The 129744-nt window shown below is 31.5% G+C and overlaps 2 protein-coding genes and 1 pseudogene across 2 annotated transcripts; 2 read left to right on the forward strand and 1 right to left on the reverse strand.

Moving 5' to 3' along the window:
* Nucleotides 1-21066: 21066 nt before the first annotated feature.
* LOC107171204 (LIM/homeobox protein Lhx9-like) lies at nt 21067-81120 on the reverse strand. The gene is made up of 6 exons (XM_089219582.1): nt 80608-81120; nt 65655-65848; nt 60665-61371; nt 45600-46057; nt 31706-31947; nt 21067-21847 (listed from the first exon to the last, which is right to left on the reverse strand). Exons 2-6 carry the CDS (start codon nt 65700-65702, stop codon nt 21590-21592), a joined length of 1713 nt encoding a protein of 570 aa, XP_089075708.1. The 5' UTR covers nt 65703-65848; nt 80608-81120; the 3' UTR covers nt 21067-21589.
* A 17496-nt stretch (nt 81121-98616) lies between these two features.
* LOC149058771 (uncharacterized) lies at nt 98617-101950 on the forward strand (annotated as a pseudogene).
* Nucleotides 101951-109621: 7671 nt separating this feature from the next.
* LOC149058772 (uncharacterized) lies at nt 109622-110683 on the forward strand. The gene is made up of 2 exons (XM_089218468.1): nt 109622-109721; nt 109800-110683. The coding sequence occupies exons 1-2, from the start codon at nt 109622-109624 to the stop codon at nt 110558-110560; spliced, it is 861 nt and encodes a 286-aa protein (XP_089074594.1). The 3' UTR covers nt 110561-110683.
* The last annotated feature ends 19061 nt before the right edge of the window (nt 110684-129744 follow it).

Here is a 129744-nt window from a genome sequence, read left to right on the forward strand (position 1 = left end):
ACTAATTTTTATGAACAAATAAATAATAATTCTGTTTTTAAATGCATTTTTATTTTTTATACAAATTTAAACAGCTGTCAGTAGCTTGTTTTAATAATATATAATTATAATTTTTACGCAGCTTATCGCTTAAATGTTGTGTGTCGTGTATTGATCAGCTTTTACTAAGTCAATTTGTATATCCTATAGGTTGTACATAACGTGTTTAGTAAAAGCCCGAATAAAATTAAGAATTTCAGCATTTACTGAGTAACAACAGTAAAACCTAGCATTAACTATTAAACCCTAGGTTTACCTAGTGATCGGGCATTTACGGTAACATATATATATAATATATATATACGTTTGATTAGTGTTTACTTTTACCTAGGTATACCAATAACGATATGTAATGGGGTTTTAAACCGTTATATAATAGTATACACGTTTTGGTAGGTTCAAATAATCAAATCGATATCGTATTATCGGTTGGTACAAAATTACCTGTACCGAAAAATAAAACCTGTTTAACAATCAATAAGCACGCATAAACCTGTGCGTATTTGTTGAACCAATTTTTTTATATATTAAATCGAATAGCATATAATAAACGACAGCAAAACAAAGAGGAAACCAAACCGTGCGTGTATATTTTGACGACTGTAATATAATTGGTTCGTTCAAGTGCGAACGTTAAGTAATATAATGCTCACGCTAAGACAAGTATATAAACATTATACTAACACGTTTATTTTTACATGCTCGCAGACACAAATATTGTCAAAATTGTCGGTTTTAGGAACGTACCTATACAAATAAAACATGTTATTATTTTTTTGGCAGAGTTTTGCAGTAAAATGTGTTTTCATACTAAAATATTGACAGACTATAATATACGTTTATAAATGTATGTATGTAAAAAAATATAGCCACAGGTAATACAATGAAACGTATTTTCATATCAGGTTTGAACCGTATTTAGATATGATCTGCATTGTACGAGCAATCAAACAACCGAACACAGCTATACAGAACTTAAAGACTTTGGTTCACGAAGTTCATACCAGTTCAAAGTTCGAACAAAACATAAAACATCTCGATTCGAATATACAAAATTAGAAGTAATTTTAGTCGTTATATCTGGTAACATGCATGATGTTATATCATAACATTTCGTAGACGATTAATATTATTATTAATCTTTGGATATTTGACTCTGTTCAATTTATTTCGAAATTTTAAATACATATTGTGAGCGAGGCACATTGTGGTTTATGTATATTTTGTACTTCTATTGCAATAACCGTGGATGGTATATGATGAATAGAGCGAGGATTTGTATGCGCATTTGCATATTTATTTTGGTTGATCGTATGATATGCTAAGTGAGCATAAAATTTGTTTCATGACATACCGATTTAAAAAATAAAACTTTGTTGGTGCATATTTTTGCATATTTCGTCATTTTTCTATTTTAATGGCTTATTTTACAATTTTAATTGCATATTTCGATGTTTTTTTTGTTTTATTGGAAATTTTTTAAATTTATACTATTTTCAATTATAATATAAGTAAAAAAAAATTATATTTTTATAGTTTCGATTGTTTCGATTAATATCAAAATATAGGTAAGTACATCTATTTTAGGAGATATTTTTGATATAAATTGATTCCTTTTTTTATATATGTATAGATTAAAGCTACCTGAAAATAGTGAAAGTGGAAAAAATAAAGAAAAGTGCTTTTAGTATTATTCAACAATTTTTATTTATAATATATTATATTAATTAAATGTTCCAAAAAAAATTTTTATGCATATTTTTTTATTTTCCATGCATATTTTAACATTTTAGTGCTTATATTTATGCATATTTAAGATTTTTTAGCGCATATTCGATTGATTTTTAATGCATATAAATCCGCGCTCTAATGATGAATAACACATCGCTAGTAACACGCGTATACCTTTAATATCAATTAATAGGTCATAATAAGGTCGTAACTGTGAGAGGGAGAGGATTTCAGAGGTCACACCCTCCTCTAAAATTATTAAAGTGGAACAATTTTAGTAGTGAATATTTTTTATAAAATTACCTATTGTAGTAAGAATAATTTTATATTTTCGTTAAAGCAGTAATAATAACGAGCATGAAGAATATTCTATAAAGAATTATACTTTGAACATGTTGGGTCTTCCCTGAATTTTTTTTTTCAGTTATGGACTTGGGCAGATAGTAAAGTTTATACATTATAAGCTAAAACATATAGGTAATTTTCTAAAAGTATAATTTTCTTAATGTATATTGTTAGTATAAATGGCGAATTCGGAATAAATATTTTTGGAAAGAGAATAAATATAATATTACTATCATAAAACAATTATTGTTAAGCTCTACTCAATATTTGAATTTTTACTACGAGTCTATAATATAATCAAAAATATAAAATTTAATAATCGTGCCAATAGAAAAAATTAAAATTTTAATAAAATAAGTTTTATAATTTATATCGAACGATTATGTAATTAGGTATATTGTTTATTCTTAATCGATGAATTGAATACTTTAAATACTAAAAAGTAAAAAGTAAGACTCAAAACGCGTGACAACAACAGGGTGGGAATTCTTGAACCGAAAATAAAAGGCCAAAAAGCAGGAGAAGTTTCTCCCCGTCCCCCATCCCCGTCTATCCTTCTCTCTTTGAAGAGATGTGTGTATACACACATCGTTAAGTCGTGCGATATGTCTGAGCGAAGTATTATGCGTGCAACGATGGAGACGACGGTTTTACCGAGCCGATTAATTTTGTTTATTTTTTTGTAGGACCAGAAAAGATTTAGAGATATTATGTCAAACGATCGACTAATGACCATCATCGTCGTCATTTTCGTCATCGTCGAACCCCGCTCAAGCGCAGACGTGACCAGATAGAAATGGATCACAACTTTATACGCGTCTCCCCACAACGTTTCGCTTGCGCGGCGCCAGTGACAATAGTTTGAAGCGCAGTGCAGAAAAGGAGGGACGTGACCGAAAAGAAAGACTGCGATCGGACAGATAAAGAGGGTGAGACATAGGGGGAAGAACGGGTAGATACAGAAAAATAGGGAAAGAGCGAGAGAAAGAAAGAGAGAGAAAGAGTAGATAAAAAAAAAAGATGGGCGGGTGTAAAGCTTGTGTACGACCCTTTTCCGCCTTTGCCACGTCGACAATCGTCATGTCCATAAAGTCCCCTTACCGCTCTCGTGTTCCGGTGCTAAATCTCTGCGCTGAGACCCTCGAGTAGTGATCAGTCATGGCGAGGAACGAACGGGGGTTGACGGAAAAAGTTTTGAAAATTAACGAGAGTAGTCATGGCAACAGAGAGACCCCGCGCTCACCTCCAGCCAGAATGAAAAAGATTTTTCTTCTTCTTTATTATTATTATTTTTTTTTTTGCCCCTTTTCCCGGCGGACTTGCAGTCGAATCCCGCGGCACATCATTAACTTGACAAAATCCTCGCCAACAGCTTTTTTCCTCGACGTTCTATCTCTGTCGTACAAAAACCAAGCGTCGGCGTTGGTGGCCCGGTGGATGATGGAGGTGCGAGGGAAACTGTATACTATATATACATATATACATTGTGTACTGTATATATAAAAGAACGTATTGTGTCTGATTTTTATCCGAAGGGGTTTACAGATGACGTCCTCTGTTTTTTCCTCCTATTCCTTTTACAGTGTCCTCAAAAAAGCGGGTAAACGTTGCTCTTATTACACGCTTTTTTTTACCCACTATATACATTTTCAAACAGAAGTTGACGATAAAAACTACTTGCAAGTTTAGTCGCCCATCTCATTTAATGACATCACTATATCGTTTTGCAAATGTGCCTACTATCGAGGCCGCAGTACTGCGATTTATAATATTTTCTTAGTAATGTAATATAGTTCAAGTTATGGCATGGTTTCAATAATTCAAAAAATTCTAGTTTTCTAAGCTAGCACATTTGTCGGATTAAAAACATACTACATAATATTATATTAAAGTTTTTTGCGCATATAAGTCGTAATCGATAGATATATTATTTATTTTAATTTAACCAACACTTAAATAAGACGGAAAATACATTTAATTTATAATTTTTGAAAATAAACTTTTATTGTTGCCATTTTAACCTAAATATATAGGTACCGCGTGTGTGTTCATCAATTTAGGGAACACTGAATTTCTCGGCTGTATTATGTTGAAATAAATCGAATTTTTTTTACAAGCTAGTATAGTACATAAATACACATTTTCAAATAAATTTCAAATTTTTAACCCTCTCGATACGCGCATGCGTAATGCAACTTATTTTTTTTTAATAGCGACCGGTATTTTTAATACCAAATTCGGATAGACTGAATATTTTTAAGTCGTTTTGACCAATTAATCATGGCTCTAAAACCAAAATTGACTGAATGACAGCCATTCAAATTTTAATAAATAATACATTTTTACAATTTATTATAAAATGTATAAACCATTTATAATTATTTATTATTAGTTAATTTTTGAATATTTTTACGTATACAATTGTAATCAATTTTAATTAAATTATTTTAAATTCGTATAAAGTTAATCTTATTTATAACAATTATAAAAAAAAAAAAGTTAAAGTATTCAAAAAGTAACCAATAATAAATAATTATAAATGGTTCTATGCATTTTATTATAATTAATTGTAAAAATGTATTATTTATTAAAATTTTAATAGCTCTCATTCAGTTAATTTTGGTTTTAGAGCCATGGTTAATTGATCAAAATGACTTAAAAATATTCAGTCTATCCGAATTTGGTATCAAAAATACCGGTTGCTATTAAATAAAAATAAGTTGCATTACGCATGCGCGTACCTAGAGGGTTAAAAATTTGAAATTTATCTGAAAATGTGTGTTTATGTACCTACCACTAGTTTATAAAAAAAATTCGATTTATTGCAACATAATCTGGCTGAGAAATTCAGTGTTCCCTAAATTGATGAAAACACGGTAAGTATATATTTCATATGACCATATTTAGAGCATCACAACTTTATAAACATGAAATAAATATATAAACAGAATAAAAATAATTACAAAAATTTAATAAACGGAGATGATAATATTGGGCCAACTAAAACTGTGCGGATAATAGTTTTATATTACAGCTAATACATAATACAACTTAAAATATTAATTATAACGTCTAGATTTCTTATTTATCTGACCACATATCCATATTGGTTGCAATGGCGGATATAATCACAGTTCTGTGGAGAGAAGTGAATTTCTATAGAGATAATGACGTTCAACCCCTCCCATTATTTTATTTTGAAATATATAACTATAATCGATACATATAAATAATAGAACAATAATAGCATATATTAAAAATGTTAATAAAATAGTATTACAGTATCAATAGTTTAAACACAGTATTACAGTCTGTAATACACGATTACACAAATACAAAATGCAAGAACTAAGATACTATACGTATAAATAACCATAATTATTACTATCAGACACAGCTATAAATAGTAGGTACTATTTTTAATCGTGCCATCAGATCATAAAGTAATAAATACTCTATGGGGGGGAGGGGGCATCTGCAGGCACTATTGTCACGAAATTTTGAAAAAAACAATATTGTACAAGCGAAAAATCAATTAGCAGATAACTATTTAAATATTTATATACAGTGGTTGTAGCCAATAGGCAATATTGCAATTATGTATAGTAGTAACGAAAATCTCAATGGAGGGGGGCTACCTTTCGTAGCCAATCAATGTCACACAGATTTTCTTCGGGAAATCGAAATCGGGTTGTTAGATTGTTGCGGATGGCTAACAATGTTTTGCATACCAGGTTTCTCTAAATATTCATTTAGCGTATTTCCCTCGGCAATAATAATAGATGATGTCAAATATAATATTATTACATCATAGCATTGTATTGATCTGATATCCAAAATGTTGTGTGCAGATGTCATGCAAAGAATAGAAAATAAACCGTTGAAAGTTAAATTTTTAAAAGCTCCTTCTATACGAGTTGTGCATGAGATAACTATGAAGAAGTACGCCTATATTTGACATAAATCCGCATTCAAAAACCGTGATTTGTCGCGCAGAACGCAGACGAGAAACAGATTAGTGCTGATATACAGTGTAGCGGTGTGGTGGCTGGACGCCTTGTTCGTCTGTGCAAGCAATAATAATAATAATACTATAACAGTGCAATGTTTTCAGAATAAGCAGACCGAAACGAATAACAAACAACAATTTTATAGCGGTACGATAAACTTTGTGGGACTCAAATATATTATAATTTATATGACTACGTTATATACACTGTGCATATAGGTTACATAGTCATTATAAAAATAAAATCGGCGAGGTATGAATAGTCCAATACGCTACTGACGACTATCCAATAGAATAACGATCAATCCTATTTTCAATAATTATTACTATGTTGTACTCATATGTCAAATGTTTAGCCTATATTTGTATTTAATAAAATTATGAAAAATATACCAAATCGAAATAGCTGAGGATCACGCTGTATACTGTATATTAAGTGTACTTTTTATCTATCTCTAAATCTAATAATCAGATTAAATTTATATATGAAATATGAATAATATTATGTAGATTTGTATATAATATATTATATTAAAACATTTTAAAGCAATAATTGTAATAGATGTCTGCCACTGTGAGTTGTGACATATAGATCAGCGGATGAAACTTAGTTTTCTAGATTACTTAGATAGATTTGGATATACTTGGTTAGATTTATCTCAGTTGCACGTGAGTTTGAGCGAAAAAAACACTGCACTTACATCCTTTTGAACTTAGCCAACTGATGTGTTGAATTTATATTTAAAAAAATTAAAAATATAGGTTTTAAATTATGTTCTGTATCTATTATTATTTAAAATTAAATTAAATCGGATTTTGTAAAAATGACCCAATCGTTTGATTGATATACATGACGGATTATTTCAAAATAGTTATTCTTTCAGAAACTATATTTAAATAATACGAATTTTGATAAAAATTACACACTTGTAAAGACATATAGCGCCTTATTCTATACAGACATGATAATACAAGTACTATAATATTATGATATTTATGTACGATTATACTCGTATAGTGGGATTAATGTCATTGTCTGTAACATAATACGTAATAATGTATAATATTATGTATATAGTATATACATACATAATATCATGTTTGAAGAAAAAAAACCGTATCAACTTCGGTGCATAAAGTCACGCGCGTAACTACAAGGTATAATACGGTATTAGTGATTAGTGTATATAGAATTTACATGAAAAATATAAAGATGTAGGTATAATGCAATACTCGTTTATTAGTATATAGGTGCTGCGTCAGTTTATGAAGAAAAGATATTTTGCTTTTTTTTTATATTAATCCCTTAAAACGGGAAGCATAATATATGATGACATTAAAACGCAGCGTTCTACGCCCATATATTGGGACGTATGTATGGGAAAAAAATGAATACTGATTAAGTGTGTAGATACTATAATAATGTTTATATTTTAATATTTATTACGTTAGAATTAATATTTTTGATAAAAATTTAAGCTTGTCAATTTTTTGGCCTTGATACACATTTTTTTTACACCTGGCTTAGTTTTAGTAATGATTTTGTTGTTATGGTTACTTATATTCATAAAAACATATATTTTACAGTTTATAGATTTTTTTGTAGAGGAAAATTGTCGAGTAGCGTCGAGTAACTATGGTTTTTTTTTTTTTTAGGATATAGCCGATTGAAAATGTTCCTTTATTAATAGGTATATTATATTATTTATCTATATTATTCATATTGTAGATTTAATACAAATCGTATAGTCACATACAATATAACAGAATATTATATTTATCATAATTGGTTAACAATCGTAATTCTATTTCTAATTGTAATTGTATCAGTTATTAAGTAGGTATATTAAAGTATACCTGCTATTACTTATATAGGTACACGAAATAAAATACACCGACCCAAAGTATACATTCGACGGAGACAAGTAATGTCATAATGTTTATGCAGACTCGTGTGTTATCAGTAGGTACAAACTTGGAAATATTAAACCTAATCGATTGTTATATCAACATAAGGATAAGATATTTTTTGTTTAATAGACTGCTATGATTAGGGAAGAAAATCTATCTATACCTGCACAGCAGCGAGAAGTTTTTATAGTAAACGCCACAGGACCTCAATTCACCCTCTCGGCACATCCTAAAACAATATTATAACAATACGCATTTACACATTAACATTTTCAATGTATCCGTCGCCACGTTATTCACGGAGAACATTGAGCTAGTAGGTCACGCGTAAATGTCGATTATTTCGTGAAATCCGTTGAACAAACATATTATTAACATATTATATAATGTTATATATATATATATATATATATATATATATGTATATAAACTATATACTATATACGACGAGAGGAAGTGTAGTGTACTTGAAATCCGTTTGCAAACACGTGAGACTAAACTTACATACTGTCAAGTTTGAATTCTGCACACACACATATTATACGCCCGGAGGTTGCTAAGCAAACGTAATCAATTCCGTTGGGTATGTATCTGCAGTAGCGTCAGCAGCTAGTCTAGTCTCATCGTTATAGTTGGATTAAGTTTTCAGTGTTGTCATTAGCCCGACGCAACGGGAACAAGCGACGAATAACATATGTTATTAAATATATCATAATATATTTTAAAGTGTACAATACAAGTCAATCACGCCATTATACACATACAATACTGACGTAAAATACGCATTCGGTTTGCATGTATTGTGCATACCTACAAAATACATATAAGTACTAAAGTACTTTTTTTTTTATATACAAATAAATAAGCCTCGGCGTCTATGGCCATTGCGGCAAACAAGGAGTTTAAGGTTAACAATTTTTAAGAATATATTTGCATATTATATAAACAAGAACAGACTATAAACTATTCATGAGATTGGTTTTAAATAAAAAGATCATCATCGTGTGACTTATGGTATCTGGATGGAGAGCTTCTGACATGATATTTGATACCCCTGCAGATTCTCGTTTGTCCGTTTCATAGAAACGGCATTCGGATTTCGGATACAATGTGTTATTATTGATTGATAAGAGTGTACTGCAACTGGCGCTTATTGGTAAGTCTTCTTGCTTCATCAAGTTGTGTCCTTATACGCATTCTATTTATTGCGGAAGATTCCTTGAGAAGTCCGGTGGAGAAAGCCATGTGTGGATGGTATTTTTGATTTCGCTTATTTTTTAGGTTAACTACCTTGATTCCATACCCTTAGCCATACATTTTGTTTGAGGTTATTTTTGATATGGATTTAGCGTCGTGGAGGGTGAAGCTATTTAGTCTAATAGCATTAGAGGAGATAATAATTGCTTGACGAGCTTTTTCGTCAGCTCTTTCATTTCTCGAGATTTGGTTGTGACTATAGAGATTCAAATCGAGGTGATTGAATAACCAGATTGAGTAAGGATGTTGAGTTGATTACATATTTCCCTGGTGATCTCGTTTGGGTTGGAGAAGTTTTCAATATTTTTCAATGTACTTGGTGAGTCACTTAGGATTATTTATTTGTGTATACGTTTTGTTTTTATGAGGTCCAAGGCAAAGGAAATTGCCACTGCCTTAGCTGTGTATATAGAGCTAAAATTAGGTACTTAGTCTCAACATAATTTCGTTTTTGATAACGTCCATAATATGTGGAAATGGGGTGACATTTAGGGCGTCTGTGGTCTGTTTCGATACCTTAAGGCTATTTTGAGAACTTCTAGTTGCGAGTAGCATGGAGCTATGAACTCTCCTGATGTCGAGTGGGGCTACGCCGGCTATATTAGGTACGCTGGGAATAGGGCTGGAGCGATAGGCTTTAGTCCTGTGTTATGCAGATTAGGTAATAAAGTACTAGAGTACATGATTAAGTGTAAATCGTTATAATTCTGTATGGATTTAATTTTATTATTGGTATTTAAACTATTTATTGGGTTAGCTAAAATGTTCAACATAATATTACTGATTATACAAACATCAAAAATACAATAAGTTGTAACTATTTATTAATTTATGAAAATACGCAATACCGGCCAAGGAGAAGAAACCTATTTTATTTTATGATTATGTATAATACAATAGATATAAATAGATTATAATTATAATGTTAAATAATATATAAGGTAATTATACTCATTAATTAATTATGAATTGTATAAAATTATTTTGTTTCATTTTAAATTCTGAACGGAGCGAAGAATGTATTGATTTTACAATGATGTGTGTGTGTGTTTTTTTTTGTGTCTGTCATCACGTTTTGGGGCAGTAAAAGTGCTTCGATTTTTGACTTCAGTACTTCATTCGATCAGAAAGTGAAACTAGTTGATACTTTGGGGGTGTCAAAAGTAAAAACTTCTCGATATTTTCTTAATAATTGGGATAAACAAACTACAAATTAAGGAAAAAATGGGAATTTTTACGCACAATCAATTTTCGTTAAAATTGATTTTGGTTTTTGATGTAGGTAACTTTAAATCAAATGACCATCGAAACATGAAATTTTCGCCGAATATTTATATAAATATTTTCTATCAACCATACAATTTTCAAAATATTTTGACTTAAGTTGAACTATTTATTGTCATATGCAAATTATCGAATAAAAAACGTCAGGGCTACTTTATCGCATGTAATATACTCGTATTTCATGCGTCATATTATCACAATATTTACAATTACATCGATACCTTATTTCGATTATCGATGCTCAAAATCTAAAAGTATTTTATATACTGGTAAGTGCGATAGGTATATAATTGTTAAAATAGTGTCATAATTCATTAGTAATGGTTTAGTAATACAAGTAGAAACAATAGTGACAGTATAAGCACTAAGTAGTCTATTACTAACCATTAACCAACAAAATCAAAGTTTAAATCTTTAATAATAAAATAATTTGGAGATGGCTTGTTGTATACAAAAACAAAATTCAGTGGAAGATTGCACTTCATTGTTGAAGTTGCGTGTTCAAAAACTACTGATCATAATTTTCACGACATTGGGAAAATCGCAGAAAAGGAATTATTCCGTTTTTATTAAACGGGATATTATTCCCGTAGGTAGTGTTTTTATCGTGATATCATTACCTCAATTATTGCTATTACGTGGATCCCAAGTGGTGTAGTAGAATGAAAATAATAAATAAATTGAAAATGAAAATTCCAAGAATCTTTATTGTGTCACATCAATACAAACAATGACGTATCATAAAGTCGTTGTTATATCTTATATTTATTTTTCATGATCATTAATATAGTTATTATACAAATAGTCTTTATAGTCTATATATCTAACTGATAAAAGCTATAATTTGAATTTCAAACTTAAACTGGTAACGGACGAGACAATTATAATATTTTCCTACAAATATATGAGATACCTACCGATATGCCGTTCTCTTACAATGTTAATATTCCTAAAATAAAAATAATTTCCATTTTCTTTCAAATATTTAAACCATGTATATCTAAGTATCATCATTGATAGTATAATATAATATACTAGTTATGGTATTATAAACTATTTGTTAAAACACTAAAAAACCAAACATTTTAATTTATTAATTGGTTAATGAACAAAATTATAACATAAATATACCTAATAGCAATGATTCATAATTCTAACTTATTTTATTCAATGTTTATTTTACCTGACATTTATTCAAGTTAATGTTTCCTGTATTTTGAATTTACTTTTATGTATACAGAAAAATATTTTGAGTCAGAAAATGATATCCACCTACTTAAATTTTAATAGTCGGTGGCACATTAATTTTTATAACAGAGGAAAATGAATACTATATAGAATATAAGTAGTCTCATTTTTGGAAGAAAATGGCAACGAATATTTTTGGAGAATGGAAAGGAATTTTTGTTTACTTTGATTCTTTTGAACCTAAATTATATAAGACATTTTTAAACATATTTCACATCATATTTTTATATTTTATTTGGCATCGATTTTAACAAATGTATTAACCCAGTGATTTTATCATATCTAAATAGGTAAAGTAATAAATGTATCTAAAAAATTAAAAAAATGATTTATAACCTCTCAAAGTTCCATTTAAAAACTTATTGAAAAAAAAAATAAGAATAAATATGAACTAGCTAATTATTTTAAGAACGCAAATGAGTTTAATTTGCAAGTGAACTGTTCAAACTCGACACACATTATGTATTATATGTAAATACAATAAATCTAAATTTCAAATAACTATTGTGTTGACGGCGTGTGAATAGCATAGTCTATTCCTATGAAGAATCTAGCTGTGAATAATACATAAGTGTGATTGCAGATAGGTAAGACCCGTTTGGATAAATTAAAAAAATGTGACCTATTTTGAATCAATTTTTGGAGACTCGTTCAAATAATTAACAATACATTTCACTCGACATGATTCAATTCAGCATAAATACAATTTTATATAAATTATAATATTTTGATCTATCTACAATGGATAACATTATATTTATATTTTTTAGATATAAATACTTTTTTGGACATGATGATTTATGAGTTATGATGCTGAATCATATTTTGAATGTCGTAGTTCATTTATATAATAAATAATAATATGTAATATACCATGTATACTATACATATAGTAATATATACAATATGTGCATAACGTAAAAATCTGCAGTAACGTCATTTGGACGGCTCAAAGAATACCCACAAGGTTTTTATGTGATGCAACCATGCAACCAGAATTTTTTTAATGGAGTGGTTCCAAGATATAACTATTTTAAAGTAGCAAGAAAATTTAATTATTATTTTATTGTTTGATTCATGTAAATATTGTACCTAATTATAATGCAAAATTGAATGATAATTAAAAGTACCTAAAAAATAAAAGTATGACCATTTTAAAATGATATCTAAGCTTTGTTTGTATAGGTATCGTAAATGATGTATTAATTCCTCTGATATGTTAAACTGACTTCGTAGAGGACATTGAGAGCAGCTAATACATTGAGTCTTCTTTATTCTGATGTGAAATTTCTTAAGTAACTTTTGATTTTTTTAAATGTGGAAAATTATCTATCCACCTCAAATGAAGTAATTAGAAGTGTGATAAGTATTTGCAATACCTAATATGTATTTGGGAATAAATCTGAATTGTATTAATTAAATATTTTAATTACACTATTATATTGTATATTACTGTCAGCCAAATAACGTTTCCAAAGGACACTAATAATTCGGATTTTTCCGCCGTAAAGAGATGTAAGGGGAGTCCGTTTTAAGGTGGTGTTTAAACAACGCATTATTATATCCAAGTGTAATAACAATACTATACATAATATGATATTATTAAATTTAATACAAAAAGAAAAATTTTCGATATTTATTACTTGAAATACTTGGTAGTTTATCGAAATGATGTCATATCACGTCATGTAACGGTAACCACGCCGCCACGAGGAAGGCATCTGATTGGCCGTCGTTCTTTCTAGTGCTTTGGACGCATAAAAATTTAAAAAAATGTAATTTCTCATTGATCGGGTGACCGCAATGCCTCCGATTTTTAGCGGACAACTGAATAACTACCTGTTATTTCTAATAGTGACACAGGGGCACGATTCCGTTAATTTTCTGTCAACAATTTTTTTATGTAACTATGAGTATCATATAGATGAAAAAATTAGTTGATAATAATAATATGTAGGTATACTACCAACTATTAATTATTGTAATCATTATTTGCATTTAAACTTATAAAACTGGATTTGCAGTTTTAGTGTCTTATTGATATATATTTATAATTATAACCATTAGCTATTAATTAAAATTAAAATTATAGAATTTATATGTGCCCCCCTCTATATAAAAATATTGAGGATCCACCATTACATCTGCCGAGTGACTAATGGACACCTTTTAAAAACAAAAAAACATTTAAAATTTTTATCTTCAACTTGATATCTTTGCCTAACCTCTATTAAGTGTACATTTTTGAAAATCTTTCCTTACGTAAGAAAGTACCATGAAAATGTCAAATCTTTATAGCTATTATATATATAGTTACAGTTTAGAGTTTGCGCGGGTCCACGTCAGGACGATTATAATGTATTTAAATGTATGATAAATACAAAAAATTGTAATTTATTTTATAATGGCAATAAATATAAACTGCTTATTCCTATAAGAAAGCTATGAATAATAATATATAGGTGACTTATTCGTGTACCTATCCTACCTTGACGGGTATTATATATAATTAATCCTTGGGAAATGAACGACACGTGTCATCGAGCCGGAAGTGATGAAGTATAATTTTGCCTTGCACAACAATACTTAAGATATAACACTTATATATTATTTATAAATAAACAATTCATGTTTGTGCGATTACACAAAAACTATTGATTAAAGATCGAGATTACGATTGGAATGTCAAATAGGTAGGTACTATATATAGGTACCATAATATTACTTAAATTGTTATATAGATATGGATTTTTGAACTTCAAAAATGAAAAAATAGTATAGTAAGGAATAAAAATGCAGATAACAGTTTACAAGTAGTTAACCACGTGGTACACAGCTCTTGAATATTTATCAAAAAATCACATTTCACGGTGAACTATGTGATGATGATGCCTAAGGGATGAGGTTTACGATTTCCGTGTTGTGTTGTTAACAATATGATATCAATTGTGGTTGGCATAAACAAATTTTTATACAATTCAGCATCCACAAATTTATTACCTATATGGTGAAAACTTTCGGAACGAGTTTCTCTACAAATTCCTAAGTGAAGTTCTAAAATCCAGCAAAAAGAATAAAACTAATTCAATTTGAAAGATAAACTTTGATGTTTAATCATGCTATATAAAAAATAAACATCGTAAAATGTTATCGCTATTAAAAATAGCACCATTTTATGGAACCACAAATATTTCTTTTTAAACCATTGTAAAAATCGTCTGGGACCGTACTCGCTTTGAAGCGACGATGAGCAGAAATTTTTTTACTTTGCAACTTTTGCTATAGAAGCATCTCTTTTTTTTTTGCAACAAATGTACTTAGTGTTCCTTTTGTATAAATCGATTAGTTTTGATAATAATATTAATATGTTCTTAACACCCGCATGTGTTGCTTCGGTAGTTGGGTCTTAAGGCGCGTCCAGACGGAGCAGCTTTTGCCGCGCGGCAAATACGCGTCCACACGGTGTGGAATTTAATATTTATTTCCCGATTATCTTCCAGTAGACAATAATTTAAATACTTAAAAAATAAGTACTGGTGCCGCGCGGCTTTGCCGAAAATACGTCCACACACGCGCGGCATAGGCGAGCGGCTTTCCTTCGATGTAGACCACCTATACTAGGCCGATCGGATGAAATTATGCCGCGCGGCATCAAAAAAATCCGCGGAAAATGCACTTATGTATTCACACTCATGCCGCGCGGCAAAAGCTGCTCCGTCTGGACGCGCCTTTAAATGCGTAACATAGCAAATTTTACGCTCGGCAGTTCTAATATTTATTTACGTTAGCTAAAAATTTAGAGTGAATTGACCTCTTATAAAAATTAACGGTGACATTATTAACTAGGATATCACTGAGGCTTTTTTATATATTTTAATTTTAAAGCAAATTATTAGTGTTTATACAATTTACAATTTTAAAAATACTTATAACTCGCTTTAAAGTTAAAATATAATAAAAAGCCTCAGCAATAATCTAGATAATAATGTTACCTATAACTTTTATAAGAGGTCAATTTAGTCTACATTTTAAACTAATGGAGATAAATTGGAACTGTTGAACGAAAAATTTGCTATGTTAGGCGCACTTGTAAGACGGAAAGAACACAACATACGGGTTTGGCAATTTGGCATCCTCTTAATGTTAAGTTACGATGTGTTGCCACACCGCCCACACCACAGTCTCGCCGTGAGACATATTGTATACAATTTATTTATACACCTACATGAGAGGTTTTAAAATAACAGTTTATTATAAAGTGGGTCTAGACTTCGAGCTTTTATGGTTGAGAAGTAGCGAATGGCATGAGTGTAACGTAAAACATGTGATTGCCACAAAAAATAATAATGTTAAATTACACGTCAGGGTACATATAAATGTACATCAATAGATGAGTACTTAGTATAGGTACTTACTTAACAATCCGTCGAACCAATTTCCATTTCGTCGTGTGTACATCAATTAAATCCAAAATCTTGAGTTTATTATGAATTGCAAATAATTGCATTCAGACTTCATATACCTATTTTATATCTTATATGTATGATGGCCACGCTGTCGACGTAATGCGCAAGCAGTTTCGGCAACGTCGTCGATAACACGAGAAAAAAAAAGACTTCATATATCTATATTACGGAATTAAGAGGACGCTACACCCGCATAATATGTTGTCTCCGTCTTACAAGTGCGTCACATAACAAATTTTATGCTCAGCAGATCACGTTTAGCTCCGTTAGTTTAAAATTTAGAGTAAATTGACTTCTTACAAAAATTAAAGGTAACATTATTATCGAGGGCATGACGTAGGCTTTTTATTATATTTTAATCTTAAAGTGAGTTATGTGTATTTTAAAATTTAAAATTGTTTGTATATCTTAAAATACACATAACTCACTTTAAGATTAAAATATAATAAAAAGCCTACGTCATGCCCTCGATAATAATGTTACCTTTAATTTTTGTAAGAAGTCAATTTACTCTAAATTTTAAACTAACGGAGCTAAACGTGATCTGCTGAGCATAAAATTTGCTATGTTACGCACTTGTAAGACGGAGACAACGTATGCGGGTGTAGCGTCCTCTTAACGATAAATATACTGCAGGAGTACTTACAGAGCGGTCTTCGCAATACTCTATCATGCATTTATACCTATTTAAGTATACCAGTATAATACGTTGTCATTCGTTTTCGAAATGTTGAGCTGCTGCAGTATATTATAATCTATTAATATAATAATTGTTCAATGTCGTCAAACAAAAGCCACGTGCGCAGACGACACGTGCAGTAATCGTCGCGCACACATACGGCTCTATTACGTGTGATATCGGAAAATAAAAAATAATACAAAGTGCCATGCAATATATGAATTATGAATATAATACTATACCTACAACCTACCGTATACAGTCCACATAAAGGTGGTTTATTTGTTCACCGCAAAGACGATTATATATCAACGACTATCAGAGCAATTTGAAGTGCAGCCATTTTTTGTGTTCGACATATTTTCTTTTTGTTATATCGTACCGGTTTACGTAAATCACAAATTAGTGCGATGAAAAACGTTTCCATACATTTTTTTCATCATCCAAAACATGACAAAATAAACAGGTATGACAGCAATATTTCATTCTGATGATTTTCTGTGCAAATGTCCCACTTCTCATTGGTCGAGAATTGATCACGAGACTTATCAAATATGCATGATTCGTTTTGTGATAAAAGTGATATATTTTGAAAAATGAAAAGTGTCTTTCGAAATTAGTCATTACTCTTCGAATTCTTATATAATATTTTTACTAAAGACTTGTACCTAGTAATTTTATAAATTAGATTTCGCACTTATTTATAAAATGCCGATGAGTTCGTTCGAAGGGTTTTGTGAATTGTGAATGATAACAAAAATACTGATAAAGAGCAAAGCGTCAGCCATTTTGTGCGTATCACAAAGTTGTTGTCATACCTGTTTATTTTGTCATGATCCAAAACAAGGTTTTCGAGACGATTGTTGATTTTAATAATGTTATAGTTGTTACAATAACAGGAATTAACATGATAAAAATATAACGTTATACGTACATATAGATAATATATAATGGATAGGCCATCAGCACGATTTAAGATATATATATATATATATATCTTAAATCGTGGCCATCAGCCTTCTCCGTGCGTTCCCGAATGATAAGCTACGGGGTAATACAGTTTTTATCCCATGAACAAATCTTTTTTCTTTTTTATTTAAATTTAAAACAAAATAATTATTTTAGTTTATTTTAGCCAGTAGGTGCTTTTATAATTGGTAAATGGAAATTAATAACGATAAGTCCATACTCCTTAACACAGTATAATATGATAACATGTGGTAACAATAGTCAATAAAATATATAACATAAATTAATACCCGCTAATGAAGATTACCTACTTTAAACTTTAAACTGTATTTCTGTTGAGTTTTAGATTATTCAAAATTGTGTTTTAAAGTCAAACAGTAAACGACAAATTTAACGTTCAACATTATTATTTGTTTGATAACAATTATTAATAGATAGTGAGACAAAATTAAAATGGTTATACCTGTTGGTTACTACTGGCAGTGGCGGCTTGAACTTTTTTTCCCTCGAATCACGTTTAATATTTTTACACCACCCACCCTAAAATATAGTTATTAGTTATTACTTATTATTGTACATTATCTGCTGAGTACACAAATTATATTTATTATTTATAATTTAATATTTAAATACCAACCTGCAAAAATGGTCCAATCTACCTTTTCCAACTATAAGACCTACCCACCCAACCACCCATTAATATTTTTGTGAATCACGTGATTCAAATATACTCCCTTCGAGCCGCCACTGACTACTGGTAACAATGGTAAAGATATGGGCCACATACCGAAACTTCGGGAACGCTGCCCCATGGGTATTTAGTATAGGGATGTCCTATCCATTATATATTATCTATGTATACGTACGATATTTAGACGGGCCCAATGCTTATAGTAACGTAGAGGCATATTATTATTATTTCGATTCGGCTCCGATTGGATAAGGAGCATACAATTTATGACTGCAGACGATAATAATATGTACTGCGATTACAACGGACGTATTAAATTCCCGCTACTGCGAGTATACCTAGGTACTAATACCACATTGGTAGGTACAGAATTATAATATTTTACCCGCATTAGACCAATTTAATACAATATCATTATCGCTATACCGTAGCTGGATAACTATTATGTATATCGTTACACTGTAAGCGTATATAGTTTCATCTCCGTGATGGAAATTCAACCGTCCGCAACGAGTGTGCAAGCGTTAATGTAATGCGCTTACAATATTTTAATAAGTAATAACATAGATTGTCGTAATAATGTATTGTGTACATATTATGCCTATATATATCGTGTACGGTGCGCCCGTCTCGTCGTCGTCCAATCGGGCGGGGGCCATCTCTACTGGCGGCGCCCCTCGATATTATCGCACGCGCGCGTACAGTCTGTTCTCACGACCGTCGTATATGTGTATATGCAGGTACCTACCTACCTATATTATGATAATAATATAATGATATTATATACATATATTCCTATTATATTATATATTGTAAGCGCGTCATTTTGAATAAATAAAAAAAAAAAACAAACAAACAAACAAATAAATAAATAAAAAACTGCGATATTATTCATACGGTGCGCATGTGTGCACTGTTTAGAGTCGTATATCTATAGACTATTGTGGCAGATAAACAGCTATAATATATACATATTATTATTATAGGTATACGGGGTAAAATATAATAATAATAATAACGACGAAATAGTATAGTATGGACGTCAAGGGGAAGTGGCGTGACGGTCCGGCGGCGGTGGAAAGGGAACGACATCACGGTTGTATAGTATTTACATACACATATATTACATATATATATATGTGCGCGTACCTATATACAACAATAGTGGAAAACAATGGCGACACACACACACACACACCCCGCCGGGACCCTTCTGGTGCTCGTCGCAAACAACAATAACGAATATTATAATGCCGCATATATGTGTACACAATGTATATATATATATACATAGAGCAACGTGCGTATTGTATGTATAATCGTGTGCGGATATCATCTACGGGACTGCCGGCCATTCGTTGTTGTCACAAACGCCATAGATATACATATAATAATATATACCGAGTCTCTTCTTTTTATTTTTTTCATCTTTTTCTCCGGTCGTACGCGCGCGCGTGTGTGTGTGTGTGTGTGTGTCTCCAATAAACTGTATATGCTTTTACCCACACACACACATGTGGTCGCATGCGTATATATAGGAATTTCCCATTGTTGGAAGTGTATATATATATCGCCGTAGTCGTATATGTATCCTGGTACCTACCACCCCCCCCCCCCCACGCACACAACATAAATGATATAAAGTCGGAGGTCGTGAACGCGCCACCGACAGTCCGCTGCTGCAGTTGGTCCACATTTGCATAGAATGTATACACGGTGTGTGTGTGTTGTTTGCACGGGCGGAAAACGTGAGCCCGAGTCGTCGTACACACATATTATATGGCCGGCCGAGACTGTGCGCACGCGTGCCTATACGTCTACAAATATATAATAACATAAATATGCGATGAGTTTTTCTCCGGGTCTTTGTGCGCCAGTAGATTTTCTTCTTTTTTTACCCCGACGCGTTGTTTCAGTCGCGACCATCACGTCGTTTTTTCTCGTTTTTATAATATATTATATTATTTTACGCGTGAATTCGGCGATAGGTAGATGGGTGGTGAATACCGCAAAATATTATTCGCAGCCGTTAAAAACCTATAATAACGTTTTGCGTTTATATATTAATTTTATTTCCTGAACATATTGCCTGATAATATATATTGTGAGTATGTATATGTGTATCATTAACATGACTGACCACATCTCATCATGACTTTCCACATATTATTATTATTATTATTATTATTATGGGACATGGGTACCGCTATTCGCTGGTATTAGTTTCGCTACAGTTCGTATATTATACTTGCTACGTCTATATAGTTTATTCAACTGCAGTATATAATATTATGATGATATGGATAATATTATTATCTTTGAAACATATAGTATTATCACGCCTGCATATCTAAGTATATACCTATAACGATGGTGATTATATTTGATAAAAGGCGATTTTGCCGAAGAACAAAATATGACGATACACTTTTGTGAATTATTATTAAAATGTCACCACAATGTTTTTTATTTAAGAGAAATGTACATGTTTTACAAAGTATATGTATAGACACGAGGGAAGTAAGGACAATATCGATTTATACAAGTTACGCTTATTAAGTATGTATTTATATACACATATATATATACTACTCTCGAACATTGTTACTAAAGACTAATAGTATTTTTTTTCTCTCATCGTTTTTTTTTCAAACCGTTATACTTTTAACAATATAAATATTTAATTTAAAAAAAAAAAAAAACAACAACTTAAATTATACTTATAAATGTTTTGAAAATATTGCACGTATACAAAACTGGCTTTTCGATGATATTTTTTTATAAACACCGACGTTTATATAATATATTATTATATTACTATATTCGTAATCTCCCCTATATATACACACGAGTTACGTTATGATTTACTATAATATAATATTTCTGTATAATAATATGATAAAGGAAACTTTAGACAATAATATTATTATTATTCTTTACGATGGTTGTAATGTAGTTCTCTATGACCCGCATTCCATCGGTGACGATGTGCTTAGATAGCTCCTGGGGCTCATCTGCATAGCGAGGTGTTGTTGCTGCTGTTGTTGCTGCTGCTGCTGCTGCTGGTGGAACATAACCGCTTCAATGCCGGTCGAGCCCGTTGAGCTTTCCGAACAGCTTTTGTCTGGTTTTATGGACGGCGGCGCCAACGATCCTAGACCGCCATCTTGTTTGGTGGCCGTCCGCCTGTACTTGGCTCGAGCGTTTTGGAACCAAACCTGCAACAATACAACATTTAAATAAATAAATAATAATAGTAATAATTTATAGGTAATAGCCGTATGACGAATATTATACGGGTATTGCACGCGCATATTGTATTCCTATTGTATAATATACGATTGCAAATACCCTAAAACTCGCAACGCATGATATAAAAATAATAACACATGACGCGTATACTGCGAGTCACGCAATCGCGTGCGCTTAACGACGATAAATAGTTTTGTCCACTTGTAAGAAAATTAATTCAATTTATTTTCAAAGCCCCTAAACGGCACGAGTTTTTTCCAACCACTGCGACTAAAATCCCACAACTCACGCTTAATTGCCGACAACAAAACAGCAATGTTCCACAAGGAATAAACCTATATAATAACTATAAATATACAACATTATGTCCCACAAACAATGCTGTTTTGACAAAACACGTAATAATAATTATGTATTTTAGTTACGATAACATAACATAACAATATACGATAGGAATACACCAGTACAAGTCATCGCATAGTTTCGTTTTATGGTGTGACACATGTGCACACTGCACACCACAAGTGGCCTTGTGAACAATATCGCCATGATCTCATCAACGTCAATACCGTGCGAGTTGTTATATTTATAATCACACACACACAAAAAAAAAAAAAAGCGTACGCACGAAATAAGGCGTATATTTATAAATTACAAGTATAAAATATGTGACTATACAGATTACAGTATATACGCGCACCGGAAAAGTGTCGTTTCCTATATAGTTACCTTCGCACACACACGCCGACGCCGGAAGCATCTCATCTTGGGCGATCGACGGCGCGAATAAACCGTGTCGAAATCGACGGGGGAGGGGGAGGGGTTTAAATGATAATATATCAAGTGCTTACCGCTCGAAAATACGAAAATAAATACACCACTGATGTAACTGTAATGTCACAAAAGTCGTAACTGCCGTTCGTATATAGCGCGCGATAACCGTCAAAAGCGCACGGGGCCGACGATTTATCATCGGCCGATTTTCAGTCAAAAACGACAATTTGTTTTCGTAGCTCAGTTTTTTTTCCCTCCGTTCAACTTTAAAATAAACGCGGCGTACGAGCGTATAGTAAACTCACGTATATACATACACAACAACCTATGCCTTTGTTTCGGAGGCGGCTGTGGCGGCGGTTTGTAGATTAATTGACGTTCATCGCGGTTGGTTACGCGGCGGTCCCATCAATCTTATCGGGTGCTTGGCTGGGAGCCAACAAATCTGCTGGGAGGAGTATATAAGTATATAGGCACTTTTACATAGACACAGTGGAATGAGAGCGGGAAAAAACGGTGACGAAGAATAGTTGAAAATTATTATACGCGGTATACTGCAGCGGCGACGGGACAGAAACCGATTGAAAGTTAAAGAGAAAATGGCCGAAGTGGAGTAGGGTCGAAACATTAGAAAACTCGACGCGAAGTATATATGTATATAATTATAGTGTCTCATCGTCGACGGCGGGCAGCTGTGATTATATATATTTTTAAATCTCGGCTGTCACCCGAAAATAACGCGTGGACTATCGTTTTTAGTACCTAACTACAACAGTGTACAAAAATCCGAAGCTCGTTATATATGAACAGCACGAAACAAATAGACTTTATATAGCCGAAAAATTGACGCGATATAGACAATAATCGTGTAGGTATAGGTAACGCATAATACATTTTATTTGTTATAGTCGTTGTCCGAAGAACGGATAAGATGAAACGACGCTGACGTAAGATTGAAGATTTATTAATAGTTATCTATTATATACGCAAATATATTATGGTAATCGTCTTATATTATTATATTATACACCTACTCAGTAAGATGTAGGTACCTACACCAAAAATGTTATAACCATTTTTTATAATATCCTATCTGATTAATTACCTATGCACAAAAACCAATATTGTAAGATATCATTAACACACATCATCTGTGAACACCATAAATATGCGCGGGTATTGTGAGGTGTCGTGCCATGTAGCGTGCGCTAAGCAGTAACTACTGTCAGTTTTTTAGGAATTGTTTGTTTGATAAGTTTCTTGTAAGTGTATTGCCATTATTTATAATGGAAATAGCATTTATTTTATCAATAATAGCTGTTAATTTCTTACAATGTTGAACAAAGTGCGAAACGAGATTTTACAAATTATTCTGACCAATAAGAAAATTAAGTAATACACTAAATAATAACGATTTTGAGAATCATACTGTTGGTAAGCCACACAGAAAATAGAGTATATAGATACAGTAAATACTAAAGCCCGCAACTCAAAACATTGAAACGTTATTATGGCGGCACGTAAAAATTGAATACTGAATAAAAAAAGGGAGGTGTTATACAAAGACTATTGATACATTTAAGACAGACACATGAAGGAAGAATGGTGACGATCTATCAACTTTCAATCTTACACTATATTACAGCATTAAGTATGAATCGATTTTATATTGCATCATAGTTGTACTGCTGAACATTTAGCTTATAAACAAACTAACAACGGAAACATATTTTCTCGCAGAAAAATCGTGAGGTATTATTATTTGCCATATGAATCATATCATATGATATGATGATATATATTATTATGTTTAGGAATCATATATAATATATATTATGTATATAATATATTTTACTATAGGTATATATAATAATATGATAATATAATAATATATTATATATTGAGCGTGTGGGTGTATAAGACTGGCCGTATATCGGTGTAGGCGGTACATATTTTCCGGTGGGTGGGTATTGATAGAAGTAAAATAGGGGTAGATTACATGTCATTATACTAGAGCAATACCATTTTGTTTAAAATACACCCCACTGTCTGGTACATAGTACTTACATATTAGATATTTAGACAACCGATATCATCATCTACTCGCACTACAGCTATAGCTGGGCGAACTTGTGTGACTATACATTTGCCCGTATCTATTTCGGTTAATCGACTGCGCGCATATTATAATATGTATATTTACAACTATTATTATTATTATAAAAAATATTTACACAAGAGCAGATAGGGCGTAATAAAAACCGTCACGGCCGTCGATCGCATACGCGCTAATTAACAGAGCTTTATTTTAGCGGCGGCGGCCGCCACGCCGTTGCGGTAGTCACGCGGAACACGCGGCGCGACCCTTTTCGGCTGTTGCAGCGGCGGTGTCGCGAGCGCGCGCGCGATGATAATAATATATTACATATACGTGCACGCCGCCGCCGCCGCCGCCATGCGCGTTTTTCGTCGACCGTTTTAACGCGACACGCCTAATTGCTGGGGCCAAATATCATCTCTCGGCGGTCCCTTTGCAGCATCTCCGATGGGCTCCAACGGCGGTCGAGCGAAGACGGAAATAGCGCACCTCCCGGGGATCTATGTGGCGCAACGCCGCCGCGGACACGACCGTCTGTCTATATCTCCGCTGCTGTGCAATAGCGACGTTCCCCGCAGAATATTCGAATAATATTTCAGTAATAATTGGCGAATTTTATACAGCCACATGAATCCGATTTATTGTATATATAAATACATAATAAACATTATATAAATAGATTTCCTCTCGGAATTACGCGTGTGTGTATTTAACAAACGTATTCTCCGGCATGTATACGTTATACTTATACCGTCCTCAGTCGTCCGATTTTTGGTATAGCATTGAGTCGTTGCGACAACCGTCTTGTGAGTTATGACCGCACTTCTTTGAGAGTTATAACCGATCATCACTTGCACTGCTACAGGAATCCCAATTCAAAAGTAATACATGACGCACCCTTTTGTACGGCAGAGGCGATTATAATCTTCTTCTTCTTCATCAGCTTAGCGGTCCATTCAGGACCATCGCTGCCATCAAAATATCTCTCCACCTCTCTCTCTGCAGATATGCTGTTGATTATAGTCTGCGCACATGTATAATAGAATTACAGCTCGTTTGCGCACAGATCATTTCTCATCCTACAACTCGCATAGATTATACGATGCAGAAGAATCATTCTTTGCTTTCTATTACCTGCAGTAGAATAATCTTTTGCGTTATTAAAATGCCTGTGGAAAGCTTCAGATCCGTTTGTTGTACTTGGAGGTTGCCTCCGCTGTTCGTTTTTCCACTTCACAGGGATCGGTTGAAGTTTTAATTTTCAATAAAATGTATACGATACAAAAATCAGAGAAGTACAATCCAACGGGTATAGAGAGAATAAAATAAAATACTTTTATTTATTCAAGAGGTGTTAATGTATCTATTGAAAACCCAAAAAAATATTTAAATCTATATACCAATCAAAATCATTATTTTAATACCCAACAATACCTTACAACCAACTATCTGGCTCTGTTTAAGTCGTACGCTTTAAGTTTTGAACTATTCACACTCCAACAAATTATGTAATACAAAATATTATGTTTACTTATGCAACAAAACGACTGTAAATATGCCGCCATTACTAATATGCGCGTACAGACACTGCGAAGAACATTGATGACGAGTGGCAAGCGACAATTTGTTTGTTAAGAAGTTTCCCACGACGAGCAAATAGATCGCTGCTACTGTAGAACGCTTATTGTTACGCCGCGTGTTTTTCTCGAGGGTAAAATTATAAAATAGTAAAAATACCAACCAAACTAATTACAATGTCGTAATTGATTTTAATTATTATACTCAGAGCTTCGTGTAAATAACGTGCCAACCGTTTTTATACTGAATATATGAGAAAACAAATTCTCAGATATATAACCTATAAATACCAATAACCCAGGCACTTGAAAAAATTCACACATTGCACTACATTCGATTCGACTGGTAATTTATTATTTAATCTGGCATTAAGAATAACCAGTTTTTAATAGATCAAATTGGATATGTACAATTACATGGGAGTATATTACTAAGACATGTAATGTAGGAACATTTTAATTATGAGTATTAAAAATCGTTGTTTTAATTTAAATTTAAATATTCTTCTAATAGAGTCTCTTAAATAACCACGAAAATACATATTACACATATTTAAATTTTAAATATTAGTATCATAATTGAAATAGTTGAGATTTTAAAGTTTTATGCAACTTTGTACATTATAATTTAGTATTGCACTACATTGCTTCAGTTGAGAAATAGATGTTTATAAAATCGTTGAAAACTCAACGCGAATTATTTTGGAGTTGAAGGTTTAAAATAATCTTACCCTCGTAGTATGATAAATTATTATCCCGATCTATTTACATATGAATATTGTTGTATTACATTTACCAACTTAGATACGGTTATATTACACGCAGGTATATTATAAGGTTGCCAATCGCGCGCATAAATGTATTACTCACTGTTTACTGTAGCAGAGGAAGGAATAAGAGAAAACAGTGAAAAAAAAAATCGAATACAGATAAAGAAAAAGAGATGGATAGAGAACAAAAGAAACAGAGCGAAAAACGTTCGTTCTCCTTTGGGAATGGTGACGGACGGCCATTACCGTTTGCGTGCGGTGTAAAACTCGGACCCCGGCAGGTAATTGTGACAAATTACGAGAGCATGCGAAATCGGTTGGCCATCATCAAAGCGCCGCTGACCGTAGCGCAGCAGCAGCAAACATGCCGCCGTCCGTGATGATGATGGTCTTCGCGAACGAGATGAAAGAAAAAAACTCATATTGCTATACAGCGGAGCGGTGAAGAGACGGCTGCGGCGAGCGTGTGTACTATATAATAATATATTATAGAAGGGATATGTGTGCAAAGAAGACAAAAACGATTCCCGACCGAGAAAAATAGCGTACGGAATACGGACGACATATAGAGAAAAAATAGCAAAATACACATAGTATACTATAATACATATACATACATATATATATATATATATCCTTTATATATTTATAAAGATAGATATACGCGAACAGAATGTTAAACGGCCATCAAACGGGTTTGCACTATTAATATGTCGTCTCTTCGCTCTCTCTCCGTCAAATACACGCACACACACACACACACACAGTATACTACTCTATGAGAATAGCGGCGGCGGACCATGGTGCTGGTATAGGTATTATTATATATAGTATATACACGGGAGGATGGCCGCCGCTGAATTGTTCATTGTTTTCAAACAACACGTATTGATAAATGGATATTTCGTAACTTCTTTTTTATTATTATTTTTTTGTTTCGTATGTATAATGTATATATATAATATAGGTATATTTTTATATGCTCGTGTGTCGTTTGTGCGTACACTTTTCTTACTTCGTCCGCGGCGGCCATAGTCGCTTCCTACGCCCGTTGCTCTGCCACCGCCCCGAGGACGAGATGGGTTTGTATGCGTTGAATGTACGGCACGATGACGGCAGCTCTGCCGCAGAAGAAAATGCGGCGAAGCACCTGCCATTTTCTATGTACGCGGAACGTATATTATACACACCGGCAAACCAGTTACTCGTATTATATATATGATACTGTGTGCGTGTATGTCTGTGAGTACAAACATCAAACGTCGAGGGAAATTTTTTTTATTTCATATTTTTCTCTCCCGTTTTGTACATGATATTATGTATATATTATGTGCCTACGCGGGGAACGTTATATACGATGCGAATTCGTCTGCAGAGCGACGCCGCAACCGCAGCGGGGCGGCAAAGAAGAAGCAAAGACAGTGCTTTGTCGGTCCGGGGAAAAAAAATACCGTTTTATAGGTACGATCTTACCAATGTGTACTATATATATATATACAAACACGCATGACGCACATAAAACAATATGACGTATACGCGTAATTCGACCATAGACTGCTAAATATAACATATATATGAACATTATACTGCAGAATATTATGATAGTGTATAACTATGCGACTATAAGGACATAACAGCAGCAGTGTATTAGAGTCACGTTTGCGAGGCTATTTTTTATCCGTCAATGACACACGGCTTCGTCAAAACAGTACGATATAACGTTGGATAAACAATATTAAATTTTCGAGACTGAACTTTCATCGCTCGTCAATGCATATGTTATTATATTATAAGACATGACTTTGTCGTTGTAATAAAAAAAAAAACGGCGTGTTAAACGTAGATATTATAATATAGTATAGGTATATAAAAAATAATATTTATATTATTTAATTTATACCGACATCATTTTTGATTACAATATAACGCTCTATTCGATACGTATACCTGTTATTATTTAATACGAATATATATATATATATATATGTATAGGTAATATATAGATATTTACGTGAGCACATGTATTGAATACGCAATTGCAGAACGTGCACAACGGAAACTATTCGGCTTTGCGGCGCTGGCGGAGATCAACACAATTATACACTATTGAAATCAGTGTAAAGCAAACGCGTTGATTCGACGTGCCGGGGCTAAGGTGCCTGCCATAATAATATTGTATATTATAAATATATACATACATGATGCATCGACGTTCATATATAGCTGCATGGGTATCATATACCTATACGTGCAGTAATGTCTGCGATGAAATAGTTTTCGTTTTGATTTACGAACTGCCGAAAAATTGATGTGTGCGCTCGTTTAATAAGAGGTGCATACGGCCAGTAAGTATATAAGCTTTTGGATCTTTGAAACGCTGCCGCCGACGAGTCTTCGTGTCGGTAAATCTGTCGTCGGCGCTAAAAACTACTCCTGTGAGAGACCGAACCAATTATTATTATTATTATTATTATTATTATTCCCACTCACGGCGTTCTATAAAGCCGACGATGTCAAACGCGTTATTTGTCAAAGTTCGTGTAATTATTTATCTGGACGGTGTTAGAAAATCTATAGGCGTTGAGCACGCACTACACGCACACATTGCGCCGGTATATATTATATCGAAATACTTGGCCGCGGTTTTAATGTTTTGTTGGATTTCAAATAAGAATTTATTATTTAATATTATTAAACGTGTCTGCGTGATTCATTGCACTCAAAAAATGCATAGGTACTGCCACATCGCTGCTATATAATATATCCTCTATTTTTCTATAGGTACGTAATTTTAAAATCACGTTGAAGAGGACATCATTATTATTATTTTTTGAAACGGAAAAAGTACAAATTTTAGTTAGGTAACGCACTTTTTTTTATGAGCAGTAAAAAAATATACATGTAAACCAGGATCACACATAAAATCCATCAATAATTTCAACGATAAATGAAAAAAAATTGTGTTTACAGCATACAATATATTACACTGTATGTATTAAAATATTTGACCGGTAGTAGATTAATATATATATATATAATATTCATTAACATTGTATATATATTAGATATATATTATAGTAGTATAAAATGAAGATCTGTCGGAAACAAGAGAAATAAACATAAAGGTTTATGACGTGTTAACTCTGCAATGACGGTCGTATAATATAAGGTATGTATTTAAACCGTACTCTCGTAGTATGTATATTATGTAACCATGATAAGATTTTTACTATTGATTTTGTTTAGGTTTTTTTTTTTTACCGGAATGTTTTTAGATGGGACAGGTACGGTAAATTAGACATTTATTACTGTATAAACGAGAATCAGCTATTTTTATGAATACAATCTCGGTATAACTAAATGTTTATCTAAAACTTACCAACGTGTTATAATATAATATTATGCTATTTATTAAAGATATAATATATTATGTTCCCGCGCCGTCAGAAGAGTTATCATCCAAATGGCTGGCGCAAATAACAATATTCTTTTAAAAATGGTTTGTCATCTAGCATACGGTTAAGTGTACGTAATATAATACTAAACATATACACACATGGACACATATTATATTATAATATATTATATAATAAGTACGAATAACGTAGTAAACGAAATGGCTACAATTGCAAATGGATTTAAACACGCGAATCTCATAAATCGTCAATACTGCAGCGGACCGTATTATACAGCGTATAATATGTATATAATATAATATATTATAGTGGTACACCATAACATAATACGCATATTATAATACGGTGGTCGCCGAAAGCGAAAACGACGTCCGAGCATAAATAACTCGTGTAAATAGGGTGGGTAAGTGAAGAGCCCGAAGCGTTACTATTTTGTTTTATGCGTGATGTGTGTGTGTTTTTTATTACTACTTTGTTTGTATTTTATTCATTCGGTGGTGGTATACGCACTGCCCAAGGACGATTTATATGCATTTAGAAGAAATATATATACATGAATAAATTATAAATCACTTGTATCTTGACGCGTTTTTTATATTCTTCTCTTTCCTAATAAATTTTTTTTTATCGTTATTATTTGTCTGCCCCCGTCGAAAATCACGTGTGTCAGCAGTGATATTTTCGTCTTACAACGGAAATGATCAAATCCTATTATAGAGCCGAGCTATTTCAGAACTATGGTCGGCGGCGGCGTCGACGACGACGACGACGAAGGTGGCGATCATAACGTATTCACGTGCTAATATAGTAATAATAACTAATAAGCAACTGCAATAATAATATTATAATACATTACAAACATTTTTTCCGAGGACTAAAACATTTTGGTCCAATTCCGACAGAATATAAAAAAAAAATGTGCGAACTCTAGTACGTACTTAATTAATATCAGTGTACGTTCACACGCGCGGTGAAAACCCATTATTGGCGTTTTCGCAGCATTGAATTGCGCTTACGAATATACAAAATACATTAAACGTACCATATAGCGATATAGTACTCTAAATAATAAAAATGTTGTGTTTGGAAACTATTAATTCAAAAACTGCGGAAGCAAAACAACAAAACCAATGTATATCTCGTGCCCATAATATATTGTTATTATTTTACCATCGAAAACGACATTTACCTGTAACACCCGTTTGGGAAGGCCGGTCTTTTGCGAGAGTTGTTTGAGATCCTTAGCGTCAGGGTTGTGGTTGTGATGGAAGTACGACTTCATGGTACGCAGTTGGTGGTGCTTGAACGACGTGCGCATGCGTTTCGTCCGTTGGTGACCGGAACCGGGACCACCGTTACCGCCACCTCCGGATGACAAGCCACCCGGACCGAACGCCATTTCCATGTTGTACGAATCGCTCGAGTTCATGTCTGAAACAATCAACAAACCATGTAAAAGACTGTTATTATTATTTTGCCTAAATAATAATTGTTTTGATATATCGTGAACGTGGACACGATTCAATAGATGAATTAAGGGATGGTATAAGTATAGACTTTTAAGTAAATCAAATTTCACCACAAAATCAAAACAAATATCTTTTAAGAGTACCTATAATATAATATGATCGCTTTATAAATTATGTTGACTTGACTGCAACTAAGTACCCCTCTGCCCTAACCTTCTGCACTCTTACCCACACCAATTTCACCAGGTCTCGAGAAACCACTTGGGAATTGAAAATATATTACATTATATTCGACAGCGAAATATTTACGACATTGTGATTTATTTATATTATAGGTACCTATACACTTTTTTTTGTTATCAGAAGATCGTATCGAAACGACGTCCTTCACGTCCCAATGCGTTTTATTGCTTCTGCGGTTTGGTTGTGTTCGATGTTTTTTCAAAATATATATGTATACATAATGTAGTAGAAGATTTGAATATTCTCGTTCTACTTAGTGCTGCATACATAAATATTACAGTTGATACACAATAGGTGCACAGTTCTTCAACGTTTTTATTAAAGACATTTTTAGATTTATAAATTTCGTGAATATTTAATTTTAAATGACGTTTAAAAACAATAAACTCTTCAATATTTACCTACAATATGATATTATTATATAATATATAAATAATATAATATAATCATATTATTATATAATATGCAACGAAATTAAAATTTTTCAAGTAAGCTTACAATTTATTATAATATATAGGTACCGCCCGCATGTATTAATAATTATAAAAATAAAATTTATATCACAGCATTTTTTTCGTATTATTCTATACTACAGTTACAATGCATTTATCGATCAAAATGTCGTCGTCAGCACAGTCGGTACAACGGCAATACGGTACATATTATATTATAAATATACACACATACTCGTTTATGCACGCCGACAGTTGATTGTAGCAAGAGGGTGTGATTGACGTGTAATGGCTATATAATAATATAGGCGTATTTATATGTATGCATGCGGGGACGTCAAAGTATATAGTTTTACGTTTTACCATAATATAATACTCACCGCAAGCTGTCCGTCACCTCCCTAACGAGACCAATTAAACTTTTTCGAACAAAATAGCTACCACGGAAGGCAGTAACTACAGGCTAGCAATAGAATTTAAGTATGTACATACACGAAAGGAAACCGTATTGTATAGTTATACCGAAGTTATGTATACACGAATAATAATAATTCTATTTCCTTTAACCACCTACGCCTAATGATAATATAATAATAATCCACCTAGTTCATACATCGACCAGTTCAAATAATATTATACACACACATTTCTTAGTATCTAAAGGTGTATAATATGTTAAAATAAAACACATTAGTGATGCCGATTTTACATAACACTAAAAATATGCTGCTTTTTTTTGTTCTTGGAACAGTATAGGTAAATGTACATAGTATAATATTATTGTTAAATACATGTTTTATTCTTTCTTTACATTGTTATTATTAAAACTACTATGCTTTTATTATTGTTAATATTATTAACTATTTTGATACCATAATGCTTGCCACGCCGTTATAATTATATATTATAACAAGATATTATGGTACAAGTGTACAAAATATTATTATCACAACCGGAAAGGTTATCGAAATTTCTTATAATAACGTTCTCCGACGTGTTGGGTGTGCGTGTTCCTCCAATATTGTTATAATCCCAGTAATATTATAGCAATGCCACAATATAAAGCGCGCGAGTTATCACTGAAATAATCGCACTCGTAATGTATATAAGTATACAATATACTTATATACATATTACATACATTAAACGAATGTTTGAACATTAATTGAACCACTATAATATTATACTGAAGCATAGTGTGTGATACGATTAGATAAACATTTCAAAATGCCTTCTATAACGTCCGAAAACACCTACAAAACTTACAAAACGTGGTAGCATGGGTCAGGCCAGAGTCATTCATCGGTTGATAAAAATAAAAATTGTTATAATGCCGACTGCTGGAGTTCATCGGTGTTCGGATAACCCCGATATGCGAGCATTATGTATATTATGTTTAAATATATGAATATATATGCGTTATACAAGTATATAATATTCTATCATATTATTATTATTTATCGACAGCGGTATTTACGTTATATTATCGTCGTGAAGTGACAGATGCCAAAAAAATCGAAAGATAAATATAATAAATTACAATGTCATAATATATGTATTCTTATACTTGAGATAAATGAGAAAAAAGTGCACCTCAATATAGGTACTTCGTACTTACAAATTTAATTATTTTTTTCTGCATCTATGTGTATACTAACACACTGCAGAGAAGTCTACGCCAATATATATATAGACGATATATTATATACATTAATTGTTTTAAATTTTGCATGTACTACTAGTCACACAGCAGGTTAACAGGTTTTCACGGAAACGTTTAAAAGACCAAAAAAACTAGTTTATATAAGATTATTTCAACACCATCACGCGAAAAAAATTAATTCATCTATTCTGTCACATTTGAACTAGGTATTCATCTATAGTCTAAACACTCTTAACCTTTATATATATTTAAGAGAATTTAGAAAATATTGAATGATATTTAAAATTTTAATACTAGATTATATTATGCGAATAAGTTCCGTTATTTACATATTTTCGGAAAAACGTTGTTAAAAATGCACCACACGCCACAGTATAAAAATAATATTGAGGCATTGCGCATTGTTTCACTCGACTTTCAAACTTTTTTATGAATATATAGATCAGTATACACACTACATGTCGATGGGAATTTTCAACAGCAGTTATCGTTGACCTCTGTACCGCGGTGCAGTGTAGGTATATTGTATGTAATATATTATATTGTGATTTGTAAATATAACCCATACGGATTGCCTACATATTGACAACAATTATTATACCGCAGTGTCTGGCAACTTTTAAGTCCTCAAAGTATTCTCTACGAACGTTGTTAAGTCACGCGTACCTATATCTAGATTTGAAGACGATGGTTAAAAAATTTCGATATTTAGGTGCACATGAGTCGAGTGACATACACAGACTCGTTTGCGGATAGCGAAGACCGCATTTCCGATGATATTACAGCCGTTGAGTACAGGAAATATAAGTGTACTGTAGACGTAACATTTCATATTACCTATATATAGTAAAATACCTATACTGTACAGGACGACGATCTTGACGAGACAATATTCTATGCAGATCGAAGTTATATTCGAATATCTATCTATATATAATTTATAGATTGATAAAATATTAAATGGGTTAAAAAAACACGTTGCGATGATGGTTATCGAACACACGTGTCAAACTAGTCGACTGTTTAAGTCATTGGAGGCAAAATCGATTTTCTAAAGCCGAACCATAATCGTGAGCCATTTTAATTTATTATTATATTATATCAACACGGGCAATACCAGTAATAATTTGCGCAGTTACAAACGATAAGCGATTAAACGGTCACAGAGGATGAAATATAATATCATAATTGATTTTCCTTAAGGCGTGTGCTGCAAAAAAAAAACAACTCGTAAACACAAATTGCCATAGATGAAAACTGCACGAAGTTTGCACGTGTCTCGCGCGACCGATTTCTATCGCAATTGGTCTCATACGAAAATAACAATTTCCCGCGATATATATATGAATAGAAGTATAGAATAAGTTTTTATATGATTATATATTATTATACGCTCACAATTATTATTATAGTAAGTTGTAAGCGAGGTAAAAAATCAATTACGTCTGATACGAACACTATACGTAATACATAACCACGTTCATGACGACGACGGAACGGAAACAACTTGAACCCTCGAGAACGGTATCACGATATTATTATTATTGTTTATTATACCAGACGAGGTAACCGTTATAATACATATACACACGCGCGCGCGTAAAAATATGTGTACACAGAGAGCTAGTGTTTGTATAACGAACACACGCACACCATTATAACATTGTTATAATACTTATGTATATATATAATAGAATATATTATGTTGTGTGTACAGAGGGTATTATTAATGGGCAACCGATTACCGCGCGCGCGAACGGAAGCGTCAACACCACACCGGGCGCCGAGGAGTGTCGCTCCGAAGCCAATCCACCGCAAGCGCGCGTGTACATCATCATCCATTCACGAAATCACGTCGCTGTCGACCGGATCTCGTGGTATTTTATATGATTATCCTCGATCTTCTTCTTATTATTGATTTTTATAGTATGATTGCGACCTGCATGAACTGGAGCGATCCGTGTAAAACATGTACACCGTGATAGGTATATGATGTACATATTTTAAAATGGTACGACGGACATTTGTTTGAGCGTATCAGAGGACAGAGAGTATATGTGATTGGCGCCATGAAAAAATGTAGTTTTGGTGATTTCCGTCACGTATAAAACTATGGATAAAAGGGCTTTGTATACAAACGATTTTTGTAATCTGCGCTGCAATCTCAACACCTACAAACATTTTAATATGCACCATTATTCGTATTCGCCACCTCGTCACTGAACTTTAGAATAATTGATAATAATATTTACGAAAGGCAGTGACACCACTACCACGGGGCCCGATGAGTGTTGTCGCTCCGAGACCAATCCTTCATCGCAATAAGCGCAAGTGTTTACCTATACGCGCGTAATAGGTCGTCGACCATTCACTAAAAACCACGTCGTCGTCCGGTCTTTTATGATAATATCCTCTAGTTCGATCTATATACGTACCCATGACCGCGATCACGTCCGGGACTATATACGTAAAAAAAATATATCATACCTTCCTTATAATATGTTACACTACGAGTGAAATCATGATAATATATATCATTATAATAATATATTATATACTAAGATGGTGGCGACTTAACGTTTATTTTACGTTTAACGTATTATAATACACGCGCGCGCACCGATTATTGGCGTTGTTATATGGTATAATATAATGATAGGGGTGGTAACGTGCGCGTTGTGCCCATATACGTTGTTGTGTTTAGTAAACAATTTGATTTCGTCCAATTTGGACACGAGACATACGATGATCCTTGCACTCTACAACAATAATGATAATAATGTATAGTATTCGAGTAGACCGCAACCGCGCGCGATGTATCGATATCACGTACCGTTTTTTATTTTCATTCGGATGATTAGATTTTTATCTGTGTGTGTGTGTGTGTGTGCGTGTGTGCGTGTGTATATATATAATATATAATATACACAGAGTCTTATTATACTTAAGCGGCAAACGGGTAGGTTACTGGGGTAGGCTAGTTTCGCGGTCGGCTAAACACGCGGCAGCGACAGTGGCGGTGACGGTTGTTCCCACGATCTGTGAGCCCGACGGACGGTAGTGGCGACTGAGTCGCACATGAACGGGTAAAAATGGAATAATATACCTATATAATTCAATGTACGCTTCTCCAACCCGCGTTAACATAAAATAGAGGAGGTGCTTTTTCCCCATCTAACATATATTATATATATATATATATATATATATATATATATATATATTATGTACTACGTCAATACAATATAACACACACGCGCACGCGGGGGGGCTTGACGAGTGGGCTTGGCATACATCATATTATATACGTTTATAATATAATATTATTATATATACTTTATAAGTGTACAACACTATAATGTGCGTACGTGGTGCGGTGGGTCTGCTGCAGGTGATCGCACCCGCCGCGGGTTCGCTCGTGCGGTTCATTTGTTCACGTCGTTCGGCCGGAACGGATTTAAAAACCACCCAACAAACGTGGTTAATCGATTACACACACACGCACACGCAAGTAGGTACTTCCGACGAACGCCGGAATACTAGGAAATAGTCGATGAGAAACAGCACAAGTCGTCTTTCGTGGCCCAGCGGTTTGGCGACTTTTTGGTGATTATTTATAGTTGGGATTCCTAGCTCTCAATCTTTTACTTTGTGTTCTTATAATAATTTCAGAAACAACGATTTGGGTTCATATTTCAGTGAATACCGTTTAAGTATAACATTTTAAAGATAAAATAAGATATTTTATAAACAAATACTAAAAAATAGCAATAGGTATAATCAAAAAATAATTTACATTAAATACCTATGTGAACATATATTTTAACGATAAAAATAGTATAAATTTGAATTTATAAATTCTGTACTACTAAGACGCCAGATAAACTGAGAAATTTAAATAGCATTATTAAATGACTGTCGGCTATACATTTAAAAAGCAACAGTGACATATTTGACAAATATATTATTTTTTTTTTTAGGGTTAAGGTTTCGACAACTGAGGTCATTAGCCTGGGGAACTGTAAGGGAAGGTACTGTAGGTTTTTAACTCGTGGGTTTTTTTTTTGCAGAATTTTGAATGGGCACCCGCAGGTTTCTGCCATGCCCGGTTTGGGGGCGGCTGCCTCTCTCTCCAGACATCGCGGAAATGCCCTGCAAAGAGCGATGCCGCCCGTGACCGAGATTCGAACCGGCGACTGCGTGCGTCGCAACAGACGCCTTCGTCCGCTCGGCCACTCCATCCCCAAAATATATTATTATAGTTGTAACTTATAACAAATTTTAATTGAACAATTATTATAAGGGTGTGATTACAATAATTTCATAAATGTTTGGAATATTGTCAAAAATGATATTTTGTTCGGGAACAAGTCTAACAAGACAGGTTTAAAATGTTGTTTTCGATATAAGTAGAGCTGTAAAAATGAAAATATGTTTTATTCAGTGTCCGTATATAATTATAGCCATATAGGTACATAAAAATAGTAATATAATACACCTAAATATTAATATTAAATAACAATATTAGTTTATTTGTTATTTTAAACTGTAAAAGTATAGTTTCACGCACTGATTGTAGAGTACTCAACGACCCAAAGTTACTACTGTGGTAACTCGTTCACCATATTATACAGATATATAATTATGGTATTCAACGTATACATACATATAATATAATAGGATGCGGCGAAACGACCACAACCACAAAGGTGCCTTAGCAGACACTCCGCACTCGTGCCTCGATTTGATCTTCGTTTACCACGGTTGTTTCTTTATTATTATTTTTTCACTGTACGCTGCAGTCCTCGACACATATAAAATTATCATTGGAAACACGTTGGGAAACGGTTCAGCAGCACTTTTCCCCCGGCAAACCGCATAAAACCATATACCATAACTACCGAATGATGGTTAAGTATAAGATATATTGTATATATAATATTGCTGTCGGGTTGATATCTAATGTATATATATATATATATATATATATATATTATGTGTATAAGGACGACGGCGGTAGAGGGGAAAAAAAATAAACAAATCTTTACCCAACGAAACCACCAGACGATTCACCTTCACGCTTCATCGACATAACTCGTGGGTGCCACCGGATACCTCAATAATTGTTTTATCTTTCCCGTTTAACCCGTGAGACGATTATTGTTACTGTGCGGGCACATCAACCACAGTAATGGTTTTTTGAATGAACTGAGAAAAAAATTTAAAATAAAATATCATTGTTTATAGGTACACGCCTCAATATTTAAAAGTCTTGATTACGCGTTAATGCATCATTATACATAATAATATATTCAAATTTCATTAATTTTATCGAAGAAATCAATTATAATCGTGTATAATATGATAAGCATATCACTTAAATAATATTTATGGAATTTCGCTCGCGTTTCATTCAAAGAATTTACACGAATCATAAATTCATTACCAAATCGTAAATAGAATAATATTTTTATTATTATTGTAGTTTTTATACAGAAACTATGAAAGCTCAACAATTACACACTACACAGTTATACTAGACAGACTTATGAAGTTATGACAACCATATGAGGAAAAAACAATAAGTACATGGTTTAATTAAGACGGTAAAAAGTGGAATTGAATAATATAATATATTATTATTATATTCTGCAAATCCATTCGTATATTTCGGGAATGCAGAGCTTCAGGACCGATAGCCATATATTTTTTAATATCAGATAATAATATGACTAGTTTCAAGTGTGTCGAAAATTCAATGTACTCAAAAAAAGGTCTAAAACCTATATACCTATATACGTGTCTGGTATAACGATGATCGAATAATATATCTACACGAATGTACATGGTTACCGATCGCAGCAGCCGTCTATATTACCTGCGGACATCTACCCCATTGACATACACGACAATATAATAAATATACATATATAATAAACATTATATATACATACGATGTGTATAAGTTATATGTATATATATATATATACCGCGTACCAACGTGCGCACACATAGTATTTTTAGTATGTATATACGATCTCCGAGTCACCGATTAAAACCCGGTGACCCGGGGAGGTCTTGAGTAAGCACACGCACGCACGCGAAATGTCGTGATCGATCATTACACGGGAGAGGCGTTCGTTTGTGTATTTTTTTCCCTCCGCCACACGTTATTATTATCCGGTGGCCATCGACCTGTCAGCAGGTCTCTCGATTTATTATTACGTACTAATCCGATGCTGCAGTGGACTGTGGGAATCGGATCCGATATATACGGTTTTTTCAATTCTTTTTTTTGTATATATATATATTTGTTTTACATTATTATTATTACTATTATTTTGTTTTATATATTATTTTATTATTACTATTATTATTATTATTAAACCCGATAACTTTGTCGAAATCCATCGGGACGGCGTTTGAAATGAGGGCCAAGAAAACACAAAACCGGACAGACAGCATATTATACGTATATACCACCTATATAATATAATATATATACCATAGGTATAATACATATAAACCGGCCTTGGAGACGCGTCGTACACGTTAATATGTATATAAATATATATCGGATCGTGTGTTTTCTGCGATCACGTACCTATATAAACTTTAACCAAACATGAGATAAATATACGCAGAAACACAAAAACGATTTTCTTGCGCGTAATCTCATCAAAATCGTGCACGTGCCACACAAATATTACCTTTATGTCCTATGCCTATAGATGATGCATATCTGAGTTCACCAAAACTCATATACAGCAGGCGAGGCGCCATGATTTCCACATAAGCCTTATTGGGACGCTGTATAATTTATATTAATAGGTATAAACATTTTTCATAACGATCATTATTGTTGCCGAAAATGCACAATTGCTTCACGCCTATATAGTCTATAGCAATACAATAATAGTGCACGTTGCCAAATTTATATTTTATGATGGTATGTGCTAGTAATAAATAAAGATATATAAAACATAAGTACCGAAGAGTTGATTTTCGGCGTTATATGTTTAGTGATCGATAAAGAATTCGTAAACGACATGTTATGATATAGGCGTAGAATAAAATAATAAATGTGTTTGAATATTAAATTATACTATATAATCCCACCATAATTATATTGATTGGGTGTTCGCCGCGGCGTTATAGATGTGTTTGAATTTTTAATGAGAGCGTAAACATAGATTGTGATAGCATATAATTATAATATTATTACTAATGTAACGTGATGTACGCGATAGAATCGTAACACATATTATAATAATATAGTGTGTTTACTTTTGTGTGTGCAAATATAGACGAGTATCGATGAAAATAATCACAACACTCTTTATGATGAGCTTGTTAATTTTCTATACATTTGTCACCCTACTCGCACTCATTGAATGACCCAATAAACCAGATACTTTAGTGATAAATATGAGATTATGTACATGTATAATAATATATTATATAATTGGTATATTTTTAACACGTAAGATTAATATTTTGTTACTTAAAAAAATCCTGGGATACAAATAATCAGCCGACGTAGTCGCAGGTATGTATAATAACATTAATAACTAATAACAGATAATATATTATTATTATCATTATTATTTTTGCATGAAAATGGATATTAGACTACTATATTAATATTACTGCGGGTACAGAGGTGCAATCGATATGATATGTTGTATAAACGTCCATTTGAAAAATATTTTAAAACGACGACGATAACTTATACATGAACAGAGTACACATACCATGATATCGATGTACCTACACGTTGGCATAATAATAATAATATAATACTCCGTTGTCATCGGCGGCACAGTGCTACTATCGTTTTCTCACGGCACTCAGACGGACCGCGGGTGAAAGCTCCACCAAGAACAGCACTGATGGTGCTGATGAAGACATTTAACCGCATCGTCGACGGTCTCACGCACCCAGACGGGACTACGCGCGGATATTGTTATAACTACAGTTTTTACAACGCTATTCCGGTTTATTTTCATATTTTCGCAATGTATGTTAAAATAAATATATAGGCGGTATATGATACGTATGAAACGGTCGTCATTAAGAACTTATCCCCCCTATCAACCACAGACCAAAAGAAACGAAAGGCTAAGTAATGTGGCGGGTATTTTTTATTCATTCGCTTATTTCACATTAATACGTATAGCATTGAACATCATCATAATGAGTAATGACATCGAAACGAAATACAATTTGGTTTTCAATAGCTCGATGATGCCAATTTACATAAATTGAATTCAATTTGTACTGTTTAAAACTTTTTTCTTGTTTAAATAGTTAAGTTGTTTGTTTGTTTGTTTTTTTTTTTTTATAAGATTTAATTGAAATAAAACTCTAAGTTTTAAATTTCAGAAGACAATATATTTTTATTTTTTTTTTGCCATTAATAGTTACATGTAAATGGATGTCAATGCGGATTAAAATTATACCTAACTGACAACAAATATTAATACAAATAAAAAATAAAAAATATAATATTAACGAAAGTTTTTTAAAACAATATTTATAAATATTTTAGAATTTGACTAAAAAATATAACATTACTTTATTATGTAGGTATACAGAACATTAAAATGCGCTGTTTTGCATATTTTTGGCAGTTTTTAGTGCATTCAATTCATAACCTACACTCTCATAATTTAATAGTTATGGCATATAATTTAGATCCATGTATATCTATTATCTGTAATGAAAAACCCGCGCATTTTTTTAATATGCATATAAACGACATTTCATCTCCACTTTTACGGGTATGTAACGTGTACGGATGTACTTACGTTTTTTTTGCCTATCATTGTACACATGTGGAAAAACGGTTTATAGAACATGCATGTTCATGCGTAGGTATTTAGTTATTTTATATCGTTTTTGCTCATAATCAGTGTACATTCTCACGGGCTACTTCGTGTGAATCACACAGATTTTGAGTAAAGTATCAATAATAATAATAATAATTAATCTTTCTTCGTTTTTATAGAGGTTACTTAAAAAATAAATAAAAATATTTCGTTGAAATACATATAAATGCTATTGTATAAATATATTATTATTTATTATTATGTAATATATCAAATAGTCATAGAACCTATAATGCATGGTTTAAACGCAATAATAGTATTATGTTTATCGTTTATATAATATTATGATTGAAGACTTCGGATATGCATAATTAAAATACTAAAAATCCGTAACCGTTTATCTACAGTTATACATTAATTTTACTTCCGACCGATTTGTCAGAACCTTACTATAATTTTGACGATAATTTAAAACGCATTAAAAATGATATAGATGAATTTATATTTATTTGAGATGATAAAATAATCGTTAGTTTTATCGTATATCCAGAAATAGAAAACGATGAAAAGAGGATTTATCATGGAAACAATAATACTTTTAATCTAAAAAAAAGCGGGTAAGTCGTGGATGTCGCTCTGCTGTACAGTAGGTTACTGTAATGGATGGGATTTAATTTGAATGCAATGATAGGTATACGAAAAACAATTCTGAACGGAGATGATTTGTCAGTCTAGGATATATTATATTTAAATATTGTCATATATTCTATTTTGAAACAAATATTTTATTTTTCAATTAAGACGAATTTTGCATAAGGCATGGTTAATCAATTAGTGTAATTATCATAATTCATAATACCTTATATTATCATAAATATACGAATACCTGGTTTGAGGATAAATCGTTATCGTTACGCTATTTCGTAAAAATTTAAAATTCAAACGCACTTAAAATTTTTCCTATAATGATGCTTCGAGTTTTCTCTATAGCTACTTGAAGGAAAACTTATGGGGAACTTAGTTTTGAATTTTTAACCCTTAGTTATAAACACAAAAATTTTTATGATTTTTCAACTTCAAAATTACTGACAAATATTCGCGTTTTCGACAGATTTCGTAAAAATTTGAACTATAAACGCTTATAAAAAAAAATTGTGACTAACGATTTTTAATTTTTTTTAGATACAATTAGAACAACTCATAAGGAACCATGTATTAAATTTTCATGTTTTTTTAGTTGTCCAACATTTTTTTACCGACACTTCAAAAAAATCGAAAATTTCAGTGGTCTATAATAACTCGAAAAAAGTCAAAAAATTTTGAAAATTAAACTGTATATATATATCACTAACATTAACATTTGGTGAAAATTTCAAGTATTTGCAGTGATTAGTTTTTGAGTTACAGTCATATAAAAATATCGATTTGGTCGAAAACTGGTTTTGCGTAAAAATTCCCGTTTTTCAGTCATTTTTTTTTTATTTTTCTCGATTTTTTTGAAAACTGTTGGAAAATGTTTACTTTTGACCTCTATAATGCACCAAGGATATTCACTTTTACATCGGAAACCACCCCCAAAGTTTGAAATTGAAGCATTATTTCGACTAGTTATGCTGTACACAGACACAAAAACAAACATTAAAAAAAAAAAAACACACACACATCATTGTAAAATCAATACATTCATCACTTCGTTCAGAATCTAAAATTATAATAATTACGTCCCAGCAATAAAACTAAATTGCAACGAAAAACTTTACTGTCCTTCTTTAATTGGAAAATCTATCAGGCAGAAATTTTATAGCAGTATATTAGTTGTATAGGTACCCAAAAATATGCAAATTAAATTTTGTTATATTCGTCGTAGAAAGATAATAAAATAAAATAATATAATTTATGTTGAGGTAAAGATAAAATAATATATTGTATTTTTCTCCGTCACTTTATTTTACATGCTATCTTTTCAAAATTCTTTTTAGAATCATTTTTAAATTTTGTTTTAGTTTGATAATATACAATTTGAATATTACAGGATGTTTTGGAAAAAACATCGCAACAAGTTCAGTTCGAGCTCACTAAATTTTAGGTGTTCGATTCGTCATCAAAAATGTGATTAAAAATTCTAATTTTCTGACATCAGTAGTAACTATATGTATATTATATATTGTATACCTAAACCTAATATATATTATATAAAAACATATCATATGTGTTTTTAAAGATCAGATTTCATACATTGTGTCACTGTTCATACATTATGTGTTCTGCAGTAAACAAATAGTACTTAAACGTAAAATAATATGTATTTTGAAATATGAAAAGCGAGAATTTAAAGTTTCGACAGCCCCCAAATATCGGCTTGCAGTAGCTAGTTACTTAACATACATAATATTGTATAATGCGTTAATTACGGTATCAAACTCACCCATACTGATGGTCATGGCATCCAAGTCTTTGGGTTTGCGCTTCCTGGGACGGCCCTTCTGCCGGGGTTGAGTGGGCGCGGGGGCGGCGGGAGCGCCACCGGCTCCAGCCGCCGCGGAACCCCCGTTGAAGAAGGCGCCGGCGCCGGGCGCGGGCGACTCGAGCGCCCTGGACGACGGGTATGGCGACTGGACGGGCGTCATGTTGGCTCTCGGCAGCGGCGACTGTTGCTGTTGCTGGGGCTGCAGCGACGCCGACGAAGGCCCAAACTGCTGGTAATGGTGCTGGCAGAACACCGCGCCGTCGCGCATGCCGAACTGATCGCCCTTGGTCAACACCGCCAAGCAAACGGTGCAACTGAAACACGGCACGTGGAACACCGTGTCCCGGGCGCGCATCACCAGCTCCGATGGTGAAATGGCCGCCTGGCACCGGCCGCACCGCCTTATTCCGTACAACCTGCGGGGACACGCACAAAAAATATTATTAATATTTAATCCACGTAAAATATTATATAAGATAGTGGAATTTTATCATCGTCTGGTCCAACGCGAGAACTACTGTTATTATAATATCTATAGGCATTTAAGCACTTTATAGTGTGCTCGAGATCAGGGTGAGTGCATTTTTCGGGATCATCAATAAAAAGCTTCTTTTTTTGTTTTTTAGAAGATGCCGCCACAAATCAGGCTGCGTGTCACTATACAATAACAGTACATATACAGAGAAAATCAATTTAATTGTTTCGTGGGTCTTTGGTCCAAACTTTGGAGCTGCTATATAATACTATATACGCACTTTTCCGTCGAATCCCCCGGTGATAAATATCATCATGAAAATATAGACGTACGTATTTAATCGGAATAATTATTCCAAGCCCAACACATAAGAATATGTATTTTAAATGTTTCTATACTTTGAAACATAAATCACATTTATACATCACGTGTGTGCGGTGAGTGACGTGTGTGTGTGTGTGTGTTTGTATCTGTTATGTCTGTGTTTTACTCTAACATTATTATTATCTTCCCGTAAAAATGTCGAAACATCATTAACGTCAACGCACAGCTAGTTTTTAAAATCAATTTCCGTGTTACCATTCATCATACTAACATAGTAACATACATAATATTATTATTATAAAATATATGCGCGGAGACGTCTTTATACGACGATCATGTGTGTTTAAAACATGGTTATGGAAAGGTGGTCGCACAGCGTGTGTCTATTTGATGTGCCTAAAAGAGGTTGTAGGGGGAGAAGGCGACCGTTGGATCTTTTTCGCACCTCTAGTGTGGGCGTGGTCGAACGGCGAAGTCGAACAAAAGGGCCTGTGGGGAAAAATAATGCTCAGAAACGTATAATATATAAGTATACATTGTATTATAATAATAATATACAACGTATGATTTCCAATGTGTATCGCGCCGTCGTAATCGCTGCTGCAGCTACTGCCAACGCGGCCGACAGTAGTCCTCTCCCCGGGGTCCACAAAATAATAATAAAAATACCTCAGCGGGATACCGGCGATACCGCCCTCGTCCCTGCCCGGTTGAGGGCGCGGTGGTTTATATCCCCCCGGCGTCGGTGTGTGTGAGTGTGTGTGTGTTCCGGTTACCGGTTCAATGAGTGTACCTATTATTTACCGTGTTGTTGTTTGTTATACTAGTGTTTATCCCGTTCTAATATTATAAAACGACAATATATATACACATAATATAATGTGGAACTATGTGCAGCGTGTACTGCACCGAATCTACCGTCACCGTCTAAGCAATTTTGTTTGTTTATTTGCGTAATGTATATACATATATACCTAGAGGGAGACGCAATAATAATAATATGATTATTATCCGTGCATGAGAGTGTGAACTAGAGAACAAAAAAATAACACCCGGGAGCATGCGTGTGCGCTGGTTTTTTTTTAACGGTTTACTGTTTGGGAGAAACGGCCGCCGGATTCGAGTCCACTTGTGCGAAAACCACAACAACAAAAAAAGAGAAAAAAAAGCAGTCTTTATATATTTGGCAAACGGAGCGTACTGCATAGTGTCGCCCGGATAGAAATTGTCGTCAGACGCGTCCGGATTTGGACACGAAAACTGCGTGATAAAATTCCGATATTTATGCACTCGCCGTCTCGCCCGCACAAGTTTATAAAAATTAGGTATAATATAATGTAATATCACGCAGTATACCGTCCAATTACGTACCTATATATTATTACATGGCGAGTGATTATAAAATGAAAAAAAGGAGTGTCCTTTGGCGCAGACACACACATTCCGCCCGCGTAATTCAAAACGATTTTTATAATCGATACGCGCGCATATTGTTATTATAATATAATGATATACATATAGTAGCAGTAATAGTATCGTATTGACCTCTACGGAGCTCGATCGAGCGGCACTTATCGCAGCACAGAGATCTTCCTCGGGAACGCGGCGCAAACTGCCGGCAGCGTCGTTGGCAGCTCGTGATAATATAATATATATTTTATGATAATATATTATATCCTGTAAGCGGCGGATTTGCGATTTTCGCACGATTTCCATATCGTCGAAACAGAGCTGTATCGTACCTACACATACTGTCTCGGCAGATTACACGTCGGATTATCCAACCACCTCTTATTGGGCCAACCACCACCGCACACCCCAAAACACACACACGCCGACCGCGCCGATATAATTCCAGTTTTCGCGTTTATCTTTTCCCGAGTTTATTGTTAGCATAATAATATGACCTATAACAATATAATATTATGTATCAACCTACCGATAACATGCGCGTTTATAGTATTATAAATTGTTGTGTATTACCTCTGTACAAATACCACAACCACACGGTATCACCGATTGGTGCGCCGCGAAGGAACGGAGTGCAGTGATATTTTACTTTTTTTTTTTGCGTGCGCATCGCGTCGTGACCCGCCAGTGACTCGGTGCGGCAACCTTGGTTCGTGCGACCAAACCGGTATGGCACCGCGCGCTTACCGCGGTTATCGCGTTCGACCGATCGCGAGTCGTCGCGTCAGATCGGACCACGGTGTGTACCTACATGATATTATTATCGTGTTATTACAATATCACGTGCGAGTCTGAAAACGCGCGCGGAAAACCTCCACCACGGAAAAAACTTCGTCACTTTTACAATAACTCACTGTAGGAGAGTGCATCGCGTAGTTATACGTTATTATAGTAATCCATACCTCAAATATTATTATTATTAGTTTATTACGTTGTAATTCCTGTAGTAATATTTCGTGATATTTATTCGTATAAAACGTAATTTATATATTGACAATTCTTGAAACTTTGAGTATAAAAACTATACCAAACCAAAACCTGACCCCTAAATATTGGACACGACCGCGGATTCGTTGTGACCCCCGCCTCACCGCGCGTTTTTTATTTTTTTGTTCACCGACACGACTGTTCTAGTAACTACACTACGACAACGACCATGCGTATAAAATGATGTATGATATACATAGCACGCGAGACACAGAGCAACGCGCCTCGATGCATTATCTTAACATATATATTATTATTATTATTATTATAAAATATACAAAACCGAAACCGAACCGACGGTCTGTGTCGCGGTGTCGCGTTTACCGCGGAACGGTTCGGGTCGGATTGACTCGCGGGACCGTGAACTACTATTTAACATTATAATAATATATATAGGTAACGACATACAATATATAGCATCAGCAGCAACCACTCGAATTGTGTGTAATGTGAATAATATATCAAATCAGTGTAAGTACACCGACCTGCAGTGAGCACATTATAACAATATATAGGTATATGCGGTCCCGTACTAGGTCATACTACGCTGACATTGCCACGACGGCGACCACCGGTTCCCGCCAATAATTTTTTTGTTTTGAATTTTCATCGCAATGCATCGTCAGACGAAAAAATCTAGTTTAGAAATTTGGCGCGATTCGCGGCATTGTATAACGCGTAAACGATTGAGGAACGCGTTCGTCAAACCCACGAGGTGGTATAATAGCCTGCCCGACATAATATAAAAAATTTACAGGATGAGGAGATAGGTCCGATATGCGATCTCGTCGTTTGCGCGCACTTACGAGTGCAGCTGTTCCAGATAGTAAATAAATAACTATTATTATGGTCGATGTCGTTGTTTTTATTATCATTTTTATTTTTTATTTTTTTGTAATAACCAAACATTTTTACAGGTTTCAACGTTAAAGTATATATAGGTACCTACGCGACGAGGCCAGCGGCGGCAGCAGGAAATCCGTTTTTGGGGACACGACACGCGATGAGTCCGCGCGGCCGGCACTAAAATATATAAATACACGTTGTATGTAGGTATATACTTTTCTCAAGATAGTCGGGCGCGTTATGTCTCCTGTTGCGAGGTTCCGGGACGTGTGGAGTCCGAAAAATTGACGGTTTATATATCATGGTGCGTGTAGCTTATTTCGTACACGACGGACAAACGCTTAAAAAACAGGTAGGCTGTATAATAAATTACAACGATGAAATGTTTTTTTTTTAATAAAAAATATCTAGCAAAACAGAAATGCATTGTTCCGTATGTGTTATTATTACGGTGTTAATTAGGCGCATCGTTCGCGCATACATGTATAATAACAATAATAATATCGTCTACACGTTTCGAAAAATCGTTTTAAAACCACGAGCGTCATACGAGGTGTACAGTGTATGTGTGTGTGTGTGTGTGCGCAAGTCTCGTTACTTCTGCAGCACGCGGTTCTCATTCTTCCGTCCCGATGGCTCGGGTGTGCCGCATTATCTTTACATAACAACTATCCGCCGTAACAGATAACATCAATGAGAGCGATTCACACGTATATGCGTGAGCATATCACACACACCACTATTATTAGGAGTGAGTGAAAGAGAGAGACGTAAATACGAAAAATAAAAATAAACTTACTCGCGTATAACAATATTTTGGAAGACGAAAAAAATGTGCGAGTACCGTAACGGAGGAATGTTCGGCAAAAGGGTTTTAGTGGTATCAGTATACTTTGTCAGAACATAAAGATGAGAGAAACATAAATTTTTTTTTTACCAGAAATAAATTTCAATCGAATTATAGCAAATAGACTGCAGTTATTTACGTTTTATAGCAAGAGAAACCTCCACTCCGTAAGTATACCTACTACACACATCATGACGCATAATATTTGCTTGCATGTATTGAAAACCAAAACATATTCTCGTTGTCACATTGTCTGCATCAGTTCAAATGTAGACTGCACTTTCATGCACACAACGATTTCTTAAAATATATTAGATGTCAAAAAGTGTATATAGCCACATAGGCTGGCAAGCGGACAGTGACCTGTGCAGCGGAGATCTACTCTGACGAGCTGGATATATGAGACGCGTGATGGACGAGAACGACATTGCACCTGCTGCAGCTACTGCAATATATATATACGCTGCAGAAGTCCATCGCCATCATGCAGGGGATACGGATGCACCGCGGAAGCAGCTATAATATATTATATCGTATATATATAATAATAATAATTATTATTATTATATAGATGACGATCAAATGGATACCGCGGCGTCGGAGGCACGCGTCTGAGATTGTATCGTCTCCGAGAATACGGAGAATAATAATAAGAAGATCGTAATAACAGTGTATAAAATAATATATAGAGGCGCACTTTGATGGCTTAGTCGCGCGCCCGACGGGGTGTCGTCGTGCTGGTGGACGCGGTTCGCTGTCGTATTATTTCATTTTTTATTATTTTTTTTTTTAACTACTCTCCGCTGTCCTACACGCGCGTCCATACGTATACGTATCGTGAATTATATTATAATAATATAACGCGTACCTATATGACTATTACTTAAATTTTTCGGACTGTGAGCGGCGTTAGAGATTAGGTCCACAAAAAATTGTCAAGCATACGATAAAAAAAAAACTGTTGTACGTGTCGGGCGAGCTCACGTCAGCCGACGGGGGTCCTTCACCCATCGCGTATAATACGGAATAATATATAACGCGACGTAATACGACATTGTTATGTATTGCGCGTACCTAGTGTCCGATTACTGCGGAGGTTAGTCTAGTGTGATATTTGAATAGTTTAATATAGTATATAACATAGTCCGGAACTCGGAATTCTGAATCATTATGAGAGGGCGTAATCGCATATTTATGCAGTACGTACCTAAATAATTATTTTATTTTATCGTTCGAATATAAACTTACGCGCGAGTATATTGCAACGCACATATTATTTTGTTTATTTATTTTTTCGCGACCATTACGACAGTAACAAACCCCCCTCCCCCGCACGCCCCAATCACCGTGACCGGAGTCTTATACGATCTTTTCTCGGAGCGTTTTAACTGCGATCACGTGCAAGCGGCAACAGTGAAGCTGCACATGTGGTGGCATCGCGCGACAAGCGAAACCATAATGCTACTTGTACACACATGATATTATTTATTATAATATTATATACACGACTTACTCTACTCGTATATATATATATATATATATATATATATATATATATATTATATACTCATGAATCGACCACACAATTCGCCGCCGAAACTTCTTCCAGACTCGTTTCTTCGTCGTATTATTATTGCGTCGTACGCTTCCCGTCGATCGTAAATCGTTAATCATATATATATATAACTAATATCGTGGCGTCTCGCACACGTATTATATACAGTGCTCGGAGAGGTGTGGTAGTAAGGGTATGTGAGGGTTATGTTAGATATATACGTGAACCATTTTCGCGCGTTTCTCAACATATATATACAATATTATAAGCGCCATAAATCACGCGGGTGCGCTGTTACACATAGAAAATAATATTCTGGACGCGCCGCCGTTTACATGTGTTCTACATACACATTATACATAATATAAGACCCACGTGTGTGTCGCCGCACATGACGTCGTATTCAAAAGATTTCTCGATCGTTTTTTTTATCTGCTCCAGTTTTTTTTTTACTTGTCTTTTTAGTTTTTTTTTTTTATGAAGCCGCCTTTCTCGTTTACTTTTTTACATTACTCGCTGACGGAATACGTATTACATGAACGCAAACCCGAAATCGTTTCGGTTCAGTTTTCGTCCAACTTCCAAAACTCCGAAAATATTACAGATGAACATGCCGATGTTAACCGTCGAGTACTCGCGTGTAATATAGAGTTACATAATTGAAACAGCAAACGACACATTACGACGTTTTTTTTTCATTAATCACACTCGACTATCCGACTCTATACTTATACCGGCTACACCGTAATAATATAACAATAATATTAAAACTTAAACTATACAGGTAAAAAGAGAGGTATGCGCACGATCTTCAAAGAAACGCATTGGATGTGCATACATTTTTTAATTTTTAAGTATATTCTTATCTTATTGTACGAAAAAACAAACATTATGGAAAACTACCGCGATAATAATAATAACGTTATGATGTAATAATAATAATGATAATAGCAAATGACCGCTTTGGTGTGCGACCGCTGGCCAGCAGCGATCGTCATGCCATCACGTGAATGTGTGCGTGATCAGCTTTGATCACGGTCACCCGACTGTCGGATGGCGAAAGGATATATTATTATTATATGGGTACCTATACGAATAATATTATTATACAGAGAGAGGGTCGCGGGTTGTGCCAAGTCATAGTGGACACAATAGCACAATGCGCAATAATGCGTGCCCTCTATCGTTTGGCTGTTATGTTTTTATTAAATTATCATCGTTATTATTATTATTATTGGGATAACAGCGAATAATATACCAAAAGGCCGTTCGTTCCACGTGAAAACTCACGTGTGTACCTATATACCTACGTTCTCTGTTGTTGTCCGTTACGCGAACACCATTTATCATATAAATAAATATATATATATATATATTTATAGATTTTTAGATTATATATATATATATATAATCTTTTGTAACCTTTAAATACAAAACTCAGGTAACACGAGTAATAAGTAGGTATACCGTGAGGAATATTGTGCGTGTGCGTCCTCAATCGCGAAAACGTCCACTTAAACGGTTTGACATTTTTTCATCCCCGCCTCGGAAGAATGGACTTAACGATTTACGCAACATCACGAATTTAGTAGGGTTGAGCATTATATTATGGGTATCTAGCTCCTTGGAAAGGGAACGAAACAGAGTTGAGAAAAGTTTCCTAGGTAGTCACCCTAATATATAAAAGAAAAATCACAATGTCACACTCTGGTTCACATTCTTTGGAAATAAGACTTTTAAGAATGAATATTGTACATTGACAACAAAACATATTATGATTAAATGTCATCATTAATTGTCAGAATTGTTGTCAAACTCTAAATGATAATTTATATATTTATAATATTATTATAAATTATAAGTTACTTATAAAGATCATTTCATTTTCTAAGCACAAGTTGGAGATTTGTTACTCTGCTCATTGCGGGAAGGATTATAATAGGTATATGTAAATTATTATTTTTTTTAAATCTTTTTGTTTCACCTGCAATTACTTTGAACATAAACAAATAAAATTTAAATAAATTTAAAAAATTAAAAAATTTTCATCAAAATAAAATACTTAGACTTTTTGAAGTGTTTGTAAATTATACTGAAAAAAACAAACTATTGAAACTACAACTAAAAATGTAACTGATATTACTTATTAGTTATTACTCTCGTAAGAAACGAATGTTTAACCATTGATACAATCATTACAATACATAATATCATTACTATGGTGTAGAATACTAATAGAATTAAAGAGGTATTTAAATAAACTTTTTATTCTGATGTTTTAGACAGCTTTTTTGACATCTGCCTATGTAGTTTCCACATTCAACCCAAATAATATAATATAATCTTCGCGCGCGCGGTAACGTTCATCAGCATAACGTCACGTATAAGTAGGTATATTATACTACTATACGTTGCCTACACTCGCAGCATATGAGGACTCCCGTCGCGCTGGACAGTAAGACTTTACACAGTTTACGGTTCGGCATAAAAGCCGGAGACGACAAAAAATGTAATGTGAATATCGTCGTATGGCAGCATTAACACATTATTTATTAAGAGGAGCACGCGGTTGACAACGGACGCGCACGACCAGCGGTCGAGAACAGACCCAACACGCAGTTTAAAATTTAGTTTTTTTCATTTTTTAAACTATATTTTATATACATATATATATTATACATATTCTCAGCGATTCAAACATAAACGGTTTTACGCATAAGCCTACTATAGATCAATTCTAGCCGTTCATAGGGGGAACTTGGCACAACATAACTAAACGACAACAATTATTAAATGGAATCTATAAAGTCTATAATATTATTATGTTGTAAATACAGGTAAGCAATAAAACATTGAATTATTTACTATATTCAGGGTATTTCACACGATATTATTTTTTAGAATATAAACCACCAGCGGGTTCTCAAAACTGTTTAATGAGCCTATATGGATAATTCAAAGGTCCGTTTCATCATTTTAACAAATAATATTTTAAGACTATAACCAATATTCTCTTAGTTTGTATTCAAATTAAATTTATGTCTATTTTTAAAATGTATTTTTGCCTATTTAAAATGTTACAACAAATGCATGTTCTTACAAGGTTAGTACACAATAATATATAGCGTATGACATACATTATGTATTAGTTATGAATGATATGAAAATACATAATGTTTACAAAGCAATTAAATATTACGGTTAGAAGTTATGCAATATAGCACCGGAATTAAATATAGATAATGATAATTTTAATGGGGTTTGTGGATAAGATAATAATAATATGAAATGAATGAATGCGACTACTATATATGGGACGATTATTGTGAGTTTGTTTAAAAGGACAATAAGTTGAGATGATTAGAGGGTTTTAATAAGGTTTTGAACTCGTTTAAAATTCTTGACATTGAATCGAAAGTATTGGATGTTGGTTGGGCTACCGGTATACAGGCTTATGATATGCCGGACGAGGTTGTTTTTGATACGTGACGACGTGTTGAGTTTGAAGTTTTAATCCTGGACCCTGATACGTAAATTTAGCGTCCTTAAGGCATAAAATATCCTCACTAAATAATTAATATAGGTACTTACCATATAATACACCGGGGCGTGTAATTATCAGATAACATTATTGTTGGCCCTGCATTTATGTTTTATTAATTACCTATAATTAAATAATAATTGATTGCTTGTATATTATAACATTGAATCAATTCAAAAATTCCAAGTTACACTGGAATACTCGTAGGTACATATTGTTATATCATCTATTAGAGGATTGATTGTTGTCGACTAGTATAATTGAACCTCCACCCAAAACCAAAAAAAAAAAAAACGACTTGGGTTAAGTTAAATTTTTTCAATGTACGATATTCAAATCTATATAAAGAGTCAACTATTACCTATTCTTTTATTTTTTCCAATTCGAGCACAATATGTTATATAACACAAGCAATATATATGATATATACAGTACTGCAGGGATTATGTGGTCAGTGTAAACGTATGTCATATATACAAATGGGGTGGTTTCGTAGCGAGTTATCATATGTGAGCCCTGTGTGTGCTGAAAACTCTGGTGAACCTGCTGCCTGCGGGAGACTATAGAAGCTAACGATGAGGCGAATTCACGAAACAAAATTACACGGTGCACAATAGTGATAAAAATATAAAATATAATATTTGTGTGCGTGCGTGTGTGTGTGTGTGTGTGTTGCAGCAGGTCGTTCGTGTCACGTCTGTGCTCGGTGTGCGCGATGATCCGATACGACCGCCGATAAGAGAGCGCAAACGGCACAACAGCCGTATTGTACGACTGATTCGTATATATTATGTAGGTATATAATATAATATAATATAATATAATAATATAATATGTGTAATAGCCGACGGAGATGAAACTAACGAGAAGAGATCGAAGAGTTGCGGAGAGAGAGAGCCGGTCCGGACCGCCGGTCGGGGGCGGGGTACGATGATTGGGCGATTTTCGCTCTGTCGAGTTATTCTCTTTTTTTTCTATCTTTTTTTTTTTTACCATACGTGATGGTGCATCAGTGTGGTGTGTCTCGTAACGATTTCGTTGCGTCGTATATTATTTTATGTAGGTACCAATATATAGATAGGTAGGTGGGTTATCCGTGTATATAATATATATACTGCTCGGTCTATGTAGGTATACACGTATAGCGTCGTTCCCATCATGCGATTGCGGCGGCGGCACACAATGGCCCACAGCCCAGCCGGTGACCTTTTGCGCGGGGAGGTATATAATATATATATACACACAGACGAAAGAGTGAAGCAAACGAAAGAATAAAAACCGACTTTTATCCTTATTCTTTGACGCGCGCGTTGATGCAATACACCAAAGTGATAATTAAGACATCCGAATCGACACGAGGCCGCCGCAGTGCGTTGTTCGCCGGCACAAATCTTACACATATATACGACGCACCTATATAATAATAATATAATAAAACTACTCGTATTATTATTATTACTATATACACCGATGCGATATATACCCATAACTATAAGTAATATTGTGCTTGATACTATACGCTGGCCGACTCGCTCACACACGCTCACACGGTCGCTCGTCCACGGACGCACGGCCCGGCGCCGTCGTATGGACGTAACACGTACATAAAATATAATATGATATTGTGTGTGTGTAGAAGTATAGTAAAACTAGTTGTGTGCACCTTTCAATTTCACACATCATTCGGCGTCCGCCGCCGCCGTCATCGGTAGTCTTCGCTGCCGGGATGGACATCTTGCGAATTATAATTAATTATGTTTAATGCTCCAAAAACTTATAAAACATGCATATGCAGCTATGCGTTAAAAAAAACGAAAATATGCGCATATTATATGAATATTATTTTATTTTTATTTTTATTACCTATTCATAAATTTGCATCGTGCATATACATTTTAAATTATGGCAAATTCATTTGAATATTATTAAGTAAATAAGACCTATATAGGCACTAGGCACATTTTAAATTGTATAAACTATTAACTAGATTCTATATAGATAATATACCGCATCTAAAGTGAATTTAGAATGTACACAATTTAGATACACGTCACACAAAGTATTATAATATTATGTAGATAGTTTAAATAAGTTTAAATATTGTTGGACATAACACTGGCCACAAGATTAAAATCTCAAATAAACGTCTTAATTTTAATTTTTCGAAGTTATTTATCTGCGTGTTGTTAAATAACAACAAATATTTACGTTTAAATCTTTGTCATGATAATTAAAAAATGACAAATCTCCAGAAAATGTGTTTTCTTAAAAATATAAATAATCAGTGCACAAACAATATTAATTGATATTTCATTCATAAAGTATGACGAAATCAATGTGCATATTAAAATATATATAGAAAACTATTACCTATAATGACAAACTATAAATATAATGATCAGAAAAAAAATATAAAATGCCAACCCTATTTATTTATAGTTACATATTTGGTCAGCATAATATGATATTATTAGGTATAACCTACGACCTATACTTGTATTATCGTGTACAATACACGCATACACTGGGTATAAAAAAGCAGCTATATATAATAATATACGTTATAAATAATTGTTAGGTAATGTCTAAAAAATAATCAGACTATACTCCAACACACTGCAAGCGTTAAATATCGTCGTAAGAATATATACCGTATGCTCGCAAAACTCGAGCGATCGTTATCGCAGCGACAAACGGGGCGAAAACCTCGAGACCGGGTCAGCGAGTATATAGTTTCGGGCTGTCGGTAATATATTTTAATTGCACAGCGTATCCCGAACGAATAGCAATATAAATGTAAATTATATATATATATATATATATGTGTGTGTGTGTGTATAAGTATATACGAACGTTGCAGTTGTCCCGTCATGTGCAGGTGCCGAGCGTTTCCCGCTGTTTGATAAATCGCTCAAGACTGTTATTATAGTTATTATTATTAATTTTTTTACGACACCAATGCGACGTCGATGATGCGATGCAACGATTATAATAATAATTATTGTTTTTCGCGACTGTAAAACCTATACAATAATAATAATAATAATAAAATAACACCAGACTCCGCGGAAAAATGCACTATATAAGTATCTGCGTACATGCATCAGGATGCAAGGGAATTATTCGCTCGGCATCACGGCGACCGCCAGATACTGGTATTAAACATAATATTACGAGACGTAAACGTCCGCAAAGAACGGTTTTCGTCTAAAAATATTTTACGTTTTACTATAATACTTCGTAATGTTTCATCGACCATTATACACATCACTGCACGAACGCTGTTATCATAATTCATTAAAGTGTATATGTGTGTGTGTGTGTGTGTTGTATGCGTTCTGCTCTTATTCCCGCAAGTCTAATTAAAAGCGCGAAGAATGCGTGGCGCGTGTGTATACATTGGTGGCCACGCGTGCACCGCCGCCGAGAGAGAAGAGACCCGACAAGAAGATATGCGTCCGCGAGATCGAGCGGTCACGACGACGAGAGCACGTGCGTAATATTATATACGCGTTTATATAGGTGATCTACGAAATAACTCGGCGGGACGCACAACAAGACGAGATAAATACTTTGTATGTATACGGTGCGGTTGTGTTGTTGTATGTTGGTCGGGTGCCAGTGCGCGCGCGGCGGTCGCAGGACTTTATATTTTTTAATTGCTTCCAGAAGTTTTCGTCCGCGATTTAATTTAATTTATATCATCGCGGACGCACCCACGGGACATTGAATAATTGCCATCCCCCTCCTTTGATCCACCACACCCGGAAACTCTATATAAGTATATTACCAAGCGTGGGTATGTAATAATGCATATATACATATATATACACACGGGTGATATAATATATATTGTCTTATAGTCGTTTACAGGTTATTATTTTATAAGCGACAAATTATCTTATTACAGCGCGATATATTATGTGCGAAATTATGACTTTCATGATCAGCTAAACGTCGATAAAGTAGTATACTCGTACAATAATTATGAGTAGAAAAACAATGATTAAACACATATAATGTGTGGTAAAGCCAGCATTTGTATAATTATACACTATTATCTTTTATATGCAAAGTTGTGCTTATTATTAGAGGAGATTTTAGAAGAATTAAAAACTTAAAGGTCTGCGTATCGTCATGATGTATTATAGAATTTATGTAAAATGTACATTATGATATAATAGAATCTGTTTGATGTTTTAGCACTAAGAGTTCCAGTGTGACAGCTTTCGTACAAACAAAAAAATCTTCTTTTTAAATTCATGACTTGTGAGGCACACGGACAAAAATAAAAATGAATATCAACAAAGTAGAAATACTGCAAGACTTCTTGTTGCACGTTTTATATAAAGTAAGATACTTATAGAGTAAACTAAAAAATAAATATAATAGATTACATCAAGACATGCACGCACACGCCACACACATACACACACGTATATAATAAATATATATTTAGCATAATAGCATATCGGCATATTGTACAAATACTATACTATTGGTATTCTATATCATAGGTTATTTTGTCATGACGTTTTTGAAAATAATTATCAAGAAAAAATAACAAAATACAGTTATTTGATTGTTCTACCTATCTATATATCAAAAATGATCTCTTCTTTCAGAAAACGAATACCATTATCGTCACGCCGAAATGGAGAATGTCAAAAAATATTTCAAATAGGCTGTTGGAAGCAGTATTTAAAACACACTTAAATTATATTTTTTCTTACATCAAATCAAAACGATAAATTTGTTATTTAAATATTATGTATATTACTTAACAACTAATACGATTTTTAAAACACCGCTGCAACCACAATATAAGACAAGTATTGTATCAATTTTAAAATCGCATTAACAACGACTAATAAAAGTGGTTTTCTTCCTATCCCTATCCACACACTGTCTTCCTAACACAGTACATAATATAACAAAATATCGTGCGCACAACATAAACATATGACGTCACACTCACCTTTGGTAGTCGGCCTTGCAGTATATGTTGCCGTCTCGGTAGAAACATTTGATCTCTGTGGCCAGGGTCCGGGCGCACTGGGAACACTGCAGACACGTGGCGTGCCATCTCTTGTCCACCGCAAACAAATAGTAACGGTCGAGGATTTTCAGACCGCATCCGTCGCACAGGTTCACCTCGGCCAGTTCCCGTTTGGGCCGAACCATCATGTCGGAGGCGGGCGGAGACGTTTCGTAAGCGCCACCGTCACCGTAAGTCGTCACGTGGCCGGACGGCGGCGGTGACGACGACGGTTCCGGCGGTGAATCGTAACCACCGCCGAGATGGTGGTGGTGATGGTGGTGCAGTAGCTGGTGGTTCTGATGGTGTCCAGCGGGCGATGAGCCCAGCCCGTGGCCGGCGTCACGTTCCTGCTTGCACGGGACGGACTGCAGCGGTCCGCCGCAGTAGTCGTCGCGTCCCATGATGGAAATCGGAGGCGGCGGCGGCGGCGGAGACACCTTGCTGCAGCAGTCGGCAGTAGTGCAGTCGTCATCGAACTCTGACTTGAACGCGCAACACTGTCCGTGTACGCCGCCGCCGACCACGCCGACCACACCGAATACGTTGGTCGTATCCTGGCCTCGGCACGACGTGGTCGGCAGGTTCGGGCTCAGGTCTCTGGACGGATCGTACGGATTGGCCAGCATGGTGTGATGGCGGTCATGCTGATGATATGCAGCACAAAACAAAAAAAACCAAACAAAACAGATTATAACAATGCATATCGCATTAATATTATATCGATTATACAAGCACTACAGGTATCATCAATTAATATTTTTAAAGTCACTTTAGGAATTAGGGAAGTTTTTGGGAGTCATCTCAAATCACTATCCTTGACGTATAAATGGTTTATATACAAAGTAAATAGACAAAATATTTAAAAAAAATAGACGAAACCCTAATTTAAATCACCGCATAAAGCAAAAATGTCATTCTGCGTGGGCTTGTAAATGGTTTATATAAATACAAGTAAAATTTGGGAACCCTTGTTATTTATGTACAACTGTAAACTGATATATAGTACTATAGTAGAGCCCTAAAGGTATCTTTGTTCATCAAGGTTATCACACACTAATTCTGAGCAGAATCGAACTGAAGAACAAAAACATTTACAACTTTAATTGTATTCCATAATTCTGATCAAAAATACACGATATAATATAAGAACCAACAGTTCCACGGACAAGACGTACGTGCAACAGCTTTTAAGCAACACTTTTATGAAACGGTTATCGATTTTAAGGAACTCGAACGCGTTCCCATGATCGAAATTTGGCATTCCGTGGATATAGGTTTAGACTTTTAGAGGCGAACGAAAAAATTGATGGTTGTGCTAGAACTGTAACACATAAGTAAAGATTAAAGACCAAACATAAACGAGATCGTATCGATCGTATCGAGGAACAAAGTATAGGATACTATACTACCACGTCTCCATATTATATTATACCTATACAATATGATATCTTTCAAAATATCGATGACTCGATTTTATTTTTATCTAGCGAAGAACGCATCTCAGATTACTTTTATTGTACACGTGAATTAATTTCTACAACGCAAACGACCACGACGGAGTATTCGATGCGGTTGTAACAAGCAGCATCAGTAGTTGTTTTCACGCCATTATAAATTATATTGTATGTATGTATTATTATTATTGTTATTACGAGAAAAGAAATTTGACCGATTGCGAGTAAAATTGGTAGAGCCGAAGACGACTATGGCCCCCGGGGTGAGTTCAAATCGAGATAAAAATAATATGTTTGCGAAATCCCTCTGTTATTATATTATTATTTAGAGTTTTATTATTTCGATGCCCTCACACGTCGTAGCATCGTCGTCACAGTTGTCCTGGTCGTCGTCGTCGTCTCGGATGTCAAGTACCATCGTCCGTATACATGATTATATGATGGACAGTGGACACCCAAGGAAAAAAATAAAAATAAAAATAAAAGAAATGCACAGCACAACACAAAAGGGACAATGGTAATTTTCGCAAATATATATAATCACGAGGTGGGTCACGAGTTTTCTATTTCAGGTGAGTTTTTATATATTATGAAATATTACTATATATACTTGGGTTTCGTTATTACGCATTATTATCCTCGCGCTACCGAATTCCGCCAAATCAACCATCTCTCGCAGTCTCACACATATACACACACATACACACTTACACGTAAATACTTCACTTCACACCACACTCATTCGGGGAAAAAAATACCCATTCACCACTACAACCTACACTATACATACGTTTATGTTATATTATATAAAATACGTAACATAATAATAATAAAAGGTCACGGCGACGAGTGTATTATCGAGTGGTTATTGTGCTCGAATGCTCCTGGTTTTTTTCTTTTTCATTATTATTATTCCACCGCCACCAGGTCAAATGGTAAGGACAGATGTCAGGCGCTCATATAGGGTTTGCCCTTGTTGAGATGACAAATCAAAAAATAAAAATAAAATAAAATAATACAGGACGGCGGTCACCTGTAACCTCCACCCCCACCCTCCACATGGCAATCGTGGACCTAATAAAATAATAATATTATAATAATAGACGGTCCCGCGTCGTATACCTCCTATGATTAATATTATTATTTTCAAAGTTGGTTTATTATTATATGTTACTATTTATTTAATACACACCATCGCTGTACATAGTTTGTCATCAGTAGAGTTTCAACCTAAAGCAGACATTTACGAGATGGTGATGATGTAGGGAAACCAAACAGCGTTGGGGGATTTATGATGGGACCGGAGAACAATATTATAATAATATGTAGGTATAATGTATATGCATAGAAAAATGCTAAATTCGTATCGTAAATGTACGTCAAAAGTCCGATTACGCAATATTTGGGTAAACAACTGCCAGCACTCAGCAATAATTCGAATCGAATGGTTTAATATTATTATATAATGTTATATTGTATAGTGTATACGCGTGCGAGTCGTCGTGCAGCACCAACTCGCAACGATTTATCATTGATTATAATATAATAATATAATATTATTATATAGCACTGTCATACGCACTCTCTCATATGTACGTCTCTGACAACATAATAACTTTATTATCATTATTCGTGTTGCATTGTCGTCCGCCGTCTCTCGTGGCCGGCCAATATACAACTCTATAATATACATTATAATTTTATTTACTACCATATAACATAATATCGCGTAAAGATATCCAATCATTAATAACTCTCGCTGGTATACACTTATACAATAATAACACAGCACACAGACACATGGCGCTGACTATACACACAAGCACGCATGCAAACTGCATAATAATAATTTGGACGGCTGCCGCGATGGGAATCGCAATGCGTCTTTTCTTTTTTTCGTATTATTATTATTATTTTATTATTACGTTTATTTTGGTCGCGCCTTTTGTCTGGCACTCCGGGGCCGTTCGAAACTGTTGCAATTTGAAAAGCCCACCGTCGTTGTTGTTGTTGTCGCTGTTGTTAAAATATCGACTAGGCCGCGATAGTGATGACAAGCAGCTTTTCCCGGTATGTATACGTTTTTAACACACATATTATAATAATATTTTATACATGGCGGCGCTCGACTTCTACTATTTCCGACCCTCCTCCTCTCACACAAACTTCTCTTCCGCTACGTCAGTTAAATACCACGATCACATTTTTTTTTCGATAATTGTTACCTCGAGTACCTACCTACGCACAAGTAATTAATGCGTGGGTGACACACAGTAATATATACGAAAATTTAACGACTTTCCACCGTTATTGGAACGAGATGAAAATCGACCTATATATTTACCGCGGTGCGATATAATAATATATCCTCCCCATGCCACCGTTTCAGGGGGTGTACACTACATACACGGCCACTCGAATTTCGAACAACAAGAGGATTATACGGGAACCACAAAATCGCATTATCTCGGTCTGTTTGGCGCGAACATTGAACTGTTTTTTTCACCTCTCTCTCGTCTGCCTCACAATGCGCGCCGCTTCTTATATATTTATATTATTATGTTGTTGCATTCATATATTATCATATTGTTTGGCAGCGGTCGTCGACACGATATAATAATAATAATACGGTGTAGGGATTTGAATAATTGGTAAACTCGGACAATATGCGAACCCGACACGACACCTATATGTAAACGCAAATACTGCACTGTGGCAGTTTATTATGTATTATATGCTGCACCGCGTGTGCCAGTCGCTGTGTTTCCTCGATCGAAACCGTTTGAGAAATCGAAGATCGTGCGTCGATGATTTCTATCAATATACAAAAAAATATCTCCCGGTTCTAATGCGAAAAATACCTCGCGGAATTATACATCAGCGAGCGTCATCACATTAGGTACTCACACACTCTCCGTCGCCAACAGAAATGTATTGTTATGTATATACTTAATCTGGTTGTGTAAGTACCTGCAGCCCGCGGGTAAGGATTAACCCGAGGATTCCGACCTATTCCGTAGCATCGTTATTTATTTAATTTTTGTGACTGTTGATGTTTGCAGATCCAAAGGGCTTACTTAGGGGTATACTTAGGTATACAGTATACCGTTTGTCCGTTTTCTATATTTAATATAATATAATAACCTACTGCGAGCTGTATTCAACCACATATCTCCTTCTCTGCAGATCCCCCCTTTCCATCACAATGGTTGGTGCAGACAGAATATCAAACACGGGAATTCCCTATAGCCGGTGATTATTAGCTAGCTATAAAAGCAGCGGTCGTGATTGAAATACTCGTACAAATAGGTACAGGGCCTTAAGATTTTGGATTTGTGGACTCGCGGGTCAGTCACATCATATGTCATCTATATATGTATATATACTGACGCATTTTCATATTATGATTTACGGTTATTTGACGCATTTCATCACCACTTATACGCAAGGTCCACCAATGACAGTGTACTCACCCAATGCATTCCGGGTTTCTGATTGGCCAGGTCTTCAAACACGCCCATCAGGGCTGCCAATGCGACGCGTTGTACAAGTAATTCACGTGCAATTAGAGTCTCGTATCTCTAATTATAGTCTTCCGGCAGCGAAGACGAAGGTGTCATCGACAAAGTCCCCACTGCTGCTGCTGAAGGAATAGCGGCTCGTACAACTGTAACAAAAAAGCTGCAAGTTAGACGGTCAGATGGAGAGAAACGATGGCGCGTATAATATACCTATAAGTAACTATCGTATTCAATAACGAAAAAAATTTCATTTTTGGTACAAATAATAATAAACAATAATCATGATAGTATTGCAAAGCAATGATGACATTGATATAACATAATTATATTATAATAAATGTATATCCGGACTAACGCTTACGAGATAGCAAGATTGGTACGTTGTTTATTGGATATGTTCTATACTTATACCGATACGTGATGCAACAGAGGGATAACAGAAACAGAACGGTGCGGGAGATAATATGATAGCCCGAGAGAGCCGAACGAAAAGGTCAATGATGGATGCGGCGGCAAGAGCGCAATCCGACAGATAACCGCGAAACGCACGGGGGTTATCGCCGGCAGCGTTTTAAGACCCTCATATACCTTTAATCTAAAGGCAGCACTCTCTTTCCGGACCACCGGTCATTGTATACATAATGTTATTAAATATTATTATACATGTGATATGCGTATATACGATAACCGGGTTTTCTATATCAGCGGTCGGAAAAACGAAAAAGATTACGTTTTTTCGTATATAGATCCTGTTTAGACGCGAGCAAGTAAAAAAAAAGATATCGATTTGGTGTTGATAACATATATTATATCATTATGCTTATTACGACTGCATTATGATGTACATAATATATTAATAAATAATAATGTAGGTATATGCTATACACGCGCTACACTGCTACTTTTGATGATTATCTTGAGATAGCATATTATTACTATTTTTTGTACCTACATAACAGTCGATGTATATACATAATATTACATATAGTCTCGTCTTCAATTATTACAATAATTATTCCGATATGTGTTTACGGTTTAGAATATCCGTGTATAGAAATATACATTCTTTTGATATATGTTCGACAAATTTTAAATGTATATGTGCTGAATCGGATTAATAGACTATTTGGAAATAAGCTATTATAGGATTAAAATATATTCATAAAATTGGCATTTTTTTTAGAAACTTTCTAAAGATGTCATATACGTAATTTACACAAATAATAGAACGCAAACACATATATAACGTATGAATCTCAAAACTATTTAGATTAACATTTCCAAAACAAAAATTACTTTATAAATTATAATATGTATTACTTATTACTTTATTAATTCATTGTAATTATTAGGATATTTATATTAATTTAAAAAAATAATATGAAATAGTCAATATGTAATACCCTATTTATAACATAATTGATGTATGAATAGAGTTGACAATCCAATTAAAAGAACTAGGTACATACATAGTTGTTTTTTTCGATAACGTTAAGTATAGATATGTATTATTTTATTTTTTATTTTAATTTATCCATCCGCGATTAATTTCTTATGTCCTCTAAACTTAAACCCGGTTATATGTATGTATACTTTTTTTAAATTATTATTATTATGAACTACTGTAAAACTATAGTGTCATAGGTAGTTTATGAATTCTAAGGTCTGTACCTTATTCCAATATTTGACGACATATATTTTTTTATGCAATATTAGGTATGTTTTCAACTCATCATACAAATATACTGTTATGTTGTACTACTATAGTATTAGAATACTATGAATTATAATATTGATCAAACATTTGACAAATACGTTTTGTTTAAAAATCCTAATGAGTTAATGTGATAATAACGGATATATATGTGAACACATATTATGTGAATCATATGTTATAAATTAAAGTATAGTGTACTACATATTACAACATCAAAGGGATGTGAAACTATGTGTAATACTTTTACAGTAGTTATATGTCTGTGATGCGGTTTTATAATTAAATTCATTTTTATTGATGTATATAAAATGCGAGGAAGAAAATATTAATATGCATTAATTATACATACATAATATATATATATATAGGTATGTAAGCATTATGATAAGCATTATGCGTATATAAAGTTTTGTCAACGATTATACAAAACAATTCAAAAAGAGTATCGAGCACGTTTATAGCATTATTACTCATCATATTCCAAATGATACTGTTAAAGAGGGTTTTCTTCCAGCAAACTCGATTTCTTTTAAAAAACCATATTCACATTAACTATTATATTTTAAAGACAGCCGTGTCAATTTTTATTCGAATAAAATCAATAAATTACTATTATACCTAGTGTATGTATCGAATATGATATTGTTTTAACAGCTGTACCTACATGATCCGCAGTCTCCATAAAAAATCGTATTTTTTAATTCTACGACATTAAAATATCATAATTTGTTTCCGACACACAACTCAGCGGTGACGCATGTTTATGGCGAACGAGAAATAATACAAGTTCATACCTAATATTATACAAGCCACGACGTACTATACCTAAATACAAAGCACAATATATTTGCCGACAAGTAAATGTACGAAATGAATATCGTCTCTTGGTCGCTTTTTTTTTAACGGCGACTGCGGTTCTTCTGTACCTACCTATTTCTACTGTTCTACACTAAATTTATTGGATCATCGTCGACAACGGTAAGCTAAATGGGGGCGTAAAAACAAATCCTATATATTAAATTATCATTGTACGTCGTTCTTCGTGTGTCTAATCGATCGTCGTTGTCGGTCGCCGGTGTATATAAAACTGAGAAGCTATACATAATTTTAGGTAGGTATCTATGAATAGGTACTTAATAAACGCGCGGCGAATACCGAAACGCCGCGGTTATTACATAAACGTCATTGCGTCGCTGCCGAGTCAGACTGCCATATCGAAATGATGATCGAATCGGACACGCCGTGCACGAGTTTTATCGCGCTTATAGATCGCGATCGGGGGATTTGTCACGGTCGGATACCTAATAAATCGACGCGAAAATACTATCGACGTGTCGTCGACTTTATAATAATGTAGTACATAATGCCATAGATCGCGTATATACATCGAACATTCGCCACGCCCCCCAATGTGTATTTTAATATATTTAAAGGAGCACACAACACAAAAAAATAAGTTTTTTTAATTTGAAAGAATGTTTAATTCTAAGGACAATGGTATAGGTTTTACGTTTCTACTCACATTATTCAATAAGTTATGAGCAATTGAAAAATGACACGTGACGTCATTGGGCCCTACTCATCGTAAATGCCTATCTTATACGTGTAAAAGTTCCTCGCTTCTCACAACGATTTACCCACCTAAACATTTTATTTTTGAAATTTAATTTACGTATAATTGTGTGGTTTTATGTGCTTAACTGCTTAAGACGACGCAAGAAACAGAATTTCTATTTGACATTTAGTTTTTTAAATATTTAAAATCTTAAAAGAGACATTTTGGTTAAATGGCACGTCATGGCGCGGCGTTCGAATAATAGGTTCGCCGACCGCCGCTATCTTATCCAAAATGTCTCTTTTAAGATTTTAAATATTTAAAAAATTAAATGTCAAATAGAAATTCTGCTTCTTGCGTCGTCTTAAGCACATAAAACCACACAATTAAACGTAAATTAAATTTCAAAAATAAAATATTTAGGTGGGTAAATCGTTGTGAGAAGCGAGGAACTTTTACACGTATAAGATATGCAATTACGATCAGTAGGGCCCAATGACGTCACGCGGTTATTTTACATTTCTTAATATCTCTTAAAGTAATAATTTTTTTTACATCGGATTTTCACCAAATCATTTTATATAGCCATAGCTACAATAATTTAACATTTAAAAATAATTTAAATAATTTTTTTTTTGTGTTGTGTGCTCCTTTAAGAATAATATAATATGTGTGAAGGCGAAACCATCTTTTCTTCTTATCCGCCAACACAATTAGAGCCGAGTGTGATCTTCGGCAGGATTTGTACAGAAAATCTCCTTTGTGGGTAATTTGAATTTTCTACCGACGACGTTAAAAATAAACCTCTTTATAAGTATATAGCGCGTCTATATTTACAGCAGATTGTATTTCAGAAAAAAAATAATATCTGAACATTTAAATGAAATAATAGGTAAGCGGAATACTGTAAGTGCAATACTCACCATCATACCACATTTTTCTAGTAAACACTTAGGTATTAAACATCCGCTATATAGGTAATATACCTTTGATATATTGTGTAAATGACAATTTCCATAAAATTATTATAATTCCTGCTATAACTACGTATTATTATTTTCCGGAAAACGAGTGAAGAAACTAAAAGAAAATCGACCGAAAACGTTTGTGAATTGACAGTGTACATTTCGAATACAATTATGTAAATTCGATAAGATGTGATCGCGCATAGCTATTAAATTATTAATACAAACACTGCAAATGATATAAAATAATATATATATTATAATGGGGCTCAAACTTCAATGCATTATTCTCATAAACACTTATTTTCGTTGGCTTATTACTAGATTCATTGATATATTTGCCGAGTAAACGATATTTTATATCGACCTAAAATATTAGTTTTTAATGCATATTTGATTTGCAAATAAAACAATTTGACGACTAACACAAGCATGGATAATAAGAAAAATTCGTAAACTAAAATAAAGAAACTAATTTGAAATTTTGATCTCGTGATCGGGCTGTGTAAAGACCAACGTATTATTTATAAATGTCTACACTTTTAACCCCCAGCTACTGAATAAAGCGTATACCTTTATCTATATCGTTATTAGTTATTGATTATTACTAATTAAATTGTATCTATAGTCAAGGAAAGTATATTAAAACCATACTGGTAATTAAATGTTTTTAAATGTATCTATACCTACATTTAAAATAAATGTGCACACCCTTTCAATGTAAAAACGTACAAATCCGTGAATTAAAAATAAATAATAATACATATTTTTGATTTTTAACTAATTGATTAATAGTTAGATTATTTCCTCGAGTCCTGTAAATGGGTATCTATAGTGACGGTAGATAAAGCGGTGAAATCAGACGCTAACAAAGAGATGCAAGAAAAAGCAAAATGAGTAAAAAAAATTGCATTACATTTTTTTATATACATAGTGCATTTCTATGCATGCATTGTAGCTATGCAAGTATACAGAGTGATTGTTTATCGTAAACCAGGCAATATTACCTTAGGATATTTACCAGATACTTTTATATGATATGTGCCAATTGAATACATAACTTAACATAAGTTAAGCATATGTTATATATTGAAAACTTAAAATAAATTGTAAATAATAAAATATACAACGTTATAAATATATGACATACCTACCTACCTCAATTACTGAGTATAATAACTACAAATGTCTATATGTTATTAAGATCAAAAAGAAATTTGACATACATTTTAGTTCACATTTCCTTACGATAACCAAAAGATACATCTTAAAATTAAAAAAAAAAGATTCCATATACTTTATAATATATTATATTTACGATAAAATAAACGTCCTGTATATAATATTCTATATACGGTTTTTTTCCGCGTTTGGCTTCCGCCTACTCGTGTTAAATGATTAATTTTTTTACCGTGTTTGTGTGCATGTGTGTGTGTGTCTATACATACTATACCTATCTACCTATATATAAAGTGTTTAATTATGTTGTTTGTTTAGAGGTTTTTTTCCTTCCGCCCGATTCTTCTGCCATCGCGTCACATTATTATTATTATTATTGTTATTACAACGCGCGCGGCTGCGGGAGAGCGAAAATCGCAAAAATATATTAAAATTGAATTCCAGAGAAACCGTATGCACAATAATAGTGTGTAATGTGTGAAGGTATAATAATAACATTAATAATACAATTCTATTGGCATGGAAACCATTTCAGCAGAAATTCGAAACCCCTGTTACATAAATACACGTATAATAATAATAATTATTATTATTATTATACGAAAACCGCAATCGCGTATACTTAAAATGTATGTCTATGTGTATAATGTATATATATTTTTAATAATATACCCATGTGTACGAGGTTCCGAACGTTAATTTCACACACATATACCCGGCTGACTTTCCGTATGTAACCGTACACTAGGTAAATATTAACGGGCAGGGAATATTAAAAAAAAACAACAGAACCAATTTTCAAACTCTACGAGTTAATGCAGTTTAACTGGCCGTTACCACACGTCAAATGGGTTTTCTAAAATACCTTTTCAGTGTGTCGTTATATATTTTACTTTTTTTTCCTGGCCTATATATAATCGTATAATATAATATTATTATTAGATTGATTGCCAACGCTACAAGGTTAGGTTAGGCACAAATGTCACAAATCTCAAGTCTTTCTAACATTATATGTCAGTGGCGTAACTATGGGGTAGCGAGGGGTAGCGGTCGTGACCCCAAACATTTTTATGGGGTGGCAAGAGTATCATTTTGTTACCCCAAAATTATTTATATAATTTAATAAAAAAAATCCGCGTCAGTGTGTATTTACTATTTATTTATCTTTAAATAGTTATCAAGAAAAAAATACGTTATTTGTGAATTTTCAGGGTACCACACGATTGCGTACGATGTTTCTTTTTGAAAACACGATTGCGTACGTTACACGATTGCGTACGATCTACTGTGCATCGTTGCTAAATTAATGTTTTTATTTTTGATCAGTAAAATTTAAATTTTGGAAAAATGACTCAAGTTATGGTACCACTTAAAAATCTCAATTTTCGATAAATACCTATGTTATAATAATATAGTACATTAAATAAAATAATTAAATGTTAAAATAATATAATAAAAAATAGTTATTCAATAATAATAAAAAAAAAAAATTATGGAAATAACCCCTGTTCTATAAGTTCAAAGCAAATGGCAACAGTGCTTCAAAGCTGCAGACAAAAATCGTACGCAATCGTGTTTTACCGGAATTTTCGTGTTATAAAACTGTATAATAATAGTATAATGATAAGTATAATATAATAATAATATATAAGTATAATGATTATTTTAAAATAATTTAGGAGGAAATTATGCGTATAAGTGGTACTCATCACTCATTATGCTTATTGGAGAAGGTGAAGTATTTAAAAGTGTTTGTTACCCCAAATATTTGCTGTTAGTTACGCCACTGTTATATGTTATTGGCGGGAAGTCACATATTTCTATATGCATTAGAAAGCCACTAATTATGCATTTCTGCGCTAAAAAAATTAAATATTTACAGTTGACGTTTATTTGATTTATCATATATAAATGTATTATAATATATATTAGCAGTAAGTATGGATATTTTACTGTTTTACCACAATGCGTTAAATACGTACAATGCTATAAATATTTAAATATGGTTTGCCCGACATAGACGAATGACACAGCGAGTTAGTTATATATTATGTTAAAAATCCTCTTTTTTAAACAATTATAAGTCCGGAATATACGCACAATAAATCCGTTTTCCAAGTACGACGCCTACAAATATAGGCATTTAATGTCATATTATTATTATCGGCACATTTAGTGCAGGAGGAGAATAATATGCACCTGCGCATTACTCCCGCGGGTTTTCTACGACGAATAACTAGTTTTTGAGGTGTTCACACCTTGCAACGTGTGCCACAGCAGTAGACGTCTACTGACGTGCGCATCTAGGTACTTATAAATATATATATATAACTACACCTACTTACATATTTGTATATATGTTTATTACATAAACATATACTATATAATACAGTGACGACGAAAACGCGACTCGTTTTATCGGTTTTGTTTGTTTGTGCTCCAACATAAAGGTCGTGTTTTTTTTTTTGGTAATAGGCATCACGAGAGTAGATTTTAACGACTACTTACCTATTTATATTATTTTACATTTTACTAGACAACTGGTTTCGTTTTCCATAAAAAAAAACAAAAACAATGAAACATTAGAAAATTAAACCATACGTTTGCGTTTTACAAATAATATATAGAAAATCTCTCAATTCCACCAAATCTATATTTATACCAGTAATGATATAAAAACGATACGCGAGAGAGATCATTTCAGAGCATAATATAGCTAGCAATAAAAAAAACATTAAAATTGGTTATATATATATCTATATATATATAACAATAATATATCATACCTATACGTATTAATTTTAAACATAATATGATGTACAGTGCCTGTTACAGTCAACTGCTACCGGCCGAATAGAATAGTTTAGGTGGGTATACTTAGACATAGGAATTGTAATAATTTAAATCATATTTCATAGCATTCGATGATCGTTTACACTTTATATATTATAATCGAATATCAATATTATCATAAATAGGTTATCACGCGCGTGTTATAGGTACTGTTCTTGCTCTTTGAACCGCTGTTATTATTTAAAAAAATACCATAGCTGCTGTACCTATTATGCCGTTGCCACAAAGTAATAAGCGTGCGTCGTTTTCCCCACCACCCCATCACATAACAGAAAGAAAAATAGAGGCTCTTGCCTCTTGGTATGTATAAAACTAAAACAGCTCGACCAACGAAATTCTATTATTATTTTCTAATTTTTTAAGAAACAATTAATAATTAATGATACTAAATACAGTTTTAAAACCAAATTTTACCATTTCGAATGATTATTAAATATTATTTCTTTTCTTTTTTTAAACAAAGTTAATATCTGTAGGTAATAATATAATATTATAATAATATGATTCGTTCATCATATAAATTAAGTCAGGTATAGACATTTTACGCCAAAATTAAAAAAAAAATTACATTAAGATCATAATTTTTCAAAAATCTCAAAAAGTAATTTGTGAACATAAAAAGTTTTAAATAGAAATATAGAATACTGAATGGTTTTTTAATAAAAATGCATAATAAAAAAAATCAAATATACTTGTATTATAGATGTTACATTAAATGAGGAAGCCACACCCGCAAGTGTTGTTTACGTCTTACTGCAAACATACTATATCATTGATTAAAACATATACTTAATCAATGGTACAATACATCATAACACAAAATATGTTAGTAGTCAGCAGTTTCAATTATTTTCTTTGGTAACCTTTAATATAATAGAGTTAATTGACCTTATCATACAATTTTAAAAACATTATCCATGTTTTCAAATCGCAAAAACCCACGCAAAGCACAAATTAAGTTTTTATGAATTTTATTCTTGCTTTCTGTTTGATACTGTAGGTCAATTCACTCTATTAATAAAGGTATTACTACACAAACCGCTGAAAACAGATTTGCAGGTATCTATGTTGTACGTTTGAACATAAGTCGGAGACAATACAATAATATACGAGTGTGATGTTCCACCTGTCACAGAGGAAATGTTAATGGAAAAATTAAAATTTGCGATATCAAATACAAAGATATAAATTATGTTAATATGTATGTTAAAAATTTTTTTTTTATATTTTCAAATACATTTTTAGCTGCTTAATCGAATACACGTTAAATACATTCTAATTAAACGAAAAAAAAAATTATTTATTACAAGACTGCATCATGTCTATAGACGGACTAGTGCACACACGGAGCATCCTTGATCCAAATACCGTTGCGGATCCGGTCTCCGGTGCCCGTGACCATTTATTGTGCCGGCGGAGCACGCGCGTCGCGGTCGTCGTCCGTATACTTTTCTCAGTTTTTTCTACGTGGAAAATAATATATATAGGCATTATATAAATCGAAGAACCGCCGCTCATCGATCCCGCGCGATTCTCGTAAATCTCGATTGCGATTTATGACGTATACATTAAATAAATATAATAATATACGTTGTGGTTGTTATTATTAAATTATTATTATTATTATTATACACGCAGACGTTGTAACGTCTTTGCCCACACAGTCTCTCTCTCTCTCTCTATACATATATATATATATATATAATATACATTTTATATTTATACACGTATAGATACTCTTATACATTTTTATGATAAAAATAAAATTGTACAGGGGCTAACTGCAGCAGTATAAAATACATAAAATAATACGTATGTCTGCTGATACGGCAGTCGACCAAGCGTTTTATAGGTATATATTCGTTGTACCTATATCGTTTTATATTGTAAGGCGATGATGCTACATTTATCGCGAGCACGACACTGAATACTGATATTATCTTAAAAAACGCGATAAATGATTTAAAGTTATAGAAAATACAATTTAATTTTTTTGTTATGGCTATATCGATCGGCTGTTAACTAAAATACCAATATTATAAGTACTTATTATATTAACTACTAGTACCTACCTAATAAGCAACAGGATGCAAAGGACTGCGGCCAGGGACTAGGGAATTCCTACTAAAGGAAATATGTACTGCATGCATTTACCTATAAATACATCTTGTTTATCGAAATCCTCAAAAAATATTCAGCTTCGGAATATGGTATCAAACATTTTTAATTAAAAAAATAAATAAAACGAGCATCATAACTGTTAATGATGAAAATCATTTTAAAGATGTTATAGAATTGGTAAATAAATTCATAGTAGGCAAAGGTAAGAAATCAAATATACCGAAAAACTGACTATTTAGTAATAAAAGAATCGCTTTGCATATTGCAGGCTATGCTTTTTAAATAATATATATACCTGTAAATACCTTAACATATTATATTATAAATAGTAAATACCTATGTTAGGTTATTATAATGATATAACGGTTATTATTTTATCAATACCTATATAGTTTATTAGAATTATCAGTATGTAAATCTATAATAATATATGCATATATATATAATAGGCACAATTGTTTTTACACAAATATTGAATTGTGATTGAGATATTACGATACTGAGTCTATTATATAACCTCGTATAAAGTGGGAAGATATTTAAAACTAGGTCAATTTCCTTTATAGTGGTTTGATTAAATCTTCGAGGGCTACCTCACTTAACCACATTATGTTATGGCCCCAAAATCGTTTACAATTTATTATATCAGAAAATTGTTATTTGACCGATTTCAAATTTCAAATCTTCCACATTGTTTCGACATACAGCGAATAGCATATTGGCGATTCAAAAAAACCTCTTTGGCTCAGGTTGTGTTATGAGGTACCTAACGTGGCATACAGTTCAGTATTACATTTACAGACCATATATAGGACAATTTATACTCGGCGGAATAAAAAAATACTGAACGCGTGTAGTCAATATCCCTTTTATATCGTGTAAATTGATTCGTTTTCGTTTTTTAATTATATCATGTTAATCATTATTATGATTTTGATATATTTAATGTGTTTTATACAGAAACATAAACCGACGACGGCGGCGGCAATCGCACGCGTATAATATTATTATTATTGATCGTGTGTGGTGGTGCGCGATTTGAACATGGAAATCGTTTCGTCGGATCCGGTTTTACGTCGCCGCCGTCGTCAACTGGTCGTCATCGTGTGTACACAAAACAAACGCATTTAATAATATATATTATTATTATACTGGTTTTTTTCGGGTATAATGTACGACTGAAAAGTGTGTATGTGTATGGTGTCCATAATATTAAAATAAATAAACCTACTCGCGTGGAGTGGGCCAAAATCAAGCTGACGCGTGACCACTCTCACCAGTAAATATTTATCTATATTGGAGATAATCGTATATAAACGAAAACGAGTGTCCAACGACAGATCTGTGTTTGCAAGATGCAAAAATTATTCTACTCCTTTAACTATCACCATATTACACGACACATCGTATTGTCACATTGTAACTTCATTTATTGTATTATAATATTTTATTAGCAATTAAAATCATAGAGTGTAATTGTTATTTTAAATTAAGTAATGTCGTTTGAAGATCTATAAATTAAAATAATAATATTTATCATAAAATGATTATCGTGAATATCAGTGGGCCCATGTACAACAGTGGAATTGACGCTTAAGGTAGTAAAGCTGTTTCGTTTCAATTTTAAATTACCTATACCTATTGGAAGAATCGATGCATGATAATATGATGTATTTAATAGCATATTAAAATTTTAATTACATACTACTAGATATACCAACATTATAATTTTATTTATATGACATGTGCAGTATAACATTTTTATCGTGTGGATTGCAATTTTTTATAAGATCATATGTAAGTATATTAAATATCATATGATACAGATATGATATTATGAATAAATTAAATGTACCTAGAAGTATAAAAAAAATTACTAATAATGCACCAGCACAGCAACCGTGCGTATCTAACGAAATTCTACTTCTTCCACAGACATGCTATGAGACATAAATCTATCTATTAATCAAACACAGAGTTGGCTAGAGAGAATAAAATTCGTAAATTAGTAAATAAAGTGTGTAAATTTTTGGCCGAGTAAACTCGCTAAAATATAAACACTATAAATCTTTGAAAAATGATCCCAAGAACAAGAATTATATTTATAAACCGGCACCATTTAGACACAAAACGTCAGTATATATAGGTACTTCATTTAGAGTTAGGTATAATATTTTTATTATAATTGTAAAAAATGTATAAATTATTCATAGTTTTTTTTTTCAATAAATTAGAAGTGTATGTCAAAAAGTCCATAGTTCTATTTAGTAGGTATTTAATATGTACCTACTATACCGATTTCAGACTTTTAATAAATACAAAAACAATTTGTCAAGATTTAAATACTTATTATATTATTAGTGTAATAAGTTTCCATATTATGATTATGCAATATGCAGGTTGAAAACAATCAATAATCATTTATAAACAGTTTTAATTATTAAATAACAAGTATTATGCATACTTCTATTTTTCTACATTAATTATTTAGGGGTCATTATAAGTTCCTACGCCTACCGGTGGGAGTTAAAATTCAAAAATTCATCAATGGGTTTATCTTAGTTTCAAAAGAATCAATATTTTATTACCTACATGTATTATAATCAGTCATTTGGTCTTATAAATGAATTATCCTTAAATCTATAATATAGTGTTCAATTATTATCAGTTATCACCGATAATAATATAATTATATATAATATATTATAATATCCCCAGTTATATAATATTTATAATCAATATTCATCTAGAAAACAATCGTTTCTGATTATAATATTGTATATACCTACCTACCTATGTTATTAATTATCTTTATAAAATATAAATTAAGAAATCATTTAAAGTTTAATGTTATCGTTTGCACATTTCTCCAAAACTTTGAACACTGATGCCTAAATGTTGGTATAGTTTATAATTAAATAAAAATTGGCACGTATAGATTATAGATACCGAAATGATAATTCTCAAATTAATAATATATTATAATAAATCTCATATTTAAATGTTTTTAGCATGTGCAACATTTCTCCGAAAAACAAATGTCAGATTCCATGACTTTTAATTTTACCGACGATGAAAAATAAATAATGGATTTTTGAAGTATATTGATATATACACAACCTATGTTTATAATATTTTTGTGATGTTATAACAATTGAATTTTCAATAGATTGTCTATAATCTATATTAAGGCCTATATATTATAGAATTTCGTACCTACTATTAGTGCGAAGGTAGATTATAATATTGTATATATATATATATATCTAAATGTAAGACACTTCTTTTAATAGTTTCCAACAACCTGAGATCCTGAGACCTATAATATCATTTAACTTATATAATATTATAGTACTGTCGCCACTTCTACTGAATAGTGAATACTGATAATGTGATAATATGATAATTGACGAGTTACGGGTGCAAAAATTATAAATTTATAAATAGTGATCTTATTGCATACAATTTCCGAGATTTTTGTTGATAAAATAAATAAAGATTTATAACACTACACTACATTACGCAATGATTGTATTACAGCATAATGATTATACGTTATTGCCTTACAAAAATAATATGTTCTGTTCCTAAGCTTGCATACCTGCATCGTAATATTACATTATTGTTAAATATTATTATTTGCTAGAGAAAGAGGATATTTTGTAAGACTTTATTATAGATGTACAAGTTTAAGTCGAAATGGTATAGCCGTATAGGTACTCTATATAATTATTATATATTATGTATATTATTAATTTATTATGCTTTAAAAACCAGGCTGCAAATCGCAGTCATTGTTAACGTGTTTGAAAAACTCTATAAAAATAAAACCAGTTCATTGTCAATCTGTTGACGATTTCGAGACGTAATCGTCGTCGGTTTGTATGCATATCGAATAATAACAATATTATAGACATATTATCATTATTGTTATTATTATTTTTATATTATTACTATATGTCGCACATCACAGGTATTATTATTTATCATTATGGTCGTAACAATTGCAATATTGGAATATCACCACATAACAGACGATCGCGCGCGCAATACCCGCTCGTGCAGCGATATGACTATTTACGGATTGTTTGTTTAGGAAAAATCGCAAGTATCCATGCCAATAACCTATTTTTACAACGATATTATTATAAAATCATTTACATTATGATACTATTATTTATTATTTTAATCATCATTATCATAATAATTTCTAATTAATAGTTATGTAAATGTACCTATAGCGCTCGTAGACGATCAGACGACGTAGGTTAAACCCACGCGCGTAGCGGTATTTAGAAGTAGGTAGGTACGTCGTAAGTACATTTAACTTTGAATTTAACCGTTGTTGCCTCGATAATGCCTGCCCACAATGTAATATTGAAATAATAGGTACCTACTATACCTACTACCTATCTATATGTAACATGTTACGTAATAACACAAAACACATTTGACAAATCAAACAAATCAAAACCAAACCGAAATATGTAAAATAAATGCGCAAAAATAACTTACCTTAAAATTCGTCTGACCGATAGCTCCAAGATAGAAAGAGTTGGCAGCAGGAGTTAAGTATGTGATTCCGCTTATATGAATTCGGGGAAATTTGATATCGAGGTGTTGTGGCAAAGAGTGTGATGCCTACGGCTTGAACGCGGATTATTCGTCCGAAAGTCCGAAAACGCACTCTGTATGATAAAAAAGACCTATGCAATGGCGAGAAATAGAAGAAAAAAATAAGCGAAAGTTATGAAAAGGATGAAGTGATAAAAAATCGTCTTCGGCGTCGTCCTACTCCGGTCGCGATCTATATCATAATAATAATAATATTATTATTATTATTATTAGTGTGGTCCTGGGTTGCGCGCATGCTCTTTTTCGCGTCTGGATCGGCGGCGGCGGGACACGACACACACGGCGGCGCGAGCGAAGAGTTTATTTGCGGCGGCGCGAGCGAAGAGTTTATTTGCGGCGGCGCGAGCGAAGAGTTTATTTGCGGCGGCGTCGACAGACGTACACACGGGCTTGCGCGCGTAGAGACTGAACCGGCGAGGTGGTTTTTTTTACACCGTCTCCGCGATCCGTCCGTCAGCGCGCGCGCGTCGCGCTACGGTCGTCAACGGCGGACTAGGGGACGACCAAGCGGCCAATGGGCTGTCGGGTGGGCGCGGCCATCTGCCCGGCCCGACACCATTCCACCACGACCGCTGCCACAGCCGACGTCGCGGCAAATCTCCCGAACGCACGGACGGTCGGGCGGCGGCGGCCCCGTTGTTTGTTTCCGGTGCGTCTCGGCCGGCCGGAAGACGAATGGCCGGAACTCATGACTCGTCCGCGGCGGTAATAACATAATATTTTGTGTCCGTAAACGGGCGATGGCTTATGCACCGCCACGTACTTACATATTATGTTATACTCCTATGATGTTTTAGCGAAACCTTTATATTATGTATTTATTTACGTATTTTATATTTATACCTACCTAGGTACTGCAGGGATAAGAGATCTTTTAGTTCATTTACAACCGTTTTGAAGATGCATGTATAAGTATACTCACTCGCTAAAACATCAAATTTAATAAAAACAGTAAAAATTATTTAATTATTTTCGAATTTTCTCAACTTATATATTATTACTTCCTATATATAGTATGTTCATGTAAAAAATTATTAAAAATTATATCTATAATAAAACTCGAGTTCGGTGAACTAGAAATTTCTTACGGTTTCTATTAATCTTATCTATAATTTTCGGCACGAGAACTTTTGTAGGTTATATTCACCTTCAACTTTTAATAATTTGTCAGAAAAATATAAAATTATATTCACTCAGAAAAAAATATACTACTTTCAATGAAAAACACCTATTTAATTAAAGAAAAATGGGTATGACCTATGAAGTTATGTAATACATTTGAAGAAAATTTTTCCATTAAATCATTGTTATTTATTTTCATCAAAATCAGTATTAATGTATTAACAGCAAATTAAATTAATCAAACTGATGATGTACGTGCATAAAAATAAGTAAATCATTTTCGTACTTTCAATGAATAATTTCTTTACTTTAATTACTTTAAGTTATTGTTTTAGTTACATTAAATTTAATTAGAACTATGTAAATTGTATCTTTGAATTAATATATAATATATGCATTTACTTAATGCAATTAACTATATGCTATAGATTTTAATAACTAATATTATTCATTTCTATGAATAAAATATAATTAGATTTATTACTTAACATTAAAACAACGGTTTTGTTTTTTAATACCTACAATTAAAGAAAATATATTTAATATTATAGAATTTTAATTGTTTTAAAACAATTAATAGTAAATTTAAAGAAGTGCTTAAAGTAAATAATGTATGAAATGATTTATTTGAAAATAGGACAAGTATTTTTCTGAATGTTATATTATACACAATAAAAAACAAAAGATAAGTATTCACAGATATACCTACATCTAATATATATTAATAATTGTATTTTAAGCAAATAAACGTAATTCTATTGTAGGTATGTGTGAAAATGTATATGGATACACCTAAAAATATATTAGATTAGGTAGAATGTATTATATAGTTATTGTAAACTCATTTAACTATATATATATAATAGCTACCTATATAGATTATTAGGATTATTAATAATTTATCTAAATACATTTATATTGCAGTGTATATTTGTGTCAGACGTAGGTACCTAAAATTTAACCTAGGTATTACCTATAATTCATAAAATAATTTCGATACAGAACCTATATACGACACTATAATAACATAAACATATTCAATTTATATTATTATTTATTATATATTTATATCGTAAACATACATCTATTCATCTATAGGATATAATGTATAATAGTCTGCAACATTACAAATAAACAATAATACAGTAATCAATAATCATATCTGCAGTTTGTATATATACCAACCAATAAATACATAGTGCATATACATACCTATATTACATCTATATAAAAATAATAAATTGCAATATTTAATTCGTTAAACAATTTTATCACATTATAGATTCAAGATTGTACAACATTTAAATCCAATTTTAACCTTTTAAAGTTACAAATTCGTATATGTAAAAATATAAATGATAAAAAAATGCTGACTTTGTAACTTAAAATGTGATGTGTAAAGCAGTAATTTATATATAGGTATCTAATAAGTAATAATAATATATTATGTAAATTATACCTACACGGGCTTAAATATTCACCATGTTAGCATATTTATATTTTACCTAGTAGGTGATAGGCGTATATATACCTAATTAAACATGTACTGCATAATATACTATTGTAACTATATATAAATAGGTAATACTTAAAATAACCGCACAAACATGTACGAATAAGTTACTAGGTATAGGCTATTACTATATAGTCTATATACCTACTTATAAATTATAATAAATTTACTGGAATATTATAATACAATACTTACCTAATAAAAACTATAATACGTTTAATGATGCAACGATGCCTTATAGTCATTGCTAGATTTAAGTGATTATGCGCAGATATATTTAAATCAGGGGGCAATAAATTGCTATGCAATGTATATTTCAACCTTAATAACGATTTTAAGTTTTGCCCTCAAACTGTCTGACTCTCTCCCCCCCCTCCCCAATAATTTACCCCAGATTGCCTGAGGGCTGATATAAGATATATATATATATATATATATATATATATATATATATATGTTTGGTAAAAGTACAAACACCGATGAAACTTATTATATTTACCGTGGCCTGGATAGTAAAACTTAGTAGTAGATTTACCCAGATTTAATGGAACTACCGAAACTTTGCAGTCTTATTACCTATAACTAATGAACATGGGTTAATGTAAGGTTCGATTGTTTGAAAAAATGCAGTATTGAGCTACTGCCAATTAGGTATTTCACTTCAGTAGCTATACAAAGCTTGTAAAAATAAATAAATTGTAATAAAAAATAAAAATTTAAAACTTACTATTTACTCTATTTTTACAGTAGATATTTAATAATAGTACATTAATGTATATGCAATAATATGTGTATCTAATATACTACCCAATACCATTATAGTATTATATGTATAGTAGGTATAGCAGCTAATGTATAGTAAGTATATAGTATAGTTTTTTATCAGTATAGTTATATTAATCAATAGTAATTATTGTTATTTTCAAGTCAACATAAACTACATAAACTATTGTAATTATATATACGATACCATAAAGTAAAAAAAAATTATACATTATTTGTGAACAATTTTGGACTTCACCGACACTGCATGTGTTGTTTATTCTATAAGATCTTCCAAATTTCGTTTATAATAATAGCCCGACCTACAAAAATCATTCGTGGTTTGACCAAACCATTTTGTGTATTCTAGGTTTTTTCAATAGCAGTTGGTGAAACCAAAAGATTTACTGGAAAATCCTAATGATTTCATCCAGTATTTGTATATATACACTTACCATAACATATGCCTACATATATTTTTTCCACCTCTCTACAGCCCTACAGGTAACTACTTGTATTATTATTATTGGGCATGGGTTTAAATATACTGTCCTAAAAAACAGGAAAAATATATTTTCAAAGTATCACAATATATTAATATATATTATGCTATATTATATAATATGAACCTAGTATACATTATGTACGTATATCATATAGTATAACAAAACTAAATAATACCATTAGGTAAAAAAGTTCCTTCGATATATTATAATATTAAATAAAAATTATTAAACATATATAGGAATCTATTTGAATAAGTTAGATTTTAATAATTTTAGGTTGTCACAATCGATTCTTGGTTGTAAATAGTAAATAAAACAACCTATAATATATAGATAAATATTAAACGTATCAGTCGTGCTTATATTTGCAGTACATCGTGGCGCGTGATGAAATTGTCTTTTGACAGACCGTTTTACATCCACTGCCACTTTTCTCTCGCACATAATGCCTAGGTAGAAAAATTGCTTAGAGCCTAGAGGTACGTAGTGTTATAAACTTATTTTCTCTTTTATAAAATGTACGAAAAAATGTAGGTACTCAAATTTAAGAAATATCCTAAACATTTAAAAAAAATAAAAAATGCAAAATTAAGGTTTTGTTTAAATTCTTTGATGTATGAAACGAATTTTGTAACTGCGAAAATCAATGTTTTAGGACGTGGAAAAATTGCAAAAAATGCGTAAAATTAATTATATATTATATATAAACTGCTATCATAATCTCTTTTTAATTTCTATATTTTTTAGTCAAAATATTTTTATGAAATTCTATTGTTGATGATCAAAACACAAACGTATATAGTTTTCGACAGTATATTATACCTATAACCGTAAAAGTATAGCCAATGTGGAGGCTGAAGAGGTTAAGATGCAGCCCTCCCTGAAATTTGAAGAAAATTAAAAAATGCATTTAGTGTTTTTTCTGTAAATCTATCCTATATATATATATATATATATATATATATTACTTTTATATTACAAATAATTATAAGTAATTTTCAAAAGACTAAAAAGTCTGCAATAACGAATAAAATCTTATATATTTTATAAACCCTTATTGGGATCAGCATACAAAACAATTATGAGGAATTCTATTATAATATTCAGCCTCTTCTATAATATATAATAATAATTTATCAGCTCTCTCTAACCTCGAACCAAAAGAAAATCGTGCAGGTAAAGATATAAAAGGCAAGTTTTCGAGTGGTATAACTTTATGTAGGTACTATACCTATACCGTATTAACTATACCAATTACCTAATCCAAGGTATATATGCTTACAGTAGTATATTGCGTAATAACATGATATTATTGCTGATTTTGCTGATTTTGCAAAATTATAAATCCGTGCAATTATGTAATTAAAATCATTTTGCTGTTGTATTATTTATCAGAGCACGCTAGCTGATATATGTACATTATATAGGTACTCATCAGACTGCTGCATAATTTAACTACACTTTATATATGTATTTGTTATTGGTTCTACCATAATATATGTTGATTCACTATATTCACTTGAACAATGAATTGTATTCTCTCTCACTATTTGTTGTCAGAAATCTTCACGGTGATTCGGTAAAAAGCAATATTTACTTATAGTTTATAGTGTATAGGTAATTATATACTAAGTATACTATATTGTGTACCTACTAATATCGCACTAATGCTCCAAGTATTCGCATCAGATATGTATGTGAACACCATACACGATAGGTTCATTCATTCATTGTATTTAACAAAAACCACGTCAACTTTAAAGTATATATAGCTGCAGGTATGGCCACAACAAGGCATTTTTACTAGGTATTACTATTAATTATTTTGTCTTGATGATATTCTAAATGGTTCTTAAAAATATTGTATTCAATTATCTTACATACAATACATACATTCTGAAAAATATGTCAGCCTATAAAATAATTAGAATATCATTTTTATTGACGCACACATTTTTATGATTTTAAATTGTGTAAGCATATAATATGTTATTGGCATGTTGCATGTGACCTATATAAGATTGAAGCTAAAATAATTTTATGCAATATATATTATTGAACAATTTTAGTGCACGGTTTAATTGTTTTTCATATTTTGGTTTGGGATATTTAAAATATTTGAAAATATTCTGAAAACTTAAAAACATTTGATAATACAAAAATATTATATAACATAATATTTTTCACTGGTGAAACAAGGATGATGATGCTAATTTTCGTTTCGAGCAATATACGCTGCAGCGATCGAGTTAAGTCAAATACTTTAATACAACATTCGATATCGTCGAAAATCAATACAAAGAATAATAATTTTTGAAATTTCCATTTCAAAAAACCTGTGAATATAATATCCTACAAACAATTATAATAAATCAATATTGTGTTTATATTTTATACCTACCAAGTTGATCCATATTCAATCCAACTAAATAATATAGGTATCTACTTGTATTAGGTGTAGATTTGGAGACTATAATGAGAATAGTTTGATATATTTGCACGTTCTATACGGAAGTGATAGAATAGTTACACAAAATAAGTTTCACGTCGTTAGAACCCTTCTCTTTTATAACACACGATGTTGAGGCGACCCTAATTTTATATAATTTACAATGGGTACCTAACAATAAGATCAAACGAACTAGTTTTTTTTTATCTGTATTATATTTAGAACTGTCACAATTTGATGTCACTATAATATGTTAACAATGGTAGGAAAAATACTAACCTGGAAATCGCTAAAATATAAACCAAATATTAAAAGCTTTTTAAGCGTAGGTTACATGAACATATTATGTTACACAAACTGTTGTCAAAAATCAAATTTTTATTCTAATAATTAAAAAACTAGTTTTGAAAAAATTATAATATACAAATATACAATATAGTTAACAAAAGTTAGGTATAACAATTTTCCAATATGATCGTCAATAATATAATGATAAATAATAATAATATAATAAAAATTGTTTACAAATTTTTATATTTATTGACGATCATCATTGACTTTTATCCGTATCATAATTTTTTCAAAATAATTTCTATAAATAATTTGAATAAAAATACATATTTTGACTTTTATTACAACAGTTTTATCGTGTAATATACGCAAGTCAATTTGGTCTATACTCAAAACGATTACCTTTTTTTTTGGCGCAAATGGGGGATGCTCGAATAATAAGTAATGACCCACCAACATGATGGTAAGCGCTCCAGGGTAAGATCTTGGCAACTATGGATAGAGGAAATGCAGATAATATATGATAGTGGTGGATGGAGCAGCAAGTTTTGATACTGCTATTGACCGTGACAGATGGCGGGGGGGGGCTTAGTAGAAGCTGCAAAAGACCTTAAAGGCCCATAAAGAAAAAAAATACGTTAATAATAAATTATTTTCATTCAATAATTTTCCTATACGGCTATACTTAAATTATATAATAATAAAAAAGAATGTCTGCATGGGAAAATGCATGATTATAAATTAATACACTTTAATTTAACGCGAAACGTATAGGAAAAAATTGACATTTTCGAATGCGTGCTCAATTCAAAAATCTCGAAACGCATATTTATATCGTATATACTATATAGTGTTGGTAAAATATTACGTGACTTTTGAAACGGTTTTTGAACGACGCGCCTTTATAGACAGAACGCCCTGATGTGCAGGTACTTATCACTGTGCATAACTACGCGTATCTTGACCGGGTTTTTGTAATAGACGAGTAACACGAATCCTCACTTACGTCACTCAGAGTGACGGATAGTGGGTACGACGCGTACACACGCCAGCCAGGATGTATCGTTTTTCATCGCCTGATTATACACGAAGTACAACGCAATATACACACTTCTGTATCGCGATTTGCCTATATACGCGTAACACATGAAGTCAATTATTGGTGAATTTTTACCACAATAACATTGTCAATAGGTAAATTTTATTGTGGGGAAGGACTTTGGTTTCAGCTGCCTCCCTCAACTCTTGAAACCCCACACAAATATTTCCTAATTTAACTTCATTTATATAATTAATTATGCGGATTCGTATTTTTATATTATTTCTAGCCCACCTCCTAGATTCTTAACTATAGCTACATATGTTAGGAGACATGGCCCCTTATAATACTAATTATTATTAACAATCATCAATTATGATTTATGATACAGTGTTTTTCTATTACCAGTATTATACAGTGCTCTGGCTAGGGAGATGGGGTGGAGTGCGAGAAGAACCCATGCATCTTGGTATACTGGGGCCCGGACTTTCGAAGGACCCGACATTCATGCGAATAATTACTTCAATACATACATTTGAATAATGTTTCATAATTAATTGTTATTTAAGAAGTGCTCGGATTTAGTTCTGTACCAGAGCCAAAAATATGATGTGGGGCCTGCCAGTATAATGTACTAAGACGAGTATATCGTAAATCATAATGCTAGTATATATATTATAGTGATTTTATCTATTGGTAAAACATATCCATATTATGTTATAATTTCAAGTTTTATATAAGTATATTAAACGTTAAGGGTCACGCATACGTCTTTAAGATTAGATAAAAACAAATACTCCTCTGTAGTTCTGCAGTTTGTTTGATTTTAAAGTTTATGGAGCCGGATTAATAGATTTTTTCTTTATTGAGATTTTAAATTTTTAACACTAAAATTATTTTATATCTCAACATATGTCTTGTATAATAATATAAAATTTGGTACAGGAAAAAACATTTATAAAGCTCACACACCTACATTTTTAAAACCAATTCCATAATATAAACTTAAGTTTACCTTTGAATTTCAATAATGCTTATATGGTGGTTGAAAGAGCAGTAGTGGGATAAAAGTAATATCAAAAGTTTAAAAAAAAGATACAGGGAGAGTGATGAACAAATAAGAAGTAAATTTTAAAAATCATCAAAGTGAGATCCACCACAGTTGGGAAGGGAGGATTAAAGTGTTATAAAGAGCTTAAAGAGTTATTGTATACAGATTTGATCACCTGCATATACTCTAGTGTGAGTATTTGCTCGTGATGGGTGTATTTTAAAAAGTTTAGGTTTCGTGAGTGCACAACAGTAATAATTATGATATAAAAGTTATTAACTACTTAATGTCATATGACATAAATGTATATTACAATTAAAAATGTTGATCAAAATCAAACTGTAGGTATATACTTGTATAGGTACTCGGAAACCTGCAACAACACGTCGGTAAATTATTAATTAAATTATTATACAAACGTTTCAAATACATTAAAGGTACCTACTACCTACCTATAAGTAGTCTGATATTATATTATACAGTCGTAAAAAGAGGTAAACACGCGTTTTTTTCACTCGTAATTATTGTAAACTCCCACCACTATTTGTCACGGTAGATTTACCACCGCTTATGAATATAAAGAGGCGCTTATACGTATGATTATAATTACATACTCGTATCTGAAGATGTGCGGCGATTTAACCGTCCAAGGCTGTAATTAACGACTAGGAAAATAATATGCAAACAAAAAATTACCATTCACGATTATTATTACCCGGTGGCCATAATATGATATTATGATATTATTATAATATTATAGAGCTGTATAACGTTAATGTACAGATATACACTGCAGTGTAGCGTGGCACCCGTGTGGCATGTAGAAACCGTGTCGGTTAGGTTAGTCTCGGGGTCCCAGGGGTATGACGATTGACGAGGAGATAAATGGCAATGCAGACACAATATAAACCTCACCTCGTGTACCTGACTGGCCATCTTTCCGTTATATTATTATTATCATTATACTATACTATAAGACAGTGGTTCTCAAACTGTGCTCCGCGGACGTGTATTAATTAAAATTAAATTTTTAATATTAATTAAATATAATTTGTATATATTCGTATTTTACAGAAAATAAAAAGCAGATCATTTACAATTAACATCATTTTTTATGAATTTTTGTTGTCTCATAGACATTTCTGATTTTTGGGGCTCCGTAATTTTTTTTTAGGAATATAAGGGCTCCGCAAACAAAAAAGTTTGAGAACCGCTGCTATAAGAGAGTAGTTTTAATATTATTACGTATATTACATACTAGCTGATCCCCGTGCACTTTGTTATATTATGATTCAAAATTTGTGTTTAATTCGTCGTTTAATACCCGGCTATAGTCATGTTCAAAACTTCCTGTGACAAATCCCCGCGTGTGATGGATTTACAAATTTACAAATTTACAAAAACTCAAAAACGCGAAATGAATAATAAATAGTTATAATTCATAAATAATCTACCTTAGATTTGAAACCAATAGCTGCAACCTACAATAATATACAAAAATATTTAATATTTAGTATGTTTTCTGGTGGAAAGATAGTGGCTGTATTTTTTAGTACGGTTATCCTCTTACCCTCCTAACTTTATTGGATTAAATTTATACCAGAAACCTGCTCCATAATGTACTCTTCGTTTTGAAAAAAAAAATCAAGAAGATCTGATAAGTAGTTACAGTCTTACAGAGTTTACCCCATACAAATATTTTCATTTCACATTTATATAGTTAAGAAGATATCTATATAGGTATGTTCGGAGTAATATTTTCACGGCTATTTCTCGATTTAATTGCATACAGTGTATGCCATATACACGAATGTTCACGCGCAATTTGTCGGGAGAATTCATCAAGATCGTCGTGTCCGATAGCCGGCGTTCGGTGACCGAGTTTCCTGTATTAATGCAATATATACCGCCGTGCAATGTTACGAAAAGACTTCTGTATACGAATATATAGGTAAACATATTATTAAATATTAATCATACTATACGTCGAACTATGGTAATAAAAACATGCTACAGAAACGAACTGGCCTACAGGATGAGTGATGTTAAAAGTTATAGGAGAGAGTAAAAACTTAAATGCATATTCCAATGTTGTTATATTATAGTAATCATACTTAAGAAGACTCTACACACATATATTATGTCTCCATCTTACAAGTGCATAACATAACAAATTTATGCTTAGCAGATAACGTTTAACTCCGTTAGTTTAAAAAATTGAGTAAATTGACCGATTATGAAACTTGATGGTAATAACATTATCTATCTCGTATGAGAGATTTTTGCGATAACTTAGTTTTCAATTGAATTATGAGCATTTTTAATTTACGCTTTTTTGTATACGCATAACTTGCTACAAAATTGAACTATCGTTAAAAACCCACATACAAACACAGATAATACTCTTAACATCAAATTTTTTATTAGGTCGATTCATTCTAATTTTTAAACTAACGGAGCTAAACGTGATCTACTGAGCGTTAATTGCTGTTACGCATTTGTAAGACGTAGACAACAAATCGTTGTGTATAGCGTCCGTTTAAGATATTGATAATACAGAAGATGCCCGGTTGACGATTTTATCAAACAGAAGGTTAAAAGTAGTTGCTGTCATTAGTTATAAATAGAGCTGTGATGAAGTTAGATGTTATAGTTTAATTTTAATGTAGTATGAGATCTTAAAAATCCAGGTTAAAACAGGATGAATATGAAAAAATTAAATGTACAAAAAAATAAATAAATACTAGTCTTAATACCTAAATTCTATTTAAAAATAACAGAAATTTAATATAAAAATTGTAAATTTTAGTAAACCGTTAAAGAACTCAATCATTCTGTTGAGAAAGCAATGTTTACAATAAGCTAGAAACAATTATATACTTTACAACAAATGAATAACCTTATCATCGATCAGTCACCAACACATAATATATTTATTGTTATCATATAGGTTGAAATCTAGAATAATTTAAAGAGCATCGTTCTATTAACGATAGTCAAGTTTTTCAGTTTACACTCTACAGAATACTTTAAAAGTATATATAACTTATAAGTTATATATATAAATGATGTCTCCCGTTAATGTAAAAAATATTAAATTAATTAATAAACACTAGTTAAAATTTATTGAAATATAAAACATTAATTAATTATTTAAATTATTTCAATAATTGTGTTCTTGTTTTACATTAATTATATATGCTTAGCTGTATTAAAGTATTGACAGTATTGTATAGCCATATAATGCAATGACAACATATAGTTTTTTAGGGGCCAGGGCCAGATGCAGTTTTCATGAATTATAAAGGTCCTAAACTCCTAAATACATTCCGGATTATCGACAGGTAAAGCATAGTATATAAGCATTGTATATTATATCATCAATATATATGTATTTATTATTAATTATTATATATACGTATATAATCATGATTATAAGATGATTGGTTGAATTTGTTGAGTCACTATTTTCATACATTGTATGGGATTTAATACAATAAAAATACCGATTTATAGACGAAGAGTTTGTTTATTAAAAGTTTAAATGTTTCAAATCCCTCGTCCACCTATATCTGAATGTATAATATATATATATAGGAATAATAGTAATGCCCTAATGCAATAATGGTTACAAAATAAAAAAATTCATGGAACAAAGAAGAATTAAAACAGTAACGTGTATACTCGTACCTTAGCCAAAATTAATGTGTATATATGTTATATAGTAGGTGTGTGTGTGTGTAAATAATATATACATTTAAGTTGTTATTTTTACATTAAAAACTATAAGCGTCGGCCCTATGAAATTATGTCCACGCCAATATATAACGCATTCACTGCGCTGTGAAATTATATTTCATAAATCGTAGGAAATATTCGTTTTAATGGTCATCTGGTGGTAAATATATATACATAACATACGTGGATACTTATGTCCGTCACTCACGTGTAAGTTCTACCGCAGGTGCTCCGTATATTCTATATACATACGCATTAAATTTGTACTTAATATATATATACCTACACATAAACCAAGTAGATTCTAATAGTCGTTTGTTTTTATAAAGAAATGCAACACAATTAATGTTCACAAAATGCTACGCATATATAGGTATAGCTATACACTCGAATGCTATATACTGTTTTGTTTTTTATTTTTACTTCCTATTTCACTGTATCTGCATATCATTTGTATTGAGTGTATCATATATCAATAGAATGTTCAAAAATTTATAATTTATCGAAAAATAAAAGTAATTCGGTTTCCAGCAATAACTCCGAAATTGGGAGGATAGATTTACATTTTATGATTTATGAATGAATCATACTGCAGGGACTTAAGAAGAATATATCTAGGTTGAACCGGTGCAAAAGCAAACTAAACCTTATTAAACTGTAACCTATTATCACATTAAAAAATGGGTATAAAATATATTTTTATTAGACCTTTTCGTTTATTTACGGGGAGAACGGAGGATTTTAGGCTGACCGTGTTTTTACAAAAAAATAGCTATTTATATTTTGTCTAATGTACCTGCCGACAAAAATTCTAATATATTAAATTATCTATATATTATTGTTACATCGGAAAACATAATTTAATTTGTTATGATAAGTTTTCAATCGATCATAATCCTCAATTTTAAATTGTTAAAACGAACAATTTTGGTAATAAATATTAAATACCAACTATACTTTTTATGGAAATATTTAAAAAAGAATATAAGATTACTCATACTATTATAATGCTGCAGATTTTAGTAAAAACTGCGGTGTTATGCTTACTGGGAATTTTAAACCCAAATCATTAGGAGAAATCGTTGTATTTTCATTGAAAAACTTTTAAAACCACATAATAATACACGAATAATTTTTTGCACTTTCTTTACTATAAGTAGTAAAAGTACATCTAACTATAAGTATATAATATACTGACAAACGATAACGATAATTACCTAATGAGCAATACCTATTTTCAATACTAAATAAATAATAAATATATAATATTTATATTACATTAATTCTACCTACGTTTGCTTATAGAATATTTAAATTCCATAACATTTATTTATAAATTTGAAATGTGGCCATCAAGTATAGGTTAAATTAAAAGTTCCAAAAAATAATTCAATAAACACGAAATAAATTATGAAAAAGAGATATTCGTGCATGGGGTAAATTTCCATAATATATTAATATGTAAGTACCTATATATAATATTTAATATAGCTATTTACTCTTACAATGCACTGCGTACAACCTATAACACGAGAAATAAAAACAATTTATACATTTTACTAAGAATACGTCGGCAGTCACAAGTGTATAAATATAGGAATACGTTTATATTATATTCTTATATATTATAATAATATCGAACAGGGGATCGAAGATTATTGTTGAAACGTATTATTTTTTGGTCAATTTTGAAACGTCCATACGCTAGTTATAGTTACGTATCCGCGCACATATCTTATTCCAAAAAAATTTTTGAGACGAAAAAAACGAAACAATCCCAATCGAGATACCTATACATACATATATAAATATATTATATATTAATATGCATAAATTATGTATACAAAACACATGCACACACACATAAATATCATATATAGACATAATACTAATACAGGTATATACTCACTCCCGACACTACCCGGCTATATATAATATGTTTTTGTGTATAAATCAGTTGCAACTGGGATTGTGTACCTATATCGGTTATACATTATATAATATGTATATTATATTGTATATTATGTATATTTTAAACTATAGTTAACGCGCAACCTGCCGTTTCTGGTCGAATTCGGAGGACGAGATGATCGGCACCGATAAGCAAACGTGTGCTCACCGATTCCATTCCGGAGAGAACATAATTTTATGTGCGTGCGTGCGTGTGTGTATATACCTAATATAAAACGAGAGGAAAAAATCTTCGATCTCCTCGGAGCTGCATTCACGGACAGATTCCGTATAACACCCGATGTATTGAAGTTTATAGTAATAATACAATTTCCGTATTAGCAGCAATGCTATAATATAATATACGAAGCTGCTGCAAGATTATTACACTGTGGAATGTATACTCAAACGTAGTAGGTATACGATCATAAAATGCTCCTAAAGTGTTTCAAACTATAATATTATATAATATATAGACATAAATCTATTATAATATATAATATTAATCTGCAAATTTTTAGCCAGGACAAATATGACAAGTTAAAAAGCTATGGCCACATTAATGATTGCGCCACGAAGAAAACATGTAAATAATTTGTCGACTTTACACTTTACATACCTAGGTAATAAAAACATTTAATTATGTAGATTTATTTAAATTTATATATCTACAGTAAAATCAAGAAATTGATAATGCTATAGATTATATAGGTAGGTGCAATAATCTATATTATAGTATATAGACATAACTTTATAACAAATACCGATTACCATTTTAAAAAAAACCAAGGAAGTCGTTCTGCCATATCATCATTCAGTGCCGTGGTTAGGTTTTACAAGGAACTAAAAATACCTTGACACACAGGGCCGTATTAAGGGGAAGAGACAAAGGTAGCATTTTCCCCAGGTGCCGCACAGCTTGGTAAAATCTAGGCACCTCGAGCTTTAGAAACCACTGTTATTGAATCCTCAACTCATATTAGTGTCCGTGGGCGCCATAAATCTTAACACTACGGTCATGTTAACACAACAGATAACTACACTTTTAATTTAATTTGTCTTAATCAATTCAAATAAATGCTATAATTTAATAATAATTAAGTCATTTAATTTTTGAAAAACAGCAACAAATCAGCTTAAACTGTATCATAACTAGTCCACAAATCTTGGGAGGATGTTAGGAGCTTAAGTCTCTATAGTCCTCTACATACATTTTTCTTAAAAGTTACTTGTTGGATATTTGTGCCCTTCTCCTTTCATCTTTACTCCCCACTTTTTTTTTCGTACGACACTATGTCCGGGTCTCCGGGAGTATGCACGAAGGCCTAGTTCGACGCCTATTTGGCAGAATTTCTAGTGGACATCCGTAAGTTTCTACCATGCTTGGGGGGAGGGGGGCCCGGGGGAGCTTCTTTCTCGGGACTATCTGAAGAGAGCTGGTGCCGTCTGTGATCGAAGTTCGAACCGATGACGGTGCGCGTTGCAGTCGACGTCTAAAAATGATCGGCCATGCATTCCGCCCACTGATTTTTGGGTATTTTTGGAACTTTGGTATTCCAGAATTAAGTATAAAAATATTTAACTAACCAATTCAATAATTTCTTTTTACACAGATTACCGTCATAACACAATGATATAAGAACTCGATGAATAAGTAATCAATCAATACCTTTATTATTTTCATATTATTATAGTTTAATTTTAGCCATATATATTATATTTCCAATATAACAATTATGTATGGTGTATATAATTTGAAAATATAATATATATGACGAAAATTAGACTATAATATGAAAATAATAAAGGTATTGAGTGATAACTTAGACATTGAGTGCCTAAGTCACTGTGTAGGTATGACGGATAATAGGTGTAAAAAGAAATTAAACAATTGATTAATTTAATATTGTTTGTGTTCTTCAACGAATTCTCTTTAATAATTTTGGCGACGTCCATCCTTCTTGTACTCCAAGGTAATGGCCATAGCTGAAATTAAATGATTTTATGTTTTTATTGATGAAAAAGATAGAAATGTAATAAATATCGTAAATAATCATACCCGTAAAAATAATTTAGGGCTATAATGCTGATTTTACCTTGGCCTCTTTTTTTGTTAGTGCTGTAAAGTATAAATTAATACCAATAATAACTGATTATTTTATAAACATTTTATCTGAGTTAACATTATATAAAATATTTAAAGGAATGAAAAAATGTATAAAAAATATTAGTTGTTAATATTACGTATATAATAATACGTAATAGAAGTATGTTACAATATAAAAAATTACCTCGTGCAACAAAAGCGCTTATCGTACTTATCGTAGCATTCACTCTAATGATTGAAGGGTGATGACATATAACTTTATGTACATATTTAATTCCTGGTGTTAGCTGATTGATCAGTGCTAATGGATTTATTGGCTGCTTTCCATACTCCAAATTTGTCAACCGGCGATGAGACTAAAACTGAAGGGTTTAAATTTAAAATGTTAATATTTTCATAGTAAAATAATATATTAATCTATGAAGTAAGTTCTTAATTTTAATTATAAATTATTTTTGACTTATGCCACATAGTTACAATGGATGTTGGTATGAAAATGTGATATGAACAACCAGGCCCATAAATACGAGGTGAAAAAAGTGAAAAATCTCAACTAAGGGTAAAGGGTAGAGAGAGAGAAAGGATATTTATGATTGGTATAGGTAATAGTTATAATAAGTAGATTTTTCTTTTTTTTTCATTTATCAAAAAGAAAGGACTAAATTTATTTATATTGTTATAAGATAACTCTCATTTGAGCTAGGTATATTACCTTGCTTGTCTTTGCAATACATTGAAAACTAATAGGTATTTCTGAGTAACATTATAAAAGACATATTAATTAATCATCTTACATCATTATCATTTGTTGATAATATGCCGTCGTCTATATCTGTAGGCTGAGCAGCTGAAATACTCTATACATTTACTAGATCTTGTTCGTTCTAAAGGTTTAAGTCACAATATTTTATAAAACCTAATTTCGTGTATAAATGTATTTAACTTCTACGTTTGTAAAAAATTAATTTATCTTTTCGATTATGCTGACATATTCGGCATAATTATAATTAAATTTGTGTACCTTTACAACTCCTCTTGCTTTTTTGTATAAAAATCGCGTGTTCATCTATATCAATCCTATACCGGCGGCTATTGCACCTAGTGCTATAAATGATTTTGTCTTCATCTTGAAACTCAGACAATTGTAGTTTTCAATAAGCAATAATAATTAACTTGTACACTATATTTTGTATATAACAATTAACAATATACTATAGATATAACGTAACGGTCCGTGCAGGCGTTAAATTGTCAAATGAATATTTTAAGTGTTACGCAGACAAAATATTTTTGGGTATCTAATGATGTATTAATAAAAAAAATACCAAAGACTAATGAAACTACTCAACCGATTTTAATAAGATTATATGTTTAATATGGTAGCTTTTGTTCGACTTAAAGTATAGGTCATTATTAATCCCTCGTTGGGTGGCCCTTAAAGGTCTATTCACACACAGCGGTGACGTGACAGTGCCGTGACCGTTCCGGGATTCCCCCGGCGAGGTTAATAATATTCTTAAAGGAAAGATAAGCATGACGTTCTCACACGTCCGGCGCGTGACCGTACCGACGCAAACAGTGTTGTCGCCGTCATCGCACCGTGCGCGTCCGATTACTTACGTCCGATATTTTTCATATTTCACGGTCATCATTTTCATCGCAGTACAAAAATGAATGACGAAAAACTGATAGAGTTAGTGCGAAGATATTCCGTATTATACGATTTATCACATCCCAAGTATATGAACACGGACTTCAAAAATATCATATGGGCTAAAATAGCAGAGGAAATGGAAACAACTGGTAAGAAATACAATAATTAAAAAAAATTAATACAATAAATTATTTCTAATTATTTTATTATTTTATTATTAATTTGAATAATCCCAGTAGTACCTTTTTACATATTTTTTCATACTAACATTATCTTATATAATATATTATAAGTATTTCATATCCAAGGAAGAGAACCAGCTTCGGAATTAAAGTATTCAGTGAATATTTCCCTTGTACGAAATGCATCTGTAGTTGCGTTTCCTCCTTGCAAATGTAAATTTTGTAGTGTATGTCCCTTACTTGTGAAATCCACTTGCTGATTTACGTAGTTATACGTACACGAATCATATTTTTTTATAAAATTATGTAGTAAGCAAGAAGCCAAAATTATGTAATCTACGTTTTTTGGACACGCCTGAATCCGCCTATTGTAAAGTCTAAACTTTTGTGTCAAAATACCGAATGTGTTTTCTGATGTCCTCCTGGCACGGCTCAAACGGTAATTGAAGTTACGTTTTCGATCATCCAAATTATCTCCTGGATAAGGTCTCATTAAGTAGTTCTTCAGAGGAAATGCCTCGTCAGCAACAATAACATATGGCACTTGAATCTCTGTGTTAGGTATGGTAGAATTTTCTGGAACATTCAATGAACCACGTTGAAGTGCTTTGCCTAAACTTGAATTAGCAAAAACTCCCCCATCACTATTCTTGCCATATGCTCCTACATGGACAGCAATAAAGTTACAGTGAGCGTCTACAAGAGCCAACAAAACAATAGAGAACGTCTTTTTGTAATTAAAGAACATCGATCCGGTATTCGGAGGGGCCTGGATAGTAACATGTTTCCCATCCATAGCTCCTATGCAGTTGGGAAAATTCCACATACGAAAAAAATCATCAGCGATGTTCTTCCACATTTCTTCTGTCGGAGTAGGCATCAATTCGTTCATAAGATTTTCAGAAATTATCTTACAGGTTTCTCGTACGATCTGGTAAACAGTACTATGCCCCATGCGATAACTAAATGAAATTGTCTTAAGCGAATCACCAGTAGCCAAATACCTGAAAGAAATTAAATTAAAATAATAAAACTTATTTATTCGTTGTAAATAGTACGTTTTGGTCTAACTGCTATTTTTCACAAAGTGATTTCATATGTATATACTCAATTTCGAAAAACAAGCCAATAGCACGTTTTGGATTATATGCGAAAGTATATTTGATGATATTAAGGTGAATAAAGTAATTTATTTACGTGGATTTATAACCTATTTACGTGGAACCTTGTTTTAAATTTTCAATCCTTAGCTATAAAAGTTGAACATTTTATAAATTTTTAACTACAAAATAATTATTAAATTTTTAATTTGATAATTTTTGTCAAAATTCGAACTTTAAATGCTTATAAAAAAAACTGTCACAAACGATTTTTGATTTTTTTCATCTGCCTTTGAAACAATATACTAGGAGCCTTCTATTAAATTTTCAAGCTTTTTTAACCAACAAATAAAATTTTATTGATATTTATAGAAAAAAAAACTAAAAAAATTGAAAACTGACAATGTCCGTAAACAGTTCAAAAAAAGTCAAATTATTTTCAAAATTCTATTGTGTATAGAAAATGCAAATATAAACAACCAGTGAAAATTATTTCGACTACTTATCGTGTACACAGACACAAAAAAAAAAACACACATCATTGTAAAATCAATACATTCATAGTTTCACTCAGAATCTAAAACAAAAGTTTACAACTAAATTATTAATTTTTTCTATTTATTGTTTTTATTTGATTAAAATATGGAAAATGTATTACTTAATACATTTTTCATGCGATATTATTTATTTCCTAAAAATTAAGAATAATTAGACATTAGTCAGGTTGACAATCAATAGAAAGAATCGGAGACTTTTATTTAAAAAAACGTAGCAAATTAATATAATATCAATAATTTTAATAATTTTTGAATTACCGCAAGACCCACTTACTTTTTTGTGGTTGCAAGTATTTAACACATGTTTTTTGTCTGTGTTACAGGACCTTCTTGTAAAACAAGGTGGGGTAATATTAGAGACAATTTTAGAAAATCTCTAAAGAAAAATAAAACTGTAAGTGGTCAAAGAGCGAAAAATACTAAGCAGTATAAATATTCGCAGCAGTTAACCTTTTTAACAAAGTTCTTCGAGGAGAGGGATACAATGACTAACATAGATTTTGAAGTACCAACTCAAGAGAATGCAGGTAATGATGTCGTTGATGAATCAGGTCAATATGAAAATGAAGAAAACTCCATAGACTGTACAAAAGACGTGGTTAATCCTGAGATTGTAGAATCTCAAAGTTGTACTTCGTCCAATTTAAAACAAGCTGAGTGTTTTACATTGCCTACACCACGAAAGAAAACAAAACAGTCGGTACCAGACACTCCTCCCTCGAAAACTGCCGCTGCTACTGTCATGGAGTATCTCGTCAAAAAAAATGAAAATATACAACCATTGGCCCCACAGCATCCAGTTGACGCTTTCCTATCAGGAATAGCTCCAGTCTTAAAAAACTTACCCCCACGCTACTGGCATTACGCCAAGTCTGATATATTTGCTACGGTTCAAAATTACGAATTCAAAATGATTATGGAGCAAGATCAATCTACGGAGCCACCTCCAAACCCAACGTATTCTACCCGAGCATACTATGAACAACCTACCAATGCAGCCTATTCTCCACCTAACCTTGCATCTATTTCAGCGACTAGTTCTTTCACCAACTCTCCAGGTGATCAAAGCCAAGACTCTAGTTTTGGTGCATTCCAAAAGTATGATTAGTAACTGTATGATTTAAAAGTATAATAAAAAAAAATAAATACTTAAATATGTTATTATAAAGATGATGTACTTAATATAAATTGTAAAACTTGTATCTAATTCTTATTTTATGTCTTAACCAGGTGCGTCATTTTTTTTCGTGATGCACCCTATATATATATATTATTTTTTTTTAAAACCGCCATGTTAAAATTGGTCCACTTTTAAATACAGTAATCCAGGAAAAAAACTGAAATTACGTCCCTGGTCTTAACTTATATTTACATCAGATTATACAACTACCTCAAACAAACGGCAAGCCGTTCTCTTGGTGTGATAGCTTTCCTCCAATGTGTGTCTTGCTTTTTCAGATGCACTTCCAACTTGCTCAACAGTAAGTTGAACGAATATTCAGATAACCTAAAATATTCAAAAAACTTTGTTCCATCATCCATCAACTCCTTATAGAGAGTGGAAAATTCTCCTTCAGTTGGTCTTTTCTTCCATGCCTTATGGACCCACATCCGTTTTTTCACTGCTTTTTCTTCCTCTTCTTCATCCAAAATCAAAGCAATCATCAATAGATCATTTTCTGAAAACATAGTCATCTTTGCCACGAGGTTTGGTCAATGACAGCGATACAGCACTTTACTCAACGATGACGGATGAAACACTGACTACTGTGAATACAAATCACGGCTGGTAGAATCACGGAACGGATACGCCACGGTCACGGCACTGTCACGTCACCGCTGTGTGTGAATAGACCTTAATTGTTTAATTGAATACCAAATAATGGATTTCGATCCACTGGGGTGGAGATTGATGTTTATAATTTAAATTTATAGTATACCGTGGTTAAAATGATAGACATTTTAGTAACTTACCAGATTCATAACTAATTATTATTCATTAGGATAGATAACTATAGGTACTATTTATGTATAATATCAATATAGTAATTCATATATTTAATTTTAATGATTACGTTCATTAAATAGGTAGCCAGGTAGTTAATCCCCAGATATATGAGAGCAAATGAGTAGAACACGATTGAGAACGCTTTTACCTGATAACTTTTATGCAACGTTGCAACATTAGTTAAAAATATAAAATATACAATATAATAGAAAAAAATATGCCCTTGGATCAAAATCCCAGCCCTAAAAATTACTACTAAAAGTTAAGATAAACGACAACGTCGCTCGAAAAATCGTTCTCAATCGTTTGATTTTAAGGTACAAAATATTATTTCTTTGATCTGCTGACAATCGCTCTAAATCATGTTGCTAAAATAGTAAAATGTTCTCAATCGTACAACACCGCTCTTTAAGACGGAATGTTGGCAAATCTCTTCATATTGCACATCCAGATCATTAGAAGAACTACTTTCAAATTCAAATAATAAAGTGTTAGCTCAATCACTTAAAACTTAATACTAGCCACTAGGACATTTATATAGAGGCTGCCTGTATGAATTAAAAGATATTATTTTATATGAAACTATACATTTTTGTACAATTTTTAAACTTAGAATCTTGTATTCAGAGATTCTAAAAGTACAGAACAATCTAATAGATACTATTAATGTTAAAAGATGTTTATCATATAATTTTGAAAATGATTTTTTAGATTATGGATTAAGTAAAAAATAATACAATAAGGTTGTATAAGTATATTTTTAAATAATATATTTTATTAATAAAAATAATATAACTTTATAACACCATATTGCATAATGTAGTGGATAACTAAATAATTTTAAAGGAACAATTAGCTCACTATTGAGTATGAATCAATACTTATATGTTTAGTGGTTGTTTACGACATTATAAACAATAAACATATCTACATTAGTTTATGAAAATGGTATTAATAGTAATACCAAAATGTTGAGAATTCAGAATTCGAATCCTCTTTAGGCTATACAACTGTACACCAAACGACTAGCTTCGTCCATGACAACTGACATGTATAACATAACCTATTTTTTTTTATAGTAAATGTATTATATTAATGTTATCCATCAATTTTAATCATATCATATAATGGTAAGAAAATCAATGGTTCTCAGTGACATGGCGAATGGTAATTTCAGAGGGGATTAGCTCTAAGATTTTTCTTATATATTATAAACAAGGGGTGGAAGCTATTGAATTCCAAACCTAATAAAGAGGTTATAATGTTATAAAGTATACTCAATAGGTAATCACTAGTCAATAATGATCTGAAATATAATTAGTTGTATTATATTTAAATATTATAAATTATAATGCATTAATACTTCATACTGGAGATATTAGTAACTTGCCTGTAGAAAATGTTGGCCACACCTATGGTTCTCTCTTACAAATAAGTTATTTCTGAAAAATAAAGAGATTGGGATAAACAACAGTATCACTATTCACTGTATTTGTTATGTTAGCTTGAAGATTTTATTATTTTTGTACGATTTTCCATCCATAAGTTTAACATCAATGATCAATAATATAAATACTTTAAAGATTGTAGATAGGTAGATATTGAAAATGTAATACATTAAATTTTTTAAAATTTTGTTTTGTTTTTATATACTGTTTTTTGTACTTTTGTCTACTTTAAAAATGCAGTTCATAATTATCACTTTATTGAACTTTTAAGTTCAATGTTAATTATTTTTAAGCTGTAGGAAAGTGAAGAAGATAAAAAAATTAGCCCAATCAACCTACAAAGTATAAAACTATGATTTTCATAGCCTATAGAATAAATTCAAATTATACCTACAGTATGACTTTTTGAGATTGATTAATGAAATATAAACTAAGTACCTAGCTACTTAAATTCTCTATATTCACACTTTAAAACATATTTTTATTTAATCATATAATATTAGGATGATTACCGTCTACCAATGATACATCAAATTTGGTATAGCTTAGGTAGTTAGGTATACCGTATACTTACATAGAAACATTTAAATTATTGTTTATTTTATATATTAAAAAGTCTTCTCTTTGCAAATCTATTGTAGATAATAATCCTTGTGCTGTAAATACTGTAACCAATAATTAATAAATAATAATATTAAATATATTACCTATAATATATATATAAGTATAAATAAAATATTGATATAATGCTGAATCTCAACATATCTAATAAGTGGTTTTAGAATATATAATACTATATTTAAGATTTGTATTAATTCATAAAGAACCTAAAGAAAATAATAGTGAATGGTAGATTTAGAAAATTATTATGTAGGTGTAGAAATTGTTTTACAGTAATAACTAATTATGTTTATGGAACCACGAAGGGAGGGAATAAATATTTGAAAACCAACTAATTTATTTTAACTCTAAACATAATAATATTTAAAGTAACATAAAATTATATAACTCAAATTTTTAAGAAAATTTTTTTTTGGATAATTTAAAACATACAATATTTTGGAAAATGTATGGAAAAATAAATAATTGAAAACCTACAACCATGAAAAATAGCACAAGTGGTCAAAACTTAAGGGTTGAAGGGTATATAACCTTTGTTTGATATTTATAATCTGGTTATATGAATATTCACAATTTTAGATACATTACAATATTTTTATATTTCAATTTTAAATACATAAACCCGGGTTTCTGGTGGAGGTAAATACTGTACTTATAAAATGTGTTAGGTTAAAAGAAGATATTTGTATAAGCACCTATTATAATGATTAAATAAACAATTCAAACATAACACTTTTAATAACTTTTTAGATTTTTCTCATTTACTTTATAGATAAATTTAAAAAAAAAAACACTGTTATAAATATAATCCTTAATAATATAATTTTTAAATGGAAAAAAAACTAATTTACTAACTTTGGTACAGTTGTTAGGTAATAATAAACTACTTATATTAGCATTGTTTTTAATTAATAAATCTATTTATAATCTTTAAAAATGTTTTTAATGATCTAAATGTATAGGTAGATATTGAAAAACCAATTTCATTGTTCACTCCTCCCCACGACAAAATCATTTGCTCACCACTGGAAATTATATAAATAAGTAGCTACCAACTGAATGAAATATTAATGAAAATATTCAGAAATTTAAAGCTACAGATACCCAAAAACGTATTAGAAATTTATTTTCTGTATGTTAATAAGGATACTTTATACAAAAAAAAAAATTAAATATTGTGCCACAACTAAATAAAGGGGATAGTTTAGAGTTTAAGACAGCTTATGGCACTAAGAGCAAAACCTTAAAAATATCTGTCAAAAGTACATAGAAAAGTTGATTTACACATTTGTAATTGATTACTTTTTATACTTAGTAGATAAAAAAAACTAGATTGATTTCTTCTTGCCAAACTAGATGTAGTTTTTGACATTTAACTAGTTTTATAAGTATATACTTTGCTAAAAATCTCTTTCTTTCAATATAACATTGTGCAAAAAATTAAATCTAAGAGTTTTTCCAGTTATTGACAGATCAGTATGGTAACATTGTTGTCTACGTGAATCTTTATATGCTATATATTTTAATGGGTGTTTAACCTTACCTTCTGTAACGAACCCAGGATTTTAGTGCTGTTGGTCTGCCTCAATTACAAGAGGCCACTGTTCAGAAACTTCAACTAACTATGTATTACAATGTCCTATTTACCTATTAATTATTTCTATCATACTTTAATACAAACATTTTGCAACATTCAATACAACTAATCATATGATATAAGTCATAACTAATTGTTAAGTAAATTTTAAATTTTACCATCTAAGGTATTAATTAATTGTTATTTTTGTTAAATTTAAGTACATTATTTAAGTTAATGAGTTTAAGTATGATTTGGTACTCACCTATTTGTAATTCAATACTCAGTCTTCATCATGTCTATAATCAGTGGCATGTCATTTATAGGGCATACCCCTGTTTAATTCTAAAGCAGTCCGATGGGTCGGTGCCCGGTTATTATTTCCTGCATTATTATATTTTACAAGTGAAAAAACATTCCTATTTTTAAAATATTTCGAGGAATATTATATTATGTACAAAAAATTATAGTTACTAAGATAAACATGTGCCTGCGTGCATATCTTGCTATTTTTTTTTAGTTAGGTACCCATTTATGCTGGTCAAAACATTTACCTCCTTTAATTAAAACTGAAATGATGCCACTGCTAGCTGTACATATTTTTTCAAATAAAAGAATGTTATATAGTTGGTAATTTTACCAACTATATAACTGAGAAAAAAATGTGGGTCAGCTAACCTCCCAAACCTTCGATTGGATTAACTTTATCTTTTTTAATGACTTCTTTATTCAACCCCCTTTTTTAATTCGGTAATTCTCAATTTTTTTTTTTAAACTTGAAATTGGCATGTCCAATGGATAGTTAACTAATAATTCATGATTGTTCTCACTAAAATTTGTATCACTCACGACTTACTATAAGAATATATCCAAGTTTGATTAATCTGTAGAATCTACATTTATATCATTCCCAAATAGAATTGTTGGATTCAGCATTTCATCATCAAATATTTCAAATGAATCATTAGAATTGTCATCTTCGTTTTCTAATTGTAAAGTAGCTGATTCATTTATGTTTAAGGAACTTCTAGCATGAAGAACATAGTCATGGTAGTGTGTAAAGCAAACATACTAAAAATTAATTACAAAATAAATATTAAGTTAGCCTAACTAAGTAAACTAACCTAACCTTCTTGAGGCAACGACGTAATGCTTATGTAATTTACTTACTATTGATCCATATTACAAATTAATTTAATAATAACAATAATAATAATTACAAAGGTGTAAGATCAAATTAAAAAAGAATGTATTAATTATTTAATTATTTAAATTAGTAATTAATCAAATAAAATCAAAAATTATTATCATTTAGGCAACCGGCTGCGAAATTTTAAAACGTGTCATGGACGATGGTCAGTCGGCTTATTAAATTTTAACTAGCCCTCCCCCCCGCTTTCAAAATAAATGCATTCATTTACTTGGTAGTTATAACAGATAACAACTACTATAAAAAAAAAATAGTTGTCACGTCTTATCAACTGCTTAACCATGATAAAGACATTTTCTTTATCATGTTTTTGGATTATAATATATATTATAGTGATTATACTATATATATTTAAGTCAAAAGTCAACATATTTGATATTATTAGCAAGTGAACCTATAGGTAAACATAGAAACCAATTAAAATTTCGAAAATCATTACATTACAATTAGCATTAGATAAAAATATAAATATAAAATGTACATACACTCTCATTATTGCTGGTATCTAAAAAACAAAACAATATTATATAACTATATTAGTACATAATATTATATATTGTATAAACATACAAAAAATAAAATAAATGAAAAAATATTTTAAAAACTTACTCATACTAATCAATTTGTATAAAAAATAAAAATTGTCTAGTAAATATTATATATAACTACATTACATAGACTGTACTCTCTCGCCAATAATATGTTGGCTTAAATATATATAATATGTATATTATGATCTAAGAACACGAATTTCTCTTATATTCATGTATATAGCTATCGGGATCACTAATAAGTCCGTTAGCTCTATCTGCCTATCTACTAGATAGTATAATGACCAACTACAGGTGTCTCAAATACTCGAAAGGGTTAACCTGGTGTTTTTTAAAGGAGGAGTAAATACTATTTTTGTACATTGGACGGTAATATATGACCACGGACCAAGTACGGTATACGGTAACAATGTTGCAAGCATATGTAAAAATACGGTTCTTCAAAATATTGAATGACGAATGTCCCATATAAATTTAATTATTTTATAAAAATGATTTATAAAATTAATATTTCGTTTGTTTAATGATTGATTTAGATAATTTTAGGGAAAAAAGTTTAACACGGTAATTTGAAAAGCACAATACAGTGATCTCATTTTTAAATACTGGCAACTTATTCAATATTTCCAAGAACAGTTATATTTTAGAATTTTAGATTATATATATATATATATATACTAGTATATAATATAAGAGTTACGTACCAACTCGTATCCAAGTTCAATCCTGATACAGGTTCAATATGTGATGTGGTCGATGTGGATCAATACATGACTAAATATTTAGTAAAAAATTATATGAAATGTTCCTATACTATCATATTTCACGATACATTGTCGATACTCGATAGTGTTATCTAACGCGTCTGTCTGGCGTCTCGTGTTATAACGAATTGTGTCAATTATCGTGCCTCTTACAGCCAGTAGATGTCGCGCACGCAGCCACCCATTTAGTAACATCCTTTTATCGCTCACGGGAAAGCATTTTTTATTAATTTTTAACAAATTTAAAAGAAATCTAAGTGTATGATATCAATCTATATCACGTATGAAATCATCTAGAACACATTTGAAACTAGAAAACTAACATTTATGTGGTACAAATCATTAAATTTAAAATTGCAACTGATATTGTTTACTGGGATTATATTCTATAAATTCTAGTCAATTTCTTTAAACGCTTCCGCATCTGAAAAGTAAGTATTAGGAAATATCGTGGAATCCAGCAATCGACATATTATAGCAATACGAGGAAAATCGTCAATCATCTCGCTTAGTGATAAAGTGATATATGTCGTCCCCAGGAGTTATTCTGAATAAATCAGAACATTTATACTCGTATTCATCTTGTTCTCGCAACTGGTTTGTTATCAGTGTTATCACCATTACAAGGCCGTGACCGCCGCCGCAACCATCAGTGCTGCCACTTAAACGGAGAATCATTAGATATCTACGTTAAAATGTCTTTCAATAGTGAAGCTCTAAAAAGCTATAAAGATGATAAAACAAAAAGTGCTATCTGTCAAGATGATCTAACTCGTCATGAAAAAAACAAAACCGGTAAGTTTATAAATAATATAACTAATTTTTTTCCTGGTACTTAGTTTTATTAAATTAATATATTTTGTATAATTATAGATTCCTGTATGCAACCACCTAAAAGTGTTCAAAATAACGAAGATGTAGTATCAGAAGTATTGGAATGGTTATTAAAGGAAACATATAAGGACCAGATAAACCATATTGAAATAATAGCCAAAGAATCCCCATGCATAAGTGAAGACTTACCAAAAAGAAAATACCTGAATTTTAAATGTTTGAAGCCCTCTAGAACTTGTCAGATTTGTATAGAGTTTAAAAAAAAATTGTGTTTGGCATACCACTTAGTTGATACTGTAAATAATGAATATGTGCCAAATAAAAAATGGATAGAATGTATAGAAAAAAAATTTGAAGGGAGTAATCATTATTGGCTGTCTGCACAAATAGCCTATTACTCTAGCTATGATTTTGAAGTTGAATTAAGAAATATTTTTGAAGACAATTATAAACAGAAAGTTGACAAATGGCATTATGATCGCAAGGAAAACTTAAAAAAGAAAAGTATAATGGACAGTATTATAAATAACGATTATTGGTGTCTATTGATATCCAAGATAAAGATTTTAAATCAGAAAAATAGTTTCGAAAATCAAGTTGGAAAGTATAACTTAGAACTATTAACTTATAAGAAAAATGAACATTTCATTGAGAATATAAACACCGAAAAAAAAATAATAAAACGTTTTTTAGACACAATGGACATTTTTTATTCAAAGGTAGGATTCTATGTTAAAAGATTTAGCAACAGTGTCATACGATCCAACTATTTAAAAGTATTCAAAATAAAAAACGAGTAGTCTTCATCAGAATTATTTGAATTGTTATTCAGCTCAACTGCTTACTTGGCAAGAGTAGACCCATGCTAGAGGAAATACTTTTTTAAACTGAAAAATGTAATTTTGAAATGTTCAATTTCTATAAGCTTGAATATTGTAATTTTTAGTGTCTAAATTGTTTTTATTATTATTATAAAATAAAAATAATTAGTTCCTATCTAAATACGATAATATGCATACATTATATATATATTTTTTAAATTGTTCAATATTGTTAAATTTTATTTTTAAGTAATATATTTAATTAATAAAAACTATATTATAAAAAAGCTTGTACCTTATTTCATAAATTATCATTTACTAAATTGTAGTTCTTTGAAACAAAATAAGTTTTGCCCTGATACATTTTTTACTGCCAACTTCACACCTAGCTTTACAATTTTTTAAGGGGATTCGATACCGATCGTTTTTAAGGAATTCAGTATAGGCAATTTCTTTGTATGTTTTAATGATTCGTGTAAATGTGTACGTAGTAAATGATTATTAGTGTGAGTGGCTGTTATTAAAAGTATAATTAGCGGAGCGCTTTCGCGCGTGCACGTATACAATATGTCAATAACGTACTACACAATATTAATTATTATATTCCTTATATAAGTTATAACTTAAGTAAGGAATATATAAGGAATAGTTATAACTTACAACGGACAAACATGTCTATATGTCATCTATATAGTTTTGTATTGAATGTCCTGATCATTAAATTTTCGATTAGAAACGATGCGAAAATATTTATTTGTATGCATTTAGGGCAACGAGTATGAAATATTTCACAAGAATTTTTCACTTGGAAATATATCAAACTTGAAATGTTTACCCTTCTTGAAATATTTAAAAAAATAATTTTAGATTCGGTGCGGGGGGGGGGGTCAAAAGTAAAAAATTCTTAATATTTTTCTAAATAATTGGGATAAACAAACTAAAAATTAAGTGAAAAATGGGAAATTTTACGCACAATCGATTTTTGACAAAATCAATTTTGGTTTTAGATGCAACTTTAAAACAAATGACCATAGATACATAAAATTTTCACTAAATGTTTATATATATATATTCTATCCACATGCAATTTTCAAAAATTTTCGACTTAAGTTGAACTATTCATAGGCATATACAATTTACGATCATTATTAGATTTTTTTAAAATTAATATCGATAAAAATTTATTTTTTGGGTAGAAGATCTTGAAAAATTAATACAAGGTTTTAAACATATTGTTACAATAGCAGTTGAAAAATAAAATAAATTCATAGTCACAATTTTTTTTTATAAGCATTCAAAGTTTGAATTTCGACGAATTACGTAAAAATCACGAAAATTCGCAAATTATTTTAAGCTAGAAATTCATAAAAAATTTTCTTTTTAAATCTATAAGATTTGAACATTTTTAATAATCTGTGATATATCCTAGACACATAAACCGTCTGAGCTCAGAATCGTTTTTCGTATACAATGATATAATATCATTGGATTCAAATTTAATTCCATCCTTTACAGCAGTAACCGATTTGTAACCTACTGTACAGCAGAACGAGATCTACTTAGTACTTACCCGCTTTTTTATTTTTATGATTTTTGGGACGTTTCATTAAATCACTACTAAATGGTCAGACTGATTTCATATCCGATTATTAACTATCAATATTTAATTATAGATGATGATGTATAGAGAATATTTATAAGATGTATAATTTTCATAATATTATACAATGTAAACAATACTTCTATAGTATTTTCCACCCAACGTTTAACTAAGTAGAGGCGTTTAATGTAATTTTTACTAAAGTCAAGTATATACTATATAGTTATAAGTCTATTATATTTTTAAGTTAAAATTTTAGTTTTTATTTTTCAATAATATTAAATATTTAAAAAAAAAAGATTTCATGACATTTTAGAACCCTATGCACGTTACAATAAACTGTGAAACTTTGACTCCATTCTAATAAACTAGTATAATACTACCATTTACGTTGCATGCCGCAGTGCGGAGTGTAATAGTCAGTGTACCTACATAGTTTGGTGTGCTGCATCCATATCGACAGGTGAGTGACCCATTTATGGAAGTTTTACTTCCATGCATAATTAAATTTTTTAAAGTAATTTCTCAATGAATTATAATATATAGTCACTATTATCTATTATTAAAAATATACAAAATTTGAATTTGAATTAGCAGCATACTTAAAATAATATGCTAAACTTACACACTGCAAGCATTTAAAAATTATTATTATAATGGTATGTAGTAATAACTTTAGTATCTACTATACACCATTGGCTATTGCATTTTATATTTGCTTTTTTTCTAACATCTGCGTAAACTATGTATACAATTACTTTAATCATGAAGACTGTTCCACCTGGTAAGAGATATTCGTGATCGTTAAAAATAAGTATACCTAGTGAATATAATACACGGACAGGATACTGGAGTTATTTTAATAGTGTTGGGCGCTCGTCTCGCTTCACTCTTCTCGTTGCATGCCAGTGTCGTACTAAAAAACGTTTTCTGAATCAAATTGTGATAAATTATACCGTTCACTAGTAAATGTGTTGAAAATTACATTAAATATTTTACTATAGATGATGATGTTTGGAATGGCACCTGCATACAATTACAATTAAAAATATTCATATAAAAAAAAGTTCAAATTTCAAATTTAATTTTGCATATTTAATTTGCAGGCTTTATTTACTTATATCTCTTAAATGATATAGTATTCAGATATGATACTATATTTTATTATTTTATTCGAATTTTTACTGTTAATCTTTGTAATAATAATAATTTGTTTATTTTAGATTAAAAACCAAATTTTTTGAGGGGAAACACTCCAAATTATATTGCATAATCTATCATCTCATAAATATTGATATCTCATATTATTAACACAATCGTAAATGAAATTTTCTATCATGACGAGGGTATTTTTAATTTACTATATATAAAATAAAAATAAAGAAAATTATTATAAATCAATTGTAAATTGTACATACATACAAATTTACATACTCAGAGGTTTTTTTTTTAAAACAGGAAATCTCTAATCATAATAATAATTAATAAAGTAATACTATGTAATAATAGAATGGCTTGACCAGAGGATGCATGTGCCATCATGCAGTTGTACGCGTTTAAAATTAACCAAAAAACAAAAACCTAACTAAATATGTAATTATTGTGTGAAAAAAATAATGCATTTTTAAATGCAACCCATCTCGTATGTACTATCCAATGAACTCCTCAACCGTGTAGGTTACAATAGCAAAATTATTATAATATAAAATTATTGTGATTATTAAGACATAAATTATATTTAAAACAAAAAACAAAAATTCGCGGTTTGAAACGTTTTAATTATTTGTTTCCGGATCGGGTCCAGTTTTGAACCACTCATTTATTTGTTACAACAAAGGTTGGTATCACAAAGTACATCAAAAACGAAAAATGAACACTGCGTGAATTAATTTTCTTATAGAACAGTGCCCACTGTCTATCTATGTAGGTTACTATATTATATTAGTTGAACTTGAGCACTATACAGTTTATTATTTGGTAATTCTATTTTGTATTATTACTGGGTCTCGTTTAAGTGTAACTAAATACAGTATGTAGTTACCGTACTGTCCGTACTATACAATCAAAAGCATAAATAATTAATAGGTTAGGTATACCTATATAATATATATAATATATCTACCTAATGGCTAATACCTACTCGATTGGTATGCCGCGCTGGTTATACATTTACGGCTACAACACGTTTGAGCACACAAACATAATGTATAAATGTGTTTATGCACAATAATTTGTTTCTGATGATTGATATCATAACACATTGGTGCACTATAATATTAGGGCTAATAAATATATTATTTATGAAGGTTTTTTTGTAGAAGTAAAAAAAAGTTAATCATTTTTACATACGCTTTTAAATTCAAAATCATTTATTACATCATGAAGATAAATTAAAACTAAAAAAAAAAAATATTAACAATGTAAACCGATAAACTTTGTGACTTACCACATATATTAAAGAATTTGGTAACCGATTTTAAAATCTCAAGTATAAATAAAACATTTCTAACCTAAAATTATTTATTCACCATTTGTCGAGTGTTGTCAAAGTTTTAACTTCAAGCCTTCGTAAAAAATGTTATGGATTCAGAAACATATGGTTTCTCATATATTGTATCAAATTTTTAGATTTTATGACACCGAAAAAAATATGGATACTAGAATAAAATAGTTTGAAAAAATCTAATAAAAAATGAAATTTCCTTATACCTATAAATAGTTCAAAATGATTCAAAATGTTTTGAAAATACTGTGTATCGAAAATTATTAAATTTAGTGAAAATTGTTTGTACCTATCTAAAAAACGGTTATTTTTTTAGAGTTAGGCACGCCAAGTAACAAAACCAGTTTTTTTTAAGTTTAAAATTTAAAAAATGTTTATTTTTCCTGACTTTTGAAAATTGAAAATTACTTACCAAGAATTTTTCGTTGTTGACACCCCCAAAATAGGTATACCAAATAAATTTACTTTTCTATCAGAAAATAAATTAAAGTAGAAACCCTAAGCATTTTAACTGGTATAATGTATAGCCTTTTAGGTATATACATCGAGTAATGTGGACTGAGAATACTTTGTGTGGTTATTGATTTTGATTAGCAAATTACACAGGTAAAAATGTGCAATCATGCTGCACCATGATTTACACATCATACGTTTAACTTGCTACGTACCTAGTTCGTATAGTTGTATAATATTATATATTATTCAGACAGACGCTAAGAATAAATTAATTGCAGGTGTAAAATAATATAATAAAACATTTTATTAAGCAATATAATATGCAAACCGGTTTTGAAATTCCAATTTCAATCATAATATAATATTTGAAATATTGTTTAACATGATTATTTTTATACGAAAACAGTAGCTAAATAGTTTACACGCATAGTAATTACCTACAATTCATAAACGCCTTATACAAGTTGTATACTGCATACACGTGTACACACACCCCAAACTCTTATGTTTTTTATATAAAAATGTGCCATTATTATACATTAATACTATACTTTCACAGTGCACGTGGTAAAAAGTAAATTTAAGCAGAATATATTTTATAACATAATATGTACCTATACTATATAACCTTATAATGATGTTAATAATTTATTATATTTCCTATTCCCATCATTTGTGGAAGGGTGCAACTGTGCAAGGCTGTAATAGTTAAGTGGTTAATATTTGATTTCTCTCACCCATGACAATCCAGATGATCGTTTAAAATAAAAAGCTAATTGGGTATAATATGTAGATAATTTATTATATTAAAATAATCTAGAAAATAAAAACTATAGGTATTAATCATTAATGTATTACTGCGATGATATCCGTTTTCGATCATTGTACGTTTGACTGTATATTGATATTTAAGATAATATAAGTAATGTAGACTCAAACAATAAAATATACATAAAAATATAGAATTTTCCTTATATTAAGTCCAGGTCATTTAACAATATATCATGTAATATAAATATATACGCTTATATATTATCAATATTCAATTATCATAATATTTAGGTATAGTATTGTTATAGAATGCTATCCACGAAAAGCTTATATTATTCGAAATGGTCAGACCTGCAGCAGTATATATATAACATAGCCAGTTGTGAGCGGTGAGCCCATCAGGTATCCGCTGGTGGACGGACGTAAATCGTACACGTCGAACGTGTTATTATTTTTAACATTAATATCAAACGCTGCGAAATAATATTATATCGTTGTCTCACGTGGACGGACGAAAAGAACGTGAGGGGGGAAATAAAAAACGTTAAAAATAATACGATGGGAATATTATCTGCTGCGACGTGTGCGTATATTATGTGCAGGAAACAATTTACGAAACCGCGGTGTATGCCTTTACACATTATATTGCTATTATACGTAGGTAAGTATATATATATATATATATATAGAAGCTACAATATAATAGTCGTCATTCTCGTCGGGCGAACGGCGGCGGCGGCGGCGTCTGGTAAGTTATTTTATCGCGGAGAGGTCAGTGGCGCAATACGACAAAACGTCCGCCCTTTTTTTCCTTATTTATTTATTCGTTTTGTCTTAACGGCCACGTACACCTCATAAACCCTACAATACGACTTAAATCGCCGGTATCTACCATAGGTATACTGCAGGAGGTATACACCACTGTTATATCGAGTACAACTGTTATATTGCTATTTCGTATCATATAGGTGTATCGTTATCGAATTTCGGGATCTGCACGGCGCGCGACTGTGTCGGGGTGGCGGCGGCGGAGGCAACGGCCATAATACTATCGGGTCCCTTTGACATACACGCACACAACAGCACAAGTACAGTGAGCGGCGACGACATCTGATGCAAGACCGTGATATATATATGCACATAAATTAAAGGGGAAAATTATGATTTTTTATACGTCTGATGCAGATACGCTCAAGTACCTATGTTACCTGGAAATCCTTTCGGCGGAGTGGGCGCCTGCATGCGCTATTATAGACATATATATATATATTGTAAAATATTAAGTAGGTACACCGCAATACGCGTGAGACCCGTATATGCATTTTTTTTTCTTCGTCGTCCTCTTCTTCGCCGTTTACGTTTCCCGCCATTTGAATAGCTCGTGTTTTCTCGTAATCATAGGCACTATGTAACACATACAATAAGATTGGCATGTATATAGTAGGCATCATAAATGTAACATTACATACTAGGTACCTATAGGGTATCGTAAAAAATAATGTACGATTATTTTTGTGTACCTATATACGTATCTAAATCGCGGACGACGAGCAGTAGAGGGCGTGAAAAAAAATTAATAACACTATTGTGAACGTCATGATGAGATGGTAGCCGGGCGTGAAAAAAATAGTTATTACACATTATATTATTATACACTTGCGGAGTTGAAGCGCAAACCTGACAACCGGAACAATTCTTCGCGGTGGCGGCGGCGGTTTTCTATAATATATTATGTATGGGTACGTCACTTGCACACATTATATAGGCTGTGTACCTATTTATTATACTCGTGCGTGCGTGTGTGTGTATGTGTGTTATATATAAATAATATATTTATATACAAACTCTGTGCGCCCCACGACTACGACTATACGTATGAGCGTATCCGTTTCAGGTTAATTAAAAACGAGTAAAAACGAAGTCGGTGAAAAAAAAAAACCAAACGTGTATAAAACATTTAATGACCACCGCTGAATAAAATAACAATATATATGTGTCATTTGGCTCGTAGATTATACATATATGAATAGCTTGTGTTGTATAGAAATGTGCATGCTCGGTGTGCTGCACCGCAATTAATGGACTCGGGCGCGTAAACGGAGTTCATCTTCTCCCTCGCCACACACACGCACGGGTGTGAGAGATATTACATTTTTCTTACTCTTTAACTGCGTTCAAAACGGATGCATTGTTTTTTTAAACGGTAGACGAGTCCGGAAAATGCACATTTCGTCATGTGTGGGATAATATATAAATTACATACAGAGTGATTCGTTTGTAGTCAAATACGACGCGGTCAGCCAATATCTCACAAAATACACTGGAGATTTTTCCATTTTTCGTGTATCATAAATAATAATCATTATGTAAGCAATTATTTCGCCATTTTTAAAATCGATAAATCGTGATATTTCTTAGGTAGTTTTATTTATTTCGTGTGGCGTACCTATATAACTAACACGCTGTAATATACACTATATTCATTATACAATACACTATAAAATTTCAAATTTTAACGTCGGCCAATAACCTCGTTGTTGATGCCGTAAACAATTAATAAAAAAAATCTCAAATTACAGCAATAATTATAAAAGATAAATAATAATAAAACAGTTTATAATAATCTCACACAAGTATAGTTGTTTTTATAGTATGGTCCTATTATGGGGATGTAGCCTGTTCGTGGCCCTCTTTGTATGTGCAAGTGCAACTATATGTATTACGCGGAAGTCTAAACAAACAGAAGCAATCACAGTATAGCATAACGAATAACAACACATACGCGCTGTGATATCATTATACCAAGCACACCGTAATATTAGGTTTTCACGAGTTTAAATGAAGAAACCAGACATGGGTAGTATTACGAATAAAGTATTAAAATTAAATCTTTTATTTTAATATAATTTTATATTGTAAACATAAGTTATCACTGTTATACTGAAGTACATAAAATATATAATATGTTTTAACATAAGCTATAAATTCTTATATTCTAGAAGAAAGGTATTATTTTTTACATTTCTAAAGTAAAAAATATTTTGAAATAATTTGGAATAGATATTTTTATATTATTTTAAATACTTTATTCGGAATATTATTTGTATATGAAATATTCGAACATATGATATGCAGACAATATTGTTCATAAGGATTTGAGTATTTATTTTAAATATTTTTTAGACGTATTTTAGCAATGCCTGTAAAAAATCATCCATCGACGAAACTTTGTATGGTGTTGAGTTTATGGTTGACTTTAGTCGGTTGGAAGATAATTATAATACACACCTGCAACATTTACGTTTTAAACGTCTTATGTAGTGATAGTGGAGTACTGGGGTTGAAGGATATCATAGGTTTACGGTGGCTGGTGGTCTGATAGGTTAGAATTATTTGAGTGGAATTAGTAGAAGCGACTGTGGAAAGTTTTTGCGTCGTTTTGAACTGTCGCAAACGGGTAGGTGACCATTTAAAAATGTATTCTAGGGTATTTGAAATATATATAAAAGTTCTTTAGTTATTTTTAGCATTTGAAGATGATGGAAAATGTGGATTCTGTTAAAGTTTGAGAATTTAAATACTTCCTTGCAGACCGGATGACCATGTTCCAATGTACGTATGGCTTCTTAATTCTTATAAGAAGTTTCAAGGAAATTTAAATACTTTGTTCTTAACGTTATTATTACCTATCAACTATAATTTAAAAAAATGTAATAAGCATATTTCTATGATTATCTGTATTTTTTTTTATGAAAAGAATAATAATTATAACACAAAAATATTACTATTTCGTTTCCCGAGACATTATTAGTACAGCACATGGTTAACGCCTTTTTGTGGTAATTTAATCACTTAGTAATCAGTAAATACATGCATATAATATATATATATTATATAGCGTTATTATACTATTATATACACGGTATATATTATATATACGGTATACCGTTGTTACAGTATATATACCAATGCAACTATTAAAATATTATATCCTTCAGAAATACACATATAATATAACGATCTAGGTAAAGTATTCAAAAACAGTAATTAAGACGTGTTTAAAGCTCGTCACGACTGTGTTGTGAAGAAGTGCATACTTTATTAGAGTACCTATTTGAGTATATTAACATTATATTATATACATTATACTTATACACTTATGGTTATCGATATAGGTCCGTGCTACGCGTCAATACTATTAATCATTACATTATTACAACTTACCTCCACTAGTTCTCTCCCTGCACCTCCGCCCTCCTAACACAAGTAGATTATCTTTTTTCAAATTGTGTCGTTTTTAACGGATTGAAAATAACGTTAAAATGTTAAATCAATGCTGTATAAAGAATTTAAAATCGGATCCGTATAATATATTATATCCAAAGCGAAAGGTTCATTCATTACTAAATAATATATAGGTATGGTAATTATAGTTAATATATAATTATTTCGAGTGAACTCTTTTTCTATAAATAAATTTATACCGATAATATATGTACAGCCATCACACGTACGAATAGTATATAGAATACAATTTATTAGTGTTCCGTTCAAACATTAAAAAAAAACGATATTAGAGGGCAATAATCTTGTCACTAAGGATATTTAATTTTTCAATAGTTGATTTAACAATGTCAACTGAAAATATTTGATATGTTTGACTCATGAAAATTCGATGATGCAATTATTGGAATTGGAATATACCATCCATTGTGAAAATGAATAATAACAACTTATTGAGTCTCATATTCTACCTTTTTAAAAAGCTATTATTTTGATAAAACGTTGAAAATAAATAAATAAAAACCCAATTCCCAATGGCCGTTGGCCGTTGCTGCTGAATATTAAATTAATTAAATAAAAAAACAAATTATTAAAAAAAAATTATAAATAATACATTAAACACTATGCTTCATATATGTATAAGTATTAACGCAGCAAAAAATAAATAAATGAGATGCCTCAAAAATTGTATTTATATAAACTGTTGTTTGTTCATCAATAAGTGTTTATATGAATTTTGTAGGTACACGACAACCAAAAAATAGTTATAATGTAAGTAACATTGAATCTGTATTTAAATATAAATTAATATATTTTAATATATTATATTTATTATTTTATGTTAGATCCTGATTGGAAAGAATGTAATGGTTTTACAATCATAATATGAAGCCACAAGAATATTTTACCGTTTTCAAGTACAAACATATTGATATAATATTACTACCTACCTGTAGATAACCTGTTAATTATTATAGTGTTATTAGTGTTATTACAACATTTTTTTTTGTTTTTTATTATTATGTTTTATTCAATCTGTTTCAAAGGAGAACAATAAAAATAATAGATGATAAAAAATAATAATAATATATAAAATGGCAGATTTAACCGATTGTAGAGACTAGAGGCCTCCCAGTGGAGGTACTACGACATGAATAAGATTTTCTTAGGGTAGGTTATTATTGTACATATATTCACGTAGGCTAGCAGGTCGCGACACCACTGTCTTTTTAATCTTTTAGTTGGGTTACCTGGGATAGAAACAGATGATAGTTCAGATATTAAGGGATTTGTATGGTGGGCTAGGCGGCTATTGAGACGTTTATAATGTGTTTTCGCTAATTCAGTAGCATACGGAATTTTGAGGTCGGAGTGGAGGGTGTGATTAGAGACAAAAAATAGCGCTTTAATAATTGTACGTAAAGTTTTTGATTGGAATCATTGGATGCGGATGATGTTGGAGATTTTGGCAGCGCCCCATAGTTGGATCCTATAAGTCCAAATGGGCGTGAGTAGGAGCTTTTATTTATTACAACTTAAACACGAATTTATAAATCATTACCAATGCACCTTAAAACCATATTTATTAGCTTAAAATAAATCTAAATATTTTGAATATTTCATTATGCGTATAACATATTATAGTAATACATGAAGTAATGACAATTTTCTAGTCCTTAATAGGTATGAATAATATTATTTTAATTAAGTACCACAAAATAATTAAAATCGTTACTTTTAAATAAATTATTGATATTTAGTAAATCATAATATTAACATTTGGTAAAAAATTCAAATCTCTAAAATAATTAATTTTTAAGTTTAAAAAAAAACAAAATTGATATTATTTATAAAACTTGTTTTGAGTAAAAATTACAGAGTTTTACAAACTTTGTTTAGTTTTCTCGATAATTTTGAAAATGCCTGAGAATTTTTCTATTATTACAAAAATATTAATTGTAGATCCAATTTGCTATACTATAGACCATACTCAAAGTTTAAAAACGTAACTTGTATTGCCCAAAAACGGCAAAAACACGATGACCGGCTTAAAAAAAAAAAATGTGCACATGTACTTATTGTACTTATATAAACATTGCTAGCTGTAACACCTTATTAACATTTTAAGTAGGTATACTTGATGAAGAAGACATTTTATTAAACTGCCTATTAATTTAAAGTTTTTGGTTGAGTCATAGGCAGTTATAGCTTAAAAAGGCATACTAATAAGATTGAATGATTGATTATTTATTAATACATTATAATAGGTTTATTTAAAAATGACAAATTTCAAAGATTATAATTTATAACTTAACCTTGCAACAATAATACTTATATGTCTTATAAAATATTACCCGAATTTTTAAAATAATAAATAAATATTGTTCAATATTATACTTGACCGTGGTATATATAATATTAAGGATAGTATATGACGTAGGTACAGAAATGCAGTTAAGTGAACACGTACCTACATAAAAGTTAAGTTGTTTTTTTTTTTTTGTTTCTATTAATTGAAATGTGTATGAAATCGGAATTTTTTACTAGGTAGTCATTGTTGTGTCATTGTTGTGGGACAAAAAAAAACACTTATTCGTTATGAATGGGACCTCTCCAGCAGATCGTATCACATGCAGTGTGGTGCCGGCGAACAGCAGGGTGAGAACCTATCGAAAGAAGAAATTATATACCCTCTTCTCTTGTTGATAAATATCTCTTGTGGACGTGAAACAAGACTTTGCAGCAGTTGATGAAGACGTTCATAGCTACAGCACTCATCACTCACGTCTATCTATATATTATATCATTTTGTATACGTAAGTATACTTTAGTACTATATATATGTAAGTAAAAGCGCGTGTACTTCGTGCAGAGGGTTTATGTTGTATAATACTCACGACTACCAATAAAATATAACGATTAATTGATATAAGTTTTTTTTTTAATAAATATACAATTAATATGTTTATGTTTATTATATATATATATATATATACAATATACAGGGTGTAACAGAAATGACTGACAAGTGTAGTTGACTACAATAAATTGCGTTATAACTTTTGTCCTGATTTATGTTTCATTTTTTTATATGTACCAATAGAACTAAAAAAAATCATAATAATTCAATTCAAAAAAAAATTGATTATAATAAAAGCTATTATGCATCTGTCATTTCTTTATGTTACACCCTGTATAATGTATATTCAGGGTTATCGTTAAATTAAATCTACCGTTTTGGATTTTTTTTTTTTTTAATTACAGATATACGATGTAAGATGGTTGTAGTCGTAAATTTTTAAAATCGAGATTACTCAATAAATTCGGGTTTCGATGTAAATTGTTTCGGAGCATTATACACTCATTGGCCATTACACTTGTTCCAAGGTTGTTGTTTTATATTATACAAAAAATAAACAAAAGGTAGTCGGTGAACGGGTAAACTTAGACGACGCGATTGGTATGTAACTACACATTCACAATTCAGGGATATAATCTTCTGTATTTCATATGTATGTATACTGTATAGCCGTATAGGTATTGATGTAACAATGATTTTTATATACGTTTGAATAAATCTTTTTTATTTAAAAACAAGGAATTTACTCACGTATATAATTATAATATGATGATATCGTATGTTCGTAAATAATATTTATTGAATTACTAATAAATTAATAAAAAATAAGTAATATATTAACATCCAAATAAACAGATTATATTATTATTATATACTGTAGTGTTGATCATACTATGAACTCATGTTGCTAAGGTTTGACACACATACCATTATATGCAAGGTAAATGCTTTGACTGCAAACGCTTTTTTTACGAAAAATATAAATACATTTTTGGATTTTTGGATTTTTACTGTTTTCAAGTGTTTAATGTTAAACTATTTTCTCTTATCATACTTTAGAGGAAGATTATGACGTATGATAGGGAATGGGTCTTGCAAGATGCACCAGTACTGAAAGGGTTAAAAATTATATAATATGTATATGTAATATTATATCATTAATATACTGTATACAATTGAATTTTTTTTTCATGTTATGCTTTGTTAAATTATGCAGGAGTATGGTGTTGATAAATTTAGAAACTATTATATTTATGGTAATAAAATATTGTGTACATATAATTATAAGCACAAGTTGGGAAAATTTAAATAATGTAAATAATGTAGAGCTCAGTCTATGTGGGATTGGTTAAAATGACATGATTATTGTATAAAACGTCATAGGTATTAAAATTATTTATAACTTTACTAATGTTAGATATTAAATTGAATTTACAATTGAAGTTACAAAATATTAAAAATTATATTGTTAAATTGATATAAAAACCCAACTCAAATTAAAATTATGTATTATCATTATATAATATTTTTTGATGTTAACAGCAGTTTCAATTTCACGAGGCAAATCTAGTATTTAGTTTATAAATTATAATTATAATTCACTGATAGTTTTGAATATTAAATAATATGAAACCGTAAAATTATTTCAAATAATAAACCATCAACTTTTTCCGTGACTGAAGAAAGCATTGTTTTTTTTTTTAATATTTCAAATACAAAAAACTTCTCTACCGTGCATATCTATAAGTAACGTATTATTATTATAAGGCACATTTCTCAGTGTGTAAACTCACTAGTAAAACGTAGGTAATCTGTTATGAGTAAAACTAGGCGTTGAAGAATTCATCAAGCGTATTATTATAATTTAAAACCGAGGCTTGAAAACATTTGGTATATTATACCTATTGACATCATAGGTACATTGAAAAAAAAAAAAACAATATACAAATGTAAAAGTTACGTAGACGAAAAATTAAAAAAATGATTACCTACATGGCTACATATTATAATTAAATGAAATAATAAGAATATTAGATGAAAAGTAACTGTTACCAAAAATAAAAAATGTATATGTTTGCTTATAAGGGATTGGATGATGATGTAACACTGCAAAAGCACTGATCGCAATTTTCCGAAGACTACAGGTTCGTCTAAGTCAATATTTCAATTTCTTTTTTTACTCAACACCGACTTTTAGATTTTGTCACTACCCTCCATTAACTTTTTTTGGCTATATCCATATACCTACTGAGTGACTGGGTATGTAAATGCCAAATGGGCACCTAATTTAATGTAAAATAGTATAAATGAAATACAAACTTAAATCAGACTATTGTCTTGTAACTAATAACTATTTTTAATTTATAATTATAAGTGACAGAAGAATCATCACCTTTCCTTAGCGACCCCTGGAAATTAAAAAAGTATCAACTGTACTATGCGTATTGACTAATGAGTAAATAACTTGTAATTTACTAAGTCACTGTAAGGTATGTGTTCAATTTCAATTCAATGAAAATAAAAAAAAAACAATTTTAAACGAAGACTCAAAATAATGTTCTTAATTATTATCAATCATTAATTATATTTTATGATATAATATTGTTACATATTAAAGTAATTACCTTTACAATTAATAATACAACTGTATTATTAATATTTATTTAAACATTAATTTTTATAATGGTTTACATTTTAAAATTCAGATCATATATGAATATGTGTAATATAATTGTTTTCAACTTTTGATGCATGATATAATTAACTTACTAGGAAATTGCTTAATATTAATTCCGATGTTTTGAGTTTTGAAAACATAATAATAACCGAAAATGTTCAAATTCTTCTCAAATATTATTTTCGAATTTATTATAATAAAATAATCAAAATTGTTAGATATTATAAGTTTATACTATTCATAAATATCCAATTATGATCAAATATGAACTTAAAAAGCTTATAAAAAAAATCTTACACATGGATTTTTAATATATTTAAATAACTCAAGTGACAACCTATGAGGACAGATGAACCTTATATTGCATTTAAAAAAATTTTAAATGTCTATGAATAGGTCAAAAAGTATTAAAAAAAAATTAAAAATTATACCATATGTAAAAAACTACAAAAATATAATATAATATAATCATTTCAAAAATTCAATTATTCAAATTTATTATTCGTTTATTTACTATAATATATCAAAATAAGAAATCGTTATTTTAAGCGTTATCCAATTATGTTGAACTTTTAACTTTAGACGCTTAACTTTTTTGTTTAATTTGAATAGTAACAACTTGATCATGAGGACCCTTGTATTAAATTTCAAAAACTTAGGTATAAATATTTATAGTTTTAGGCATTTTTAACTAAAATAAAATTCGCAAATTAAAAACAAATAAAACTCTATAGGAATTGAAGACTGGAAAGAGAGAATTCGAGATAGATGCAGGTGGTGAAGGATATCAATGGTGGAAAAAACTTTGAGAGAGTAGAGCTGATGACAGATGAAGAACTATTTGTTTAAAAAAATCTATAATAATACTCGAATGACTGAATCGCTGGTAGTTCACATAGCGAAAATAACACTATGTATGGATATTATAATATGGCAGTTAACTCGAATTTAGTTACACTTATTCATCTGCACTATTATAAATATATATTTAAAAATATTATGATATATCAGATATAGAACAGAAACTTATTAAAATGTAGGTATAAAAATATATAGCGTTAACCGCGATGGGGGTAATACGTCTAAGTATGTCAAAGCACGTCACCAACGTCTCGTCTATCGCCACGGTATGTGCTTGTCAATCACATAGCCGTCCTCGTCGGCTTGTCGGCATATTACCTATACTATAATATCTAGGACCTAGGTACCACATTAATCGTGACCACAAACGGTCGTATGAGGAAGAGATGACTGTATATTATTTTATTTTATTATAAACTGCACCACGGACGGTATTCTGCAATCGATTCAAAAGTTTAAAATAGTTAATAGGTATAGGTATAAGCATATACTGGACAAAAGCGTTGTATCAGGAATTTATTCGTATTGGTTATATAAATAAAAAACTAGTATCTATAAGTCATAATCTAACTTTAATCAAAGCTATACAAATAAGTTCGAACATTCAAGCTCTAAAAATTTAGGTACTAACCATCATCCGCGTTGGTATAGATAGAATGTTTTATTCGTTATTATTATTGACGTTTTATGTTGATGTTACACCTACTCAGTTATAGTTATAAGTTTAATGTTTATTTTTAAGTTAAGTACATTTTAATTTCTACATATAAACTATAAAATGCAATTTTATATACATCTGTGCTAATTCTCATAAAATTAAAATATCGTAAAATACCACGTACAAATACTGATAATATTCGTTCACCTTTAAGTATTATAATAGATTCATTCATTAAAATATTAAAGCTAAACTTATAAAATTGGTTTTGCTGATTGCGAATTGTTTACATTATACATATATTAAGTTAGAAATTACTTTGGTACCTAGCTTACATTATTCAACCTAGGTATTTTTTTTTTTTTGTAAATCATGGTTAATTTCTAAAAATAATATAAATAAAAATATAACGTAAGCATTAATGCAATTATAGTAAATAACAGTAATATATTTATTTATAGGTATAAGTGACGTTTTGATTAAGTCTTAATTATTTGATTAATTGTTTCATATATTGATTCACTTCTGCAGGAATAGTCTATAGATAAGCCGATTGACCGATTGAGGATAATATTATAAGCTCATCAAATCAAATAAAACTAATATAACGTCATGTCATATAAACATATAAAAATGTATAGACTAACACGAATAATATGTATAATATCAGAAAAGAAAATATTAAGGTCAGAAAGGCTGTAATTTAGGTAAGCCTTGAACTTTTGTCCTCTATACAGAAAAATGTTTTGCAATAAGAAGTAGATAAATATTGGTTAAAATTTCCACATTGTTACAATCTTATTAATAAGATAGGTGTGTATATAATATATATTATATCAATAAGTATAGGTACCAATTATACTAGCTTTTTACCTACATAATCTGCAGGGCTCAGATTTTATAGCATTTGCTAATGTTAAAAAGTTGGTTAATGGTTGAACCCTCAACCCCCCTCCTTGCTCACGGGCCTGTTAAGGCATAGTATAGTGCATATTCCAGTTAGGTATCTATTTTTAGTGCTTTAAATTCCGAGTCCTAACTGATGCCTGATTATAAACATATTGTATCACATGAATAGATGTTTTGAAATATTATTCGGCTTTTGATTTTTGTTGAATTTTAAGTTTTAAACAATAAATAAAAATGCAAAAATACAATTTTTCAATGTTTTATTGCATACAAATCCTAGCCCTGGTAATAACTAATAAATAATAATAGCCTACTTGGTGCAAAGCAAGGATTTTACCAAAACGCATAATTTTAGATGCGTCTGAGTCGATAACCGATTTATAAGTAACGATGAGTACCTAACGACAATTATTATTTTTATAAATAATTTTATATTTTATTTATGATTTGTATATTTACCTCTCCTATTTTACGAGTTATATATATTGTAGGTATTCGTGTATATATTAATATGTCAGGCCTGTCAGGGCAACTGATACATTTGGTTGGGGGCAACTGGTACATTTTCCTCTAGTTAGTTTGGGGGGAATTGGTATAAAAAAGGTACTTTTGGGGGCAACTGGTACATGCCCGTTTATGATACATCAACTATGGGCAGGTAAACAACAAAGGTTAGCATTGTTATGGTAAATAATGCGATGTATGGTGACGAAAGTCCTAAACACTGTTAAAAACCTACAAAGTATTCAGTGCTTAGGTATGGTTGCTTATTATAATATTAGATTAAGATTCGTAATTATTATTTAAAAATTATTCGTTTATAAGTGTGATCTTCAGATTTAAAGGTTCATGATGGACAATGCATTTAAATCGACGTCACTGATCAATTCACTTGGTTCAGTGGTTAGGAGGGGGGGGGGGGTGTTACCTTCGAATCCGATCCCAGATATTAGCAATAGTGGTTAATATGTATATAATTAATTATCAATCAAAACGTAAGTTCAAATATCTACACTGACGGTCGAAATTATTTTCTCGCTACGTCGATTTCGAGCATGTGTCCCGAGTTTCACAGACGATAACGGTTGCGCAGTCTACCTCGATCGTTTTAAACTTCCCGAAGTGGGCGCCAACAAAAATTCAACGTTACTGTTTCTCAACTTTGTCACTAGATGGCACTGCCATTTATGATTTTCGGATTTACGTGCGTTTAAATTTATTGGAATTTCTGGTTTTCGTCTTGGGCCAACCGACGAGGTTTGCCTTCACCAGTTGCATGTGGCATCATTTTTATTTTTTTTATCGTAACTACTAACAAATCTCTATATTAAAGGACAATTAATTATTAATGCGATATTTTACTATTAGATAAATTATTATTACATATTATGATTAATGTCGGTTATTTTATTTAACGCAAGAAGGAATGGAAGTCGACATACCCGATGGAAGACTTAGTAATAATTTGTATCACTTACATAATTTTTTTTTTACAAATAATTATTATTTGTATACAGTGCGCACACTTGTGTTTTTATATTTTTATATTTGAAGACACCTTGTATAGTATAAAAATTCTTAAAT

Source organism: Diuraphis noxia, unplaced genomic scaffold (genome assembly GCF_037042655.1).
Source record: "Diuraphis noxia isolate RWA-SAM2 unplaced genomic scaffold, SU_Dnox_SAM2 contig0002, whole genome shotgun sequence".
Taxonomy (NCBI): domain Eukaryota; kingdom Metazoa; phylum Arthropoda; class Insecta; order Hemiptera; family Aphididae; genus Diuraphis; species Diuraphis noxia.

Excerpts from the sequence above, each read along its gene's own strand:
- LOC107171204 (XM_089219582.1), bottom strand. The coding sequence starts at position 65,702 with ATGGGCGTGTTTGAAGACCTGGCCAATCAGAAACCCGGAATGCATTGG. Across the intron at positions 61,372-65,654 it reads AGAAACCCGGAATGCATTGG|CATGACCGCCATCACACCAT; the intron begins GTGAGTACACTG and ends GCATATCATCAG. Across the intron at positions 31,948-45,599 it reads TGCCATGACCATCAGTATGG|ACATGAACTCGAGCGATTCG; the intron begins GTGAGTTTGATA and ends TGATTGTTTCAG.
- LOC149058772 (XM_089218468.1), top strand. The coding sequence starts at position 109,622 with ATGTCTTTCAATAGTGAAGCTCTAAAAAGCTATAAAGATGATAAAACA. Across the intron at positions 109,722-109,799 it reads TCATGAAAAAAACAAAACCG|ATTCCTGTATGCAACCACCT; the intron begins GTAAGTTTATAA and ends GTATAATTATAG.